Source organism: Bos indicus, chromosome 20 (genome assembly GCF_029378745.1).
Source record: "Bos indicus isolate NIAB-ARS_2022 breed Sahiwal x Tharparkar chromosome 20, NIAB-ARS_B.indTharparkar_mat_pri_1.0, whole genome shotgun sequence".
Classification (NCBI taxonomy): Eukaryota; Metazoa; Chordata; class Mammalia; order Artiodactyla; family Bovidae; genus Bos; species Bos indicus.
Genome location: NC_091779.1, coordinates 37,847,140 through 37,971,061, shown reverse-complemented (window position 1 = coordinate 37,971,061; position 123,922 = coordinate 37,847,140). Strand labels below are relative to the sequence as shown.

At 38.3% G+C, this 123,922-nt stretch overlaps 2 protein-coding genes and 1 long non-coding RNA gene across 9 annotated transcripts; 1 reads left to right on the top strand and 2 right to left on the bottom strand.

Moving 5' to 3' along the window:
- Nucleotides 1–4,642: 4,642 nt before the first annotated feature.
- NADK2 (NAD kinase 2, mitochondrial) lies at nucleotides 4,643–49,935 on the bottom strand. 3 transcript variants are annotated; one of them, XM_019982975.2, is made up of 13 exons: nucleotides 49,471–49,935; nucleotides 36,202–36,290; nucleotides 35,228–35,316; nucleotides 34,234–34,315; nucleotides 29,065–29,148; nucleotides 27,317–27,453; nucleotides 21,823–21,901; nucleotides 18,804–18,869; nucleotides 17,362–17,457; nucleotides 12,038–12,093; nucleotides 11,848–11,901; nucleotides 9,723–9,846; nucleotides 4,643–6,722 (listed from the first exon to the last, which is right to left on the bottom strand). In XM_019982975.2, exons 1-13 carry the CDS (start codon nucleotides 49,768–49,770, stop codon nucleotides 6,584–6,586), a joined length of 1,395 nt encoding a protein of 464 aa, XP_019838534.2. In that variant the 5' UTR covers nucleotides 49,771–49,935; the 3' UTR covers nucleotides 4,643–6,583. The 3 variants fall into 3 exon arrangements, with proteins under 3 accessions (XP_019838534.2, XP_019838535.2, XP_070630862.1); XM_019982976.2 differs by lacking the exon at nucleotides 18,804–18,869 and having other exon boundaries at nucleotides 49,471–49,933; XM_070774761.1 differs by lacking the exons at nucleotides 36,202–36,290; nucleotides 49,471–49,935 and having other exon boundaries at nucleotides 35,211–35,316.
- A 7,074-nt stretch (nucleotides 49,936–57,009) lies between these two features.
- Nucleotides 57,010–111,977, bottom strand: RANBP3L (RAN binding protein 3 like). 5 transcript variants are annotated; one of them, XM_070774755.1, is made up of 15 exons: nucleotides 111,682–111,977; nucleotides 111,399–111,550; nucleotides 84,541–84,599; nucleotides 83,830–83,869; nucleotides 83,252–83,329; nucleotides 77,486–77,557; nucleotides 76,591–76,730; nucleotides 72,219–72,322; nucleotides 71,050–71,134; nucleotides 68,204–68,306; nucleotides 67,719–67,849; nucleotides 65,718–65,838; nucleotides 63,761–63,903; nucleotides 59,822–60,011; nucleotides 57,010–57,777 (listed from the first exon to the last, which is right to left on the bottom strand). In XM_070774755.1, exons 2-15 carry the CDS (start codon nucleotides 111,478–111,480, stop codon nucleotides 57,734–57,736), a joined length of 1,392 nt encoding a protein of 463 aa, XP_070630856.1. In that variant the 5' UTR covers nucleotides 111,481–111,550; nucleotides 111,682–111,977; the 3' UTR covers nucleotides 57,010–57,733. The 5 variants fall into 5 exon arrangements, with proteins under 5 accessions (XP_070630856.1, XP_019838724.2, XP_070630858.1 ...); XM_019983165.2 differs by having other exon boundaries at nucleotides 111,399–111,977; XM_070774756.1 differs by lacking the exon at nucleotides 57,010–57,777 and adding an exon at nucleotides 57,955–58,130 and having other exon boundaries at nucleotides 111,399–111,977.
- Nucleotides 59,943–61,297, top strand: LOC139178016 (uncharacterized). Its single transcript, XR_011562448.1, has 2 exons — nucleotides 59,943–60,020; nucleotides 60,907–61,297. It is a non-coding gene; the product is annotated as an uncharacterized lncRNA (long non-coding RNA).
- Nucleotides 111,978–123,922: the final 11,945 nt, after the last annotated feature.

Below are 123,922 nucleotides of genomic sequence, written 5' to 3'. Positions count from 1 at the left end.
TCTTCTCGACCCCATGGACTGCAGCCTACCAGGCTCCTCTGTCCATGGGATTTTCCAGGCAAGAGTACTGGAGTGGGGTGCCATTGCCTTCTCTGGATCTGCATTGCAGGCAGATTCCTTATCACAGCCACCAGGGAGGCCCCAACCCTCTGAACAAAGCACTTTAAAGCAAGCCATAACATGATCCCTTTTGTCCCATCTACTTCATGTGTTGTCAAAATGTTTATAATTCTTTGACAAGGTACTAAATCAGGCTTGTTACGGTTAAAGTGCTTAAAGTATTAACATATTTTATAAGATGTGAGATTAAGTGATAAGTACTATCAATAAAGTATCAAGTACTATCGATAAAAATCTGCTCATAGCACTTTTTAAATACAGACTTGATCAGCTTGTACTGTGCATTTTATTCTCATTAGCAAACTGTTTGAATAGTTTACCCTATATCCAGAGATCTTCTAGGAATTAACTCCTTTTGAACACATTCAAATAGAATGGTGATGCTTCCTGAATATTACCCAGTTTTTTGCTTCCTTTTTAATATCAATACCATGCTTCCTTTTTTGTTATCAAAAATGTCAAATGCAGAAGGTAAAGATGATGAATTTCATTTTCTGCTTCCAAAGGTCATTAACTCATGACCAATCTCATTTCACCCTTCTCTCCCATCCCATGGACATCACATGCTCACAAGATCATTTTTGAGGCAAAACCGAGACCCATGACTTCATGAATAGTTCAGTATCTACCTCTGAAAGATATTCTTCTGATTTAATTCTAAAACATTAAATATCAAGATGATGTTGAAAGTTCCCTAGCTATGTAAAAACTTTTCTTACATAGATTTGTTTTGCTCAGGCTCCAAACACGGATCATACTTTGCATTTAGTTGACATTGACATTTTCTTAGTCTCTTAATCTTAGTGTTCCTCTTCTTTACTATCCTTACACTTTACATATGGAAGAAACTAGGTTGCTTGTCCAGTGTTGCCCATTCTGGGTTTTACTGTTGTGATCCATCCCTGGAATAGTATTTAACAGGTTCATGTGTCCCCTATTTCCATAAACTGATAGATCTAGCTGCAAAAAGCTAGCCAAGAGTGAGTTTGCCACCCAAGAGACACTGGTAACATGTGAAAACTGCTTTGGTTGTCACAAGTGGAGAGGAGCTATTGGCCTCCAGCAGGTACATACCAAGGATGCTGCTAACCATCCCACAATAGCTAGGACAGCTCCCCACAATAAAGAACCATCTGATCCAAAACCTCAGTGCCAGTGTTGAGAGACCCTGATCTATAGGCTTAGTTTGTCAAGGTTTTTTTGAACATCATAGCAAGGAGACAGGATAGGTGGTATTACTGTCTTCCTTCAAGAGGCACACACCATATGCCTTTCATTCTTTTTGTGAATCAAGATTGCCAGGAGAAATATCTATAACCTCAGATATGCAGATGATATCACTAATGGCAGAAAATGAAGAACTAAAGAACCTCTTGAGTGTGAAAGAGGAGAGTGAAAAGGCTGACTTAAAACTCAACATTCAGAAAACAAGATCATGGCACCTGTTCCATCACTTCATGGCAAATGGAGAAAAAGCAGCAGTGACAGATTTTATTTTCTTGGGCTTCAGAATGACTGCAGATGGTGACTGCAGCCATGAATTAAAAGATGATTGCTCTTTGGAAGGAAAGCTATGACAAAACTAGACAGCATATTCAAAAGAAGACATCACTTTGCTAACAAATGTCTATACAGTCAAAGCTATGGATTTTCCAGGAGTCATTATGGACTTGAGAGTTGGACCATAAAGGCGGCTGAGCGTTGAAGAACTGATGCTTTCAAACTGTGGTGTTGGAGAAGACTCTTGAGAGCCCCTTTGGACAGCAAGGAGATCAAACCAGTCAATCCTAAAAGAAATCAGCCCTGAATATTCATTGGAAGGACTGATGCTAAAGCTCCAGTACTTTGGCCACCTAATGCAAAGAGCTGACTCATTGTAAAAACCCTGATGCTGGGAAAGACTTAAGGCAAAAGAAGAGGGCAGCAGAGGATGAGATGGTTAGATAGCATCACTGACTCAATGGACATGAGCTTGAGCAAACTCCGGGAGACAGTGAAGTCTGGTGTGTTGTAGTCCATGGGGTCACAAGGAGTTGGACATGACCCAAGAGACTGAACAACAACAGTGTTAACAGTCTGCCTGTGGCTCTTGATTCCTCTTCTATACCCTAGTTGCAAGTTCCCAAGATTATTAGGCAAACTCTAGCCAAATGCAAAATATTTATTTCTGGATAAAGTGACTGTGTCCCTTCTATTATGGTGAACTTAACTACAATCCAACATTGACTAATGATCTACAATGTAGAGGACAGGGCAAGGTCTAGAACAGGAGGAAAGACACTAAATGGTCCAGGAAAACTGGAAACACCTTTCCACTGGATAACCTAACCTTGGGACAAACAGAAGGCAACCTTCTCTCTCGTTACCTCTCCTCTCCCCATCCCCACCTGGCCAAAGGTCCCAGAAAGTCAAAAGGCTCTCTCCACCAAGACGCTAACTCCTTATACAGGTTGAAACCCTAAAGCCTAAGCTCATTTTATGGATTTGTTTTGCTCTAGTGTTTGAGTTACTTTTTAGTGAATCTAAATATCAAGATACTGATATTTTGGTATTCCTTAAACCAAATATCAAAATATCTACCTTGTACATTTGAGCAGTAAAATCACTATATTTAAGGTCTTCAGATGGAAGGGGCTGTGACTGATGAGAGACTAGAAGGCAGACTTTTTTCCATAGACACACATTTTAAAATTAACAGGCACACTGGAATTGATCATATCCCAACCATTACCATGATTTCATGTTGTATTTTTTTAAAAACCTGGTCATTTACATTGGCTTTTAAAATGTCTTTTTACTCAAAACTATTAATTTACTACTCAGGATAGTACCTGTAAGCTAACTTACAGTGGTATTGCTGCAAGAACCAGAAAATAGAGGGGTTAAGACTTTCAGTTCAGTTCAGTTCGGTCACTCAGTCGTGTCCGACTCTTTGTGACCCCATGAATCGCAGCACGCCAGGCCTCCCTGTCCATCACCAACTCCCGGAGTTCACTCAAACTCACATCCATCGAGTCGGTGATGCCATCCAGCCATCTCGTCCTCTGTCGTCCCCTTTTCCTCCTGCCCCCAATCCCTCCCAGCATCAGAGTCTTCCAATGAGTCAACTCTTCGCGTGAGGTGGCCAAAGTACTGGAGTTTCAGCTTTAGCATCATTCCTTCCAAAAGACTTTGGTGATATTTTAATCCAAAACTACATGGTAAGTGGATAATCCACAACAACCCATTTTAAAGACTAATGGAAATACTTCAAAGATGAATAGAATGATTTTGTGAAAAATCATTTATCGTGACATGATGCTTTGAAGGAAAGCTCTGAAGCAAGAGGAAATAGCTATGTAAATAGATTTTCTTGTGAAAGTCTCTCAGTCGTATCTGACTGCTTGTGACCCTGTGGACTATACAGTCCATGGAACTCTCCAGGCCAGAATACTGGAGTTCCCTTCTCCAGGGGATCTTCCCAACCCAGGGATGGAACCCAGGTCTCCCACATTGCAGGTGGATTCTTTACCATCTAAGCCACCAGGGAAGCCACTTGTGAAAGCAAAGAACTAATCTAGTATGATGACAACGTAACAAATCATTCAAGCTCTCTTCAATCATTTAAAGAGAGTAGGTGTAGGGAGAAAAAAAAAAGTTGCAGTTGGGGAAAACATTTTAAAAGAATGGTTAAAAAAAAAGAAAGTTCCCCAAATACTGTCCTACTTACTGCAACTATCAATACATCACCCCCCGACCTACAGACTCCCTAGCAGTATTGTTTCAGCATGTAAAACCATCATTTATTATAATAGATTTCTTCTCTAGCTATGCAGGTTTTCAAGTATTCATTGTACAAATCAGAACACACAACCCCTACTCCCAGTGAACTCAGAATCTTCTGGTATAAAAAGGTGTGTATTGTTCAGATAGAGCTCTTCAAAGTCTTCCAGGATCCCAAGTTTTGAATTTTTTTTAACCACTGATGATTATTAAAAATGGGAGAACAAAATTCATTATAATCCATGCCTTTGCTAGCCTATAAAATATTCAAATTAACACTTCAAACATCCTTTTCCATTTTTTCTTTTTAGCTCCTCGTTTAGCCAGTAATTTTCTTAAAAATCTATCATAAAATAAAGCCTGTGACACTTAAAAAATATTTTTTATATGTTTCTTCATGTAGAAAACATATATAAGCCTTCTTATTGATTTACACCCTAATCCTTCATGTTTACTTTAATGTTAAGGAATAAGCTTCATTTAAAACAATTCTTCTTTCCAGTTCAGCAGTTCATGTAATATGATTTTGATTTACTCGATCCATGAATAGAAATACATATGGAATATCAAAAACATTAACTCAAAAATATCTGAAGAATCTACATTTACCAGGAAGCACTGTGTCACATATTAGCAGTGAATGAAGTCAACAGGGAAAAGAGTAATAGTGTGGAAAAAAGACATGAAATATAATATTCTGGGGCAATCTGGTTTTCAAATAATGACCCATAAGAGCTGAAGAAATAAATGAACTAAAAAAGAAAAGATAATGGTTTACTTTTATTCACATGTAGTTGCCATTAAAAGGAACTCATTCATAAAAACATTTTTGCTATTCTAACAACCTTTCCCTCTCGTCACCTCTTACAAGTAAATCCCACAACAGGTCAGAAATGTTAAAGGTTATATCACAAATGGAACACATTAAGTAGTTTTTAAACCTCTAAAATATGGCTTATAAACAATTTTACATAGCAGGTTACCTATTAATATGTTACATATTAAACAGATATATGTACCATTTTGGACAATCAGATTTCTTTGATATTAAAGATGGAGTTGGCATTTTTGTCAAAAAGGTATTTTAAACCTGTTAAGGAGTTTCTATAGTGTGGAATTTCACTTCTTTATAAAGTGGTATCTTAAGTATATCATTATTAAATCAAATCAGAAACTAGATCCATCTCTGGGAAAACACCCAATTTTTATTGTATGCATCATGTAAACTCCTTGCGAGTAGTATCTATGCAGTTACTCTCAACTAAGAAAAACAAATTCTTGTTCTGGATATACATCAAAACCTAAGATTATCTTTGTATAATAATATTTAAAAATCTGACAAGAACATGATAAATGTTACCAACCCAAGAGCCAAACCTCGGTTTGATTACACATCCTAGTTTTCGCAGAATCTACTTCTGAGCTCACCAAATTCAGTTCTATCAGGACAGCAGCTGTTCAGATCACCATGTACATCCAGCGCCTGACACAGTGCATGGCAGAGTCGGTGTTCAGTAAATATTACAGTGACTGAAGACAAATTTTTAACAGCAAGTGGAAAAAAAATACAACTTTGAATAACTGGACTAAGAATACCAATTGTCTCATGATGCAGCAAGAGGAACTTTTTGTGATAATTCTAGGATTATTTATAAGTAAACTGGGAATTAGGTAAAGAAACTGTCATAATGGGAAAAAAAGAAAAGCCACAACATTTTATCCTCCAAACCTAATGTGTAAAATTTGGAATATGAACTAGGTGAAAACTACCATGATAATAAGTAAGGCAATTCCAAAACTAAAATGTTTTGCATATTTATTAAACAATCCATTTTCTTTCTGACAATACTCCTAATACTAGATGAAAATTGTTATAGGTTTTACCAAACTCATAATAGAATGTGCCTAATCAGTTCATCCTTTGTCTTTAAATCCGTTAGAGAGTTTTAAATATGGAAGAACTTTATCAGCCTCAAATTATTAAAAAAAATTACCAAAGACCTAAAATAATTATTGGCTAATTAATACATTTGTAATAGTGCCATGATTTTGTCCTTATATATTTCACCCAGCATTGTCAAAATTAACCTGATAGTCAATGAAATGAAAACATCTATAATTTCAAAAATGATTGAATTTTTAAATCAGTAGTCATAACAATATCATTGTGTTCTGAAATTAGAAAACTCTTGGCAGATATACAAAAACACATTTATCAGGATTTATCAAAATTCTCCATCAAAGTTTTTTAAAAAACCTTAATCTTTAGGTACTATAAAAAAATACTAATCAAATGAGATGTGTTTGGTCTGACCAATTCCACAAAGTGAGGAGGAAAAGGAAGGAAAAAAAAAAAAAAACTTGTACAGTTAAATTTCAAATCCTAAACATGAAATCTTTTATTTGAGCCTACCTCTCTAAATTTATAAAGATACCAGCACTCTTGGAAACCAACTGTAAGCAGTATCAAAATTTCACTGTTATGAATTCTAATCAGTTTAGTCCTCCATTTTCTTACATACTGAACATCTTTTCCATCAGAATCCGTCAGAAAAATAATGCAAATCTCACTTTCTTGGTCACCCTTCAGCCCAAGGCCAATCAGTCTCAACAACCAAAAACTGTAGCTTTATGACTGGTAGGCTGCTTCTGCAGTAAAACTATTTCTCTAGCAATCAAAATTGTCATCTGAGGCAATCCTTCACTGCTCTAGAAGCACAGTTCGAAGCTCGTCTTCTTTCTCGATCAACATTGAAGCAATGGCTCCGTCATTAAACTCAAAGGAAGTTCCTCCATCCACAACCATGCATGCATCCCAACACCGAGAACGCACACACACCCTAGGCAGAGAGAGACGTGTGTTAAATATCAACACTTTGCTTAAACTGCAGTTTCTTTACAACACTGAGTTTTTATCTAAACTGGCAGGTAGATCATCTGGCCTTGATTTTAAAAATCAAGTTGCCCTGCCCTTTGTTATGAGAGAATTAGTGACTATGTCAATATGAGTACATTACCCAAAAAAATCTCAAAATTGAAACATTCAGGATAGCTCCATTCACCCAAACACTTAAAAGTGAACAAGTTCAGACTTGATGGAACTCATAGGAGCTTTTTGAACATTATTACCATTACAAGTATTTTAAGTATTGACCAAGAATGTAACTACTGTCATGTAAAATTTTTACTTATATACAACATACAGAAAAGGCACAAATTATCAGGGTACAGCTCAATGAGCACACTTGTGTAATCATCACCCAAATTAGGAACTGAATGTTACACTCAGTTCCCGGGAAGTTCCCTCATTGCTCTTAACCCATCTCCCAGTCTCTACTCCCCGCGCCTCCTTCCCAAGCATATCCACTATCCTAATTTCAATCACATAGTAATAATAGCTTTGTCTATTCTTGAAATTCTATATAAATGGAAGAATACAATAGATATGCCTCTATTTGGCTTCTTTTGCTCAACAGTATGCTTGTGAAATCATCCACATTATCATACGTAGCAGCACTGGGTTCATTTTCATTGCTGTCTGAAAACACCTGCATTGTACGAAAATACCAAAACTTAAGTATCTCTTCTACTATTCATGGACATTAGGGTTTTTATCTATTGGGAACATTGCTACTATGAATATTCTTGAGTATGTCTTTTCGTACATACATATCTGTCAGTGTATACACTTCTGCTGGATATATATCTTCGAGCAGAATCACTGAGTCACTGCATGTCCTATATTCAGCTTTGGTAGGTAACTGCCAAACAATTTTCCATATTATTCCTAACAGTATAAAAGTTTTATATAAAATTTCTAGTTGCTCCACTTTTATATAAAAGTTTTAGTTGCTCCACCTTATCAACAACTGGGATTTTAGCTAGGCTGGTGTGTGTGTGTGGTATTGTATTTGTTCAGTTGCTCCATCATATCTGACTCTAAGCGACCCCATGAACTGCAGCACGCCAGGTTCCTCTATCCTTCACTATCTCCTGGAGTTTGCTCAAACTCATGCCATTGAGTCGATGATGCCATTCAACCATCTCATTTTCTGTCACCCCCTTTTCCTCCTGCCCTCAATCTTTCCCAACATCAAGGTGTTTTCCAATGAGTCAGCTCTTCACATCAGGTGGCCAAAGTATTGGAGCTTCAGCTTCAGCATCAGTCCCTCCAATGAATATTCAGGATTGATCTCCTTTAGGATTGACTGGTTTGATCTCCTTGCAGTCCAAGGGACTCTCAAGAGTCTTCTCCAGCACCACAATTCAAAAGCATCAATTCTTCGGCACTCAGCCTTTTTTAAGGTCCAATTCTCACATCCTTACATGACTATGGTATTATATGATATAGTTTTAATTTACATTTCTCACATGAATAAGGTCAAGGATGTTTCTCCATACACGTATCAGCCATTTGGATATTCTCTTTTGCGAAATGCCCGTCCAAGACTTTCGGCCATTTTTCTAAGGGGTTGCCTGCCTTCTTTCTTACTGACTGGTAAGAATTTTTATAATATATTCTGGATATGAGTCCATTGCTGAACATAGATACTATCTCACTCTGTGGCTTGCCTCTTTATTTTCTTCATGGTGTCTTGATTAACAAAAGTTAATAACTCTAATTTAGTTCAACCTGTCAATCTGTTGCTAAGAAATATTTTCCAGCCAAAGTCATAAAGCTGTTCTCATACTTACATGAGCAAACATTTAAATGAATCTTTCAGTCTTACCCAATCTGAGTACAGATTTGTTGATTAATCAAAATTAATTCTCAAATGATTAAGTGATTTTTAAATATGATCACTATCCTTTTTAGTGTCTTTCCTGGAAAAAAATCAATTATGCATTTTCAAAAAAGTATATGCACACTGTTAAGAAGCAATTTGTAACTGAACTATTCTTTGCTTGCCATGAAAAGTGAAAGTAGAAGTCGCTTAGTTGTGTCTGACTCTTTGTGACCCCATGGACTGTAGCCTGCCAGGCTCCTTTGTCCATGGAATTATCCAGGCAAGAATGCTGGAGTAGGTAGCCATTCCCTTCTCCAAGGGGATCTTCCCAACCCAGGGACTGAACTCAGGTCTCCCGCATTACAGGTGGATTCCTTTTCATCTGAGCCACCAGGGAAGCCCAAGAATACTGGAGTGGGTAGGCTATCCCTTCTCCAGGGAATCTTCCTGAGCCAAGAATCAAACTGGGGTCTCCTGCATTGCTGAAGGATTCTCTACCAGCTGAAGTATCAGGGAAGCCCTAACTATAGTTAAGTTTTCTTGTTAGTCTGGAAGACTGGGAAACCTTTACAAAAATTATAAACATTTTTGTATATCTTCTTCCCCTCAAAAAAAAAAAAAATCCGTGGCAAATTTAATAGATGTGGGCATGGGTGGGAGATTCACTTGTAGGGAAAAGCTGAAAGAAATGAGTCCTTTATGTTGCTACACAATTTAGGCTTTATATGAATGTATGTCCTGCTTTTATTCCACAGCATATGAAAAAAAAGTTGCTTTCCAGTCAGTTTCTTTTGAAGTGACAATCTGATCTTACTGTGTCTTACTTAATAAAGTAAAAACAAACAAGCACACATTACCCAATTAAATAACCATGTCCTTTCTTTCCACTCAGTTAAATTTTAGTTTCTCTAAAATGAAACAGTAAGTTTCAGAGAAAATATCACGTTAGCCAGGTTATTAGCATGATACCGCTGTAGCGCCACAGCTTCTACTTTTCCTGCATGATTAAGTTTGAAGGAGTGATTTAATGAAACTGAATACTTTCACAGCCAAATGTGCTTTATAATTAATTACAAGGGAGGAAAACAGCTACAAGAGACTGTGGAAGCTTACTTTGAGGTGAAACAACGCTGGCGACTGCTTGAGAAAATTCTGTTTGCTATTGGTTCTCGAATACTGAAAAGTATTTTTGGTTCTTCTGGACTATAGAGCAGTGATTCATTATATTCGTTTGTTACTATAAAGGAAAAAAGCCAAATATTAGCACATTCAATGAAAAACAGTCACTTCTGAGAAGTGCATAATGAGAATGGATGCTATCCCCAATTTAAAGGCAGTTCTATTCCAAAAGTCTGTTTGGCAGCAAGTTTCTTAGAACTCATGACAAACTCCATTAAAAAAAAAATGCTTATAAACAAGGAGTATGTTCCCAAATTAGCCCACAGAAGCCTACATCACCCGCAGGATAGCAGAAATAGGTACCTTTGGTGGGGGAAGGGAGGACTGTAAAGTCAGTAAACAAGGAGAAACTAGTTTGAAGCACTCAAAAATGGAACTTGAGTTGATATAATCCCTTGCTAATAAGTTCCTTTCCAAAACATCATGCCAAAGAGTTCATGAGGTATTTCTACAAGCCTTTGGGATCTACTTTCTCCCTAACCAAGAGGCACACAAAGTTGGCATGCAGAGCACAAACTGGTTAAAGACAACTGTACAAAGAAACTGGGCTTGAAAAAAGCATTTAGTTGAACACCACATTAAAAGACATCACAAAACTATCAGATAATCTACCTTATATACCAAAATTTCATTTGAATTAAATGAAGTGTCTGTAACAGTGACTGCACCATTGGCATTCACTATTGCTTCTGAAGATAAGTCAAATCTTCAAAGGAATAATATTCATTCAGTAAAGCAGTATGTTTATTAAAATAAAAATCACTGTATTTTATATATACCCTTAAATTACTTTACATAACTGATGTAAATTTCAGTTGTTTTATATATACTGTTTTAAGTTAAATTATCTAATGAAGAATCAATTACTACAAATGCCTCACTTTCCTTCCTTTGATACAGATTTAACACTAATTCCAACTCAAAGCTATGATTAAAATAATATTTTAGGTCTCAAAATCAGAGAGGGAGAAAACAATCCATTTTAGAGAACTGAAAGTAACCACAGAGATTTACTCCTGTTTACAAACTATTTTAAAGGCAAACCATTTCAACAAAGAAAGTCTTTCGGGAATCCAAAACACACAAATAAAATGAATTGACTCTGTTAATATACTTTATCATGTATTGCTACATCACTTTAAAGGCAACCAATATGAACATATCTGTTACCATAACTCTCAAATTCAAATGTTTACAGATGACAACTGCAGCATAGGTAAGTAAAGGCAACTATAAACAAGTTTGGATTTGGGGGTTTTTTCTAAAAATAATTTACCTTGAAATCTTAGGATACTCTTCAACTAAACAGAGACAACACTATTTAGCTTTAGTTTGAGGTCCATACTTTCGATGAATAGACTTTAGTGTGTTAAAATTTCATATGTAAATCAAATGAATGTGGTTTTCAGTTTATGAATTTAAATATTTTTTAAAATAATTTTTTTAACAAATTTGAAGACTTCCCCAGCAATCTATGTCCACTCCCTCATTCCACTGTTGAGGAAGCACAGGAGCAAAGAAAACAGTCTTGCCCATTGTTTCAGTGAGTGACTGGCTGGTCTGGGATTGGAACCCAGGTCTTCAAATTCCCTGGTAAGTATCCTTTCTCGACCAGTGCTGGTTTTCTTAAAGGAACACTGAACTGACTGGGCAGGAGTATGTAGGAAAAGGATAAGATAACATTTTAGTTGAATGTGAAGGTAAGCATTCACAGCTCAATGAATTCCTTCCCATTCAGAAGATATTAACGGCACACCAAATTTAGGTGTGCATTTCCTATTTGCCAGACGTGTATGTTTCTACATTTTCCTATTCCCCAGGAAAAGTTTGCAATCACACTGTTTTGACACAGAAGTTAGATTTCCATGGCTGACAAAAATCATAAAATTTCAACTTAAACTTTCTACTGATTCAATATATTTTAAGGGGTATTATATTGTTGGAGTCAAAAAAGTACTATGCTTTGCTTAATTAGACAAGTACATTTCATGATAACATCCTCAAAATATACACAGAACTTAACTGAAAACGTCAGTGATTATGATCATTTGTCACTGACCTTTTTCTACCAATTCTCTGTTCAATGGAAGACTTAAATTTCCTTGTCGGTTTGCTATTGGAAAAAGAAAGGGGGAAAATATCTTGATTAAATAAAATATTTTGTGACATACTATATAGCTAACATACAATAAAATCTACACATTATATAGCATATTATAATTGTAACATAAGAGCTATTTAGTACTCACCAATATTTAGAACATCTTCCACAGCCTGAGGTGCCACTCTGTTAATATTGAATGACCTAGAAATAAATACCACAAACATTTTTTCTTATTTTAGTTCTAAAAACATACTAAAAATGAAAAAAGAATAATCTACTTAATGTACAAAGAACTCTTAGAAATTATCAGGCAAAAACATACCCAAAAAACAATAGCCACCTCATATAGTTTTTAAAAGTAGGCAAAGTACATGGGTTAACGGTCCAGGAGTCATATGAAAATATGTTAAATCTCACTCATACCTGAGGAGATATTAAAACAAGATTCTTCTCAGATTTTAAAGATTAAAAACTGATAATGTATTGACATGGGTATGGGAAGAGAAGTATGCCCATATACTAATGGAATTATAAAAATTACAATTAGACAATTCTGTTAAGATTTAAAATGAACATATTCTTCAACCTAGTAGTTTATCCTAAAATATACTTGCACATATAATACACAAAGACAAGTATAAGGATATTTACAGAAGCATTGTTTACAATAGCAAAACCACAGAAAGCTGGGTAAATATAGCCACTCAGTAGAATACTACATAGATATTAAAAAGACTATACTACAACCATATGTATAATACCAATGTGGAAAGATATCAACACATTAAGTTAAAAAACCAAAAGCATTATACAGTATATGTATGTGTATATGTGTGTTCAGTTGCTCAGTTGTGTTCGACTCTTTGCACCCCCATGGACTGCAGCACACCAAGTCTCTCTGTCCCTCACCATCTCTTGAAGTTTGCCCAATAAAAAGTCCACGTCCATTGCATCGGTGATTCTGTCCAGGCATCTCGTCCTCTGACACCCTTTTCTCCTTCTGCCCTCAATCTTTCCCAGCATCAGGGACTTTTCCAATGAGTCAGCTGTCCTATATATTTATATAGAACTTCCTTGTGTTACTTATATTAAAAAATATATAGAGTGGTTATATCTGGAGATTAGTACTAGAATATAAAATGAAAGAAACCAGCTTTTCGTTGTATCCCCTTTGTATTATTTAACATGTTTTTTTTTTTTTTTTAATTTTTATTTATTTTTTACTTTTTGGCTGCGCTGAGTCTTCATTGTTGCTTGTGGGCTTTTCTCTCTTTATGCCGAGCGGGGGCTACTCTGTTGTGGTGCATGGGCTTCTCGCTGCGGTGACTTTTCTTGCAGGGCACGGGTTTCTACGGCATATAGGCTTCAGCAGTTGCAGCTCCCGGGGCTCTAGAGTACAGGCTCAGTAGCTGTGGCACACAGGCTTAGTTGCTCCACAGCACGTGTAATCTTCTCAGATGAGAGATCAAACCTGTGTCCCCTGAACGGCAGGCGGATTCTTAACCACTGGACCACCAGGGAAGTCCTAACACAGTTTTTAAACATGTATTTCTTTAAATTATAAAATAATTTCTGTAGGTGAGAAACCTTTAGCAAGATGCCATGCGTAACCACTGAAGAACAAACATTACCACAAACAGGAGTAACTTTTAAAAGCAGCAACTTTTAAAAGGTGGTTAGACCCTTAACCACCTAAGGACTAAACAGGTGGTTAAGGAAAGGTGTTTCTTTTAAAAAACACAATTCTTCCAGCTAATTTAGAATTCCCCTCCTGCCTCTACCTCTTTCCAGTAGATGCTCCTTCGAAAAGGAACAGCACTGCATAGTCACACGACTCTAAACCTAATTCAGGGGCTCTTAACATTTTGAGGGAAGAAGAATAAGAGATGCTCCATATACCCGCTCTAATCCTATACTCTCCATATTTTGAGAAATGTGAAAACATTTTGGACATTCTCTTAAGAAAAATGCAGATATACAAATTTTTACATTAAAAAATTGGAGTCATTCACAGACCATATCCTTATGCTAAAAAAAAAAAAAAAATCTAAAATATGGCCCTTGCCTAACCTATTTTTCACCATTACTCACCCTCCAACTTTACATTCCAAACACCCCAAGCTCCATTCTCGCCTCTTGCTCACACTTACTATGTGGTAGAAACCAAAATACTTCAAGTGTTGTGGCTTTCTTCTGGTTTAGTATGAGGTTCACAAAACCTATCTCATTAGCATTACTACTGTCACACACTACAAGCCATAAGGCACTAAAGGCAGTATCTGGCTCTTGGCAAGAACTCAACAAAAATGTCAAGTGCAAGGAAATCTGTATGAGTTACACTCTTAATTCCTCATTACTGCTTTAGAATTCTATTTTAAAGTCACATAAAAATAAGCTGTTAATAGGGTTCCACTGAAATAAAATATGTAAAGGGCAAAAGATAATAGTGACTCATGTATCTTTACTATAGTTAAGACTTAGTTTAAGAGAGCAGAAGTCTTACAAGACATGTTCTAACATTCCTAGAACTATGACTTATTAGGAATACCACAAGTCAATACAAACTAAGTTCTCTGAGTTGCGGTTAAATTAAAACTTATTTCCTGCTGGTGTAATCTAAATCTCAGCCAATTCAATCTACCCTTAGGAGTGGTTTATATTCTACATCAAAGACAAACTATACGACAAAGCAGGTGTGAGCTGGCAAACAACAACTCTTTCCTTAGGTCTACAGCCTTCACCACTGTAAGAGTTCTGATGTGCAATCGGACGTAACTTCTACTAAAGACAACCGAACTGAAAGGCAAAGAGTCTCGTATCTTCATCAGCCAGTAAAACTTTCTCTTTACTTAAGAACACCTCCTCATCGTTAATTAGGTCTGCTGGGACAGAATGTACAAAGGAGGAGGACTGGGAACAGGCTTAAGAACTCATGGAGACAAACGACCCTGCTCTGTGGTACTTCTCTACTGTGTGCGGCAAACACATTCCACCCGGAGAAAGGACTGAGGTGAGTGACACTGAGACGATGCACAGACGCTTGTTATGCAACGTAACCACCACATCCTATGTCTTGTGCAAGAATTTCTGGAAATGCAAAGATGGGACAGCTAATCCCCGAGCTCTTCCCCCCACCCTCCCAGACACATGATTAGGCTGCATTTCCCACCCCTCTAGCCACACAGCATGTAACTATGTTCCAGCTAAAGGAATAAGAGCAACTATCATGGGCAACACTTCCCATAACCTCCCACAGGGGACCCTCCAAGATTTTCCTCCTTCTGGAGCACAGAAGTCTACGGTTTAGAGTTAAGCCCTGAAATTAAATCCTACCTCCTCCATTTATCAGCCACATGGCTTTGGGCAAGTCAGTTAACTTTTGAGACTTTTTATAGTCTATCAGTGAAAATAAAACTAACTAATCTCAGAGTATTCTTGAGAATTTAAGTAAGATAATATACTTACTTGGGACAAAGAAAGTGCTCAAAGATGGTACTGCGGTATGTTGAAATTATTAATGTAATGGATAGAACGTATAAACTTTCCCTCAGTATCTCTGATCCCTAGCCTTCTCTCTTCTCCCCTAATGCTTCTCTTTTCTCCCCTTACTCTCTGAAGAGAAAAAGGATCAAATGATACATGGGAAATCCAATCATAATGAAAGAATTATCAGGGATAACAGGAGAGTAGATCATGTCAGAAGCAAGCAAGCTGCATAAGGCTGAGTAGAAAAGGGACTAAGTAACCAAGGTGGCAGGGACAGGATATGGTTAGAGAGACAGAACTGGCTCTACACTAGAGCACTGAGCACAAAGCAGACGTTAATAAGCAACACAGAAAAGACAGAACTTCTAATCTAAGCCATACTTATTTAAATGCAACATCAACACAGGACTCAACCATACGGTGAGTGGTAGGGGAAATAAAACTTAAGTTTTAAAGAATTCAAACTTAAGTCAGTTTGATAAGTACTGCTTTAGCTGTATTTGTGAGCATGTAGTCATTTATTCAAAAAAGCATTTTAAGTGAATAAGTATGAAGCACTGTGCTAAGCAAAGAAAAAATTAAACAAAAAAAAGTCACTAGTCACCACCCCATGTGCCTCAAGTTGCTCAAACTAACTGGGTATGAACTTACTAGAAACCAATTATGTGCTAAGTGCTATAACAGTGCTATGAGGAAAAAGTGCTGGGTAAGGGCAAAAAAAGGGATTGATTAATTAGGCTTATGAAAAGAACAAGGTCTTAAGCAAAGATTTTGACATTTAAATGACATTTGAAGACTGGAATTTTTAGCCAGTAGATGGAAAGTGGAAAATGTTCAGGCAGTCAATGCAGGAAGAAGGTACATTGAGCAAAAACAAAAAGCCCAGAGAGAACATGGCTTGTGCTAAGAATTGCAAGTAGCCTGCAGAGCCTCCAGTGTAATGGGTTAGGGTCAGGCAGGAGTAGGCTGGCAAGGAACCTTAGCTCACATTTAAAGGGCTTCATATGACAGACTGAGTAATGTGAACACAGTCAGGAGTCAAGAAAGTTTTAAAGCACAGAAGGGAAATGGTGAGATCTATCTACATTATGGAAATATTACTCTGTGGTAGGAGTTACGAATAACAGCCTGAAGAAGCAAGATGAGGCACAAAGAATATTCACTAAAGAGATAGGGGGCGACACCAAGAAACAGCCACAGAAACTGAAAAGCAGGGGCTAGAATTCCTGAAGTACATCTGAGAGGATTCAGAGACTGCTAAGTACAGAGGGAGGACAGGAAGACCCAGAGTTAAGAGCCAGCCTTTAGGGAATAATGTGTCTTCCTGAGACTAGGAAGTCAAGGGTAAGTAACAGTGATACTATTCAGCAAGACAAGAAACACAGGAGAACTAAGGAAGACAAGAAATTCAGTTTTGAATGTGTTGAATCTGAAGTGCTATTAACATCCTTATGTAGTTAGTAGGTAATTTTACAATATGAGCCTGTACTCAAGAGAGATGACGGCTACAGATAAAAGTCAGGGAGGCATAGGCACATGTGTGCTAAGAAGTGCAAGAGACTTCCCAGAGAGGAGTCATAGGGCAGGTAGGTTTCAGGATGTCCCAGGTTATCTCCAATTAGGCCTTGAATGCACAAACTTCTGGCATATTTTTTGGTACTGTACTTTGTTTTCATTTCTTTATAACTTAAAATATTCGTTTTTTAAAATATACACTCCCTAAAAACACTCATCTTCTTTTTTCTCTTTATAAACCTAGTGCAGGAAGATAAAGAATGACCAGATCCAGGCCGAGCTGTAAGTCAAAGCTCGACTCTTGGACCCAGTGGATGAGTGCAACAGAAACTGAGCCAACCAGTAAATCAATGCCAGGCCCCTTCCTGCGTATCAGAGGCCTCAGATACACCAATGTGAGACCACACGCAAATTATATTACTTAAAGCATTTCACAAAATTTGATAAGCAACATTCCAAGTTACTCACCAGGCCTTTGATCCTGTTCCAGTACACAAATTGAGGCCAGAGCTCTTCTGTTTTTCCCATGGACCATCATCAACTGAAATCTCGTAGTAGGAAGCCCTATGAATTGAGAATATAAAACTGGATTTGCAGAACTTATGTCTCATGGTAAATGAGATAAAGTATCTTTTTCAGAGCTGATGAAATCTAAGTAGGTCATCCTGACTTAGACATACCTAACTTAGTAGGGACACATATCATGATGCTAATTCCAATACTGATTTAAGTGAAAAAATTTCAAAAATATCTATATGTCTACATCCTTCTCTGACCTATATGTGCCTCCATCCTTTAAGATTTCAAACAAGAGCTTCTTATAAATTTTTACCTAGCACTGCTATGGAAACATACAGAAGATGATTTCAGAATTCAAAAAGAAAATGCCATTCCTAGGGGAGTTTTCTCAGGAGCTAGTCCTTGACACATCTAAGTCTGCATCTAATCCTTCAAGTTACCAACCGTTTCTACTTAACTCTTGTTTCTCAAGTTATGTACTAATGTGCCTTTTGAATTGATAGTAAGCTAGCAGAAATAATGAGGTTCTAAAGAAAAATCTCAACCAGTCCTGGACCAGTGAACAAAACTAGGGATAAAATAAGAACTGTAATTTTTTTTAAAGATTTATATTTCTAAGATTATTTAATAAACATGGAGTCAACTGGGTTTTCTGACACCAGCCCCCCCCCAAAAAAATGACACCACTTTTTAACTGCATGAATATTTAAGTGATTTGTAACTATTCAAAGAGCTTTTGAAACATACAGAAGCCTATTTTGTAAACTATGTCTTAAAATAATGGTGTCAACAGTCAACAAACACTGAGCTACTTTTATCCAGCAAATAAAAAAGCTAAAATAAACCCTTAACAATATATAGCTTTTCAAAACAATGACAATTATTAGACATCCCTGCAAATATTAACATTCATTGGATAATTTATCTCTTATTCTAACCCTTTCATTTTCTCCTGCCAAGCTCGTGGTTTGTGAATGCTTCATATGATACAACTCCAAGTCGTTTTTTTCTCTGAAGTCAGCATTCTCTTTAAAAATAAAAGACAGCAAGTCTAATATTCACATTTAATCTATTTCATAGCTTTGTTATGTCTTCCTAGAAAATTAAGAATTTTAGGTACATTAGTCTATTATATACAATACAGACAAGTCAGCCAAATCCATTGGAATGGCTGCTATTATGCCAGAATCATGTAGAAACCAGAGATTAGAGGTAAGTGGGGACAGAAAAGCAGCAGAGGTAAAGAGAAAGAAAAGTCAGGAGAGAGACGCTGAGTCCAAAACAAACAGCGAATTTAGTGTCATTCTCACATGCAAGTTTATCAAGATTAGTCAACTCATAGAATTTTGGTTTCAGGGAAATTATTTTTTTAAGGCAGCAATAAAACTCACAGTCCCTTTAGAGTGGGTATACTTCTTCTTAAATTGTCCACTGCTACAGCCCAAGAATAAGACATTCTAGGTTAGAACAAATAGGAGAAAGAAAAAAATTGGGCTTTTAAAATGTTCTTAAGTTTAAGAACATTATAAATGAGGCAGGAATAATATTGCCACACTTCACATTTTCCAAGCAAAGCACTTCAGTTTTCAGGAAAACTACACTTCTATTGCACACACTAAAGAAAAGCACAGACTTAGCCCGGCTCTGTTATTTATTAATTGTGTGACTTGGGGCAATTTACTTCACCTCTCTGAGCCACAGATTGCCCTATAAAATGGAGATAATGACAGCATCAATATTTATTCAATCTATAAATATTTATTAAGTGCCTAATGTTTTAATAAGCACTGTGCGAGGTACTAGGGATTTAATAGACACAATCTTCCAGAAGTTTATATTCTAGTATGCAGGTCAGAAATTTTACAGTAATAATTACCAACTATTTAGAGCGTTTACTGCTTTAAGCAATAAACAAGACACTATATAAGAAATAATACAAGATGGCCTTGAAACAGCACTGCCAGGAGGAAGGCGTGTACAGGCAGAGCAGTTCAAAAAATAAGTAATAAGTTCTCATGACAACTCAATGCTGGATCTGGAATTAGAAACACTGGGTTTACATGATGGTTCTGATGCTAAATTAAACATATGAGCTTGGCCAAGTGATTTGAATTCTCCAAATCTCAGTTTTTTCACTGAGAAATACAACCACTTTTCTCACAGAGTTGCTATGAGCATACCCGTGACAACACACACAGCATGCACAGTGCCTGACACGCAGCAGGCATTCAGTAAGTGTTCACTTCCTTTCTGCCTACGTCTGTGTCATAGACTCTTTCAGAGTAATTTCTAATATTTCCAGTAGTTAAGGCTTTCTCAGTAGCAACAGAAGCCCACCCACTGCTGTCCTTAATCTTAGTAAAGATACCAGGTGAGGCATCAAAGACCACAAGAAGAACCAGCGTCGGCATCAGGGGTAAACCCACCAAAGCACTGCCACCACAGGAAACAGAAGCGTCCGATCGGACACCTCCTAACGGGCCCTCACTGAATTTCCGTAAGTCAGTCATTGATCCCAATTTTCCTCCTTTTGTAAGTTATTTTTAGTAAGTACAAATCATAAAGCAACGCTAGTAGAAGCTCTCAGAAGTTATGACCTTCAAAATATACAAACAGAATAATGTAAGCCCTTAAATGGCTTCCCTTGAATAAGCATAAACTCACAAAACATCTTTACCTTTGTCATCTACTTATTTTAATGGAGACTTTTTCCAATCTCATTTTAAGGTTGTTCTCTTCTGCCTGTCTTTAGCAATAGTGATGAGATTATATCACTGTTATATTCTCTTCCTCTCTCTTGTGACATAAATGTATCCATTACTCATTTCCATATTGCTTCAAACTTGATATGCTATAGTTTTTTCTGTTGCTGCATAAGTCTTACTATATTAAAATAAGTACATCTTTACACTTTACCATATTTTTAAGTTCTTTAAAGTATATATTTTTATTTGATTTCTTGAAGAATACATTTTACTTTTAATAATTTTTAATTATGTATTTTACTAGCTTCCAAAACATTAAGACACAACTACTTTTATCTTATTCGTTTTTATATTCCTAGTTCACATAGCAGGTGTGCAATATATCTTACTGCATAAATTTAAAATTATATTAAAATAATTACAACTCAAAAAGATAATTCAAATCATTCTGTTGAATCAGGTTTTGTTCTCTTCAATACTACCTCCAGTAGTAAGTTAATGGCTAAAATGTGTGTTTTTTTTTTAAGACAAATTATTCTCATCATAATTAAACTTACTATAAAAGAATATGACTTATAATGAAGAGAATTTCAGAAAATTTGAAACTCTCAGGGAATCAATTACATGACCTTCAAAAGGTCACATGGTTCTGGTAGCAGGAGAGTAGAATACAGATTTATCTCTAATCTTCCATCCCTAACTCCCTTACAACAACAAAAATGAGAAAGAAAGTTCTAAATGTACCACCAAGAGTTAAATTAACTTTACATTATGGCAGTCATTTTACAATTAGTAACTAGGGTCACACAAATTTTCTGCAAAAAATTCTGCTGACAATTTAAGCCTAAGTTATATTCAACACTCACAAAATAGATTTTATCAGTAATAAAACATATACTGTGTTTTTATATTCCCACTGAAGAACTTCACTAACCTTAATTTTTGGTAATAATGGTTACAAGTCTTAAGCTGTCAATACTCTTGCCTTATGATGTTGCACTGAAAAGGATCAACATTACTTATGCAGTATTCTTGTCAAAAATGCTTAGTCTGAATTTTATCATGCAAAGTAAAAAAAAATCATACAAATCTAAAATAAGGAATATTCTGCCAATATTCTGCAATTGGCTTAAACCATTTAAAAATGTAAAAATCATAAATGACAAAACAGGGATGGGACTAAAAACTATTCTTAATTCAATCTAAAGGGCTATGATGGCCAAATAAGATTAATTAAAAAAATAAGTAATATTTTTGTGTTCTCCTTAACTGGATCCTGGATCAAAACAAGCAAATAAATAAATCAACTTTATGAAACATTAAGACAATCAGTAGAGAAATTTTAATATGAACAGTGTATAAGATCAAAGTTTTATATCAACTGCAAATATATGCCTATATATCATTCTCTTAAACATTTATAAAGCACCTATATAATGGATGAAAGGCTCAGGGAAATATTGCAGTAAAGAAATCTGAGTAACTTTGTTTAATGTAGGGCTTCACAAACATTTTTGGTAATGAAACTTTCTTTCTTCTTAACATGTATTAATGTGTACAAAGGTGTGGAAATATTTCATTTAATAATTCATTTTTCTTATATAGAATTAATTATTCACAAATCTTAGGTGGTAGAAATTTAATAAAGAGTTTAAAATTACTAAAATATTAAATTTTAAACTCAAGATGACAAGTTTAAAAGTACCTGGATGATAAACTCTCCCCAATGAAGACTTCATTTAGTGCTCTCACTGGCAAGAGCTGGGGTCCAGAAGCCTCAAACCCTGCAGAGAATGCAAGAAAAATCCAAGAGAGTGCCTTAAAACTTCAGAAATATTATCATATAAATTTTATAAAATATTAAAATATTTGTCTTAATAGCGTCTATAGCTTAACATTAACATATGAATTAAATTTTAAAGTATTCATAATATAGAACCATAAAATCATTTAAACATTATAGCTGCAATGAGTAAATAAACCTTAGTTTTTCTTGAAACAATTTTTCAAGAGTGATGAAATATACTGATATTTATTCACAGCATAAGATTCAAGTTGTCACACCGCTAAGTTTTGCTCCAACTACAACCTGCTTCAGAAGTAGAGATGATGGAGTTCTTCCAAGGGAGAGTCATTTCTGGATTCAAGCAGCAAATTACTTGCATGGCTCATGTATGAAGCCAAATCAGTTATGTTAAAAGTCAGATTATTTCTCAAATAGAAAACAGAGAATGTTTTTCAGCAATGGCAGCTCTGGAGAACAGTGCCACATCTCCTTATATGACTCCTAAAAAAATGTCATCTTTATTTTTTTTTTTTTCATCTTTATTTTACTCAAGGTTCTGTGCACACAACTTATGTAACCTTCCTTGATGATTACTTAAACCGCACTTTATCACACAAAATCCTCCAAAGAATCCCACTGCTTTCTGGATCAAAGTGTGATTTTCACCTTCAAATGGTCCCCTTTACTTTTTGTCTTTAACCAGTCCCCAGCCTGAGATGCCAGCCCTTTCTTCCCAGGGTCACCAATAGGTTCGCCGCACCCAGGTGTCTCCTGCTGGGCATGCACTATGGAACAAGATACCTTTTCTGTCTCCTCCACTTTTTTTTCTTAGTCAAAGCTAAACGTTTACTTCAACTGAGGCAGCAGCTAGCCTCTAAGATGGTCCCCCATGATTCCTGCCTCCTGGTATTCACATGCTTATATAACTCTTCCTTTCACATCACACCAGAATTAGTCTATGCAACCAACATAAGGCAGAAATGATGGTATGTCACTTCTGAGATTTGGTTTAAAAAGACAGCCTGGCTTCTCCCTTGGTCACTCCCTCTCCCAGATCACTTGTTCTGGGGGAAGATATTCCATAAGCAGTCCAATGGAGAAGCCAACACAGTGAGGACCTGAAGCCGCCTGCTAACAGCCACGTGACGAGCTGTGGTGCAGATCTTCCAGTCCAGTTATGTGTCCCGGCCAACAGCTTGACTGTCACCTCTTCAGAGACCCTAAACCTGAACTAACAAGCTAAGCCTCTCTTGGATTCTTAACTTTCATAATCTCTGTGAAATCACAAGTATTTTGTATTAAGATGGTAAACTCTGGGATAATTTGCTGTCTTAAGATTTTGTTTTAGGTTAATATGTATAAATAGACATTAGACACTTAATACTCTATAAAACTTTCCACCACTGTCACCAACACAACCACCAATTTAATATTCTCCTCTGACTTGTAGCCTATTTGTTTATATGCTTATTGAATGTTAATTACATGTATAATTTCTTTTGGATTTTAACTGTCTAAAGTGACCCAACTATTCTTTCAATTACCACAAGTTGCTATTACAATACCATGGAATCTTTAAAAATTTATTTGACTAAATTATATAATGGGCTAACATTATCAGCTAGATCTCACAATACAGAAGGAATCTGATACAAAAAGGTATATAAGAATGATGTGTTTGATCAAATTTGATTGTACTTAAGACTGCATAATTAACTTCTGATATTGTCTTAATTTGGTACTAAATATATTCACATTTTTACAACTAACAAGTTTTGCCAACGTAAAAAGTTAAAATTTACAGTTTAAATTATTTCTCTTTACATAGTGTAATCACTAATGGAATGTTTTGTATCTCCTCACAGATTTTCTACAAATGTTCACTAACAGTAAGTACTCACTAAACATTGCTCTGTACTCAGTTGCCAAGTCATGCCTGAGGCAAGAATACTGGAATGGGTTGCCATTTCCTTCTTCAGGGGATCCTCCCAATCCAGGGACGGAACCTCTGTCTCCTGCACTGGGAAGCACGTTCTTCACTGCTAAGCCGCCAAGGAAGCCGTCACTATATATTAGTAACTGATAAATCTTAAGTCTCACCAAACTGTAACCATATGTTTTTCTTTTGTATGGTCTTAACTTTTTATGTGTATTCCTGTTTCTCCTCATCCTAATTTTCCTTTCTGTATATAGCACTTTTACTATATGTGTTTGCTGAATTTCACCTGAAATCTTTTATCAAAGGAGGAAGAGAATATATAAAATTGCTTCAAGTCTCATTAATCATCTTAATTCTGCTTATATTTCTTTCATGCTAATTGACTACCAAACATTATTTAATCATTAAACTGTTCATTTACACCTTGCTTCAACAAAACACGAAAAGATGGACTCAATAGCAATTGACAATTTTCTATTCAAGAGAATCCATTACAAAATTAATCATTAATTTATATTTTTAAGTATAGAATTGTTACGTGACAGAAACCATAATCCTGAGCAATTCTCTCACACTGTCAGACTATGTTTCTGGAGCTACCCACCTTGGGTATACTCATGGAACTAGTAATGGCCAATGGAATATGAGCAAAAGTAGTGAAAAGGCCTGGCTCCTACAACTTCCTTAAGAATCCCCCATGCTCTCACTGTCTTCTCCCCATAGTTACAAAGGACCACACAGAAGATCAAAAGCCTTAGAAGACAGTAGGAGCCACTGTTTGGAGGTTGCCTGAAAACTCCTTGGACATGAGCTGAACTATAAATAAAACTTCAATATGTTAAGCCACTGAGATTCTAGGATTGTTTATCAAATCAATTCACTTATCCAAATTAATACAACTAGGCTTGCAAATAAAAAGTTACAAGTTTATGTGATTAAAAGTTTTCTTTAACAAATAAATAAACTCTACCTTCCCTTGACTTAGCATGCACGCACATCATTATGTCATTCTTGGGCTTTCCTGGTGGCACATACAGTAAAGAATCTGCCTGAAATGTGGGAGACCGGGGTTCAATCCCTAGGTCAGGAAGATCCTCTGGAGGAGGGTATGGCAACCCACTCCAGTATTCTTGCCTAGAGAATTCCATAGACAGAGGAGCCTGTTGGGCTACAGTCCATGGGGTCGCAAACAGTTGGAGACAACTGAAGCAACTTAGCACGCACACACCTTCCCTTGAGGGTATAATGGTAATAAAAATGAACTCCTCTTCATTAATTTGTATACAACCCAGGTGGCTCAGGTGGTAAAGAATATGCCTACAATGCAGGGGAGCCTGGTTCAATCCCTGGATCAGGAAGATGCACTGGAGAAGGAAATGGCAACCCACTCCAGTATTCCTGCCTGGAAAATTCCATGGACAAAGAAGCATGGTAGGCTACAGTCCATGTGGTTGCAGAGTCAGACATGACTGAGCAACTGAGCACACCACATACATAATCTAGTTAAGGACAGATAACACTAAATAGAAAATTTTATTTGATTCAAGTTAAATCATCCTTCTTGCAAAAAAAACAGGATTTTTTTCTCTTTAATCCTGTGTTCCAAATTAAAAAGCTAAACCAGGGATCAAACATGGTGGTATATTTATAATCTCAAACCTACTCCTATATTCAAAAATCCCAAATGGCAGTTTCTTAGGAAGTGTTCCCTGCCAACCTGAAGAGAATTTAAATAGGAAACATGAGATATATCTTGAAATCTTCCTAATTTTTTCTCAGAAAATAAAGCTCTTTATCAAGGAAAAAACCCTCTAACAAAAAAGTTCTCTAAAACAGTGCCAACACTGTAAATGTTATATAATTGCTAATAACAATAATATTAATAATTAATATAAAATTTACAGTGTTGTTATTGAGAAATCTGAAACTACTCTGATTCCAGATTCTTCATGTATAAAATAACCTGCTCCAACCACAATAACCACCACTATCACCACTTCCTTTCTGGAAGCTTGCAAGAGGTTTGCTTTATCCCTAGTATACTAACACGCCTCAGTGTGGGACCTTTTACCATTGATTATATTAAGTATTTTGTGTGTTCCTTCATTCAGAGACTGGTGCCTAAGTTTTGAATAATTTTTTTTTAATTCTTTTTGAGTATTTCTTGTGCTTTTACTAGAACTACCAGTAACCAGATGTAAATATCCTGAATATTACTAAGTTTATATGTAATTTGTTTCTATATATATATATTTTTTTCTATATATATTTAGTTTATAAGCTAAAACCAGTGAATCTGAGCAATGAATCTACATCCTATATACTGTTGGTGAAAACAACCAAATCCTGAACATCTTTCGATGACAGCAATAACTTGTTTTGGTGAAATATAAAGTAAAATTTCTAGTTAAGATTTTAAAATCTTTTAAAAAAATTAAAATCTTAATAGTTACTGCAGTCTTTCAAAAACAATAATAGGAAATCTGCTTATGAATGACTTGCAAGATTTCCAGATTTTTAAAAACTAGTTATTTAAAAATTTTCTAAAATCAAATGACTTTTTTTCAGGGGAAGAAAAACCATCTTTAAAACATGCATTAACTCACAGTTTAGGAACATCTAACCTATAAAGCTATAAATCACCATGAAAAACTGAAAAAAATAAATATAAGTAAACATCAAATACCACAACCAGACAGAAACAAAGCTGGAAAACAGTTATGTAAAGATAGCTTTTCCTGATAAAGTTTAGTCAAGAAATGAAATGCAAGAGGAAATAATATCCTTTTATACAGTCCACAGATATTTAGGATATCTCTTGGGATCTTCTTGCATTACGAAAATCTTACAGTTATGGGACAAAGTGGGAAAATACTGCTAAATATAATCCTCAAATTAGCTCAAATCTGAGAATTCATCTTAACACAACAAAAAAGCTGCATATCATTTTATGCTAATATTCCCTTAGCATCTTACACAAATATTTGAAATACAAATCTTAAGCTGAGATGCAAAAATTTCCTAACAAATAGATTTTTTAATCAATAACTAGACCCATAGTAAATATATGTAAATGCAAATATATAAATGTATAATTATTATGAAGTCTTCCACAGATTAGTTCATTTTCTTTCAACCACTTTCTTTTTCCTTTTTGACATTTCAAAGATTAAGACCAAGACTCTTTCCTTAAATATCAAGTACCCTCTCAGACATTTTATAGTCCTTCCCTTATCAATGAGTTTTCAAACCCACCCTAGAAAAAAAATTGTTATGGAAATATGCTATATTTCTTATTTCAGAATCTAATCATAAAAATTTTTACAACTCAAGTAGTTCATTGTACTTCCTTAAATGTAGTCAGTGGCACTGAAATCCCCAAATAATTATAAATGATTACTTTCAGAAATTAAAGATCAAAGGAACTGTAAAGTACATATTGCCCCAAACACACTTAATTCCCAATCCACCTACTTTCATCATGAACTCTTTCAATGTTGAAGGCTCTACTATGCTGATTCAAACTCAGCTGCTGTTCATGGAGGTCCACAGGAATGGGGTTGATGCCAGTCCCTTCAAGATATAACCTAATTCGCTGCCTCCACAACCACCTTAGGGTGAAGAAAAAGCAAGTTATATTGAAATAGAATAAGCTAAACAAAGGATTAGACATTATAATTTCTCCAAATTAAAAAAATTCATATTAAACAACTAGTTATCCCATGAACTAATTACCCCAGAAATATCTAAAACCCACCACAAATTCCTGCTCAAAAACAGATTTAGATGGCAATATCTACCTTATCTATGCTGCTGCTACTGCTGCTAAGTCGCCTCAGTCATGTCCGACTCTGTGCGACCCCATAGACAGTAGCCCACCAGGCTCCCCCATCCCTGGGATTCTCCAGCCAAGAACACTGGAGTGGGTTGCCATTTCCTTCTCCAGACCCCTCAAAAAACATGAATTAAAGTCAAATTATTTATCAAGTATCCATTAAATCCCATATATGGAGCTAATGTAGTTGTGTTTTACTTATCAAAAAGTATAATATATATAAAAAAAGAAAACATTATGAAATTAAAACATTATGTTAAGGTGGTCAGATTATATAAAAATTCCTTCCCTAAAATTCTGTAATAATGTTTTTCTGTTTTATTATTTTTTTTTTTACATAAGAATTCAATAACAAATACTATAACACTTAAGATTACATCTAAAACTTCAATGACTTTTTAGTGGGGAAAAAAAAAAAGGAATCAAGTTTAATTGATTTTAAAATCAAAAACTGACATATCAAAAAGCCAATGGGACAGATTCTACTAGATAAGTACACAAAAATATACTCCTACTTGGAATATATTAGTCATCTGTAAGGGTGCTAAACTTCTGAGATGAGCAGAAACTGAAAACTCGCTACTAAGAAACTCGCTACTAAAAAAAAGATTTCAGAAGTCAAGAAGATTTAATACAATTTCACAAACACCTAGAGAAAAGGTTTTCTCAAACTATAAAATCTAGGCTAAGTCAGCGAAAAATAGTAGTCCAACTTAGCTCTAATTAATTGGTCTACCTCATCTTAACTCTTCCCTCTACCCTTCTCTCTTCAGGGCAGTCTGACTACTGAACAAATTAAGTGAAAGGAATATTTTTAAAAAAAACATCTCCACTGGTTAGGAAATACTTAACATGTAAGAGAGAGATACCAGGAATACTTAACATGTAAGACAGAGATACCAGGAATCTCTATAGTTAGAATAAATCCAACCCTCAGACACTCTGGATGGGAGAAGATGAGGGTGAAAAATACAAAATCTCAGAGAACTTAAACATTTAATTTTCACCAACAGTCTTAATCATCTTTTTACCAAACTGCTAAAAGCATGTAAGGTTAAAGTAGAGACATGGCCTCTATCTCACTGAAGGAGAAAAACCTCTACTTAACAATTATATTATAGCCCAAGTGGCATTCGGCAAGGTTTCTCCACATAGTTCCAATAGGTTTGGGAGAAGCCAAGTTAGATGTGTTTGTGACTCAGCTAATGTATTATTTTTTATGTATTATATAAATTCCTTTTTATGGCTACAATTATGGACTAATCCAAATATTACCTAATTTGTTCTGTTTAACAGCATTTTTAATGACACACATTAATAAAATAATTATATAAAAATAAGATTATCTTAACAAGATAATTATAGAGCAATAGTAAGAAATTCCTACCTGAACTCACCACGATAGAACTTCTGCAAGGCTTCTGGGAAGGAATGCGTATATCGAACAGGAAGACATAAATGACCCTCAGACCTTTATTTTAAAGGGATTTGGGTGGTATAAAGGGAAGAAGAAATAAAAGTACTCAATTCAAAAGGTATCATTAAACTACAAAAATCAGACATGAATATTTTTGAATTTCTACTCTATAATTCATTTTGCCACATATTTATATTTTCAACAAGAACCAAAAAAAAAAAGAAGACCAAATAGAAATAGTAGTTTACATCCAGGTTTAATGCCATAATACAACTAAGTTTCCACATTACAGTAAAACTAACAGCAAATTTGCCACTGATTGATATCCCTGCAAAATTATCTAATGGTGTAGTGATGTTTGCATCTTAACATCTATATTACTTAACTACTAACTCTGGGCAAGTCACTTTAGCATCAGCTTCTTTATCTCTAAAAGGGTCGTAAAACCACCAATCTCAAAAGGTTATTCTGAGGAATCAAACTGTTTATGTGAAAGTTTTTGAACCATAAACCCCTTATAAATATCTTTTAAGATAATCTCTTACTAAAAGAAAACTCAGCTTAATCTAATCTAACTTCAAGGAGTTAACCAATTCATGAAAGACAGAATTTTTTTTTTAAAAATTGCAAATTACAAACTGTTAACCGCCTATAGGCTGATACAGGAAGATGAGAGGCTATGGCACCTAACATGAGGAAAGGTGTCCAGAAAGTTCAATCATCCTCATTTATGTGATGCTTCAATCTTGAAGGAGAGGTTGACAGTTTGCCTGGCAAACCAAATCAAACCAAACCAAAACAAACCCTTAATAATAATTGTAAATTAACATAAATGTGAAGAGCCACATAAAAGGCTTCTACAAAGCTGTAACTAGTCAATTTATCTGAGATAAATTTATCTAAGAGACTTAGGCAGGGACTAGATTTTTTAAATTTTTATATTTACTGCAATACTCTTATACAGTGCTAAGATTATAAAAGTTGAAAGTGAAAGTTTAAGTCGCTCAGTCCTGTCCGACTCTTTGGGACCCCATGGACTTCTCCAGGCCAGAACACTGGAATGGGTAGCCTTTCCCTTCTCCAGGGGATATTCCCAACCCAGGGATTGAACCCAGGTCTCCTGCATTGCAGGCAGATTCTTTACTAGCTGAGTCACAAGGGAAACCCCTTATATAAAAGTTATCAACAGTCATTTATTTGATAGAATACCTACTGAGGTCACCTGCAGGTCTAAAACACTCAAGAGAGAAAAATCTAGGCCTGGCCTGGAGGATTCAATTTCAGTGTGGCTCACTCACTAGTGCTAACTGCTGGCAAGGTCCTCGAGTCTCTCTCCATGTGAGTCTCCCCACAGGGCGGCCTTGGTATCCTCACATCATGGTGGCTGACTTGCTCAAGAATGAGCAACCCAAGAGACCAACACAGAAGCTACAGTACTATTTATGACCTGGCCTTGGAATGCACACACTGTTCTATCATATTCTGTTGATCCCATGGGCCAGGCCTGCTTACAATGGGAAGGGAACCACATAAAGGTGTAAACAACAAGAGGCTACCTCAAAAGTTGGCTATCACATGCTCTCTACCCCATTTTGATTATTAAGCATTTAAATGTCATAATTATATACAGGGGTTAGCAGAGAGAGTACAGAATACCAAAGAGGAAACTGAAATTATCTATTTAATTTAGTTGAGTCTACCAATGAGCCATCTTAAAGAAGCAGATCCTCCAGCCCAAGTCAAACCTTTGGATGCCTGCAGTTCCAGCTGACATCTGCCTATAACCTCATTAGAGATCCCAAGTTAAAACCATCCAGCCAAACCCTTCCTGGATTCCTGACACACAGAAACCATGGGAGATAATAAATTATTATTACTGTTGTTTTAAGCCTCAAGTTTGCAGATGATTTGTTATGCTGCGTTTGATAACTACTGCAGAGAAGAAGAAACTTAATTGAACATTAACTTCTGGGCTTAAGTATTGTGAGACACCTCACACTTATAAGAAATATAAGTCAGGCAACCTGAATTATGGAACAAGCTAGAGGCCTTATACATTTATGCCTGGGGGTAAAAAGAAAAACCAAAAGACTTCTAGAATATATTATTCCAGGTAGAAATTAGAGAAACAACACCTTCTGCTTCTCAGTTTCAAAATCTTCACAAGCTAATGAATATTAAGCCAGTTTTTAAAGGAGAATACATTTCAACAAACTATATAAAATATGATCACTAAACAATCTCTTACTTTAATGATACAAAAATATATCATTAAAAAGTTTTTCTAAAATGTGTACAATCACTAAAGGCAATTAAAAAATAATTACTGAAGCAATAATCTCAGTTACTTGTGCTCAGGAGATATTTGCTCAGCTAGGTCAGGGTCCTAGCCCTGCTCCCTAAAATCATGTAACTAATCATTCATTTTTCAAGTGTTTATTGCCTACTGACTATGTATAATAATAGTATGCTAGAGAAATTTAGTCCTATACTCAAGGAATTTGTAGTCTGACAGAAGAGACAAACAATCAAGCAGAAAATAATAAGGAGAGATAAGTGCACTCTGTAGAAGGAATCATAGTCAGAGCCCAAGACAGGAAGCAGTCTTGAATTAAAAAGAACTACACAATTGAGTCAGTGGTCTAAGGGCACTCTAGGCGAAAGCACAAATAAAGGCATGAAAAGGACCTCTGGAGAACTCTCTCACTTACTCCTTCCAGCCCTGCTATCTTGCTATCAACAAAGCCCAACACCAGAGCAAAAGCTCCCACAAGTGAGCCTCCAGTCAAGATGTTAGGCTGCTCATCCATTACACTGTGCTTAAGAACAGCTTCAGGTTGGGGCGGCAGGGCGGGGGGCGGGGGAGGAAAACTGAATGAAGGTATAAACTTCCATTTATGAGACAAGAAAGTATTGGAGAAGCAATGTGCCACATGCTGGCTAAAGTTAACAACAGTGTATGGTATATTTGAAAGTTATTAAAGAGAGCAGATCTTAAGAGTTCTCATCATTAGGAAATAAACTTTTCCATCTTTTATTTTTTTTAGCTATATCAGATAATAGATGCTAACAACTTATTGTGGTAATGATTTCACACAACACGTGTTACATTAAGTCATTATGTTGTACATCCTACACTTATACGGTGCTGTATGTCCATTATATCTCAATAAAACTGGGCAAAAATACACTGAAAAAAACCCAAAGAATAGACTTCAGGAAGGACCCTAGAATGTTCCTAGAGAGGCATCAGTCCTTTTTTTAAGCTGAAAAACGTGCCTCTGGGTAAATAAAGATAGATGAAACTAGAAAAGCGGATAAGCAACAGGTGGTGAAACATCATATACATTATGCTAAGGAATTTGCAAGGCATCCTGAAGATCAAAAGGAAACCCTGAAAGACTTTAACTAAGGAGTGGATACAATCAAATTTGCACTTTAGAAAAAATACTAAGGCAAAGTCTGAAGGATGAGTTGGAAAGAGCAAGAATGGAGATTACTGCAGTAATTTAACTCACACACTACAAAGGCCTGAGCTATGATTAGTAACAGTGAGGAGGGCAAGAGATGGACTCAAAGGTAGGATCCCTAAAACTTCACACTAAATACCCGACCAATATGATGAAGGGAGTGAAGGGAGGGGGTGAGGACGAGTCGCCACAGCTTTAGCACCCATTACAATTCCATTCATCAAGTATGGCAGTGGGGAAAGGAGACAAGTCCATTTGTAGATACATTACTTTTAACTGCCACCAGATACATTCAAGTGGAAGCCAGTATGGCTACAACAGCATGAAGAAAGAGAAAATAATAGGACATAAGGATACAGAATAGTCAGAAGCCAGATAATGTAGAGTCTTGAATGTCACAGTGAGGGTGATCAACCATCCCCATTTGTCCGAGACAGACAATTTTCCCAGGACGAAGGACTTTCGGTGCTAAAACTGAGAAAATCCCAAGCAAACCAGGATGAGAAGGAACTGGTCATCCTAGTCATTGTAAAATTAATTTTATCCTGAGTTAGATGTGGAGCCACAGTAAGACTCTGAGCAGAGAAGTCTATCTAATATTACCAAACTTTTATAAAACAGTCACTGTGGCTGCAGTGGACAGAGACTAAAATAAGGTAAGAGTAGAAGCAAGATCACTGTTGGATATAAAGATTCTGGAGTCACCAGAATCTTAGTTAAAACGACAGATGTTAATCAGTTATTCTGGAGATAGTACAGAAAAGGAATAGAAAAGACTTATCTATGACTAAGTAGAAAGATAATGGTAGAAAATATTTTAATTTGTCAGGAAAGTGAAGGAAGAGAGAATTAAGAAAAAAACAGAGGGGATCAACACACTGAAAATCAAAGGGCAGATTTATTAGAATTGAGGAAATAGGTCTGCTATTAAGGAACGAGGCTATGGTCAGAGAGATTTGAGAGATGGGGAAATTCTAGATGACTGCAAATTCCAGATATGATCATGGTTGTGAGTGGCTGGAACAGAATAAGGTTATATGTCAGAGAAGCTGAAGAAAGGGGGAAAAAGTGCTAACAGGGTTTGATTTATTTATTAAGTCAATGAAGTCACCCAGGAAGTCAGTGGAGGCATACTTAGGAATGTAGATAAGAGCCTAAGTAAGGGTAGAAGATGCAACATCATTAACTCATCCATCACCAGCAACACCAAAGGTCACCAGTACTCACCTCAATCAAGGGTTCAGGTATTTTCAGCTACAGACACTACTCCCAAACTACCTGGGAAATCAGATGTGAGGGCCTGTCCATCCCGAATCATAATTTTCTACCACCAGTGCCAGGGCAATGCATATGTATTTCTCCTGCCTAAGCTAACAAAAGAGAGCTAATACCTTGAGAATAACTACAAAGAAGAGAAATCTTCTAAAGGTAGAGATCAATTCTACATGCCTAGATTTCATCACCAAAATGGTTCTGGTACATAGTTCTAACATTCATGATAGCCAGGAAGGGTGATGTTTCCACTCACACAGCAAGCACCATGGCAGACACCCTGTAGCAAGAGGATAAAGAGCTTCCAAACTTTAAGATTCATCATAAATACATACTATGCAAAGCAAAGAATAAATGTTTGTATGTATAACAGGTAAAAAAAATTCTTTTTCCCTACCGTTCTGGGTCGGTGTTTACGCCAATAACTGGTTTAAGTCTGTCCAAGACTTTACTTGCCGCCAAGAGCATCGTGCCATCCCCTGAAGGACACAAAGCATTAAACACTAGTTTTGTAACAAGTCTGATTAACAACACTGTGAACATTAGTTCTTTTAGCAATCACACCCCACCCCATCCTGTTGGCTGCCACAGCCCCTCCACTTCCCTTCTACCCACTCTTCTTTGTATTCTCTCTCCAACGCTAATCCAGAGTTTCTAAGAGTGGCAAGAGTGACACTTTAGGCCAGGTAATTGTTCTGTTTTGGGGGTTGTCCTGAGCCTGTAGGGTGAGGGGCAGTATCCCTGGCCTCTACCCATTAGATGCCAATAGTGGCCCCCAGGTGGGAGCCACTATTCTAACCCTATCACTTCTTTTAACCATTCCTCTTTCCCTCTCTCATACCATCAGTCCAAATTCACAAATTATTTTAATGAGAATACATCCAAAGTGTCCAACTTTGCATTTTTCTCCCCACCAAAAAAAAAAAACCCATAAAGGTTTATAAAGAATGGTCACTAATGTAATAATACAGCTCAGAAAAAAAACAAGCATAAGAATACTGGGACCAAAAAAAAAAAGAATACTGGGACCAAAGAGTGATGGAATTTATCTAATCTCATTAAACTCTTAAACTCAACTATTTTTTAAAGACTGGCATAACTAAACCAAAATACAATTATAAACAATCCTTGTATCATATTTAAAGTTAAAGGCACACCTTAAATATACATACAGAAATACACATGCACAGAACCTCACAGTAACATCATCCACTAAAAAATTAAAATGTTGTATAAAGCACATCTTTTAAAATCTGATTCTAAAAATCTAAAAATTTGTCTTACGGTAGGAATCTGAAAGCTTCATTACAGCTAGCTCACAGGATATTTGGAAATATGACTATTAAAGAGATTTCCATATTCCAACACCTTTACCTCTGCAAAACTATTACCTCCTGCAGCTATGACAGCATCTGCCCATCGAACAGTTTCCTCATCATATTCTCTCCTCTTTACGAGACGAACCTCAATTCCCTCATTCCTAAGATAAAAAAAGTAAAGGGTATATAAAATTTCCACTAACATAAAGCAGTATGTTTTTTGAGAGGCAGATTATTACAATAGAGATGTAAAATAAATTTATTTTACAAACAAATTTATGTTAACTTTGGAAGGTCAGCTTTATATTCATTTAACCACAACAATCAATCAACTATTAACTATAGGAAGCGTATGAATAAACTATCTCAAGTCTCCAATGTGCTTTAAAAACATTTTTTAAAGCCCTTGATCAATAGCAATATTAATTAGAATTTCCTTTTATTTTCTCTACTCTTCCTGACACTAAAATTCATTAATACAAAATGGTCCAAAAGACTAACACTTTGAGAGACAATTTTTTAAAATAAGAGCAAATAGCTATTATTTTAAATTCAACAAATATTGACTGCCTGATAAAAACAGTGACTAAAACACTTCCTAATTTGCATGTCCTCACATTGATTCTCTTGCATACACACACTTATTCACTGACTCATTTGGCCTTTAATTAATGGAAGTTTCTATAATCATAATTTTTAGACATTCAAAAACTATTATAATGAACACCTATATAATCTACTATTCTGTTTAAGAAATAAAACATTATCCTGCAGTTGAAGCCTGCTGTGTACAAAATTAACTGTGTAGAAAAGGCACTTCTTGGGCAGACCAAATAATAACTGACAATCTGAAATTTTCAGAGTACAATAAAAACTTCCTTAAAAATACTCTAATACCAGATCCATTAGCCACAATATAATTTTCTTAAAATGATTCTATAATGGCTATCTCTCCTAAAAATCTAAGTATTAGCTGCTAGTAAAAATTAAAAAATTGAAAGTCCTCAATACAGAAGCCCACTTAACACCTGATCCCACAGACTTACCGTAAACTATCAAGAATGTGCTCTACATTTTTGGTGTGAATATGATGTCGCTCAAGCAGTCCACTGTAGCTAGAGCCTTTCAGTGCGAGCTATATCAAAATAAAACAAATTTTGCCTTATTACATAATATGCTTTACATATTGTATTTCTTTAAAAAGCCCTATATAAGACAGACTGGGTTGTTTTGGGGTTTTTTCGAACATACATTTTAATGGCCATCTGTGAAACCCACAAGTATAAACTTAATTAGAAAGTCTGGTTCCAGAAAATCATAATGTGGTTTTAATACTAAATACAGCATTAAGTTTCCTGAATCAGTATATCCTGAATCCTGAATGTAGTCAACAGGATTTCAAAAGTCCATGTTTTACAGCCTGAGTGTCTTTTTTTTTTTCCTAAATGGATTTTTTAACATGCTGAATTTGGCTACTGAAGACCAAAGATGAACTATTATTTTAGAAAGCAGTCATCTAAAGGTCATCTAATGACCTCTGTTCTACTTGGACTTGCAGCTCTCTTGTATTCCAATTTCTGAACTCTGTCTGAAATTTACACAATCCAAAGGGCTTGCTGGCTGCTTGAGAGTGGATAACTTCTAGATGTAAGGACATATAGTCTTCAATAATTGTTTTTGCTAGATGTTTAGAATATTTTATAATGTCACTATCTTATCATTAATATTCTTTTAAACTATGTGTCTTCTAAAATCATCCACAAAGTAAAATGTTGAGAGGGAAGTTTAGAAACATTCATTTAATCATCAAGTAGGAAACATGCTCACTAGAGTGAACGCTAGAATCAAAAAGCACGTAATCTGGGGGGAACAACAAAAGTAAAACTACTTATAGAAAAACTATCAAAGAAAAAGAAACAAAACAGAAGACCAGCAGAAAAGATCTTCTACAACTAAAGATACACGGGAACCACAGCAAGACAGTAAGAGGTATGAGATGCAGCGCAGTCAAGGCCCACACCCCTGGGTGGACAACCCCCAAATGGGGAGAAGGAATAATTTACAACTGCAGAGCTGCTTCCCAAGGAGCAAGGGGCCAGAGCCCCACACTGACTCCCCAGCCCAGAGGCCCTGCACTGGGAAGACGAGTCCCCAGACATCTGGCTGTGAAGGCCAGTGGGACTTACTTTTAGGAGAACCAGGGCTGTGGGAAATAAAGAGCACACACAAAACTCCACACACTCCAGGACCCAGCACAGAAGCAGCCATTTGAAAAAATCCTGGGTCAGACCCATCTGCTGATCTTGGAGAGGTTCCTGAGGAGGCAGGAGGCAACTAGAGCTCACCCTGACGACGTGGGCCACTGGTGATGGCCACTGTGGGACGCTCGTTCCACCATGAGGGCACTGGCGCTGGCCAACGCCATTGTGGAACTCCCTCTCTAGCTTATTACTGCCACTGCCTGTGGGATGCAAACCCACAGGCCTGCCACCTAAAGACCCCGTGAGCCCATAGGTAACCCCAGACCTAGCCCTGTCCACCTGAGAACCCGAGACCCAGCCCACACACCAGCACGCTCATAGCAGGCCTGGGATCCCCAGGACCCGGCTCCACCTATCAGTGGACCTGTAACAGCCTGGGGGCCGGCTTCACTCACTGGGGAGTGGGGCAGCACAGTTCAAGGCTCCCTGGGCCCTGGCCACCAGTGGGTTGACCCCAACTCCAGGACCTCCAGGGCCCTGCAACCAGAGACTCCAGGACTGCCTCCACCCACCAGTGGGATGGTGCCAACCCCAGGACCCGGTTCTCCCACCAGAGGGCAGGTACCAGCCTGGGGATCCCGTTGACACCAGCCCTACCCACCACTGGGGCAACAGCAGCTCTGGGGCAGCTTGTGCTCTCAACCAGCTGCCAGGATCTGACCCCACCCACCATTAGGCTGACGCCAGCTTTGCGACATCCCCGACCCCACAGCCAGTCATGTCAAGAGCCAGCCCTGCCCATCAGCAGGCCAATACCAGATGTGGAACCCCTACGTGCAACCACCTAGTCCAGAACTCAACTCCACCCACAAGTGGGCCAGCACCAGGTCAAGGGACCCCAGAGCCACACAGCCAGCAGCCTCATGACCCAACCCCACCCCACAGCAGCCAGCACACCAGGCAGGGCCTGACAACCAACCAACACCCCACAGTAGTCAGCTGGCACAGGAGGGCCCATGCAGCCCACACAGGAGGCATCCCTAGAGTATGTAGGTCTGGTGACCAGAAAAAAGTGTGTTGCTGACATGCAAAGGACATCTAAAAAAGGCTGCTTCTCCAAAGCTGGAAAACATAACCAGCCTACCAAATATACAGAAACAAAAACAGCAAATCAGGAATAATGCAGCAGGGAGGAATACGTTCCAAATAAGTGAACAAGATAAAATCGCAGAATTAAATGGAGACAGGAAATCTAAGCCTGATAGAGTTCAAGGTAATGATCAAAGAACTCTGGAGAAGATTAAATTAGACGAGTGACAAGTTAAAAGGTTTTTTAAAAAAAGAGTTAGAAAATATAAGGGGCTTCCCTGGTGGCTCAGACACTAAAAAATTTGCCTGCAATGCAGGAGACCCAGGTTCAATCCTTGGGTCTGGAAGATCCCCTGGAGAACAGAAAGGCTACTCACTCCAGTATTCTTGCCTGGAGAAATCCATGGACAGAGAAGCTTGACGGTCACGAGGTCTTAGAGAGTTGGACATGACTGAGCGACTAAAACTTTCACTTCAAAAATATAAAGATGACGAAACAGAGATGAAGAACAATAACTGAAATGAAAAATACACTAGAAGGACTCAACATTATATTAGATGATATAAAGGGATGGATCAGTGAGATGAAAGATATAGTAGTGGAAATCACTGAAGATGAACAGAAAAACAATAAAAAGAAATAAGGACAGTTTAAGAGACCTCTGGGACAACAGTTGCAAAATAAATGAGTCACAGTATGAAATGAGTATGTGGTGATCATTCTGAAATGTTAGAAACATCAATCACGATGCTCTATAACAAGAACATAGTGCTGTAGGTCAATTATACTTCAAAACCAAACTCATTCAGAAAAAGAGAGAAGATCTGTGGTTACTAGAAGGAACAGAGAGTTGGAGGAAAGTAGTCAAAAGGTACAAACTCCCAGTTTTAAGATAAATATTAGAGATGTACAACATGATAATTTTAATTAACACTGCAGTATGTTATATATAAAAGCTGTTCAGAGTAAATCCTTAGAGGTCTCATCACAAGAAAAAAAAATTTCTATTTCTTTAATTTTATATCTATATGAGATGACAGATGCTTACTAAACTTACTGTGATAATCATTTCATGACGTATAAATGTCAAATCATTATGCTGTACACCTTAAACTTACATGGTGCTGTGTAAAAATTACATCTCAAGAGTAGAATTTCTTCTTGTGAATTACTGTAATTCTTTAATAACTCATGCTTAATACATTTACTTAGGGAATACAAGTTCTTTCATTAATTATTTTCATAAACAATGTAGCTGGTTGGCCTACTAAGTTGTATTAACATAGACTAGCTAACTAGGCTGGAGAAGGCAATGGCACCCCACTCCAGTACTCTTGCCTGGAAAATCCCATGGACGGAGGAGCCTGGTGGGCTGCAGTCCATGGGGTCGCTAAGAGTCGGACACGACTGAGCAGCTTCACTTTCACTTTTCACTTTCCTGCATTGGAGAAGGAAATGACAACCCACTCCAGTGTTCTTGCCTGGAGAATCCCAGGGACGGGGGAGCCTGGTGGGCTGCCGTCTATGGGGTCGCACAGAGTCGGACACGACTGAAGCGACTTAGCAGCAGCAGCAGCAGCAGCAGCAGCTAACTAGGCAACTAAGAGATAAGACATTTTAAAAAATCACTAATAAAAGGCATCAATTAGAAAGTCTTATATCACTATTTAACTTGCTCTTATATTAAAAAACAATTTTATTTAATACTCAAAGGATAGTAAGAATTTCTAGCTACCAGCTTAGAAAATAACAACACTTCAAAGATTTAAAAACATACCTCAATTAGACAAAAACAGGAACTCAGGAATTCTCTGTAAAACATCTTAAAATTAAGAAACTAAAGAAATTACTGAAATTTAGAATACATTCTCAACTCTGCAATGCTACATTTAAGGTATCAGTGACAAAGTTCTTAATATTTTTTTTTTCCTCCAAAAGCTTGTTAATTCTCATCAGCATTAACAAAAAGTTTTTTTTTAAAGATTATCCACTAAAATGGAAAAACCGGTGTGAACCTAAAAGTTCTACAGCAGACACACTTAACGTAACAGAACTGCCCCTATAAAATCTGCCAAAGACAACAACGCTTCTCCCCACATGCTTCGAGGTTAAGACAAAACACAGCACAACATGAAAGGGGGCAGGGGGAGGATTCTGAAAGGACAGAATTTAACCACGCCCCAAGGCCAGATGCGATAGTCGTGCTGTTTTCTAAATGGCCCAAACACTTCTATTCAAGTATCACAGACATCTTTACTTGACCAAAACCGAATTAAAATTTTAACTTGTTTTACTAGTCAGATGAGTGTTTACTATTTTGTACTCCAGTAAGGGAAGGAAATATATCTTTTCAAATTTAACATGTAAGAAATGCACAAACTTGTAAGACAATGACAGCTGGTATGTAAACTCACTAGGCATAATTTAAGCACTCTTAGAGGAATACACAACTAAATGGTACACCAAGCACCACTCAAAACTGCCTTAAAAGGATTAGTGGCACCTAACTAACAGCTAGAGAAAGTAAACTATTTATCCGAGCCAGATCAAGCCAGCCACAGGAAACTCTAACCATTTCTTCAGCTGTATTTAGTATTTATCTTCACTTATTTCTATTCCATTTACTCTTTATCTCAGGCCCTCACCTTTACTGTCCTCATTGTTCTATCCCTGCTTCTGCATTCTCCTTAATTCTGTTACCTACTCCCTTATACAATGGGATGGCACCAGCTTCCATCTCTGGCATGCTTATCTGTTTCCGTTTCACTTTCATTATCTCCCCACTCCAGGGACTTGATCTACCCAGTATACACCAGCACCTAAGAAGTTAACTGCTAGCTCAAGCCTGTTTCTTGACTTACAGGCTCCAATTTTTAAACGTCTACCTTTATATCCACCCAGTAGGTCAAGTACTTCTCCCCAAAACCATCTAAATCTGATTATATATTCCTCCTAATTTGCTTTTCTGAAGCCCATATAGTAGTTAATAATACTTCCATTTACCTAGTCAACAGAGTAAATCCCAGGTGTCAGCTTTAATTCTCCCTCCACAATGAATCTCCACAGCCAGTCAGTGGTAAAGCCCAGTAATTATACCTGTGAACTATTTCTCCTATCTGTCCTTTATTTTCATGTTGCCACTGCTTGAGTTCTGGACAACATCAACTCTTATCTGGTCTCTTGTAATAGCTTGCCTCTTGAGTTTCTAAAGCAGTTTCTTCCTTAAAAATACTTCCCATTCCCCTCATCATCTAACCACTCCCACCAGAAGGCTGCTTTCACACTAGTCCCAGAATAGTGACATCTCAGAAAAACTGAGCTATCCCTCCACTCCTGCGGGGAAGAGAGCAAGGCTGAGCAAGGGTTGTGTTCTGCTGTTACGAGTTAAAACCACTACGAGCTAAAACCATGGCATCTAACAACTTTATAAGGCCCTCTTGGGCTTTCTCTGTGGCTCAACTGGTGAACAATCCGCCTGCAATGTGGGAGACCTGGGTTCCATCCCTGGGTTGGGAAGATCCCCTGGAGAAGGGAACAGCTACCCACTCCAGTATTCTGGCCTGGAGAATTCCATGGATATGTCACAAAGAGTCAGACACAGACTGAGCGACTTTCACTTTCACTTAAAGTGTTTCGCTTCAGTAATACTCCCTCTTGAGCAATGATTTTCAAATTGCCCTCAGAATGGCTGCCACATTAATCTGGTGGTCACAATCAGAATTAATAGTCAAGAAAAAATAAACTATACTGCATGTAACAAGAGTAAACTGCTTCATGTTATCTTCTGTACCAAATATGAGTTCATCATGATACGAGATTTTTCTGATTGTGAATTAGTCACCAAGTTTCAGGTTTTATTACCGGCAAAAAGATGACCTTTCCTGCGGCCTTGCTAGTACTGTTCCCTTCCCTTCACATATAAACTCTTCCTTATTCTTTAATACTTAAGTAGCTTAAAATTAAAAGATACAATTTTCACCCTCATCACACTGGCAAAAATGTTAAAGTCTACCAAGTGCTGATGAGAACACTGGAATCAGCGAGTCATTCAATGCTTATGGAAAAATTACTTGTATTTTTATTTGAAGCATTTTTTTAAATAGTGGAAAAACTGAAAATAACCTAATTATTCAAATAATGGAATACTATATAGTAGTTAAAATGAATTAACATATATCAACATAGAATTTATAACCAATAGTGAATAAGAAAAGCAAATTTCTAAAAAAAGACACATTCTAAAGAATATATTACTGATGTAAATTTTTAAAGACAAAAAAGGCTAAAACACAGTCAACTTATACTTTATTAGTTAAGAAGTTATTAATGTGCATCAATAAATACCTTTCTATATTCAAAGTTTACATCATATAAATAAAAATATAGAAAAAGTGATCATAGTAAAAAAAAAAATTAAAATTATTTACAATTTCATGACTGGCCACAGGCTTCTCCAAGTAAGCCTAATATATAGGGCTGGTTGAAAACCAGGGCTCTAAAGCATATTGATCAATAATTCTGTTAATGGAATCTTAGCTACTGTGATATTCAATCCTTTTACACCTTTACGAGTCTCTTATTTAACTGTAAATACTTGTATATTTATATATCGTACGTCTGTATTTCCCAAGCTGTGTTCCACAGAAATAAAAACATTTTCTGCCTCCATCCAAAATTTCATGGTCAAATAGAAGCATCGTCTGTTTAGGCTCACGGTTCTCAAACATATTTAACCATGGAGCCTCTTTCAGGGAACTCACATCAGTAATCTCTGCCTTAGTGAAGTGAAATCGCTCAGTCGTGTCCGACTCTTTGCGACCCCATAGACTGCAGCCTGCTAGGCTCCTCTTGTCCATGGGATGTTCCAGGCAACAGTACTGGAGTGGATTGCCATTTCCTTCTCCAGGGGATCTTCCCAACCCAGGGCTCGAACCCGGGTCTCCCGCGTTGTAGACAGACACTTTACCGTCTGAGCCACCAGGGAAATCCAATCTCTACCTTTGGTTTTCAGCAACTAACATCTTTCCTAAGCGTGACACTGGAAATAAGACTCTGGACTGGCAGCCTCAGGGTAAAAAGAACTAAAAAAGAAAAAAAAAATTTTTAATTCAGAAACATTTCCCTACCTTTATTTAGTGGAGATGGAAAGGCAGAGAGGATGAGGAGTAAACTACAGCTCTGACCTCAACTCCAGAGGAAAAAATAACCACAGATCATGTGCTAAAGTGGAAAACTCACAAAGATACGTATTATGAAAACACAGTGAAGAATACCTAACACAACCTTGATGGCTAGAGATGGGCCCAGCAAGGTTATCAAGGATGGCTTCCTGTGAGAGGAATGTGTAAGCTTCACCCTTTGGCAAGAACGGGAACTAGCTAAAGCAGTGGTCCCCCCAACCTTTTTGGCATCAGGGATATTTCACGGAAGATAATTTTTCCACAGATGAGGGCAGGGCGTGATGGTTTCAGAATGATTCAAGCACATTACATTTATTGAGTTACATTTACTGAGTAATGAGAGCGATAGGGAGGGCTGTAAATAACAGATTAAGCTTCTCTCCCTCGCCTGCTGCTCACCTCTCACTGTGGGGCCGGGTTCCTAACAGACCACAAGCCAGCAGAGATCCGTGGCCTGGGAGCTGGGTGGGGTGGTGGGGTTAGGGACCCCTGGGCTAAAGGATGAAGGAGGATTCGAAGCAAAAGGGGCTACAAAGGTAAAGACACTGGTGGACGCAAATCAAACGACCCTGAAATACCATTTTCCACCTACAGGTTAACAAAGACCCCAACATGTGCTAAGCTGTTTATGAAAAAATAAGTACCTTCGTATATTGCTGGTGAAGGTACACACTGGTACAGCCTCTAAGGGAAGCAATTTGGCAATACTTATTAAAATTTCAAATTTTTCTCACTTAGCAATTTCACTTTTAAGTATTTAGAGTTTGATTCATTAATACAAATTATTATTTGTGTTATCCATAACACAAATTATTACTATTCATTACATAGTATATTTTTAAAAACTAAGGCATTTGCACACAAAATACTATATACATACTAAAAGGAATAAGGGGCAGAATAACTTAAATAATATGTTAGCATTGAGTAAAAGGGGATGGGATAAAAAAAAAAAGAACATTTCACTCTGTGGGTTTGTATGTATAGATTATTTCTGGAAGGAAACACAAGAAATTAACATTGGTTACTTTCAGGGACAAAAACTGAGTGTCCATTGACAAGAATAAGAGTTTTCACTGCATACTCTTCCGTATCTTTTACATTTTGAACCCTTTTAATGTGCTACTGATATATAAAGAAATTAATTAGATAAGCACATCTAATGGAAATTAAAGCAGCTTGAAAGCAATGGAAAATGAAGTTCTAGACAAGAACTGATTAGAAATAAAGCTTAAGAGGTGGACCCGAGTCAGTTCCTAAAAGACCTTGTTTTTAGCACACAAAGGATAATAAAGGTTCACCTCAAAGTGTGATCTGGGGACCAACTGCAAACCTGGAGAGTTTGTTAAAAATGTGAATCCCTTAAGCATCAGCAGTCTTAAGGGTATGGTTCAGAGCCCAGAGTCTGGGAGTTCTCCACAAACTGAATCTTTACATCTGAGGGGAAGAAAGATAAGGTTCAGGTACCTGCATTCTAACAAATTCCCTGGGTGACTCTATAGGTTACAGGGAGCTTCTGAGGCGTTCTAAGCAGAGGAGTAAAGTGGCCAGATGTTCACTTTGGATAGACTACTCAGGTTCCTGTGTCTAGAAGATGTGAAAGGAGTGAGGTTCCGTTGGAAGACTCTGGCAGGACTCCAGATCATGTTCGTTCACTTGATAAACACTCACGGTGCATACACTACACTCACTGCACATGTGGCAGAAATGTTATCTGCCCAAGAACTACAAGTTACACCACTGTTTTCAGAGTAAGGAGAACAAAATCCAAGGTGCTGCATCTCCCAAATCTGCTAAGAAGGCAGTAACTAGGAAGAACTTAAGCCAGTGACAGAGGGACTACTAAATGAAATAATGCTATCCCACTAGGACACTAATTTTAAAAGAAATTAAAAATGGAAACCATAGAGTTGCTTCTGGGGTTGTATGACTTGGAGTGGAGCCAGATACGGGTGGTAACGGTTCATTTGTTATTTGGCATATATTAAAATATTCTGAAATAAAACATTCTCTTTGGCCGATAGGTGTGTTTATGATGGCAAAATCCTTTCCAATCAGTTTTGATTCATCCAAAGGTTTAGTTTGTGAGTGGCATCAACCCTGATGATATAAGCTCCACACCCACTGACAGCTGCATCACTTGTGAGGCAAGCGTAATAAAATAGTTTAGTCCTTGCAAAGTTTTGAGCCAGGAAAGGTAAACTCGCTGACTAAAAATTTATTCACAAGAAAAGTCACTGATCAGCTAGGGGGAAAGGAAATGCAAGAACTGAAAATAAACCAAAGTAAAACCAATATGAATGAGCAATTAAAAGTCAAACTTTGACCCAGTCTGTTTATGCTTTATCAACTAAGAAATATTTCCTTTAATTGTTTATGTTTCTACAAGGTTACAGAACCATGAAGCTTCAGAGTATGAAATTATTCTTGCACTCTATCCCTCGCCTTCCATTTTCATTTTAACAAGTACCCTAATAGAGATCTATTTTGCCACAGAACAATCACCACCACCCCCACAAAAGAGAACCATCTGCCCTAAAACTTCAGGTTCCCAAGACACCATAGACACAGCCAGCCACGGTGCCAGAACACTCAAGGAAGCGAACACTTGGCGACTGTCTTTTATACCCAATTCACATGATTCCTATCCCTCAGTATCTTTTACCCCAACAAAATAGCAAACAATATTAACCATATCATTCCTATCACAGAATCCCATTTTAGAACAATTTCACACAGTCCAGTATTGTTTGGCCTGTCCCTGAACTCTGGTACGGGCTCCACCTAATACTATTCCATTCCAAATTTGTTGTCGTTTAGTCGCTAAGTCCTGTCCCAATTCTTTGTGACCCCAGGGACTGTAGCCTGCCAGGCTCCTCTGTCCATGAGATTTCCCAGGCAAGGATACTTGAGTGGGTTGCCATTTCCTTCTCCAGGGCATCTTTTCAACCCAGGGTTCAAATCCATGTCTCTTGCTTGGCAGGAGGATTCTTTATCACTCAGTCACCTGGGAAGCCCTTCATTCTGAATACTGGCCTTAATATAAATACCTCAAATCAGTTACAGACAAATCCAATAACACTTAGTTGAAATGATAGCAACAGCAGCTATTTCAAAACTCTGTTCCACAGTCCCGAAGTGTTACTTCAAAAGTTTTCTTAATCCAAACAGCATACTCAAGCAATAGGCAAATATTTACCCATTACAGATTTCTCTTCAGATACTCAAGAGTGGGTATACCAGGTAGTTCAATTTTTGAAAGACTTGATTTATCTTACATTTAAAAAGTTTTGATAAGTGGTAATCTAGTTCAGATATTCAAGAATTAATCTAATTCAGATGCCACTCATATCGTGAGGCCTTATACAAGTTATTCAGAGTTCTGAAGTATCAGAAAGGGCCTTGGAGGCTCTCTAGTCCAATCCTAGTACTTCACAGAGTGAACTAGGTGGATGCACCCTGAAAACTGGCAGCACCACACCAAAAGTACCACTGTCACCAAGGAGCCCCAGAGAAGTTAAAAAGCAGCAGAGGAATTTGACCACACAGGACTTGGGCCTGGCTGCAAGCTCCTGATCCCCAATCCCACACTCTGATCATGCCAACCAAGTATATTGTTTTTAACTGTTGTGGGAGGCTTCCATAAAATTGTTATGAAGAACATATTTATGCGTATACAGCACTTGACAGCTTCTAAAAAGTATAACAGATGTGCAGAATTAGAAGCAGGACCCAAAGGACACCACCTCTTTCCCAAATCAGAAACAATTGCTTCTCACCTTTTTATTTCCTGCCTCACTCTCAGCTTCACTCCTTTAACACAAACTCAACTACTCCAACCTCCTGCTCAAACTGTTTGATTTACTCTTTTTTTTAAATTTTATTTTATTTTTAAACTTTACAAATTGTATTAGTTTTGCCAAATATCAAACTGAATCCGCCACAGGTATACATGTGTTCCCCATCCTGAACCCTCCTCCCTCCTCCCTCCCCATACCATCCCTCTGGGTCGTCCCAGTACACTAGCCCCAAGCATCCAGCATCATGCATCGAACCTGGACTGGCAACTCGTTTCATACATGATATTATACATGTTTCAATGCCATTCTCCCAAATCTTCCCACCCTCTTCCTCTGCAACAGAGTCCAATCAAACTGTTTGATTTACTCTTTAAATGATGCAAATGTTTTCCATAAACTGCTACCTTCAAACACTTGAGGAAAAGGAAAGAAATGAGCACCTAGCATTGCCATCAGATGAATACAGAGGCCCTCCTCAATTAACTCATTAAACAATGAAGCTAAATGTTGAAAATAGTACTTATGGCTGGGGCTACAGTCCATGGGGTGGCAAGGTACCTGAGCAAATAACACTTTCACTTTCTGGAGTGGGTTGCCATTTCCTTCTCCAGGGAATCTTCTCCACCCAGGGAATGAACTTGGGTCTCTGGCGTTGCAGGAGGATTCTATACCAGCTGAGCCACCAGGGAAGCCCTTCATTTTGATAAGCCCTTCAATATTTGATAAAATATTACCAAAAAATTGCTGATGATTGCCAACTACAAGTTCAGGACCAGAGTGTCTATTCTGGTACAGAATGCTACAGGACTATGGTTATAGGAAATTAATTCCAAAGTCTTTTGGGGTGGTCTCAACAATTAAGAGATTTCCAATGGAGATTTTTCCAGATATACGGTTCATCGTAGAAACATCATTCTCCTTTTCCTAAAGTGGGTGTGGGCGTGGGATTAGATGCTTCAAAAATAAGAGTGAAAGTAGGTAATATTCACCACCTTAGTTAAGTCGCTCAGTCGTGTCCGACTCTTTGCGATCCCAAGAGCCTGGTGTAGCCCACCAGGCTCCTCCGTCCATGGGATTATCCAGGCAAGAATATTGGAGTGGGTTGCCATTTCCTTCTCCAAGGGATCTTTCCGACCCAGGGATCGAACCCAGGTGTCCCGCATTGCAGGCAGACGCTTTAACCTCTGAGTCACCAGGGAAGCCATAATTAGGTGTATTTATATACTTTTCAAAGATATTAATAAACATCCATACCAAACATAGTCTATTATGGAGGCATTACTACACTATAGACATAGGCGCTGTATTTACCTGCCTTCGTTTGGACCTTTCTATTTAATAACATACATTCAAAGTCAAATTTCTCCCTTGCTCTTCCTAGCACCGGAGACACGTGAGCTTTTAAAGCAAACTCCTAGAACCTTGTCTGAGGACCACGTTCCAGCACGGAAAAGGCTCAAGCCGACTGGCTCTCCCGAGTGCCCCAGGCCTGGCAGTCGTGCCCAGTAAAAGGGGGTGTGTCCACGGTACCAGAGCCCTCTTTTCCGCTGCCCGCAGCGGTACCCAGGGGCCCCCTTTCCCCCCGGGGCGGCCTGGGGAGAGATTCCCAGAGCATCCAAGCTTCAGACCTACCTCGCTCCGGGTTGTTTAAAGGGGGTGTGGGTGGTGAGGGCGCAAATGAATGCCCAAACCTCTCCCACAGTGAGAGTCCTTCTCCCACCCAAGGTTCCTCCAGACGCCCCGGCTTGGGGGCGGGGGTCTTCGCACTAACAGTGAACCTGCCCCTCCCTCTCTCTCTCTAAACACACACACACACACACACACACACACACACACACACGCTCGCGCGCACACGCAGGAGAGGGGAGCCTACAAGCGAAGCCGGAGGGAGTGGAGGGTAGCGTGCAGGGCAGGCCTGGCATCTAGGACGCCCCGGGAAGAAGGGTTGTCCCGAGAGGTCTCGCCCGAGGGGGCGCGGCCGGCCCCCCAAAGTCGCGGGCCTGGGCCCGGCCGAGACACAAGAGCGGGGGCCGCCGGGACCCACCAGCTGCTTCAGGTCCTCCTCCGACAGCTCCGCGTAACGGTATCGCTGCTGCTCGAACTCGTACCGGGTGGTTTTGGCCACCACCACCACCCGGGACGGGCGGAAGCCGCCGTCGGGGCGGCTACCACAGCCCGCCAGCTCGCGCGGCTGCCCCTGCCCCAGGTGCCGCCGGCTGCCACCTTCACCGCCGAGCCACGGCCGCGCGGTGGGGCCTCCCGCGCCCGGCCCCCTGAGCACCGCTGCCCGGCCCCCAGCCACGCGACGACAGCTGCCCAGCAAGAAGCCTCGGTAACAAGTCATCGTCGGCCCTGCAGCGGCTGCAGGCCTCGGCTCCCCGCCGGCAACACTGCGGGCCGTCCGCGCCGCCCCTGCCTCCGGGTTCCCGCCAGACTCGCAGAGGTTAAGTGCACAGTAGTGCGTGGCCCGCGCCGCGAGGGGGGACGTGCCCAGACGTTGACGGGGGCGGGTAAAGCCCGGCGATTGGGAGTCCGGAGAGCCCAAGAAAAAGGTAGGCGGGGAAAAGTGGGAGGCCTCCCAGTGGTGAGGCTGTGTTTGTTTGGGTAGCCTTTTCCATCCACGCCTGCGCAGTGGCCACTTCCCCGCCCGGGGACCGACCTCCAGCTCCACCCCTTTCCCCCGCGTCTGCACCCTCCCCCCCAGGCCAACTCTGTGAGCCAATCAGAACCCGCAGCGGTTTTGGAGGCCGAGGAGCTTCGGGGATTGGCTGCGGCCGGGGGAAGGGCTGGAATTCTATTTGGTGTAGGAGCTGCACCCAGGTGGAACTGGTCTGAGGTGGCGCTGGGCCTGCGAGTACGGTTTTAAGCGCCCGGCCGGAAAGCACGTGCGGCCGCAACTCCTTGCTCTGGATTCTGTTTCGTTATTGCAGATAGACCCTTTGTTCCATCCTGCAGTATCGCGTGGCTAATGTGTCCGGCTCCGGGCTAGGGTCTGAGAAGACCGACTCAGGAATCGCTCCCCTATTTGCGGGGCCTACTGCAGAATGAAAACGCAGAGTCCCTTGTTGAGAAATTGTTAACAATTGCAAGGGAGAAAGAGAGCAGTAAGCCGAGTACCAGGCTCGGCTAAGCATGGGCTGCGCAGGTGGCAGCTACTGCTAACCTACAAAAAAAAAAAAACAAAAACTATAACCTCTTCCTACCCTCCCCCTGCCACCCTGCGGGCGAGGGCGGGGTTAGCCTTTGAGACAGAGGTTGATTGATAGACGAGTCTGGCCAAATGGAACATTTCTAGATGGGGAGATACGGTTGTAAAAGTAGATAGGAAAAGAGTGAAGGGTTAAGAATGTTAATAATTTGGATCTTACTCTGTAGGCAGTGAAAGGAAAGTCGCTCAGTCATGTCCGACTCTTTGAGACCCCATGGAATAGTCTATGGAATTCGCCAGCTCGGAATACTGGAGTGGGTAGTTCCCTTCTCCAGGTGATCTTCCCAACCCAGAGATGGAACCCAGGTTTCCCGCATTGCGGCGGATTCTTTACCAGGAGAGGCACCAGGAAAGCCTAGTAGGCAGTAGTTGACCTTTTGGAGGCTTTTAACTGAAAAGAAGTGAGTCCTGAGAGCAATGTTTGATGATTACTCATCTGGCTTTGGAATGTGGAACAAACTAGTAGGCAAGAGAAGGAAGGGCGACTTGGGCACTTTTGGCATAGTTACACTTAGATCCGAGCTATAGAGTAAAAGTAATGAAAATGGAAGAAAATGCCCCTATTACAATAGGGGAATCAAGTGGCAGTGCAGACCCTAGTTTTCGTCCCTCCTGCTCTTTAGATCTATTTGTTTTGGCACCCTCTTTGCTTCTTTGTAGTCCTAGCACTATCGGTAACTAGCTCCTGGACTTTGAGCAGGTTGCTTCATCTTTCTGGGCCTCAGATTCCTCATCTTAAAATGAGGGAGTTGAGCTAGAGTGATTCCAAGGTTCTGCCAAGCACAAATTGATTCCAAATCTGTGACTTTTAGTTTTCAGCTAACCACTACCGCCAGCATTCATTCATGGGTTCACCGAATACTCACTGAGTCCCTACTATGTGCCATGTAGTATATTAGACTGAGAAATACACAATGGAGTCTGATAGATGTTTGCTTTCAGTAGGTCACTTACCCCTTCTGACCAGAAGCTTTGCCTCACAGCAGCTGCTAATAGTGATTTGCAGGGCACACTTAAGCATATGTCTTAACTTCTGTAGGATGTTACTCATTTGTAACTGAACATTCTCAAGGTCCTTTCTAGTCGTACTGTTTCAATACTTTATAATTACTTAGCCATCAGGAAGAAAGAAAAGGGAGAGGTCATAGATGACACTGCAGTTTGAAGCTTGGGTGACTAGCAGAATGTCAGTCGATCCATTTGATAGAAAAAAATGAATCTAGAAAACCTCTTTTGGATCAAAATCTATGAGTTTTGTTATGCATATGCAAAATTTCAGACCCCGTCTCTTCCGATTTCACCATTAAGTACTCAAATTTTTACATCTCCCCCATTTCCAGCTACAAACTTGTCTACACTGACATCTTCTCATTTGATAGATCTGCCTCTTTGTCCATTGTTATTTTTGGATCCCATCTTCTTCCACCTGCTCAAAAATAATACTCCATCAAGTTATCACCTTTATTATACCTTTATCTTTCTCTATTGGACTTTCCTCTTCACTATTTAAACATACTCATGTCTCAGACATCTTTAAATTAAAAAAACAAACAGCCATCTAAGCCCTAGCTCTTTATATATTGCTGGTGGCTCAGGTGGTAAAAAAATTTGTCTGTAGTGTGGGAAACCTGGGTTCAATCCCCAGGTTGGGAACATCCCCTGGAGAAGGGAATGGCAACCCACTCCAGTATTCTTGCCTGGACAATCCCCATGGACAGAGGATCATGGTGTGCTACAGTCCATGGAGTCACAAAGAGTCAAACACGATTGAGTGACTTTCACACACGTGTCTTCTCTTTATAGCTAAGATTCTTGAACGAGTCATTGGTTCATTATTGGTCGGCATTCCTGCCTCCTACTCATCCATCATTCTGTTGTAATCTGGTTTCTCCCAACCACTTTACTAATTACTGCTATTTCCAAGGTGACCAAATATCTGTTTGTAAACTTGTAAGACATTTATCAGCCTTTAAATGACTTGGTCCTTCTCCATTTGAAATGGTTATCATTTTCTTTAGAAATTTTTACTCTGGTTCACAATGCACCAATCCCTAATGGTGTTCTGCCCATCCCTCTGTCCTCTTTCTGAGTTCTTCCCGAGCTCATCTTTAGGATCTATCCATCCCTTTCCTTTCCTTCCATTTTGTCTCTGTCTATCTCCTTCTCCACTCTTCTGCATGAGCTTCTTTACTCTTGTGTAATGAAAAGAGCCTGGGTTTGGGATTTTAAAAGACCTTGGTTCAAATCACAGCTTTACTATTTATTACTTTTGTCAACCTTGAACTATTCCCTTAACCTTTGTGAGCCTACTTCTTCATTTACAAAATATAACAGCTTCCTTGTAAAGTTATAAATAATATGTACAAATGCCTAGCCACATGCCCCTTATGAGGTATACACTTGATAAATATTAGCTCTCTTCACCTTCCATGACTTCAGCTACTACCAGTATCTTTAGACCAGCCTCTGTCCAGAGCTTTAGATCCTTGTTTCTAGCTTCCTGTTAGATAACACTTCTTGAGTCTTATATATACAACATGTGTTAATAGAGATCAAATTATATTTGATTACCTGCTATAGGTGAGGCACCCTGCTAAGTGCTAATGATAAATAAAAGATAGTCTCTCCCCTTGAAGAACATACAGTCTGTGCAATGGTAAAATTATACACAGGGTGTTATAGAAATTTGAAGGAACACGTCTTAGCTTAGCCTAAGAGGAGTTAGGGAAAACTTTCTGGGAATGTCTCAAGCTAAGTCGTGAAGAATAAGCTAGGTATTAGGCAGAATCAGCAAGAGTAAGAAAGGAATTCCACAGAGTAAACAGTGTGTGCAAAGGTATGAAGTAATAAAATAACAATTCTGAAAACCTAGAACATTTAGAGGGAGGCAGGCAATGGTGGGAGGTGAGGCTAGAGATTTAAGACAGAGGAAAGACATTAAATGTTATATCCATGCTTAGGAACTTGACATTTATCTTCTGTATGCTAGGAAGCCATTGCAAAGATTAGGAATAAATTTATTAGAAGAAATACAAGCAGTGAGTACATATCTAAAGGATCCTCAGCCTTATTAGAAATCAGAAAAATGCAAATTAAGGTAATAGTGAAATCGTCTTTTATGTCCATCAGATTGGCAGATAGCAAGAAATTTTGGTGATCCACTGTTTGAAATTATTATATTATCAAGTGTTTATTAGGCTAAACATTTGCCAGTTATTTCAGTAACTCCTCCAAGGCTGTAGTTTCCAAATATCATCTTAGAAATTTCAACTACATTCAAGTATTCACATCTCTGAATTCCACATATGATGTCAAAAATTACCATTGTGAATTCCACGTATGATGTCAAAAATTACCAGTACTGTGGGTATAATCGGCCATGCAAAACAAACTAAAGTGTTGGCATTTGTGGATTTAATATCAGTTTCAGCTACCCTCAAACAACTAAAATAATCTGTTTGAGTTTCGTACTCAGACCCCATCTATGACAAGGCTGGTGTTCTTTTCTAGTGAATAAATTTACCCAGTTAGCCACATCTCAAGCAAGCTGTATTGTTCTCAACGTTTTATGGGGGAGAAATTATCATTGTGATGTTCACAACTTGAAGGTTTATAAAACTTAAGATTTATGCTTCCCAATCATTACAACTCCTCCAGCTCACTTCATGTACATTCTAATTCTGAAAGATATATACCACCACCCTCTGGCTTTTTGAAACATGACATCCACATACTCTAATATAAGGTATTAGTCCCTGATAACTAAGGGTTCCTGGTTTTGGCAGTAATGGATGTAACATATTTGAGAATATTTTGCTGGTTTATAATTAAGCTGAATAACTTGGTATAAAATTACTCTTGATGGGCTTCCCTGGTGGCTCAGTGGTAAAGAGTTCACCTGCCAATGCAGGAGACATGAGTTCTAGCTCTAGTTCAGAAAGATCCCACACACCATAGCCCATAAGCCTGTCCTCCAGAGCCCGGTAGCCACAACTGCTGAGCCACACACCTAGAGCCCATGCTCCCCAACAAGAGAAGCCACTGCAGTGAGAAGCCCATGCACCTCAGCTAGAGAGTAGCCCCTGCTCCCCTCAACTAGAGAGAACCCAGGTAGCAATGAAGACCCAGCACAGCCAAAATTTTAAATAATTAAACAGTACTATTGATGGATAAGAATGTTTTCTATCAGAATGTTTAGATTAAAAGAAAAGAATTTGTATTTAGAAATCTAAATTTAGAAAATTTAGAAAAGAATGTTTAGATTAAATGTATGATTGGATATCATATTAAATATATCTAGAATATATTTAGAATAATTAATATTCTAAAATATATTTATCTAAGTAATTTTTAATAAAAGCTGGTTCTATGAGAGAAGATGTGTGCTTTGGAGTCACCTACCTAATAACTTGTGAAAATAACTATCATTATATGATTGATCTCTTCACATTAAAGAGAAGGATGACAAAGGATACAGAAAAGTCAAAAAGAAGTAGGCTAGATGAAGATATCAGGGAGATCCCCCAGAGAAGGGAATGGCAACCCCCTCCAGTATTCTTGCCTGAAGAATTCCATGGACAGAGGAGCCTGGTGGGCTATGGTCCATAGGGTTGCAAAGAGTCAGACAGGACTGAGTGACTGACACTTTCACAGAGCAGAGATGAAGGTATAGGACAAGGAGAAACTATAAGATGTCCCTATTTCTATTATCACTCCAAAATATTACTAAATATATGCATAGAGAGTATCAGGAGGAATAGCAGAGTGGAAATGGGTTGAAAATCATAAGGTAAATATGTTTCTACTTTTAATAGCCATGCCATAATCCTCAGATAAAACATTTGAAGCATTGAGAAAGTTCCTCTTTACACTAAACACGGGGCAAGGAAGAACATGTCAGGAAGGTAAAGAAAATCTGTTTCTCTGCTTTACTTCAACAATTTAGTATAATCCTAGTGTTCCCATACCAGCTAAGGTCTTAGAACCAATTCTTTAATATCTTCTCAGATGTCTCCCAATTTATGTTATGCTTCTAAAGAAAAATTTCCTCTGAATTTGTTCTGCATCAGAGTCACTCTTTTAGAATTAAAAAAAAAACAAACTTAAAATTCCTGATTTTCCATTCTTTTGACTTTTCCTTCATGTTAGAGCTCTTCTTTATTGTTTTTTTCCTTCTCTAGACATTTTCTCTCTTCCTCTCTCTCATTAACTTCTCTTCAGTTCCTGAGTCATTGCTTAATTTAGAAGTAAAGGATTTTATTTACTGTATTTCTTCTATAGTCACTGGAAGAATAAATGAAAGTTAGATACTCTTAGTAGTTACAGAGTTACAGGGAAAAAGTAAAACTTGCAACAGTTGTAACATACTACCTAAATTATAGTCTAAAAGAGTAATTCAACTTTCATATGCTAAGCTTTCGAGCCTGAGTTCAGATTTGACAATAAATGCACATATATAATTGCTTTTACTATTATATATGGTACTATAATAAAATAATGTCGCTTTTTTTTAAAGTATATTCAAATGTACATTTCCAAATGAATATTATTCTCCAACAAAGAAATGAAACTGTAATGTTATGCCAAATATGTTTGTTTAGAACTTTTTAAGAAATAATTTTGTAAGTGTGAGTTATTCCTTATTATGGACTAAATGTTTGTGTTCTTTCAAAATTCATCTGTTGAAGGCTACTTACAATGTGGTGATATTTGGAGATGGGGCTTTAGGAGGTAATTAGGGTTAGAAGAGATTATGAGGCCCTGGTCTAATGTGATCACTGTTCTTGTAAAAAAAAGACACCAAATAACTTGCTCTCTTTTTCTCCCCACTCACTCCCTGTGCTCCCACAACAAAGAGGTCATGTCAGGTGGTAGACCCTACAAGCCAAGAGAAGAGGTCTCAGGATGAAACCAACCTGTCAGCATCTTGATTTTAGACTTCCCAGCCTCTAAAACAGTGAAAAATAAATTTCTGTTGTCTAAGTCACCCAATTTGGTATTTTGTTATGGCAGCCTGAGTAGATTAAGATGCCTTTAAAGGAATATTGTTTAAGGGAGATAATCAGAAGTCATTTTGATGCCATGGGGTGATCATACTGGATTGAAAAGTAACATGTGGCCATAAGTAGTGATACTGATTTTCCTGTGTGACTCCTGAAGTATCTCTGAAGCACATCTCAAAGGAGAAGCATCAAAATTCTGTTGTGTGCAATTATTGAAATTACTGTGGCTTACCTTAATAATGGCATTTAAGAAAAAAATTAATTTGGCTACATATGATATATTTGTTTTTTAAAAGGTCTTTGTACAGCCACACCTACTAGAATATTAATGGAAATTTAATTATATAAGTAAAGCAAAGAACACATTAACATATTTCACTTTTTGTATACTTACTATTTTAATATATAGGTAATGTATTTTGTTCATTCCTTCAACAAAAATTGGATACTGACCTTGAACCAAGCATATATCAAAGTGCAATAGATGTAAATGCAATAATAGATATTCTCTTTAAAAGAATTTACACCGTGAATAAATAATCTTTTAGAATTAGGGAATCCAAAGGTTAAACAAAAACATACATTTCCCAGAAGAAAAAACATGATAGAACATGTTATCATGCAGTTATAATGTTTTTCAAAGAAATGACTCTGGAACTTTTGTAAAATATGTTTTATGGCCAGACAAAATATGACTGAAAAATAAATACCTTAGTGAGATATTTATCAAATCACAATTTACTGTATTAACTATTGTATCCATCAATGTGATGAACAGCCCAAATTAGTAATCAAATCTTATTCTAAATTAGCTTCTTTTAAAATAATAAATTTTGAACTTTCATAGGCCATGTGTTTCTTAAAGTCTGTCATTTTCTTCACAATAATCAAAATACAAAACCTCAGAATTATTATACTACATCAGAGAAACATTTTAATTGCAACAAATTATATTTCTTAGATTTTTCTGTTAAATTGTTCAAGGAATGAATAGGATCTTCTCATTTAGTGATTAGGATGGTCTAGTTTTTTTCAGTAAAGTGATTTTTTTCAATGAGGTGTTTTCTTTGTAGATGTTGTCATGTTCATAGCAGTATTCATGAACAGGCAACAGACTGTCTGTGGGTCCACCTATAAGAATCTGTGATATAAATGTAAAATTGAATACAATTGAACATGAATATTCATGAATATGCATGCTATCAAGGAAATGAAACATATAGAATCTATATTTTTAAGTAATATTTGGAAATGTTCCTAATTATAAACATAATATTTTCATATAATTAAACCTTCCCTTAATTCACAGGCAACAAAGTTTAAAAAGTCAGACATTTTATTGCTTCCATTACATTTAGCATTTATGTGCAACACTCCTGGAGAAAGTGCTAGAAAAGTTAGCAAGAAAAGATGGGTTCATATGATTGACATTTACTTTCCCTTATTCCCACTGTTTCTCATTTTGTTTGAAGATAGTCACATATCACCCCTTTCCTGAAATGAAATATGGTAGAATACAGGATCTATTCATAAACATGACATTTGTTGATGAAATAATTTTGCAACTTAATCTTAATTACAAGTTAACATTTTTAATGGATCAGTTCAATCGTTCAGCCATGTCCAACTCTTTGCAACCCAATGGACTACAACATGCCGGGCTCTGTCCATCACCAGCTCCCAAATCGTGCTCAAACTCATGTCCATCGAGTTAATGATGCCATCCAACCATCTCACCCTCTATCATCCCCTTCTCCTGCCTTCAGTCTTTCCTACCATCAGGGTCTTTTCCAATGTGTCAGTTCTTTGCATCAGGTGGCCAAAGTTTTGGAGTTTAGCTTCAGCATCAGTCCTTCCAATGAATATTTAGGACTGATTTCCTTTAGGATGGGCTTCCCTGGTAGCTCACCTGGTAAAGAATCTGCCTGCAATGCAGGAGACCCCAGTTCAGTTCCTGGGTCGGGAAGATCCCCTGGAGAAATGAATAGCTACCCACTCCAGTATTCTTGCCTGGAGAATTCCATGGACAGAGGAGCATGGCAGGTTACAATCCATGGGATCACAATTGGATATGACTGAGTGATTTTCACTTTCACTTTTAATGGATACCAGCTCATTTTCTAAAAGACCTCATTCTATTGTTGACAATACAAATGTTATAATGATTTTAATTTATAAATTTCATACAGTTAAAAAATAATTAAACCTTTTATTTGATAGTAACAAGAAAAGTCATATTTGCTTAGGTCTCTGGCTCACTGAGTCTAGCAGTTTATGATCCTGCTCTGCATGTTTCGTGTACTCTTCCTTTTGATTACATTTTTAGTACTAGGCCAAGGAAGCTATTTCATCAAGTTTTGCACATGTTCTTTGATAGATTCTTAAATTATGTATGATTAAAATAGCTTTAAGATTTAAATGATCAAAAATTGGGGAAATACCTGCTAATACACTATTTTTGTAAGTCCTTTGTCAGTCCTCCTTAAAGCAAAATTCAGGGCTAAATGAAACTATTACTGAAAATACTCGGATGACTTTATAGGAATAGCTATATCTGTATAATAAAGCTGGGCTTATTGTTTCCTTGACAAGGTTTTTCTCCAAATATAATGATGGATTTTAGTTTTAAATTCACTCATCAGGACAAGCACTAAAACCTAAAAATCCATTAATCAGTGGTTCCACTGCTTGTTCAATTTACCAATCCTGATGTAATAAAAGAAACAGCACTTTTTGCCCTAAGTAAAGAAGGTCTTTGAAAGAGAATAAACAGGGTTTATCAGTCTTTCAAACCAGATTTGCCTGTTGGCTCCATTACTAGTATTTATAATTTCTCTTATAATGGCCAATAACAAGAGAATGAGAACAAGTGAAGAGAAATATGAATATATGATTAGTTTCAGTGTAGCAATGAATACTTTACATTGTAAATATGGTTTTTTATGAGATGTATATGCAGATGATATGCAGGTATTGCAATAAGCCTGATTTTTGGTGAAATCCCAAAACAGGCCTCTGTAGAAGTCTGATTTTCAGACCTGCTTCTCAGATCCAAACATCTAGGGCTCTAACCCCCACCCGCTTTGAGCAGACAAGTTCCACTTTCTAAAAATCTGTTTCCTATAAAGGGTTGTGAATAAGATCTCCTTCTTAAACCTCAAACCAACAGAAGAAAAGTCCTTTACCTGATCTAGCTTTAGTAGCTTGGATGAGATCCTCTTCATCCTCATCACAGCTATCATAGTTACACTGTTGGAGGACTGTCTCTGACTGGCTTTCAGTTTGATTTGCATCTGTCCGCTTGTCGAAGCTTCGAAGCGCAACAAGACGGTGATGGATGGCTGCATGCATACGTCCTGTGTCTTTGGCACTGGCCTACAAGAGGTAAATTAAATTTGTTAAGAATATAAGTAACTCAGTGATAGCCACACTTTACAAATTTGTAATCTTTCACTTTTAATAAGGAAAGAATTATATGACACAAATCTAGAATGTAAATAAGCCTAGAAACAAAAGGGTAAAGAGCCAATTCATCTTGTACCAAATTGAATCCTAACATAGATAATTTGATAAGAGGTCCCAATCTGTGCCTTTTAAACTGAGAAAATGAAATTTTGTGATTTGAAGTTTATATTTGAGTTTGTTTATTAAGACCATTCTTCCTCCAAACTATGTTACGGTGTATAAAGTTAGAGAGTTAGCTGGGGAAAAAAAGACTTTCATTTCCTTTACATCACTTGCTTAGACAGCCCTGAAAGCTGCATTTGGTGGTTTAGTCACTAAGTCGCCCACCAGGCTCTTCTGTCCATGGGGTTTTCCAGTCAAGAATACTGGAGTGGGTTGTCATTTTCTTCTCCGGGGTATACAGGGGATCTTCCTGACCCAGGGTTGGGACCAGAGTCTCCTGCATTGCAGGCAGATTCTTTACTGACTGAGCCCCCAGGGAAGCAAGCTGCATAGCTCTGCAGAAAGGTCATTCAAATGGTCTATGATGTTGTACCATAAATACATCAGAGGTCGTTGCTTTCTATACTTTTCTATTTTTCCTTTTCAATACTTTTTCTATTTTTACTTTTGCTATTAATATAAAAAATAACAGTGAGAATAACATTGGTATAACATTCGCTGTTGTTATATTTTTATTTTTTTCAATCCTTATAATAAAACTGTAGGTTAATTATTTAACAATAATTTATTCGCTAATTTTTATATTAATGAAAGCATATAGTACAGATATTAAATAAATACTTGTTTTGCTTTCCCTTTACAGATAAGAAAATTATGGCTCAGAAATGCACAGCTTGTCTGAGTCTACACAGCTAGTTGACGGATTGGCTGGGACTTGGTTTTCGTCATCAAAGTCAGCACTCCTTAAGTTAACATGTCAGTGGCTTACATTTTTGGATCTTTTCACAGTTTCAAAGAAAATCTGGGGAAAGTTTTCTCTTTGCTAATCTTTCGAAGAGCTACCAAATATTTCAAAGTCAAGAACTGAGGAGTGAACCAACTACATGCCAACTTTTTGGGAGAAGAGTCTTAAATATAGTTTTTTGTTAGTATGTTGCTAAGCTGCCTTAATTATTTTTAGGGAAAAAGTACAAATGAAATAAAATACTTTTGTGTCTCATATTGTATTAGATATATAGCAGGTGTTGAGTAAATATTTGTTGACTTTTCACTAATTTAATTTTTTATATTATGTGAAGTGAAAGTTGCTCAGTCGTGTCTGACTCTTTGCAACCCCATGGACTATACAGTTCATGGAATTCTCTAGGCCAGAATACTGGAGTGGGTAGTCTTTCCCTTCCCCAGGGGATCTTCCCAACACAGGGATCGAACCCAGGTCTCCCTCACTGCAGGTGGCTTCTTTACCAGCTGAGCCACAAGGGAAGCCAAAGGTATAATTTTTCTTCAGTAAATTAATTAACAAAAAATATTGACAGAGTATTTGTAATTGAAACATAAATACTGTCCTGCTGCCTTGATTTTTTTTTACATTAAAATTTAAATATGTCTTTCACTGGTGTAGAGTGTATATATACATATATATGCATATTGCCAAATTTATTCATGTATTTTCATTCAAGAAATTCAAAACAAGAAGTAAAAGCACAATGATATATATTTTTTGAACAAATCTCCAAAGCTTAAAAAATTTTTCCAGGAAGTACCATAAGAAAATGCTAGTGAGAATGAAAATTGGTTCAGTCTTTATAGAGATAAATTTGTTAAGACAGTCAAAACCTTTTCCCAAGAAAAATAACATGTATGTACATAGAGGATTCTTTGCAGAATTTATAATAATGAACACATTGAATTACCTAAGTATTTAACAAAGTGGAATTAGTGGAAAAAATTATGGCATATAATAGAACAAATTATTTTCACCTATAAAAGAATTCTTGAATGGACTACAATTTAATAACAGAAAACACTCATTTTCATTGATAAGTGAAAAGGTTACATATGTGTATTTCACAATCAAATGTTAACTATTTAATCTTCTCCATCAGTTTATCAAGTACATTGTCTTCCATTGGCAGATGAGTAAAATCAGGTTGAGGAAGGTTAAATTACTTGTCTGAAAGTCATACAGTATGTACAATATGGTAAGCGTGTCTATAAACGTACCGACACATATATATATTATAACATAAATATATATTATAAAACTAAAATATAAGACCAAAATGTTAATAGTGACCATCTCTAGGAGTGGAATTTGGGGTGATTTTTATTGCATTTTGTTTGCTAATATCTAAAAATTACCCTACAGTTTAAAAAGTCAGAATGAGCCAGATATTGAGCAGCAGAATCTAGTCATAGTTTAATCTAATCTAATCATAGTATCAGACTTGGTCTCAGGCAGGGTGCTTTAACCACTCAAAGCCAGGGGCATCTGGTCTAGCAGAGTATCCAATATTATCTGCCTAAATGGTAAACAGGATTTAGGCATTTTACTCTAAGATTTTAATACTCAACATCACTTATGCCTAACAGTGCACTAAAATCGTTAGTTTTTCACCAGTGGCCTCTTGCCAACTTTTTTTACCATTATTATGTGGAAGCCAGTTTACTTGTATTATCATCTTCTACCTGAGTCACTTGGATACTCAGGCTTCTCACATCTTCTGATTCTCAGCATGCGGGGGATATCCAGGCCTTTTTTCTCACCTGACTCATGTCAGCTTTGTCTCTTTTGCCTGGATCTTATATTTGAGGTCAAGCATTCCTGCTGCCAGGATAGCTAAAGCTGTTGTGAACCTGTTACCTTGGAGATTGACTCAAGTCCAGAATTGGAAATTGCTATTGGACTGGTTCTTTTAACTTGCTAGCCCTGTGTTTTTCCACTTCTCACTGGTTCCTTTCCAGTGATCTCAAAGCCTCAATTTCAGCACACAGTGTAAGCACTGGGGTGTGGATTGTGCTGGCCTCCTAGGAGCCAATCCTGACAGTAGTATCTCTGGTAATCTAGTAAGATTCCTGACATAATTTTAACAGTAAAGAAAAATGGAGACATTTGAAAGCATATACCAATACAGCTGTCTTAAGACTAGTACCAATTGACTACTGTAAATTGGTGTTAATCTCTAAACTTCATATCAAATTTAGGTCTGGTATAGACTGGCATGCTGCAGTCCATGGGGTCACAAAGAGTCGGACACGACTGAGCAACTGAACTGAACTGAATTGAACTGATTAGACTATGCTATGCTATGCTAAGTCACTTCAGTCGTGTCCGACTCTGTGCGACCCCATAGACGGCAGCCCACCAGGCTCCCCTGTCCCTGGGATTCTCCAGGCAAGAACACTGGAGTGGGCTGCCATTTCCTTCTCCAATGCACGAAAGTGAAAAGTGAAAGTGAAGTCACTCAGTCGTGTGCGACTCTTAGCGACCCCATGGACTGCAGCCTAACAGGCTCCTCCTTCCATGGGATTTTCCAAGCAAGAGTACTGGAGTGGGGTGCCATTGCCTTCTCCGAATTAGACTATAAACAACCATAATAAATGGCTGATTTTTTGCCAGTGGTACAGGTTAGTACAATAAAATGGAAAAAAAATTAGTGACTGCAGAAATCTATAAATAGTAGGATAATCCTCTATCACTGAAATTTGTCACTTACCTGAATTAAAAACACTTTGACGTTACAGTCTTCTAAATCAGTAGCTGTTATTTGTAAATTTTTGTGATTTGCTCTTTGAATCTCCATCTGAGCCCAGAGTTTGCTGTTGAGAATCAGCCTCAGGCTGCCTTGATTGCGCATAACTACAATAGAAAGGTGAATTTATCAGGCTTTAGAACAGTTGATTCCTTAGCCTTTCAGAGGCATTTGCCATTATGAAAGCAAATAAATCTGGTAGTTGTTTTTCAGACTCTGTTTTCACTACTAAATTGAAATTTAATTGACTAGATTATAATTTGGTTTCCAAACTGAGCTTTTATTTTGTTGGAAGACTCTTTAGCTTAAGTGCCAAAAATGCAATATTCTTTCACTGTAAGTTTTAGAATTCCATTGAGGACCTAATGGTGAGAAGAATATTTACCCAAGAATTGCTCACAATGGACAAAACTGAAACAAAAGCTTGAAGCATTCAAAAAATGAAATTACTTAAATGATGGTACAGCTATTGAAGATATTATGACCTCATTAAGAATACTGAAAAAAGGTAATTATTAATGTGGAAAGATGACCATGGTATACTATATAAAAGAAAAAAATCAGATTAGAGAGGAATATAAACACCATGTATCACAAATTTTTCAATGTTTATACATTAGTAGTAGTGTTAGTCACTCAGTTGTGTCCAACTCTTTGTGACTCCATGGACTGTAGCCTGCCAGGCTCCTCTCTCCCTGGAATTCTCCAGGCAGAATACTGGAGTGGATTGTCACGCCCTTCTCCAGGGGATCTTCCCAACCCAGGGATCGAACCCAGGTCCCCTGCATTGCAGGCAGATTTTTTACCATTTGAGCTACCCAGGGAGCCCCACATTCATTGTATACAAAGTCCTTAAGAATATATTTTGTTAGCAAAGGCTAGCTGCTACAGGAAGACAGGCCTATGAGTAATTTAATTTTTTTTTCCTTTTTGTCAGTCTATATTTTCTGTCTTCTGTAATGGACATGTATTACCTGTATAGTTTTTTTTTTAAGTTGTTTTGTCCATTTTTTGGCAGGTAGTGGAAAGACAGAAATTAAACCAGAGTAGAAAACAACTAATACCTGCCTTGGGAATTATACTTAGGTCATTTAGAAACCTGTTTCCCCATGATCCTACTCTCTTAGTCTGAATTCTATTCCTTACTCCCTTCTTGAGCTTGATATCTGAAACTCAACAAATATCCATTTACCAGCTTCTGCTTGTAGTCTCCCCCACAAGCTTTGACTGTTTAATGTTGACCAGTAAGCCCATCCCTGCCCAGATCTCTGCCTGTGCTCACTTTCAGTCTGGACCTCTGAACAATGCCCAGTGTGTCTCTTGGATGCCAGAAACCTCCTCAACCTGGCAGTTTGGCTGACCAGATTCTGACCAACACTCTGCCTACAGGATTCGATAACCACACACCTTTATTTACTTGGAAATTGACCTTTCATCCCAACCCACATTCTGCACTTAGAATGCCAAGAATGAATTACAGGACAAATACTCTCTTTAGAAAAACTATTCCACTTCAAAACTAAATCCATCATATTCCTTTAAATAATAATGGGATCACTATTTAGGTGTGTGCTGGGCTGGTCAAAGGTGCTTTATATGCATTTTCTCACTGAATTCTCACACTCACTCACTAATTCATGGACTTGCTGTTATCTGCATTTTTAACTGATGCAACTAGAGTAGAAGGAGATTAAGTAATTTATCCAAGGTCACTAGTTAGTAATGGAGCCAGACCTGGAAACTGTGTGGTCTGACGTCAGAGCCTCCTTTAAACAGGAAGCTCCTATAGTACCTTAAAAATAATATTGTGTTCAGCAGTCTAATCTATTGACACATAACACACCTCTAGAAAATGATGTGTATCTATATTGGGAAATCTTCCCTGAAAATTAGTGACTTGCTTTACAAAATGATTCCTTACTTAATCTTGACTGGAATGTTCCGCAATCACTGCGTGCTGTGTCATTCAGTCTCAAAGCTCCTCTGCCCCTTTCAGTCCAGGACTGTGTTGTTTTGTTGAATCTAAAAAGCTTGCAGTTGATCTAAAGGAAATTTTTTTTTAATGTCAAAATATGAAACATTTTTCAAAGTGATTTCTTTCCTTTGCTATAACACTTTTGTCTGATATCTTATCAGGATAGCCTTTGTTAATGATTTCTAAACCAGCTTGAAAATTTTATTTAGTTTCTAAAACAATACAATTTTTGAATAGTTCAAACATTAAAAAGCAAAAAGATGTACAAAGTGAAAAGTAGCTCCACCAATAGTAGTTCCCATCTACCAATTTTCACACCCTACAACAGTTGATCACTGTTGCTAAATATTTTGTTTATCTAATATCTAGATATTAGATATTATATTAGATAAATTAGAAAAATTAGATAAATATTATCTAAATATTTCTAGAGATATTTGTATGTATATACATGTCAATATATATATATTTTCCTTTTTTTTTTCTATAAATGGTAGAATACATATGTCTGCATGTTGCTTTTTCACTTAACGATTTATCTATGTATACCAACTTTTAAAATAAACAGTGTTATTTGAATCAGGTAATTTATCTGAAAATTAAGAAATCATGGAACTATTTGTGTGCTTTAAAAATTTTAATAAATATAGCATCAGAACTAGAATGTGATACCACAGAGTACCATACTATAATTTAATGCTTACCAGTGGCTCTCAAATACTACTGCGTACAAGAATCCCCTAGATGACTTGTTAAAAATATAACATGTCAGGGCCTCACCCCTAGTGACTACTTCAGTGAATCTGGGATTAATCTGATCTGAGAGTTATGCTGTGAGACACATTTGTACAGTAAATGTATCAGTAGATCAAGGGGGAAGAAAACAGGAATGAAGAGAGTTTGGGGTAAAGCAGATGGAGAAAGCCTAAGGGAAATCTGTGCTTTGTTGAACATGATTGAGGTGTAGTAATTACATTTCATATGCGGAGACTGATAGCTACGCCACTCATTGTTCAAATCCTATGCTGCTGCTACTAAGTTGCTTCAGTCGTGTCCAACTCTGTGCAACCCCATAGACGGCTCCAGGCTCCCGAGTCCCTGGGGTTCTCCAGGCAAGAACACTGGAGTGGGTTGCCATTTCCTTCTCCAATGCATGAAAGTGAAAAGTGAAAGTGAAGTCACTCAGTCATGTCCGACTCTTAGCGACCCCATGGACTGCAGCCTACCAGGCTCCTCCATCCATGGGGTTTTCCAGGTAAGAGTACCGGAGTGGATTGCCATTGCCATATTCTATGTGTGATACTATATACCACATCTTTGAAATTCTTGATTCATGTGCAATTCAAAACTTACTTAAAAGAACTTTTAGGATAAACAAGGTCCTACTATATAGCACAGAAAGAACTATAGTAAATATCCTGAGATAAACTATAATAGAAAATAATATAAAAAAGAAAGTATATATATGTATGTCACTTTTCTATACAGCAGAAATTACCTCAACATCGTAAATCAACTTTACTTCAATTTAAAAAAAGAGCTTTTAAAGGAAAAAGAAAATTTTTATTATCTTGAACTGAAATCAGTTTATCTCTCTGCATTTTTAATGTTCAGTGTAAATAGAATTTTAAGCCATTTGATAATAACTGATAATAAAGCTGACATGAAAAGTATAAAACATAGGTCTGGAGTTACTTTAAGACTGAGTCCTTGGCTGTCTTCTTTCTAAGGGACTAATATGAATGTGAAGCCTGTAATCCATTTTCCTGCAAATTACACACACAAATGTAAGAATACAACAAAATGTTGGTTTAATATTTGAAAGCCTCAAACATTTTAATTTTAACAGCCAGGTCTTTATGAAAACTATACTTCTGCCTTTATCTTTAAAGTTGTCTCTGTTGAGCGTAACTTTATTCCAGAAAGAGCAATACACAATATACAGACCTCTAACACATTGTGTTCTGCCTCCTCCCCTGTTATAATATCAATTTTCTCCAGCAAACATTTTGGTGATGGTTTAAAAGAGAAAGCAGCAGCTGATTCAATTAGGGATATATTTTCAATAGTGTCTGTTCCTAAGAGAAAATAGGGGGAAAGAACATGTAAAATGCCCCATTTTATCCACTGTGAAAGTTCTTTTTTGCCCCTGTTAACATGCACGTCTCCTTAGCTTTTTATAACAATGACTGTTTCAAAAAATCAAACTGCTCGTGTTTAGGCATATCTCTTCAATGATCCCCCATATCATGAAGTCCAAAAATTATGCAGGCTTTTATATCATGTAACCAAATTTATATGCTTTAATCTTCACTAAAGATTTTAAACAATGGATTTTGGCTTTTGTATTTTACAGATATTAAACAAATGACATGGAAAAACAGGAAATATACTAGTTGAATCAGATGTTTTACAAATGAAATAATTCTTACTTGAGTTTGGAGAGTTGACAGGAATTTTTAGAGTGAATTTGAATGGTTTTTCCTTGATGTATAAATCACTTTCGAGTTGAGGCTGAGTGAGTTTTTGAGTACCCTAGGTGGAAGAAAAAGATGTCTTGCTTAATTTTATCTCCATATATTTGCAGTAACCCAAGAGATACTTTTGTTCTTCTGTCTCAATGTGGCAAACAAACCCAACAGCTCTGTTTTTGTTTTGGGATCCTCTTGTGCTGAATGGGAACTCCTCCCCATTGTTAGAAAACCTTGGTTCTGATCTAAGGAAACAATCTAGTCACCACCAGCCTACTTCAGGTGGCATCTAGTTCCAGGGACAATGGGAAACCTTTCAGAGACCCACAGGGAGGTAGCAGCTGTTCCAAGCTACCACTACAACAACCTAATGCCTTGAAGGAAGTGCAACTGATGTCACTTTTTCAAATTATTTCAGTATTCCCAATAGTCCATTCTTTCTATCCTTTTAATGTAAAAAATTAAAAAGTTGTCCAAAGAACCCACTAGCTATCTCATCAGATCATTATTACAGAATGAATCCTAACTTTTCCTCTGACACAGCAATGGCTTTTAAGGCTGCACACCTGGGGCTTTTGCACATGTGCTGTAATCGACACCTGTATGAAAAAAAAGACCAAGTAATTGCCAGGATATTTACAACCTCCCACACAGTGCTTGTATAGCTCCCTGCAGAACAGGGAGAATTGAAGGATACTTCAGAGCTTAGTTTTATATCTTTTCCCTTATGAATCAAGATTCTTTCATTTTATTTAACTGGGCCTCAGGATAATCTGTTAAAATTGGTAGAGATGGGTATAATTATTTCCATTTTAAGAAAACAGAAACTAAAGCACATAAAGTCTAATGACTCACTCTAAAAGCACATAACCAGCAAACAAATCAGGAGGCATCATGGCCTTCAAATCATAGGGCCACAGGATTACAGGATTAACTAAAGGACAAACACAGGTGATCTCTTATAGCTCCTGCCATCCTAGAATGTTATCCACTTAAGAAGACAGGAAGCTCAGGTTCCTTTGTAAGCCAGCCTTGAAGTGCTCATAGGAAATGCACACAGGTACCTACCTCCTCACGCCAAATCTATAATCCCCATCGTCGTTCATTTGTACTGGTATCTCTCTCTCTCCGTTCTAGACTGTAGACAACTCTAGAGGACAAGGTCTTCTTTAGCTTTGTGTAACCGGATGGTTTTCAATCCTGTCTGTACGTTCAAATCACTTGACATCTGACCTCACCCACAGAGATCCTGATCTAATCGGTTTGGGGAGATGACCAGGCATAAAAAGTCCTCTGAAGGCTCACCAGATGATTGTAATATGCCACCAAACTTGAGACCAGTGCCAATGCTTTATGTACCATAAAAACACAGATGGTGTGTTAACCATGTGTTAAGTGAGTCAAATGTTAAAGTTGATCCCATGAGGTTTGAAGAGTATTGTATTTGTGACTGTGACATCTTACAGAAGCTATGACTAATCTAGAATAAATGTGCTTAAACATACTGCCTGCAACTTCACTTTGGAAGTTGGTCCATTCTGGTTCAAATCCAAAGATGTGGGTCAACAGCTCTAGGATTGCTGGAGCCGACCTTCATCTTGGGAGTGACAGAAAGGCACTGCTAAGCTGAAGAACTGTGATGCTTCTCTTGGAATTGGCGTTGAGCCTGAGGCAGGTGTAGAATAAGCGAGATCTTAAAAGTGACTGGTTTGATTAAAATCTTGGAATAAACAGACCTCAGGAGTTGGTCCTTTTGTTATTCTGAGTCATAGCACAGGTTTTAAAATCTGTGCATCTTCCATGGGATTCTTCATGTAGCTAAAGCCCTAAGACAAGATAGCATCCTTGTCTTATCTCAGCTAAGATTCTGGTCTGGATGAAAGTGCAAAGAGTATTAAGATGTGTTGAGCCAAATAAAACCGTGGGCATACTTGCTCCACAGCTTCCATTTGACTATATAATTCTCCACTCTACATCTTGCTCTGTTTTAGAAACACACCCTGCGGAGGACAAAGCAGCAACTGCCTCACACAGAAGGATTGTTGTTTAGTCGCTCAGTCGTGTCTGACTCTGCTGTCAGACTCTGCTGACCCCATGTACTGGAGCCTGCCAGGCTCCTCTATCCTTGGAAATTTCCAGGCAAGAATACTGGAGTAGGTTGCCATTTCCTCCTCCAGGGGATCTTCCTGTCCCAGGGATCAAACTCATGTCTCCTGCATTGGTAGGTGGATTCTTTACCACATGGGATGCCCCATGTAGGAGGATGCTTAAGGAAGATGGTAATAATAGTCAGGTTCCACTTGGCAAGTATATTCCCATAAGCAAGTAAAATACTATGATTCCCTCCTATAGCTAGCAAGAAAAAAATCTGTCAGTGTAAAAACTTGACAGGGGAAGTTTGTGATTAATGAGAAAAAATGCAAATCATTTTAAATCCATCTTGTTATGAAAATGCTATTGAAAAACTATATTAAAATATCATGACCAATTGAGCTTACTTAACCATTGCATATAATTCTAGGATTTCCTTGGTTTCCTTTGATTTAATGCAAATCAAAGAAGTATTTAATATTTCTCATCAGTAATAATGTTATAATTAGACAATTCCCTTCCTCTGTGGGCTCTTGTCTATTATTCTAACAACTAGAACTTGCTTCCCAGGAGAATCTCTCCAGTTAAAGATAGGAAAATGTGCCTTTGAACTCAGTAGTTAAAAAGTATGCTCCAGTTTAACATTGTTTTAATTAATTTGCCTTTAGAAGTGACAGCTCTTTATATAGTAATAGAAACATTTGCCAAAATCTTACCAAAACTCTTTCTACCATGTTTTCTCCAAAAACGAAATCAGAACTGCAGCTTTTCATAGAATATTTATCTTCACTTGGTTGACATCTATGGAAAAGAAATAAGCATTTGCTATTTTAAATGTAGTAGCAATGGATATAGCCATATTAAACCTTAGTGAAATGATCAGATGATTTAATAGATTTATGTAAAGCATAAAAACATCTGCTAACTTTTGTTTATCTGAAGTTAATGAGAAATGAAGAAAAAGATGAAATAGGTACTTCTGATGATGAAAGTCAAAATATCTGACAGCTGTTACAACACTGGCCAAGACCAATGCAGAGAGGCTGTGTGATCAGCCGGGGAGCTGCCCAGTCATTATCTTTGTGCTTTTTCAGCGCTGACTCTCTGGTCTCCAGTCTCCACTCTCCTTTTCCCCAACTGGCCAGTGCTTTTAGCCATGCAAGGTCTAAGGGCAACAGCAAAGCCAATCTCTTTTCTCGTTACACTTGAGTGTGCAGTGGTTTAGTTTAATTTTTACCTTCCAGAAACTTGAATGTTTAAAGTGTTTTGCATAGCGACAAACTCAAAGACATGCAGCCCTCTGTTGGCAGACATGCTTCAGGATCCCTACTGCACCCACAGCATGCACAGTAGGTAAGTGCTGAGGTACCTGTATGGGCTCCGGTCATGAGACCAGTATGTCCACAGCTAGTTGCATTCCTCTCTCAGATCAAACATGCCCCCATCACTGGCAATGCTAATAAATATTCACTTTCACTTTGCATATTTCTACTGCTTTCTTTGTTGTCTGTCCGATTTATGTTAATACATTATAATGCCAGAAATAATTTAAAAGAGGGAAAGAGAGAATACCAGGGAAGAGGAGGAAAGGCTAATTGAGTAGCCAGATATTTAATGCCTAATTAAATAAAAAGTTTAGCTCTACCTAATTTAAACATTCTTACCCAAGTCAATGAAACAGTAGGGACAATCCAATACCAGGATGATAATATACAAATATTAGAGACATTTTTAAAAGCATTTTAAACTTGTATTTTATAAAATCTCCTCTCAAGCAGAAATCTTAGCAATTTGTCTGTACAATGTCAGAAAATTATTTTCCGTAAATAATTTTATTGACGAAAGAAAATGAAAGAACATTTCCGTTTTCTCGTCGTTAACGTACCGTAGTGATGTAGTACCTAAAGCATTCTGATTAGTAGACAGCTGGATTGAAATTCTGGCATTTGGTAAGTTTTCACTTAGCAAATAGGAGTTCCCCTCATAAATCTGAAAGAAAAAAAGTCCATCAAAAAGTTCATTTAAACTGCCTTACTATATATAAGAGCATTAGACAAGGAAACACTAGCTATAGTTAAATTCTGTAGGCAAGAATCCTGGAGTGGGTTGCCATTTTCTTCTCCAGGGGATCTTCCCATCCCAGGGATTGAACCCAGCTCTCCTGCACTGCAGGCAGATGCTTTAACCTCTGAGCCACCAGGAAAGCCTTAGCTATAGTTAAATGAATAGAAACCTTACTATGTTCAAGTACAGTCCTAAACATATTCTATACACTATCTCATATACTCCTCAAAACAACTCTCTACACTTTGTACTTCTATTATCCACACTTCAGGTGAGCAGACTGACCTAATAAGCTTAAATAATGGTCAGAACTGGGCAATCAGAAGAGGGCTGACATTCAAACATCGGTCTGCCTAAAACCAAGGATTGTGCACTAGCATTCAGAAATCCCACCTTCTTTTGTTACTTTTACCTTTTTAGGCAGCGGACTTAAATCTCATTTCTAGACTAGTAAATATGTGTTTCAGGACTATTTAGCCCATGGAAACCCCTAAGAGCTTCACCATTATTGCCACCCAATGTGAGGGGAAATTCCTTCTCTTCCTCTAGAAACTTTTGTGATCTAATCAGTCATTCCATCTGCTGTGTATATACATATGCACCTTATCTGCATTAATGTGTAAATGAAGGAGTGTGCAGTTTTAGAAGTGGAAGGAACCCAGTTATCTGATGTGGTGTCCTCAATGATTGTGGACATATCCCTTCCTCCACCAGGAATTTTCAAAGATGTTGCAAGGACGCCTAGTCTTTAAATAGGGTTGTTTCCACTTTAATTTTATATCAATCAAAAATAATTTTGAGTAGTTTTCCATATATAACAGAATTTGAGAGCTGAGAAATGTGTGTCAAGAGAGTATGTGTCATCGGTTAGCAACGAGCAAAGTACATGCTTATGACTCAGTCACTCAGATGATTTATCTGTCAACCAAAATGGTAGTTTTAAACTCTTTAGGTTGCTTGGAATAGTTTATTAGGAATTTGTTATCTACAACAAGTAACCACTGATTAATGACAGAATGAAAGAAAATTGCTCTAATTTTGATGTACAAATTTAAAAGGAACATAAAAATAAGGATTCTATAAACTTTACCTGAAGATCATTTTCACTGTATCTATACATTATATTATTGTGTCAGAATTCTGACATAGTGTCTTATACATAGCTTACCTTTAGATCTTCAAAAATCATTATTAAACAGAGAAAATTCAATGATGGGCATATCCAATTAGACTTTTCACCAATTAGGAATAAATTCTATTCATGCCCTAAATAAGTTATTTGAAAATAAATTTTTGCAAATGATAGTCTAGTAATTTCTCTTATGTTTTATTATTGAGGAAGAAAATACAAGAAATATATTAATAAATTTTATTTTAAAACCATGGAATGCAAGATCTTAAAAAATCATGCCAAGGAATAAATATTAATCAGCTTTTGATATAATGTGTAAGTAAAAATTTTCATCTGTAATTTATAGAACATGCTATTCCAAAATCAAATTCAATATAACATTTCAGAAATTAGTCAACACATCATAGTTTTTCTTATACACTTTAAAACAAATTAAACAACATGCATCACTTTTAAAATAGGTAAATAATTTATATAATATGGTGATTATTATACTTAAATGAAAATATTTAATAATATACTGATTTGACATTTTTAAATATTTTAATTTAAAATCACATATATAACATAAATGATTAAATGATTTTTTATTTTTTATTAATTTATTTATTTTAATTGGAGGCTAAATACTTTATAATATTGTAGTGGTTTTTGCCGTACATTGACGTGAGTCAGCCATGGGTTTACATGTGTTCCCATCCTGAACCCCCCTCCCACCTTCCTCCCCATCCCATCCCTCTGGGTCATCCCTGTGCACCAGCCCTGAGCACCCTGTTTCATGCATCAAACCTGGACTGGCGATCTGTTTCACATATGATATTATACATGTTTCAATGCCATTCTCCCAAACCATCCCACCCTCTCCCTCTCCCACAGGGTCCAAAAGACTGTTCTATATATCTCTGTCTCTTTTGCTGTCTCGCATACAGGGTTATTGTTATCATCTTTCTAAATTCCATATATATGCATTAGTATACTGTATTGGTGTTTTTCTTTCTGGCTTACTTCACTCTGTATAATAGGCTCCAGTTTCATCTACCTCATTAGAACTGATTCAAATGTATTCTTTTTAATGGCTGAGTAATACTCCATTGTGTATATGTACCACAGCTTTCTTATCCATTCGTCTGCTGATGAACATCTAGGTTGCTTCCATGTCCTGGCTATTATAAACAGTGCTGCGATGAACATTGGGGTACACGCGTCTCTTTCAATTCTGGTTTCCTTGGTGCATATGCCTAGCAGTGGGATTGCTGGGTCATATGGCAGTTCTATTTCCAGTTTTTTAAGGAATCTCCACACTGTTCTCCATGGTGGCTGTACTAGTGTGCATTCCCACCAACATTGTAAGAGGGTTCCCTTTTCTCCACACCCTCTCCAGCTTTTATTGCTTGTAGACTTTTGGATAGCAGCCATTCTGACTGGCGTGAAATGGTACCTCATTATGGTTTTGATTTGCATTTCTCTGATAATGAGTGATGTTGAGCATCTTTTCATGTGTTTGTTAGCCATCTGTATGTCTTCTTTGAAGAACTGTCTGTTTAGTTCTTTGGCCCATTTTTTGATTGGGTCATTTATTTTTCTGGAATTGAGCTGCAGGAGTTACTTGTATATTTTTGAGATTAATTCTTTGTCAGTTGCTTCATTTGCTATTATTTCCCCCCATCCTGAAGGCTGTCTTTTCACTTTGCTTATAGTTTCCTTCCTTGTGCAAAAGGTTTTAAGTTTAATTAGGTCCCATTTGTTTATTTTTGCTTTTATTTCCATTACTCTGGGAAGTGGGTCATAGAGGATCCTGCTGTGATTTATGTTGGAGAGTGTTTTGCCTATGTTTTCCGCTAGGAGTTTTATAGTTTCTGGCCTTACGTTTAGATCTTTAATCCATTTTGAGTTTATTTTTGTGTATGATGTTAGAAAGTGTTCTAGTTTCATTCTTTTACAAGTGGTTGACCAGTTTTCCCAGCACCACTTGTTAAAGAGATTATCTTTTCTCCATTATATATTCTTGCCTCCTTTGTCAAGGATTTTATATATGTGATTTTAAATTAAAATATTTTAAAATGTCAAATCAGTATATTATTAAATATTTTCATTTAAGTATAATAATCACCTTAAGATAAGGTGTCCATAGGTGAAATGATTTTTAAAATTCACAATGAGTCTCATGAAATCATAGCTTACAAATAAAAAGAACTGGAAATATAAAAATGTTGGCAAATGCTGACCAGATTCAACTCCCTCACTTCACAGATGAAAAACAGAAGGTTGGGAGCTTTGTCTAAGAATGTAAACACAGTAGATAGTGGTAGAGGTAGAATTAGTACTGATCTGATTTTTTTCAATGACTTGACTAAATGATTGGTATTTTAACACTTCAGCTTAAAATGAGAACACTGTTCTCATGTTCAGTCCAGGAAAACAAAACCAAACTTGATCAGCCCTCAATAGTTTAGCTGGAAACAACTGACTGGTGGAATAATTCAAATTCCAACCTATCTATCTGGCATCCCCTTCCTCTCAAGTATCTACTTCTGGAAGACACAGAACTATAGCAACAGAATATCCCCATACCCTTATCTGTATGGTGTTAGTAAAATGAGTGTCTCCTTGGAAAGGCCCACGAGGAGTGATTCAGATGGAAGAGAAATTGGTTTCTGTCTCAGGAGCTTCCCAATCCCTCTCGGTTACACTGTGGAGAAAGTTCCTTGCTTTTGATATCCATGAAGATGGGCTGGAGTGGATCCATGCTGTGATCTAAACTGGCAAGGCCACACCAGCATGTCTACCAGTTGAGGATACAAAAAAAAAAAATTCTTTTCCTTTTTCTGATTTCTGACTTCTGGCCCTGCCACCTCAGAGACCACAAGACTTGCTCCTGGGAACAGCCCTCCAATTTAGTACAGTCACTGAGGGCTCTTGGCTATCTTGTCTAGCTTTTTTCTCAGCCTGTTAGCTGCTTCAGCATCAGGTAGCCCCAAATTCTGGATGTGGGGACCCACAACAATTTATCAAAAGAAGGATGGGAAATTGAGATCAGTCCTACCATAGGAGGTTTTCTTACCTTACTTTTGTTTTTTTCTTTAACCTTACAGGATTCCAACACATGGTGTCCAAATGATTTTCTCACTTTTATATACCCTTGAGCTTGAGGTGGCTGCAAAATAGCAGGTCTTAGAACAAGCTCAGAATGTTTCACAGGACCTTAAAAGAACAGAATTAAAGGGTCAATATATCTTTAGTAAAATAATTTTCCTCTCAATTTCTTACTAATTTAATGCTTACTTTCTAAAGTCATAATTAAATGAAGGGTTAATGTCAACTGCCGCTGTTGCTGCTAAGTCGCTTCAGTCATGTCCGACTCTTGCAACCCCATACACGGCAGACCATCAGGCTCCTCTGTCCCTGGGATTCTCCAGGCAAGAATACTGGAGTGGGTTGCCATTTCCTTCTCCAATGCACGCATGCATGCTAAGTCGCTTGAGTTGTGTCTGACTCTGTGTGACCCTATGGACAGCAGACCACCAGGCTCTTCTGTCCATGGGATTCTCTAGGCAAGAATACTGTAGTGGGTTGCCATTTCCTTCTCCATAATGTCAACTAATCAAAGTCAAAATAGCCAGTGAGTTGCCTACTACTGTCTTGCTGCCTAGCTTTTACCCAATAGACCTGGTTCAATCCCTGGGTTGGGAAGATCCCCTGGAGAAGGGAAAGGCTACCCACTCCAGTATTCTGGCCTGGAACATTCCATGGGCCACAGTCCATAGGGTTGCAGAGTCAGACACGACAGAGCAACTTGTACGTTCACTTTCAATTTGATCATGGGACTTTGCTTACTAAATACATTCCTTCATGTTTTGTCACTCAACCCTACCACCATGCACGCACATACACAGTAAGACATGGATGGTAAAACATAAAATTTCTTCAAGTTTCACGTAATAAAGGAAGCTACATACATTGTTCTGCACTGTTCAGATCGGCATTCCTTTGCACAGAGTTTGATGTCATAAAAACATTGTTTTTCTTCACTGTAAAAAATATTTAGAAAATTTTAAACATGTCAGTTTCTACTGTTTTCACAGTATTGTACTGAACTCACCAGTAGATGTCGCTGTTGGCACTAATCATGCAAGCGCTGATTCTACTAAAAAGTGTAAAAGCAAAATGAGTTTTGCTACGGTTTTTTTACTCTCAGAAAATAAGTGAAAATTAGATCACTAATGAAATAGTTTTCTTCAGAATCATGAAATCGAGTATTGAGAGAAATTCTACAGATAATAAAATCTAAATTGATAGTGAACCATCTATGTGCATTAATATATATTTCTTATAGAATGTTACAAAACTGTTAATAAATTCTGTCCCTTCCCCACTCTTTAATGATACCTGAAGAGAAAAGTAAAGATGACCATTGTGCTAGGTTATCAACGTGAACTGATGGGTTAAGACTGTGGTCTTGGCTGCAAGAATAGAATTATAGGCATACCAAAGAGATGTTGCTAATTGCGTTCCAGACCACTGTGATAAAGTGACTGTCAGTAAATTGAGTCAGACACTCACTTCATTGGTTTCCCAGCACATATAAAAGTTACATTTACACTATACCATAGTCTATTAAGTGTGCAATAGCGATATATGTAATTTAATTTAAAATACTTTATTGCTATGAAAAACAATATACCTACATTTAAAAATGCCTTATCACTGAAAATGCTAAACGTCATCTGAGCCTTCAGCAAGTCATAATGTTTCTGCTGGTGGAGAGTCTTGCTTTGATGTCAATGGCTGCTGATTGATCTAGGTGGTGATTGCTGAAGGCTGGGGTGGCTGTGGCAGCTTCTTAAAATAACAATAAAGTTTTCATCATCAATTGACTTTTCCTTTCATGAATGATTTCACTGTAGCATGCAGTGCTGGTTGATAACATTTTACTCACAGAACTTCTTTCAAAATTAGAGTCAATCCTCTCAAGCCCTCCTGCCTTATGAATATTACGTTTATGTAACATTCTAAAGCCCTTGTGTCATTTCAACAGTCTTTACATCACCTTCACCAGTAGATTCTGTCTCAGGTAACAACTTTCTTTACTCGTCCATAAGAAGCAACTCCTCATCTGTCAGGTTTCATCCTGAGATAGCAGCAATTCAGTCACATATTCAGGCTCCGCTTCTAATTCTAGTCCTCTTTCTATTTCCACCACATCTGCAGTTACTTCCTTCGCTAAAGTCCTGAACACCTCAAACTCATCTGTAAGGACTGTAATCAACTTCTTTTAAATTCCTGTTAATGTTGATATTTTGACCTCTTTCCATGAATCGTAAATGTTCTTAGTGGTGTCGAGAATGGTGAATCCTTTCCAGGTTTTCAAGTGCCTTTGTCCAGGTCCATCAGAGGAATCACTCTCTATGGCAGCTAAAAGCTTACAAAATGTACTCATTAAATAATTAGACTTGAAAGTCAAAATGAATCCTTGATCCAAGGGCTGCAGAATAAATGTTGTGTTCTGTCTCTGTCTATGCTCAGTTGGTCAGACATATCCACTCTTAGGGACCCCATGGACTGTAGCTTGCCAGGTTTCTCTGTCCGTGGGATTTCCCAGGCAAGAATACTGGGGTGGGTTGCCATTTCCTCCTCCAGGAGATCTTCCCAATCCAGGGACTGAACCTGTATCTCCTATGTCTCCTGTATTGGCAGGCAGATTCTTTACTGACCACTGAGCTACCTGGGAAGGTCAAATGTTGTGTTAGCCGGCATGAAAACAGCATTAATCTCACTGTACATCTCCATCAGAACTCTTGGGTGACCAGATACATTGTCAATGAACAGTAATATTTTGAAAGAAATCTTTTTCTGAGCAGTGGCTTGCAACGGTGGGGTTAAAGTACTCATCAAATCATGTTGTAAACAGATGTGCTAACATCCAGGCTTCGTAGTTCCCTTTATAGAGCACACAGAGTAGATTTATCATAATTCTTAGTGGCCCTAAATTTTCAGAATGGTAAATAAGCACTGGCTTCTATTCAACGTCTCCAGCTGCATTAGTCCCTAACAAGAGAGTGAGCGTATCCTTTGAAACTTTGAAGTCAAGCATTGACTTCTCCTTTCTAGTTATGAAAGTGCTAGATGGCATCTTCTTTCAGTATAAGGTTGTTCCATCTACGTTGAAAATCTGTGGTTTAGCTTAGCCACCTTCTTTAGTGATCTTAGCTAGATCATCTGGATAACTTGCCACAGCGTCTACTTGCTGCTTCTCCTTGTACTATGATGTCATAGAGACAGCTTCTTTCTTTAAACCGCATGAACCAGCCTCTGCTAGCTTCAGACTTTTCTTCTGCAGCTTCCTCACGTCTCTCAGCCTTGAAAAGAGTCAAGGCCTTGCTCTGGATTAGGCTTTGGCTTGAGGAAATATTGTGCCTGGTTTGATCTTCTATCCAGACCACTAGATCTTCCTTCATATCAGCAATAAGTCTGTTTCACCTTCTTATCATTCATGTGTTCAGTGGAGTAGCATTTTCAATGTCCTTTGGGGAGTTTTCCTTGGCATTTACATGTTTGCTAACCATTTGGTGCAGGAGCCCTAGCTTTTGACCTATCTTGGCTTTAGACATTCTTTCTTCACTAAACTTAATCATTTCTAAGTTTTGATTTAAAGTGAGAGACATGCAACTCTTTCTTTCACTTGAATACTTAGAGGCCACTGTAAGGCTATTGATTAGCCTAATTTCAGTATTGTTTTATCTCATAGAATAGGGAGTCCTGAAGACAGTGAGAGAGATGGGGGAAGGGACTAGCTGGTAGAGCAGTCAGAACACACACATTTATTAAATTTGCCATCCTACATGAGAGTAGTTTAAAGTGCCCCCCCAAATTACTATTATAATAGTAACATCTAAGATCACTGATCACAGATCACCATAAAAAGTATAATAATACTGAAAATTTTGAAATATTGCAAGAATTACCAAAATGTGACACAGAGACACAAAGTTAGCAAATGCTTTTAGAAAATGAAGCCCATAGACTTGCTTGAGGTGTGGTTGCCACAAACTTTCAATTTGTAAAAAATGTAATATCTGTGAAGCTCAATAAAACAAGCTATGCCTGTACTACAAATCTCAAAGAGATCACCTCTTGGTGGCAAATTGCAAAGATAGCAGCCTTTGAGAACTGGATTAATGGAGATGAAAAAAGAATAAGAATTGCTTTTGTGAAGTGTTATAACATTATATATGTTGGGGTACAATTGCTTCTCTAATTCAAAGTTCTGTTACATGGTTTTTATGATCTTTATTGCTTCCCAGGTGGCTCACTAGTAAAGAATCCACCTATCAGTGCAGGAGACTCAGGAGACACAAATTTAATCCTTGGGTCAGAAAGATCCCCTGGAGAAGGAAATGGCAACCCACTCCAGCATTCTTCCCTGAAAAATCCCAATGAAGGCCTCCCTGGGAGGCTACAGTCCATGGGGTCACAAAGAATCGGATGTAACTGAGCGACTGAGCACACACACACACACATGCATGATCTTTATAAGTGGAAAATAACACTGAATGAACCATCTAATTATACCATTTGTCTCCTTCCAACACCACCAACATTCTGCACAACATATAATGTGACGGTGCTTGGTAATATTTTATTCATCCTTTTCATATGTGTGTCTGATTTTTGGAAAATGAATTGAAGCGATTATCCAGATAATTTAAAGTCATCTCTTTGCTTTATGCACAAATAACACCAAAACAAATCCTCTGGTATTAGAACCCCTATTCCTCTTAATGTCTGTAAATTGTCAGGCAGGTACAGATGGGGCTTATTGAACTAGGACCTATATCTTCTGTATCTGAAGGGTGTCTGACATATTGATTCCCAGTCACACTTGGCATTGTTAATAAGAATATAAATTCATTAGTTTCACATGATTCCTGGGTAGAATCCATTAAAAGAAAGTGAATAGTTCACATTTTCTATTTCTTGTGGGTAAGCTTAACTTGGAAAAAGCAGTTTGTTGTTCAGTAAAAACAAAAATATGCAAGACTACAAATCATATTTCTTTTGGAACTAATGACAAAGAGACTTTAATTTTTCATTTTATACCTTCAGGTGCTATTTGAATTTGTTACTAAGGGTGGTTTTTTTTTAAATGTAAAGATTAAATAGGTTGTAGAAAAATGTGAATATACTTAATGCTTCTGAACTGCATACTTTCAAAAAAAGACACACAAAAAAATCATAATCTTGACATAGAGCATGTTTCAATCATTTCAAATATTTTATTATGATAAAATAGTTTTACTTAGCAAAGCATTAAAATTTAAATAAAAAGAAGTAATATTTTAATTAGTGAAAAATTCAAAAGGAATGATATCCTAAACTTTAGAATATAAATTTAAAGCATAAAATTTAGAATGAGAATCTAAGCATCATTATATATTTGAGTACTACAAATATTATAAACCATATAGATGGACAATAATAAGAAAAATAAAGCAAGTTATTTTATAGGGCTGTATTATATAAAAGAATGCTATCATAGACATGAAATCCTAAAGAACATTATAAAGTTTAAATTTTCTACCAAAATAAACAGATCTACTGTGTGGATTTGTGGGGCTAGAATTCAGATGTCTTTGACAAGTGGCTTTGAAAAAAAATTATATACAAATTCTGAAATTGTACAGAGAATGTTTTTGGACGCATCCATGCATACTTTGCTAAGACCCCTATTTTATTTGCCACTAAAATGTCAATGTTTTACAGTAGCTGAAAAAGAAAGCCTATCATGAATGAGAATGGATCTTGAAAAGTCAGAGTGTCAGACTTGAGGTTCTAAGAAGTTCTTTATTATCTGGCCCAGAAGGAGGGAAGGCTGGGAGGTCCGTGAAGGATGACAATGTTAGTCACTTCTGGGACAAGGATGATGCTAAAAACAGATTGCAAACTGAAGTCAATAGGGTTTTGTTTATCTTTTCATTTGGATTTTTGCTGTTTTGGAAAATTTTCTTTGTCATCAGTTTAGAAAAATCTTTGCATCTTTATTGATTAAAAATAGTGTGCCTCTGGTGAGGATGATATCAGTTTAGTAAATATTTGCATGCTCATCATGTATGAGACCCTCTGTCAGGCATGAAGATGACCTCAAGGAGCTCTCAGTGGAGGAGACAGACATGCGTATAAACAGCTGCATGGCAAGAAGAGGGCCTGTGATCCATCATAAAAGGAGTCACCAGAATGCTTGGAGTGTAGAGAGGCAAATTGAGTTACTGATTTATTCAAAACACAGCATATGATAAAGCTCTTAGAAAAAGTGTCTTTTTAAAAGGCAGACATATGTTTAAGGAGAGGCTTACTTAGAAGGAAATAGCAGATTGCCCTAATTGTAAAGCTAATTCTGTAGCTAGTTTCTGTAATGCAGAAACTTTGGGAACACAGCAAAATACAAAGGGAGGGGGTGTTCAAATAACTTGTAATCCCATTTTATCTACGATAACCATTGTTAACACTGTGGCTTATGTCCTTTTGGTTTTTTTTCCAATGTTGATAAGTTAAATTTTAAATCATAACTCACTGTATTCTATAGACTGCTGTTTTCACATAACAATATATTAGAAACACCATCCAATGGATATATTTTTAAACATTACCTGTCTGAAAATTTCCTAGTAGTATCACACTCAGAGTACACATAGCAGTGAACACTCAACAGCCCAGACTATACCTACCTCCTTGGTTCTGAGAATCTGTAGTATGCCAAGTAAAAGATGAAGCCCGGACACGCTTTCTTGAAAACTCATTGCATTCTGTAAGAAATTCAATGTGAAGGGTAAAATTGATTGCAATAACAAATTAGTTTCAATCCATGATATGAGAGGAGAAATATAATTTCCTTTTCTCTAGATATATCATTGTTTGACAATATGTTAATGCCTGAAACTCAGTTTTAAATATTGGGGTTAATAGCTTGGTCATTATAAACTGACAGGCATATCATCCTGCTGTGAAACAGTTAGAAACAAGTTGCTTTGACAAAAAATTACATATAAATTCTGAAATTGTATAGAGAATGTTTTTGGAAGGTTGGAGGACAAGCAGTGGAGAGTCATAGGCTTTTAGTATTGCTAACATAATATTCTCAGGGACCTATATGTCATCTTTCAAAACAAAAGCCAGTCTATCTGTGTGCTTAAAAACAAGAAAAATGATTAGATTTGATATAGTCTGTGCCACATGCCAAAATGTTTTTGCCTACTTGTTTCTTGATAAAAAGATTGCTTTTGAAATATAGGATACAAGTCATTACCACGTTCTGCTGCTTCATATAGGATGTCATCTGCAGGTCTCTGGAAGGAAACAAAGCTGCCAATGAGAGCTGAGTGTTTGCTATTTTCAAATCACATTTCCACCCTGTCACTTCATAAGAGAGTTCTCAAAAGCAAGGTCTTTTCAGCTAGGCTAGGAAAAGCGGCTCACTAAGGGTTGGGTTTTTCTTTAGTTTTGGGGGTTAGCAGGATAAGTTGTCTCCATAAGCAATAATGAGTAACAAGAAAATACTAGTTAAGCTACTAATACTATCATGTCTTTCAAAGCAAGTGCTTTTAGTATGAGGCTGAAAAAAGCAAATGGAGTCCTTAAGATTTCTTTTGAATCATTATTGCAGTTTTGAACTTATTTTATATCCATTTTAAGCTAGGTCAATGGTCAGGACCCATCATGAGCCCTAACTCTTCTAATCTCTTTCAGTCCCTCCCCCTTCCCAGTCACTCCAAAAAAACAGATAATTTTGGTAAATATTATGTTATCCATAGTTTCAGGATAAGGTCTCTGGCTTCCCATTTCAGCCAAATTGCTACTAGTAAATCCCTACTATGTAAATATTCTCAGTTACAACTCTTGCTATGTGAAAAAGAATAAATTTATGCAGCATTGATATAATTTAGTACAGCTAGCTTCTCAAAATACAGTCTTCTTTGTCAAAGTAAAAATCAAACAAAGAAAAGTAACTTGACCTTACCTTAAAAGTTTGTTCTCTCTTTTCAAAAACAAATATTGGTTGAGCAATGACAGATTTTTCTGTAAAAGAAAAAGAACATGCAAGAAATCAAACAACACACCGACATTTCTAACACCAACTAAAAATACTTGAAGATATTTTGGTTTTGTATTTTTCCCTGCCTTTGGGTAAACTCCAAACTGTTTTATATGAATGGTTTAATTGGCATATTTACAAATGATTTTAACAGTTAATTACAGAAGGAAATACTTGGGGAAAGTAATATGTTTCCATAAATAGATTACTCCATTAAAAGAACATCCTTTTAAGTGTTTAAGGAAAACAAAATATAATTACCTGCATTTAGAAACTCATCATGACACAGTGACTAACACTTTTTCAAAATAAACAATGAAATAAAAAAAATTTTTAACCTTTTAAATAAAAAATTTCAAAGGATGAAAAATCACATGTGAAAATAGTGCTTCTACTTGGGTTGGATCTCAAATATAAATGGTATCAGAGATCAGATCAGATCAGTCTCTCAGTCGTGTCCAAATCTTTGCGACCCCATGAATCGCAGCACGCCAGGCCTCCCTGTCCATCACCAACTCCCAGAGTTCACTCAGACTCACGTCCATCGAGTCAGCGATGCCATCCAGCCATCTCATCCTCTGTCGTCCCCTTCTCCTCCTGCCCCCAATCCCTCCCAGCATCACAGTCTTTTCCAATGAGTCAACTCTTCGCATGAGGTGGCCAAAGTACTGGAGTTTCAGCTTTAGCATCATTCCTTCCAAAGAAATCCCAGGGCTGTTCTTCTTCAGAATGGACTGGTTGGATCTCCCTGCAGTCCAAGGGACTCTCAAGAGTCTTCTCCAACACCACAGTTCAAATTCATAAATGGTATAGATATACTTAAATGATCCAGAATTAACTCATCTTTCCTTGACTAGAGTAGATATATACTGTCATGTTTTCAATATTTAGACTAAGAATCAGTTTTAAACAGTGTTGTAAAGTAAGTATTTTGTCTTCAGCCCTTCCAACCTCATTAATCTTTCGTATTTTCCTATCTTAGGTAATGCTAGAAAGGAACTCATTCACTCTAGGGCATAAGTGAGTGATGACTGCATTAAATATCAGCACTCTAAAATTCATAGGGAAGATTATATAGTTGTAAAAAGCTTGGGCTCTGGAGTTAGGGAAGAATGTGTTCAAATATAATTTCCACATGTAATTGACAATATACTTTTGGAAAAAATATGCCTGTACCTTTAGTTTTTCCCTCCCCTCATCCCCCCAAAAAAAGATTATAACAGTACTTATGTGAAAATTAAATGGATTTTTAGATATAATTACTTAGATTTTGACAAGACCCAAAAAAAACCTGAAAAAAAGGATATTCAATACGTGGCGTGACACCAATCCTGATTCCAAAACTCACAGCTGACAGGCTAACTTATGACTGCACTTTCTGGATAAGCCTAAATATGATCTCAGAAGTTTTCTCATTTTAGACTTCCCGCAGCCATTACTGATGTGTTGTCCCGGTATAGAAGCTGAGGTAATTTTCCATCACTGGCTGAATAAATAGAAGTCTAGCTGAAGAACTTCGAGGAACTACCAGATAATTATATCTTTTATACGCCAGAAAGGGACTCTCCAGTTACCCACAATCTTATCCCATAATAGTGTGTCAAAACTCTGCCAGACCACCCACTGCCAGCTCCTGGGCCCCTGTGAACTTGGGCACCTTCTTTCAGTCCAGCGAGATAAGCTTCACCTTCTTTATACACGTGCTTCTGTGCTGTCTGCCCTTGCAGCCAAGTGAACCGCAGCAGAAAATGCTCACAACACACTGGCATTGCCATCTAGATTAAACTGTAGCTCAAGTCTTCCTTCTTTCTTAGAACAGGGTCCTTTTTCAGCCATTACATTGGATTGAAGAAGTGAGATCTCTAATGACTTTGAAAGAAAATAGTTTTTGTGAATGTGTAGTGGAATACTTATAAACTGGAATACTAAGTGGGCCTCTTCTAAATTGGACTTAGGATAGTCATCCTTAAAGTAGTATGACTTGACCTAACTCTAAACAAATACTAAGTTGACTTTTCCTCTACCCAAAAGAAAAAAAAAACTAAAAACAGGCAGAAGTGATCTACAGTGGCAGCATTAAGTAGGAAATTATACTGGGTTACTTGTAGTTTGGAGGGCATATGGTAAAGTAGGAAGGCAATTTTTATTCATCAGATCAACAAATATTTATTGATTATATATATATATATATTTCTTTTTTTTTACTAGATACACATTGTCTATCTGAAAGGTTATTAGCCTTACTGTAGCCATCTTCTCTCCCTAACACTGTCCAGCTCATTAGTTAGAAAGCAGGTTAGTTACCTGTTAGAAAGTTACCTGTTAGTTAGTTATCTATTAGTTAGAAAGGAGGTTAATTATCTCCTCTCCCATCTAGATTCTCTTCCCCTCTCCCAAGGCAGTCCTTTGACTCCAAAGACAAAGTTAAAAGTAAACACTTATCAAGCTGTTAGATTCACAGCAATTTTCTAAACTGACCCAATAGGAAAACTTGAAAATAAGATCACGGTCCTTAAAGTGGTATATTTTAAATTGTATCCTTTTTTATTTCTAATGTGTTCATTGATCACTTGTTCATTAATCCACTTATTCAAGACACTTTGCAAGGCAAGAGAGAGAGGACACTGGTATAAGATGAGTCTGAAGATGAAAATGGAATTTTGAAAAGCCTTGCAGTTTGTGCCAAGGAGTTTTGTTTTTATTCCAAGAAAGACAGAAAGCCAATAAGAGATTTTAAGTGGGGGAGTGATTCACTCTGATATATATTTTGTTTTTGAAGATCACTCTGCCTGCTGTGTAGAAAATGGCTCAGAGGGGGAAGGGAGTGAGGGAGAGGAATAAGGAATCTAGGAGCTAGTCCAAATTCTAGAGGAGAACTGACAAGATTGCTCTTTATCTCTTTCTTAATCTCACATCCATGATTTTTTCAGGAAAATAGAATAAAAGTTTAAAATACAGTCTTCTGTTAAAGAGAATGAAAATAAGGAGATGGGGAAGAAAAATTTTAAAGATTTAACAAAATTTTGTTTTGCCTGTTTTAAGGTTCATGTAGCATTTAAAGAATGCCTATATTCGTTGTTGTTTTCTAAAATGCTTCATTAAGAGAAGACATTCATTCATCCCACAAATGTTGTACTAAGTACTGGTAATGCAGAAGTGTGATGGTTTAGTCCCAAAGTTGTCTCCAACCCCTTGCGATCCCATGAGCTGTGTAGTCTGCCAGGCTCCTCTGTCCATGAAATTCTCCAGGCAAGAATACTGGAGTGGGTTGCCACTTCCTGCTCCAAGGGATCTTCCTGACTCAGGGATCGAACCTACATCTCCTGCTTGGCAGGCAGATTCTTTATCACTGAGCCCTCTGGGAAGCCTGTTACATTCAGGAGGAGCACAGAAAGTACCATCTATGTAACTTAGTCAATCTCAGTTCACTTGTATTTCTGCTCCACAATGGAGGAATACTGTGGCCTAGCACGTTTATCTGTCACCTTGTCTAAATTAATTCTTTAAATTTATTTATGGATTAAATGTGATTTCTACCATGTTTCCAGATACTTTCAGATGAAGAAACTGAGGTTCCGTTAAGCCACTTGCTCAAAGTCACACTAGTAGTAAGTGAGAAAAGGCTTTAAACCCAGAGCGCCCTCCCATAAATCCATTTTCTTAGCTCTCACAGGTCATACTAACATACCTACAACTCTACCAACACAATGTTATGTTCTCAGTGTATAATACATACCATCCAGTACCACACCAGGGAAAAATCAGCATAAAATCATAGCACTTACATTTTTTTAACCTTGTCAATGTTGACTGATCATGCATATGTATCTCTACCATGTCAGAAATCACAATGAAACAATAATAAAGGCTTGGGTAATTTTTTTTGGTTGGGGAACCAGAGAGCAGGGAGGAGAGGTACCACAAAGACAAGGAAAACTGAAGGCAAATAATAGTGACAGAATTTTGGAAGCTATAAAGTAGAAGAATAAGTGATACCCTTAAGCCAGCTGTGGGACTACTAAAGAAGCAAGCTGGCTGAGTCCCCACAGAGCCACCAAAAGTCCAAGGATGGGTATCATTGAATATTTCTGGAAGCAGAAGTGAAAATTGGCTGAAAATAGGAAGTAGTTTTGTCTATTTGAGAACCAAGCAACTGTCTCCCTCTCACTCAAGCAGAAGACTCAGGGGTTCCTCCCTAGAAAAGATGAAACAGCAGACAAAGCTTAAAGTGGAGGTTCTATAATGAAAAGATGGGCATTAGGTGAAAGTTTACATACTCTGTTAGTTTCCTGCTGTTGCTATAGCAAATTAGGACACTCCTAGTTCTTGAAAACAATACAAATTTATAATCTTAAAGTTCTGGAGGCCAGAAGTCTACACTGGGCCAGCAGGTTTGTGTTCCTTCTGTTCGGGAAAGTTCGGGAAAGACTCCATGTCCTTTCCTTTTCTAGCTTCTAGAGGCCGCCTCATATCTTGACCTGTGGCCCTGCATCACTCCAACGTCTGCTTCTACTGTCGTATCTCCTTCTGTGACTCTGACAGTCACCTCCTTCTTTGTCCTATGATGACCTTTGTGATGGCAGTGTGCCTATGCAAATCATCTAAGATAATCCCCCCATCTCAGATCCTTAACATCCACTGGGTTTCTTTTGCCATATAAGGTACACATTTATAGGTTCTGGGCATTAGGATATTGACATCTTTAGGGGGTTGTTATTCTGCCTATCATGCATACAAAATATTAAAGTTCTGAGTACTCTCTACTTATCTCACAGAACGGTAGCAGCCAGGTTTACTTCCTTTAGTCAGGAAATTATAAGATTCTTCTCTGGAGGGTCTGACTAACCCCAAAGAAGAGGAACAAAAGATACTGACAAGGGGGTTTATTGGTGAAAGATCAAACCAGATGATGAGTCCCCAATTCAAGTGCACATAGCCACCAATGAGCTTTTTAGTGAGCGCCCCTTTCTTAAATACAAGCAGGTAATCAAGCATCACCAGACACAAAAATTCAGTGATTGAGTGAACAGGAGGAAAGGAAATTGGAGGGAAAAGACTAGACAGAGAGCTTAAGGTATATTTTATAAAATTATATGTATATAATTTATTTTCATACATAATATATATTTTAAAATTATAGGTGTAATATGCATATAATTAATATTTTCACAAATATGAAACATCCATGAAGCAAAATCAGAATACTATTTTTTTAGAAAAAGCAACACAGAGCAAGAATAAGCTTTTAGAAATTTAGACTTTAAAATATGTATCAAAAGAATCAATACCGACTTAAAAAATCAATAGATTTGGAGAATATAATTGTGTAAATACCCCAGATCGCAGAGCACAAGAACAGAAATGAAAAATATGAGAATATATAAGAAAACTCAGATGATCAATCCAAGAACCACTTCAATACCTAATAGAAGCTCTAGAGAAAGAGAATAGAGGAAAAAGATGGGATGAAATCATCAACAAATAAATCATTAAAATTCCCCCAAATCAAAAGACCTAGGTTTCCAGTTTGAAAGAGCCAATAAATACTTAGAACAATACATGAAGACAGAACAATACCTATGAAATCTTAGAACACTACAAAGAGAAGGTCTCATTGGCACGGAGAAGGGAGTAAAGTCACATACAAAGAGTCAGGTGCCAGAATGACTTTCGGAGTCACAACAACAATCCTGTAAAAAATTGGTATCGGTGATTTTATTTACAAAGCAGAAATAGAGACACAGATGTAGGAATATGTATGAATACCAAAGGGAAAAGGCAGGAGGATGGGAGGAACTGGTCGACTGGGATTGACATATAAACGCTTGGCAGTAGCGGTGTTAGTCGCTAGTCATGTCCGACTCTTTGTGACCCCATGGACTGTAGCCCCCAGGCCCCTCTGTCCAGGGGATTCTCCAGGCAAGAATACTGGAGTGGGTTGCCATTCTCTTCTCCAGAGAAACACTTGATACTATGTATAAAATAGGTAACTAGTGAGAACCTACTATGCGGCACAGGGAACTCTACTCAATGCTCTGTGGTGACCTAAATGGGAAGGAAATTTTAAAAGCAGGGGATATATGTAGATGCACAGCTGATTCACTTTGCTGTACAGCAGAAACTAACACAACATTGTAAAGCAACTATATTCCAATAAAAAATTTTAAAATAAGAAACCAAAGGAGCAATGCTTTTAACACTCTGAAAAGATTTCCAATCTAAAACTATGTGCTAATACAAAGTATTGATTAAGTGTAATGACATGATAAAAACATTTCCAACTGTAAGCTCTCAAATATACATATGTATTCCATATACACCTGGTCTCCAAAGGAGATGCCTCCAAAGGAGGTGCTTTACCAAAAAGAGCTGGTAAACTAAGGAACCAAGAAACAGGGGCACCAACTCAAAAAGAGATGAAGGCAACCGCTAGGAAAATGGCGAGAGGATAGCCCAGAACGACCACAGTACACCAATGGCAGAGAAAAATCAGTCCACAGTGGGGGAGGTCCCTGAAGCAATGCTAGAAAAGAAGTCTCCAAAAAGATGGAGCTAAAAGCAATTGAATATCTCAAGTAACTGAATATTTTGAAATGATATTTATATCATTTGAAGAAAGTTTGGGGATTGACTGGCAACTAGTATGTGGAGAACTAAGAAAACAAAAGAAAATGATGACACAATTATTAAATCTAGAGAAAACAAAAAGTTGAGCAGTAAAAGAAAAGTAATCAAAATATATTACACGGTTACAGTGATGTGAATACTGAATATTGATGTAATCAAACTTCTAATATAATGATTTTGGGAAGATGGGGGAATGAAAAGTGTACATGTGTTGGTGGTAGTAGTTGAAGGGGTCAGAGAAATCTATGAAAGGAACCTAAATGCTTCCATAGTTTCAAACCACTAGCACTTAAACATAAATATAAAGAGGTATTAAAATTTTAAAAAGAGGTATTAAAAATAGATGTATAAATATAAAGAGGTAGAACTAAATGCCTGGTACTTGGTTATAGGCCAGAATACTGGAGTGGGTAGCCTTTCCCTTCTCCAGGGGATCTTCCCAACCCAGGGATCAAACCCATGTCTCCCACCTTGCGGGCAGATTCTTTACCAGTTGAGCCACAAGGGAAGCCCAAGAATACTAGAATGGGTAGCCTATGCCTTCTCCAGGGTATCTTCCCAACCCAGGAATTGAACTGGGGTCTCCTGCATTGCAGGCAGATTCTCTACCAACGGAGTTATCAGAAAAGCCCTGGTTATATGGAGGTTAATACAAAAGATGGCTGTGAGTTGGATGCTGTTACTTCGGGGACCCAGAAAAAAGGTAGAGAAAGGAGCAAGGGAGATTGCAATTTTTTTTTCTAGAAAAGTCTTGTAGGACTATTTGGTTCCTTAAACCACATGAATATATATATATATATATATATATATATATATATATATATATAACTTTGGAAAAAGAAAAACTAAATTTAAAAATAATTTTTTTCTACCATAGTGTCAAACACCCATGATTGAAGGACAATTCTCAAGCTCCTGACCAATGATAGAATTCTTATTGAGTTATATTGCTTAACAAGCATCCAGTATCTTATTTCTTGGATCTAACTGTTCTTTGCATAGAAATATATGGAAATAAAGGTGTGAGCAAGACGGATTCACTGGGTTCAGAGTGCAATAAAAACCTCTGAATGACTAAAGATCTGCTCTTCATAAAGCTGTCTAATCTATTGAAAGGTATTTTATGTATTTGTCCTTCACCTCCGTTCAAAACACTCCTTCACATCTCCAAACAAGAATGCAATCTTGTGCATGATGCCTAATGAGGGAACTTTGTTCTTCAGGATTCTAAGGTAATATATGGTGAGTGTTAACAGTAAATATACATTCCTTTTCTCCCCATTCTAATGTGTACCATCATTTTCCCCAAAGTTTTGGGTGAGTTGTAAGGTCTTCTTTCTACATTTTTCCCCCCAATATATTTAATTAGCACTCAGTCTCTGACATGGAGAAGGAAATAGCAACCTACTCCAGTGTTCTTGCCTGGAGAATCACAGGGATGGTGGAGCCTGGTGGGCTGCCATCTACAGGGTCGCACAGAATTGGACACGACTGAAGCGACTTAGCAGCAGCAGCAGTCTCTGACAAAAGGGCTTCTCTGGTGGCTCAGAGGTTAAAGCGTCTGCCTCCAATGCGGGAGACCTGGCTTTGATCCCTGGGTTGGGAAGATCCCCTGGAGAAGGAAATGGCAATCCACTCCAGTGGGTTCTGGAGAATCCCATGGACAGAGGAGCCTGGTAGGCTACAGTCCATGGGGTCGCAAAGAGTCGGGCACGACTGAGCGACTCTGACAAAGCTATTTCATGTAGAAAAGTAAGTGGAGGATTTTCAGTCATCTCGAAGAAGGAGGTTTGAAAGTATCCACTGAGCCAAAAGCAGATCTGAAAGAGAAGGAAGAGGCAGAACAGAGTGCCTTTGGCTGAGAATCCCAGTGGGCACGGGGGCAGGCAGCTCCAGGGGCCCCAGGTTTCTGCTATATAGCTTCGCTCACCTAGAATCTGGCAGACTGCTTCATCTTGCTTGGTAGTTTAGAATAGTTAAGGTGAAAATTCAGTTTTCCAGATTGGATGCTGCTGCTGCTAAGTCGCTTCAGTCGTGCCCAACTCTGTGCGACCCCATAGACGGCAGCCCACCAGGCTCCCCCATCCCTGGGATTCTCTAGGCAAGAACACTGGAGTGGGTTGCCATTTCCTCCTCCAATGCATGGAAGTGAAAAGAGAGAGTGAAGTCGCTCAGTTCGTGTCCGACTCATAGTTCGTGTCTGACTCGTAGCTATCCCATCTACTGCAGCCTGCCAGGCTCCTCCGTCCATGGGATTTTCCAGGCAAGAGTACTGGAGTGGGGTGCCAATAGAACCAGGCTAATGCAACTAGGGCCGAAAAGGTTGTGGAAACAATCTTGGCAGGAAAGACAGTGGCAACAATACCCCTGGGAGGACTGGGCATTGCCAAATAGGTCACCACTAATTGCTACTAGGGGAATTATCCACTTGGACTGGGGCCCTGCATTTTCCTCTCCTTTTCTTCCTGGATCTTCCCATGTGTCTCTGCCACATCCTCTTTTCTCATTTCTTCTCCTGTGCACAGTCTCACCCCAAGCTCCAGTACTATCTTTTATGTCACTGTCTTCTTCTCTTTTACTCATGTCTGGCTCTCTCAACTGCTCAAAGCATGGATTTTGGAGTTATGAAGTCAGATAATCCTAGAGATGTGCTTTAAAAAAAAGGACTTCCCTGGTGGCTCAGATGGTAAAAGCGTCTGCCTACAATGCAGAAGACCAGGGTTCGATCCCTGGGTCGGGAAGGTCCCCTGGAGAAGAAAATGGCAACCCACTCCAGTGCTCTTGCCTTGAAAATCCTATGGGTGGAGGAGCCTGGTAGGCTACAGTCCATGGGGTCGCAAAGAGTTGGACATGACTGAACGACTTCACTTTCACACGGCTTAGCTCTCTCATCTCTCTTGGTATATATTTTCAAAGGGTTCTTATGAATGAAGAGTGAAGCAATGTGTGCCTGTGTGACTACCTGGAACAGCTTCTTCAAACCTTTTTGGAGCAAGGCAGAATTTCTGTCCATCCATCTGCCATATACACACACATCTCTACACATATCTGCTTCCCTGGTGGCTCAGTCAGTAAAGAATCCGCCTGCAAAGCAGGAGATTCGGATTAGATCCCTAAGTTGGGAGGATCCCTGGGAGAAGGAAATGGCAACCCACTCCAGTATTTTTGCCTGGGAAATCCCATGAACAGAGGAGCCTGGCAGACTACAGTCTGTGAAGTCGCAAGAGTCGGACATGACTGAGCGACTAAACCACCTACACATACCCAAGTGTATACATCCATATGTATACAGGCATGCCTAAACATATGGTAATATGTCAGAGCACAGATTGCACAGAAGACACTCAAGGTTAGCTTCCCTGCCCTCCTCCCCTCCAGTCCTATGACACTGCCGTCACCTAGCTACCCTGTTAGCTCTGGGGAAATTTTCTCATTGTTCCTCAAAGTTCTTTCCTTTTCCTTTCTCTTATCACCTTATTCTTATCCCTGGTTTTCTTCTCACTTCTTCTTGTTGCACTCCAATTGTTTTTTTTAATATCAGGAAGTTTCAGAATTTAGGCCATGGTCGTGGTCCATTGATAGTTTTAGAGGTCCTTGCTCGTCACAGTGTGGGCCATACAGACAGCAACATTGGCTGGGGACTTGTTAGAAATGCGGGCTCTTGGGCCCCATTCCAGACCTCCTGCCTCAGAATCTGCATTTTTACAAAATCCACAGCTGGTTTGTGCTCATGTTTGAAGAAAAGTCCTCTTGAGCACCTCTAGGTGTCTGCCCACTGAGACCAAATCTAGGAAGATGGAAGTGGAGACTCTTGGGAGTCTACAAGTCCTACAAGAGGTTTAGTGACTAAAGCTCCAGACATTTTGAATAACCTGACAATGAATGAGAAAATAATTACTACTCAAACCACATACTATGATTATTTTGATTCAGTGTAAGATGAAGTCAAGGGCTACTGAAGACCTAAAAAGAAATGTCTGTAGTTAGGATATTGAAATCAGTCATTCAGATATTCTGCTTGAAACAATGAATGATTTCCTCTCTGATGCATTTTCTCTCTTCTGTTTTAATAATATGTCTGAAATCTGAGTAAAGGAAATTTTTGTTTAGAAAATATTTTGGCTTGGGTTTATTAAATGTCCCAAATGTTAAAATGCTTATTTCTGCAAAGAAAAAATTTAGCCTGAAAGCATCAGATCAGATCAGTCACTCAGTCATGTCCGACTCTTCGCGACCCCATGAATCGCAGCACGCCAGGCCTCCCTGTCCATCACCAACTCCCAGAGTTCACCCAGACTCATGTCCATCGAGTCAGTGATGCCATCCAGCCATCTCATCCTGTCATCCCCTTCTTCTCTCGCCCCCAGTCCCTCCCAGCATCAGAGTCTTTTCCAATGAGTCAACTCTTTGCATGAGGTGGCCAAAGTACTGGAGTTTCAGCTTTAGCATCATTCCCTCCAAAGAAATCCCAGGGCTGATCTCCTTTAGAATGGACTGGTTAGATCTCCTTGCAGTCCAAGGGACTCTCAAGAGTCTTCTCCAACACCACACTTCAAAAGCATCAATTCTTTGGCGTTCAGCCTTCTTCACAGTCCAACTCTCACATCCATACATGACCACAGGAAAAACCATAGCCTTGACTAGATGAACCTTTGTTGGCAAAGTAATGTCTCTGCTTTTGAATATGCTATCTAGGTTGGTCATAACTTTCCTTCCAAGGAGTAAGCGTCTTTTAATTTCATGGCTGCAGTCACTATCTGCAGTGATTTTGGAGCCCCCAAAAATAAAGTCTGACACTGTTTCCACTGTTTCCCCATCTATTTCCCATGAAGTGATGGGACCGGATGCCATGATCTTCGTTTTCTGAATGTTGAGCTTTAAGCCAACTTTTTCACTCTCCACTTTCACCTTCATCAAGAGGCTTTTGAGTTCCTCTTCACTTTCTGCCATAAGGGTAAACTACATTAAAATCATTTTGTCAAAGATTTTTCAACAGGAATTTAAAACATCTAAAGTCTCAACTATAAAAATATCTTGTAGAATAAAGATAAATTATGGCAGGTGATCTTAATCTCTGTATGGAACCTCAGGAAGAAGAGGTGTAGAAAGTCTGAATCACAATCTTGATTTTAAAAAAGCTTCAAATCTATAAATATTAAATAAATTATTATAAGATAGTTTGAACAAATGACAACTTACAGCCCCAAAAGAAAAAGGAATCTGTGCCAATTCACAATGAAACTTTGTCATGAGACATTCTGTACTTACCTCTAGCTATCTACGGAGGAACTCTGTAAAAATGCAAAAGCCATGAACTGAATAACAAATTACCTAGCAAAATATTTTTTAAAATATGTCTTTACAAAAGGGGATGGTAAAGCCACAGTCATTGTTAACTATGATAGGACACTCTTGATTCTTCTTTATCAGATGCTTTGTACTGACTGACTTGAAGGTAAAATAATCAGGACCCCAGAGGGAAACAGGCGGTTCATACCCGAAATTGCCAAGCCAAACCTCACAAAGCACCAGCTCAACTTGAGATGCAAGAGAAATGGATGCTATTGAAACAATTCCAGCCTGGTCGTCCCTGCTAAAGTTATAATCAATTGTGTACTATGAATGCAAGCATGTTGTAATAAATACAGTATGTGAAGTAAAAGGGAGCTTCCCTGGTGGCTCAGTTGGTAAAGAATCCACCTGCAATGCAGGAAACCCAGGTTTGATCCCTGGGTACGGAAGATCCTCTTTAGAAGGAAATGGCTACCTACTCCAATATTCTTGCCTGGAGAATCCATCAACAGAGGAGCCTGGCAGGCTACAGTCTATGGGGTCACAAAGAGTCAGACATGACTAAACATCTGAGTATATTATTATATCAAGTAAAAGGAGACAATACTGGCTCTTTTCAACCCAGTTGTGAATTTTTTGAACTATTCTAGATTTTTGTTGGAAATGGAGTTATAAACTGCCTGCTCTAAGAAATCTAACACTTTTTGATTCATTGTGAGCACACACTTGAGAAAAAGGAATAAAACAAAGGAAGCTATTCTTTTTCTCATCAATACCACGCTGATGAATGACTCATTTTCAGAATGGGGCATTCTAAAAAGGACATTGGAGAAGAAGATGAGAAAACTCTCTCTCAACCCACTGAAAACAACCATTACCACCAAGAACTTTGTCAAATCCATCACACTTTCTGAATTCATCTGCTTTTATGCTGCTAATCTTCAAGAGATTCATTCATTGTAAATTCCAAAGACTTTAGACTCTTTTCTCCACTGGTTTGTGTTGTTGCCATTGTTCAGTCACTAAGTCATGTTTGACTTTTTGCGACCCCATGGACTGCAGCACGCTAGGCTTTCCTGTCCTTCACTATCTCCCGGAGTTTGTTCAAACTCATGTCCACTGTGTTGGTGGTGCTATCTAACCATCTCATCCTCTGCTGCCCCATTCTCCTGTTGCCTGGTTTGTATGTTGGTCTAAATATAGACACAGATTGGTTTTGAAAAACCAAGACATAAAAATAAAGTATCTGATATGAGCCAGAACCAAAAAGAACCAGAGATTGTATCACACAGAGACCTTACTACCCTTCTGGAGGTAGGCCCAAGGCCCTGAAACACCTCACCCCAACCTCAACACCAAATCATTCTGCTTAGTTTATAATCCAGTTATATGTGACAGTGGGCTATGGCCAGCAACTTGGTTTCATTTGCATTTTAGAATATGGAGATTTGCAGCAGAAACAATTCAGTTGAAGGCAAATTCTCATTTCTTAAAATCATTTACTTCACTATTGTCATTATAAGGCTTCCCTGGTAAAGGATCCATCTGCAGTGCAGAAGATGTGGGAGACACAAGACCCATTCCTGGGTCGGGAAGATCCCCTGGAGAAGGAAATGGCAAACCACTCCAGAATTCTTGCCTGGACAGAGGATCCTGGCAGGTTATAGTCCATTGGGTCACAAAGACTTGGACACAACTGAGCATGCATGCATAATGTCATTATAAATATGGAAGTTCACAGATTTTACGAAACAGAGAACATTCATTAGGTCATTTGATACAGAGCATCTGGCAATATCACTGTTGATCAAAATACAGTGATGACGGAGGAAACTGGCTTTACATTTTTGAGGGTTCTGTAATGGATCCCAAAAGACATGGTCGTCATGTGCAGTGTGCTTTATACTGGGGAGTGATCAGTGAGTTGAATGGTTGCACGAAGACCTTCTTGTTTTCCAACAGATGTTTTCAACAGCCTACACAGCATACTCCATTAAATTTTACTATTGTTTCACTGTCAAAATATGACTCTTTGAATTATTTCTTTTTCTTTCTTCTTAAAACAGTACCATATGGCATGCTTTTGCATATCATGACTATTTTTTAACCTTTTGCCTTTTGAAATATTTAGCTTTACATGACCTAAAAGTTAGACCTTGCTGATCTCCCATGGTGCTTCTTTTATGCATATGTGTAATGTGAAAATGTATGTTTGCATCACACTTCACCTGTTAAAAAACATTTTTAAGTATATTAATCTTTGGTGACTAAGTAAATGACTTCTGGTGGCAGGAAGTGTATTTTAAAAACCTAAACTTTGCCAAAAACCAGACTGAATTAAATTTCCATCTCCTCAACTAACTGTGTGAGCTAAGGCAGGTCATTTGACCCTCTGAGCCCAAATTTACTCATCTGTAATTAAATAGGGATAGTAAGACTTGACAAAGTTGTAAGGATTAAATGAGGTAATGTAGGTAAAATGCTAAGCCCAGTACCTGGCATGTGAGAAATGCTCAGTAAACTGCAGCTCTTTCATGATACAACCCTCAAGAGGTAAGTTATTAGACCCTTGGATCATGAGAGAACTAAGGTTTCAGAATTACAAAATGTACACAAGGTCACACAGCTAGTACTCAGAAATCTTAGACTAAAACACATGAGTGTGTGTGCGTGCTAAGCCACTTCAGTCGTGTCCGACTCTTTGCAACCCTATGGACTGTAGCCCACAGGGTCCTCTGTCCATGGACTTCTCCAGGCAAGAATACTGGAGTGGGTTGCCATGCCCTCTTCCAGGGAATCTTTCTGACCCAGGGATTGAACTTGGGTCTCTTATGTCTCCTGCATTGGCAGGCAAGTTCTTTACTACTAGCATCACCCAGGAAGCCCCAAAATACATGAGAGCCGACTCCAAACCTCACAGTTTTTCCTCTAAGGAAGGCTCCCTCTTGGCTTAGTTAAATGTCTGCTTCACAGTTTTCCTTCTGATGCTGTGATGTACCTGGGCTGCAGTAGCCCTCCTGCTTCTGTAGTCTTTATGCGACAGGTCGATCTATCATCCCAGACTATGTGTATCTTCCTGCACTTCTGTTTTGCCATCTGTAAACATGCAAGATGCTTCACTTACTCTTACCATTTTCTGTTTGTATTCTGACTTTTAAAAGGTTTGTTCGAGAATATGGGCAGGCAAATGGCATGGTAAGCCTAGCAATTTAAAACCTCCATGTCAATACTTTATTTTCAGCCACTGGCAAAAATGACTCAGAAGAATACATTACTTTTGGCAAAACATACCCAATTTCTCCATAATTTGAAGGTGTTATTTTATCTATAAATATTACATAGAGAATATAGACTAAGTAAGCTTTTGTGATCAGGTTACCTGTCATCTTCAATGACGTGAATATGTTTGTCAGCAGCAAATGTGCGCCCTCTGGATTGACAAGGCCGGAAAGGGCTGCTGGCTCTTCCTCTCCACCCTTCCTTCCTTTTTGCCCTTGGGGTAATAAAGATGCAGAATGTGTCCTGCAATGTTCCTAGTCCACTCAGTGCCATTTGGAAATACGTATTGCATTTGACAGCATTTATAAATCACATATTTTCCCCTCAGAATAACTTGCAGTGTGAAAATGCTTCCATATGTTAGAAGTGGGTCTCTCCATTTTACTGAGGAAGGAGGGAATGGAAATATAATCTGGGTTTCATGCCACATTGAAGATAAATACTATACAGGTTTAAAATGGTGTCTGTTAATTTTAAGTAATTCTCTAGTGTTCTCTGCACTGCTAAAATTGAATAGGTGATTTTGACACAAAATATCATATTAGTAGTAATTAAATCACTCTTTACAAAGACTACTAATAGTCAACATGGCTGAAATGCCACTGCATAGATTGAATCTAGATAAACTGAAGCTGTTCCTTTTCAGTACAGAAGCACCCTATTTTTAAATTCCCCCATGGACTCTAAGACTGGATAGAGAGGCTTGACTGCTACTTCTTACAATTCCCAAAGTTTTTTCCTTAAACGTACGTCTCTTTGCCCTGAGCCTTTGAGCTAGCAGGAGAAAAGGCTTGTTGTTTCCCGTTTCACAGGAATAAATGGATCTTATTCCACTGAGAACAAGACCTCGGAGGCCTAACAAGAAGAAAGGAGCAGAGCTGCCAGCCTGCTCACAAACCTGGAAGTCCCTGACCCCATTCTCCTCCTGGGAACTGGCAGAAGCATCCCCCGAGGTCAGCATTCACCTTCACCTTCCGCTGGTGAGAACTGAAGTGCCCTGTGACCCCTCGGGCACAGAAATGGAGCAGGGATACTGGGCTGCCTGTGGGTGGTTCAGCACTCAAGGTCTCACTGTACTGTATCAGAACAAGTTTGAGAGAAGTCAAGGCCAGGTAGCAATTTGTAAACCTTCCCAGAAACATTTGATCCTCGTGCTAAAGAAGATCACAGGAGAAAAACCTCCCACTTTTCAAATGAATATGATTTGCAAAAGTCTTAAAAAAAAAAAAACAAAACTGAGAACAATCCTTTACATGTATTCATTTTCTTTCCTTCAAGCTTTTATGATCATTGAGCTATTATGACAAGTCAAGACAAAAGGATCAGACGAAATATTATAATTATGTGACATCTTTTTTTAAAGCATTTTTATGGTGGGAAAATATACATAGCATAAATTTTACCATCTTAGTCATTTTAAATACAGTTCAGTGGCATTAGGTATTTTCAAAATATATTATTATCACCACCATACATCTCAAGAAATTTTTCAGCACCCCAAATTGAGATTCCATATCTGTTAAACGCAAAGTCCCCATTCCAGTGCCCCCACCAGCCTTTGGTAACCACTGTTCTACTTTCTGATTCTGTGGATCTGACTACACTAGGTACCTCATATAAGTGGAGTCATGCAAGCAAGGTAACGAACTACATCTTGAGCTTCAGCCTTAAAACGTGAGAAATGTTCACAATTATAGAAAGAAGTTTGCTGCATCTATTATGGTCTTTTTTGGGTAAAATTTGTTTTCTCTTTTTCTTTCCTGATCTTTAAGTTTGTTTTCCACAAATCCCTCTAAACCCATTTTGTTTCACCACAGTATCAAAACAATCACTTCTACTAATTAATTTTAGCTTACTCAATTTTCAAAAAGAAAAATGGCACATAATGCCAAAGATTGAGAATGAAGGTCCCTATAACAAAGTTGGTCTTGTGGTCTTATAGTCTGTGGCACTGGCATATGTCTCATCCATTCTCGGCTTATAAAAACACACATGCACAAATCTTTATCTGCAATTTCATCTCTTTGCAACTAAGGTTTAGCCAATTATTCCTTTTTTAGCCAATTATTCTTGGCTAATATATAGAAATACTGACTTTTATCCCGTTATCCTGTGACCTCGTGAAGTCATTTATTCTAGTATTTTGGGGGGTAGAGGTAGATTCCCAAGGATTTTTCTACATGGACTATCACTTGTCTGTGAATAAAAAATGTTTTATCTCTTTCTTTCCAATATGTAAGCCTTTGTTTTCTTTTTAGCTTAGTACACTCTCTAGGACCTTCAGTATGATGCTGAGTAGTAGGGATTACAATGGGTATCTTTGTTTTCTTCTGGTCTTAGCAGGAAGGTGTTCAGCCTTTCTCTTAAAAGTATGATGTTAGCTGTTGGTTTTTGTAAAGTTCTTTATTTGGTTGAAAAAGTTCCTTTCCATTCCAAATCCTTTTAAAATTTTTACATGATGTTGAATTTTGATTATGTTTTTTCTGCATCTTTTTGGCACGGTGTTGTTTATAATATTCCCTTATTATCCTTCTAATATTTGAAGGACCTATAAGGACACTCCATATCATTCCCGATATGTTTTTGTCTCTTTTTTATTGGTAAATCTAGTTAGGATTTTATTAGCTGTATTAATATTTTCAAAGAAATAACTTTTGGGAAGTGGAATATTTCCCCCGAACTTTGGTTTTAGAAGTAGAAAAATGAGTTGGTTTTTTTCGTTTATTTTTACTTGCTTTTTTTTTTTAAGTCTAACTTCAGAAATGTAATTAGGGATGGCTTTGAAAAGTCATAGTTTTTTTAAAAAATTTTGGTAAAATACACATACCATAAAATGTACCATCTTAACTGGTTTTAAGTATACAGTGCAGTAGTTTTAACTTTTTTCACATTGTTGTATAAACGATCTCCAGAATTCTTTCACCTTGCAAAGCTGAGACTGTCCTTAATGATGATCAGTTCAGTTCAGTGACTTCCCACTAACCCGTCCTCCTGCCACTGCCTAAGCCTCTGGCAATTCCTATTCTACTTTATGTCTTTATGAATTTAAACAACTCTACAAATCTCATATTAGTGGAATCATACAGTATTTGTCTTTTTGTGACTGGCTTATTTCACTTAGCATAATATCCTCAAGAATAATCTATGTTGTAGCAAGTATCAGAATTTGCTTCCTTTTTCAGTCTGAATAATAGTCCACAACATTATATAATAATCCACAATAACAATAATAATCCACAATAATCCAACAACACAAGAGAAGACTCTACACATGGACATCACCAGATGGTCAACACCAAAATCGGATTGATTATATTATTTGCAGCCAAAGACTGTATAGAGCTTCTATACAGTCAGCAAAAACAAGACCGGGAGCTGACTGTGGCTCAGATCATGAACTCCTTATTGCCAAATTCAGACTTAAATTGAAGAAAGTAGGGAAAACCACTAGACCACTCAGGTATGACCTAAATCAAATCCCTTATGATTATACAGTGGAAGTGACAAACAGATTCAAGGGATTAGATCTGATGGAATGCCTGAAGAACTATGAACAGAGGTTCATGACATTGTACAGGAGGCAGTGATGAAGACCATCCCCCCAAAAAAAGAAATGTAAAAAGGCAAAGTAGTTTTCTGAGGAGGCCTTACAAATAGCTGAGAAAAGAAGAGAAGCGAAGGCAAGGGAGAAAAGGAAAGATATGCCCATTTGAATGCAGAGTTCCAAAGAATAGCAAGGACAGATAAGAAAGCCTTTTTCAGTGATCACTGCAAAGAAATAGAGGAAAACAACAGAATGGGAAAGACTAGAGATCTCTTCAAGAAAATTAGAGATAACAAGGGAACATTTCATGCAAAAATGGACACAATAAAGGACAGAAACTGTATGGACCTAACAGAAGCAGAAGATATTAGGAAAAGGTGGCAACAATACACAGAAGAATGATACAAAAAAGATCTTCATGACCCAGATAATCATGACGTTGTGATCACTGGACTAGAGCCAGACATCCTGGAATGTGAAGTCAAATGGGCCTTAGGAAGCCTCACAATGAACAAAGCTAGGGGAGGTGATGGAATTCAAGTTGAGCTATTTCAAATCCTAAAAGATAATGCTGTGAAAGTGCTGCACTCAATATGCCAGCAAATTTGGAAAACTCAGCAGTGGCCATAGGACTGGAAAAGAAATGACATATATACCCATTTTCATTCCAATCCCAAAGAAAGGCAATGCCAAAGAATACTCAAACTACCACACAGTTGCACTCATCTCACATGCTAGCAAAGTAATGCTCAAAATTCTCCAAGCCAGGCTTCTACAGTATGTGAACCATGAACTTCCAGATGTTCAAGCTGGATTTAGAAAAGGCAGAAGAACCAGAGATCAAATTGCCAACATCAGTTGGATCATTGAAAAAGCAAGAGAGTTCCAGAAAAACATCCACTTCTGCTTTATTGACTATGCCAAAGCCTTTGACTGTGTGGATCACAAGCAGTGGAAAATTCTTCAAGAGATGGGAATACTAGACCACCTTATGTGCCTCCTGAGAAATCTGTATGCAGGTCAACAAGCAACAGTTAGAACTGGACGTGGAACAACAGACTGGTTCCAAATAGGAAAAGGAATACGTCAAGCCTATATATTGTGATCCTGCTCACTTAACTTATATACAGAGTACATCATGCGAAATGCTGGACTGAAGAAGCACAAGCTGGAATCAAGATTACCAGGAGAAATATCAATAACATCAGATACACAGATGATACCATCCTTATGCAGAAAGCGAAGAAGAACTAAAGAACCTCTTGATGAAAGTGAAAGAGGAGAGTGAAAAAGTTGGCTTAAAGCTCAACATTCAGAAAACTAAGATCATGGCAACCAGTCCCATGACTTCATGGCAAATAGATAGGGAAACAGTGGAAACAGTGGCTGACTATTTTTGGGGGCTCCAAAATCACTGCAGATGGTGACTGCAGCCATGAAATTGAAAGATGCTTCCTCCTTGGAAGAAAAGCTATGGCCAACCTGGACAGCATATTAAAAAACAGAGATATTACTTTGCCAACAAAGGGCTGTCTAGTCAAAGCAATGGTTTTTCCAGTAGTCACGTATGGATGTGAGAGTTGGACCATAAAGAAAGCTGAACACCAAAGCTTTGATGCTTTTGAACTGTGATGTTGGAGGAGACTCTTGAGAGTCCCTTGGACTGCAAGGAGATCCAACCAATCCATCCTAAAGGAAATCAGTTGTGAATATTCTTTGGAAGGACTGATGCTGAAGCTGAAACGCCAATACTTTGGCCACCTGATGTGAAGAACTGACTCATTGGGAAAGACCCTGATGCTGGGAAAGATTGACGGTGGGAGGAGAAGGGGATGACAGAGGATGAGATGGTTGGATGGTATCACTGTCTGGATGGACATGAAATTGAGTAAGGTCCAGGAGTTGGTGATGGACAGGAAGGCCTGGCATGCTACAGTCCATGGGGTTGCAAAGAGTTGGATATGACTGAGGAACTGAACTGAATAATGCACTGTATGTATTTTGTTTATCCATTCATGTGTTGATGAACACATGGGCTGCCTATACCTTTTGGCTATTGTGTGAGCAAGTATCTGTTTGAGTCCCTGCTTTCCCATCTTTGACGTATATACCCAGAAGTATAATTTCTGACTCATAGGATAATTCTATTTTAAAATTTCAAGGAACTACCATACTATTGTCCACAGCAGATGCATGATTTTACTTTCCCACCAACAGAGCATAAAGGTTCTAATTTCTCCACTCTTAACCACACTATTGTTTTCTGTTTTTTCTTTTTTTTTTAATAATAGCCATCCTAATGTGTATTGGTGGGAAAAATGAAGTTTAAGTGACTACATTTATTTTCCAAATCCTCACATATGTGCCATCTATTAGGAAGGCTTATTATGGAAAAGATTTCTGTCCTGGGTGTGAGTTTGAACATGATAAACAAATAGAATATGAGTTTTCCCCTTTCTGATAATTTTTAAATGGTCTATATTTGTTTCTATTAATACCAGTCTGTGACTTTAAAGGCTTTGCAGATAGAACAAAATTGTCTATTTGAAGTTCCTTTTTGGTGAAAGAAAAACAGAAATGTATGGAGGTCTTCTGGAGACTGAGTTTAATAATGATCAATAATGTAATCAACCATGCCCACATTATGAAATCCTATATAAAAATTCCAGACACCAAGCTCAGTGGAGCTTCCTGGTCGTTGAACTTACTGATGTCCTGGGAGAGTGGTGCACCCATTCCTGTGCTCTGTATTTTGAACTGTGATATTGGAGAAGACTCTTGAGAGTCCAGATTCCTGTGCTCTGGACTTTCCTAACCTTGCCCTAGGTATCTCTTCATTTGGCCATTCATTTGTTGTTGTTGTTGTTTTGTTTTTTTTTTTTTGGCCGTTCATTTGTGTCCTTTATAATAACATGGCAATCATGAGTATAGAGCTCTCCTGAGTTCTGTGCATTGTTCTGCTGCTGCTGCTAAGTCGCTTCAGTCGTGTCCGACTCTGTGTGACCCCATAGACAGCAGCTCATCAGGCTCCACCGTCCCTGGGATTCTCCAGGCAAGAACACTGGAGTGGGTTGCCATTTCCTTCTCCAATGCATGAAAGTGAAAATTGAAAGTGAAGTTGCTCAGTCGTGTCCGACTCTTAGCGACCCCATGGACTGCAGCCCACCAGGCTCCTTTGTCCGTGGGATTTTCCAGGCAAGAGTACTGGAGTGGGGTGCCAGAATTGTTCTAGCAAACTTTAAAACCTGAGAGGTTGTGAGAGACCTTGAATGTGTAGTGGGCCAGGCAGAAATGTAAGTATCTTGGAGACACCTGAAAGTTGTAACCAGTATTTGAAGGGGAACAGTCTTGTGAGACTGAGCCCCTAACTCTTGATGTTTTTGCTAACTCTGAGTCATGTTAGAATTGAACTAAATTGTAGGACACCCTGCTGGTGTCAAAAAATTGGTATCAGAACATACAAAGAAAATCAGGAGGTATTCCAATGCCTCTTGGATCTGCAGAGGTTTTCTAATATGGACCAATGAAAAAACTTAATATTGTAATACTAGGAATTGTGGATTTTATAAGACAGTGACATAGAGCAAACAGTACATTGAACATAGCTTTTAATAACCAGGTGACCTTGGAGAAATCACTTGACTTTGAAGATTCTCAGTTTCCACATCTTTAAAAATGAGGATAATGATGCTTTCCTGTAGTAGTTAATTTTGGGTCTACTTGGCTGCACCACAATGCCAGATAGTTGGTCAGACGTTATTCCCGATGTTTCTGTGAGAGTGTTTTGAACAAGACTTACTTTTAAACTGGTGAACTTTGAGTAAAGTAGATTGCCCTCCATAATTTTGGTGGGCCTCATCCAATCAGCTGAAAGCCTGACTAAAACAAAAGATTGACCTCTCCTGGGAAAGAGGGGATTCTGCCAGCAGACAACCTTTGGACTTCAACTGAAACATTGGTTAGATCCTCACATTGGTCTCCAACCTGCTGACCCACACAACAGACTTTTGACTTGCCAGCCTCCATAATCGTGTGAGTCAGTCCCTTAAAAATAACCTCTCTCCCTCTCTCTATATCTGTGTCTTTCTGTATCTACATCTACAAAAGTACAAAGTGGAAGTTGCTCAGTCATGTCCAGCTCTTTGCGACCCCATGGACTATACAGTCCATAGAATTCTCCAGGCCAAAATACTGGAGTGGGTAGCTTTTCCCTTCTCCAGGGTATCTTCCCAACCCAGGGATCAAACCCAGGTCTTTCGCATTGCAGGAGGATTCTTTACCAGCTGAGTCACCAAGGAAGCCCATCTATATCTATATCTATATCTATATCTATATCTATATCTATATACAAATTTATTGATGGGGCTTCCCTGATGGCTCAGTAAAGAACCTGCCTGCCATGCAGGAGACCCTGCAATGCAGGAATCCTTGGGTCAGGAAGATCCCCTGGAGAAGGGAAAGGCTACCCACCCCAGTATTCTGGTCTGGAGGATTCCATTGACAGATGAGCACTGTGGGCTACAGTTTATGATGTCTCAGAGTTGGACACAACTGAGCAACCAACACACACATACATATACAAATATACACACACATATATACACATAGGGGCTTCCCCAGTGGCTGAGACAGTAAAGAATCTGCCTGCAATGTGGGAGACCTGGGTTCGATCCCTGGGTTGGGAAGATCCTCTGGAAGAGGGCAGCAACCCAGTCCAGTGTTCTTGCCTGGAGAACCCCCATGGACAGAGGAGCTTAGCGGGCTATAGTCCATGGAGTCGCAAAGAGTCGAACATGACTGAGCGACTAAGCACAGCACAGCATGTACACATAGAGTATGTATATATGTACATGCTTTGAGGTTAACAAAGTGTCTTTCACAGACATTATCTCATTTAATTCTCATAATAATCAGGTGAAGTAGTATATTGGTCAAGGTTCTTCAGAGAAACAGTACAATAAGATGTATACGTACATGTGTACACACACAAGTCATACATGCCTGCATGTATACAGACACATTACATACATGTATATGCATGTTTATATATATACACGTGTGTATAATTAAATAATGTCTGTGATGCTACTCTGTGAACTTCAAAGCATTGTAAAACTTATTCCGTCTAGGACAGGTAATGTGTACTGAACGTTGTGTTGAGTCTTTATAGACATATAAATTAATGTCTACAAATGTGATCTCAGATGGATGTTACAGACAGATGGATCTGAACTATCTCAGAAGAAGTGACAGCAGAAAGAGTAGTTTTCTGGGCTTCCATTCTGGACTAGTATAGCACCTGTTTCCATGCAGTGGAAATAAAGTCTATGTGGACAGGAAAGTACGTGGCTTAGTTAGCTTATTTCAGCATACTTCCCCAGCATCTGGCACAGCGTTCTGCATAGTCATTGTCCAGATAACTGCTGAAGAATAGGTGACTTTATTTATGTGATCACTGAAAAAAGCATGTTTTGTGAGTGACTAGGTAGAAAGCATTAAATACCTCAGACTTAACATAAAGAACTTTAGCCTCTAGCATGGAGGATTGGAAAGTGCATATGTGTTGAATCTGTTCATGCTGCAGAAGAGTTGAAGGTCCATTAATCCTAATCTGTATGCTGGAATCTTAGTCTGGCTGGGATAGGCCAAAGCCACTCACTCAGAATACCTCAGTGAATAAATCCACAGCCAGCCCTCACTCTGAAACAAATGGCTTTGCTTACTTGGGCCTTTGCTGAACTTTGCTTAAGAACAAGGTACAAATAGAGCTTGATGGCAAAGTCAGAACCATTACACTGAATAAATGCTTATAAACTCCAGAACTATAACTGGAAGGCAAACTCTGCCCAGTGTCTGCCCAAGTGTCAACTCAGATCTCTAGAGGACATTTCTTGTAGCAGTCAATGGCCAGTCTGAATTGAACTAGCATGCTTCACAACTTTATGGATTGTGGTTTATGTGGGCAGATATTTTGAGACCCAGTTGTGGAAGAATATAGTTGCTTTCAAAATATTCTAGGCAAAACCTTTGGTTTGAGAAATAGACCAGACTTCTAATCTTGTTGATATTTTGGGAAGTATGTCATCACAGTGATATTTTCAGGCTGCTCTGGATATGGCCAGTAAGGGAGAGACCATCAAGACAAACTGCCTTAAATTAAGACAACAGTGGGATCCTATTTTCCACTTACAAAATTGGAAAAAACAACTTGAAATTAATACCCGGTATTACTGAGACTATATCTCTACACTGCTGAATAGAAGGCCATTTATCCCCTTCCAAAAAAAAATCTTTAAAAATATGCACATCATTTGACTTCAAAATTCCACTTCTGAGATGTTTTCCGAAAGAATAATTTCATCTCAGCAACAATTTATCCATTAGTGTATGTTAAACAAGTGTTTCTTGTAATAGTGAAAAATTAGAAATCACTGAGCTATCCAGCAGTAGTGAATTACCTGAAAGAATTTACCTGTATTCATGTGAAGGAATAGTATGCAACTATTAAAAATAAGGTTGTAAAAGAATATATGATGACATGGGAATTTGTTCATACTCAATTGTTGAGTTAAAAAATAGTTTGCAAACTTTAGGTACAAAATAAGTCTATATTGCTTTTAAAAATTAAGTAAAAGAATAATCTATACATGTGCAAAGAAGAGAGGCTAGAAGACATACATTAAAATGTTAATAGCATCTGTTTAGGTGGTAATTTTTGTAGGTGATTTTTACCGTCTCCTTTATGCTCCCCCTAGCAAGATTTCTGTAGTAAATATTACATCAACAATTGTGAGAGGTGGAAGGTAGCTTTCAACATTTCAAACAAAATGAATAGCAAACAAAAAAACCTAAAATGAATTAGAATTGTCCATTAATAGAGGAGCAAGTCCATTTTACAGTGCTGTGATTAAACCCTGGCACATCCTAGGACTTTACATTCTAAGGCAGTTAGTTCAAAATGATTTATGGAAGTCATGATGGTTCATAAGGGTCTTAAAATTTTTTGCTATTTTCACTTAATATGAAGTATTTTCTACCCACCCTGTGCTAAGCCTTGGACAGCATGAAGTCCAGAGACTGAAGCAGGGAGGTAGCTTGACACATTCACATGAATGCTAGGACACAGATGCCACCTTACAAATGGGAAGTTTCAGCCCTTCAGACAACACACTCCATGCTACTGAAATCTAAAACTGTGTCTGTAGAAAAAGAAAGAGCTTGTAGCCAGATCCGTTTGCCTGTGAGGGTATTGAGAAGTTAGAAATGTCTGGGGTAAATCCTTAACATCTGGAGGGTGATGTCATCCATGACATCCAGCCTTTTCTACAACTGTCCCTGGTGTCCCTGACGGAATGGACTGAGGGATCATCCTGTCTATTCATATCAACCATCTGCTGCTAATTGATGCAGCTGGCTGAGCAGTGGATCTGAAGTTTTAAGACTGATGGTGAAAATGGCTGCAAGGTAGACAGTTCAGTCTGAATGAGTGCCCATCTTGTGAAATGTGACACTTTCCCCTGTCTGTCTCCATTTGTTCCAGAGCCATAAGAGGGAAAGACCCAAGAATGTATTTTTTTCGCCCATAAATGAATGAGCCAGAGATTTAGACAAGATTGGGCTCTAAATCCAAAAGGGTACCAGTAGTGGTCGGACAAGGGAAAATGTCCAGACTAACTTAAAGCCATTCTTAGCAAATTCCCCCTGTAGATGATTCAGCCTTGCCTAGATAGGTGTTTTGAATTACACAAAATCCAGAATACTCTAGAAAAATGACAGTGGCTAGAAATGTAACCACATAAGTTTCAGAATGACAGCTCCAAGGACTAGGCATTTTCTATGGTCTTCTGTAGCCCTTTAAAAACCAACAGTGAATGCAAGTAAACTCACCCTTAGGCGTCACTGTTATGTCTATTCTCAAAATTTAAAAATGAAAGATTGCAAAGCATTTCACAACAGGTACTTCCCCAGCCCACCATCCTTCCAAGAATCCAAATGGACAGGAGGTCACAAAACACACCACCCATTAGCTTGACTGACTCACCTTGATGTTGCTGCTCCTGAGGAAGCTTCAGTCTACAGGTGTGCACACTGTTGAACAGGTGGCTACTGCCTTTTCTTTGCATGGTAGACAGGGTACTGGCAGTATGGCTGTGGATCCAGGATAGTAGGGTATCCCTTCTCTTGGCCTGTCACCTAGAACGGTGTCACACGTTACCCAGAACTACAGAGGTACAAGCAGATCCTGTCCTTGCCTGGAAAAACATTTACTTCTCTAATACATTTCCAAGTGCTTCCTAGTCATGATTCTTGAAATAAATATTTACCAACTTGTAGCTTCTCCTACACATGAAGATTAAAAGTACAACTAATTCTTCTTTTATTTCAAAGCACATTGAAACTTCCCCTCTTACAGTGTAAAATCCTGTGAAGTAACCCTTTTTCTAACAGATTATAGTTTTGCAATTATTGACTCCTTCTGTGGATGTGAATCTAATGTCCTGAGTATTTAGAGATGACTGCAGATTAACCCATACACAAAGGAAAGAAAAAGTGCTACTGAGTTAAATCAAGAGATTTCTAAGCCTGGTCTGAGTTTCCCTCCGTGACCGCTGAAAGTGAACAGTTCTTAAGGGAGGCTGGAAGAAGGAGGAGCCGAGTGGGCTAGGCTGATTAGCATAAAGAGGCAGGCGAAAATGGCATTTAGAGTTGCTTTGAATGATAGTGACCAAAGCAGGATTCTGAAAAGATGCCCTGATGTTGCAGTAATCACATATCTGACTTCTGCTGTTTTGTTTGTAATTAAAAGGAAACCTTAAAGCAGGAGTTTTTACAGCATGGCTATTCACTTGTGTACGTGAAATCTAAGAGAACTGCTAATGAGCTCATGGAAATGTACTGCTAGAACTTTTAACTTCTGTAAACACCTCTGAGTCTTCAGAAAGGGGCAGCTTTAGAGCCACCTGCCAAAGCAATTATTTGGAATTCGGGAAGAAAAATAAACACAGAAAACATTATCTTTCCACGGATCTGTTTCCCCTTAGATACTATTTTCAGATCATAAGACAAAGCTATTTCCAGTGTTTTCTTGTGCTGAAATAGCACACTTTACTGAAATGTTGAAAATCGTTTATATTATAGCATATAATAGCATATTTCATTACAGCTTGAAAACAAATCCTGAACACCCTTCATGGAACTTGGGAACTGCTACCCCTGAAATTTTAATGAATGCTGGTAGATCCTGCCCTTCAAGACTCACAGGTCTTACATATTCAGAAATGAGGTTGTGGGCCAGGACAAAGGGAAAGGCAGAGCTGTTTAGCCACAGAGTCTGGAACCTGCATCTTCCAGGGCACATTTGGAAACTGGTGCTAACAGCTAGGGTATCTAGTTGACACCCTAACTAGAAGTTTACCTCGTAGTCAGATCTTGGTGGGAATCCTCATTTTACTTTGAGGTACCTAAGAGCTTCCCAAGAGTACTCTGAGCTATGAAAGCTCTTACAGAATGCGTGATTGCTCTTTCATAATTCTTACTATTTTTATCAAGCTGCTTTTACTATGTATATATATAATTTCAATATATAATTCATCTATTGCAGTTTTTTAAGTAACTCAGAGTGTAACAGCTTATAGAAGTGCTTAGCTACACTGAAATAAAAGGATTCCACTGAAATAAAAGAATTCTTTTATTTACTAGAGAACCATAGTTTCTGCTTTAAATGGCTGGTATTTATTTCCTGCTTCACAATGATCATGGTAGGGGACTGAGGTATTGTTTTGCTGAGTTACATAAAGCTATTGATATTCTATCAGATTATGGGTCTCACTAAACCTATTATTATATAAGTAAATCAAATTCCCCACAAAACTACAAGCAAGCCCTTGGGAAAAATTGATATTTTTAAAAGTGTTTTATAACGAGAAATATTTTACCTACCTATCTATCTGAATAAGAAAAAAGAATATAGCATAATAAGTCCTGTGCACTCATTGGTTAGAGTTAGTCATTAGTAGCTTATGCATAATCTTGTTGCAAATCTGTGTTTCATCACAACCCCTTTCCGCCTCACTCCACCACTTGAAGCATCCCAGACATCATTGCATTCATACATATTTCAACATGTCTTCCTAAAATGCTAGGACTTTGAAAAATGGAACCATAATAAAAGTGTCACCCCTTTAATAATTAAGCATGATTCCTTAGTGTAATTAAATATCCAGGTATTATTTTGTTCAAATTGGGACCCAGAAGTCCACACATTGTATTTGGTCGCTATGTCTCTTAAATGTTTTTCTTTCTGTAGGTTTCTCACTGAGAAATGTTGCTTGGAGACTAGCATCTACATTTATCCTAATGTAAGGTCTAGTGTTTCAACGAAGCCCGCTTGATGCCTCCATCATTCTTACTCATGAATGGATGTGAAGCTGGAAAAAAGACAAGAAAAGGAATGCTCAGCTGACCATAGAGGCTATCAGCCAGCTTTCTGGCCCTAGAGCTTGTATTGTGTAACCTTGAACCTGGTTTCTCTGTGTCCAACTGTCGTGCATCATTGAGTGAGTCCTGGGCAGTGGCCCTGCAACTGAGTCAAGAGCATGCTCTTACACTGCCTGTTTAGTTACACTTCTGCTCTCAGAGGACTGTGTTTTGACTCTCCAATTTCCATTGGAAATAAGCGAGTGTAGCTGAAAGGAGCATGTCATAGGAGTACATGAAATAACGTCAGCTGTATCAGCCATATGCCAGACACACCACCAGGTTAGTAATTCATAATGGGCATGTTGTACTTTGCTTTTTGCTTATAAGAAAAAGCAAGAAGTCAGAATGCAAAAGGTGAAATCTGGTTGGGTCAAGAAACAGGTGAATAATATTTGGCATTTTTGCTTGCAGATTGTTTAAAAATGAATTAGAATCCTCTGAAAGCCAAGCTTCTTCATTTATCAGCTCTCTCTGATGCCACAATGGTGCTACCAGTTTCCTTGATTTAAGTTCTTCTCTCCCATATCCTTTCTGCCTATCCTGTGGCTTTGTACTCCCAGAAGAATAGAGTAGAATGGCATGTCACACTTAGACAGTTGATCTTGTCAGTCTTATCAGACAGTTGATCTTATTGCTTTGGGGTGATACTGGAAAAATTGATATTTTATGATTAGAATTCTCAGAAAGCTATGAATTCTAATAATAAAATATCAGTTTTATAATCTAAGTGGTTCTCAGTTTACAGGAGAAATTTCCTTATTCTTCTTTCAATTGAACCATGTTTAAAAAGCATCATACATTATACATTAGCTCACAAGTGAGTTACTTGTTTAATAATAATCTGCCTTGTTTCAAAAGTATGTATGATATCTAGTTAACAGGTTTACCTACTCTTTGAGGGTCTTTAGACTGTTCTGACAGAGAAGGCACTGGTGACCCACTCCAGTACTCTTGCCTGGAAAATCCCATGGACGGAGGAGCCTGGTAGGCTGCAGTCCATGGGGTAGCTAAGAGTCGGACACAACTGAGCAGCTTCACTTTCACTTTTCACTTTCATGCATTGGAGAAGGAAATGGCAACCCACTCCAGTGTTCTTGCCTGGAGAATCCCAGGGACAGGGGAGCCTGGTGGGCTGTTGTCTACAGGGTCGCGCAGAGTCGGACACAACTGACACGACTTAGCAGCAGCAGCAGACTGTTCTGAAGCACAAGTATTATATAAATACAAAGCCATAGTATTCATCACTCTCATTGCCAGAGCATAAGACTCAAGGCCCTTGATATGATAGAATGCAGACACAGAAAACTATGAGACACAGAAACCTTAATGCAATTCAATCTGAACTAGTGTTAAGACTTTAGATTTTCTACGCTTTTAAATAACAGATCCTTGCTCCTTTATATCAGCCAGTGGTAGTTTTTTTTTTTTTTTTTTCCCCCAAATAACTCTTCCTTCCACCAAAGATACTGTGTGGATGAGAATGTTGAGTTTCAGAATCTCACAATGGCTTATTTAACATGTATATCCAAGAATCTGCCTGCAATGCAGGAGACCAGGGTTTGGTCCCTGGGTCGGGAAGATCCTCTGGAGAAAGGAATGGCAATCCACTCCAGTACTCTTGCCTAGAGAATCCATGGACATAGACGCCTGGTGGGCTACAGTCTGTGGGGTTGCAAAGAGTCAGACATGACTGAGCGACTAACACACACATCCTAATGTACCATCAAGGCAGTATTTTTAAGCAGTTCAGAGTCATGTTACTCTAACTTACTGCATGTCTTCAGCGCAAAGAATTTCCCAAGTAATACAGTTGGCTGGACCCTGTGATTGCTATTTGGAAAAACAAAAGAGAGGCAAATGGTTGTATTAGAGAGTGTTATGCTTGAATACTTGCTCCTGTCAATAGGTTCATGAGGCTACACTGGCATGGCACCAGATTGCTTACTTAAGTTGCTTGCTATTCTAAAATTGCTACTATTGAATGCCAACATGTGAGTTAGGTTATCAGAAATGTTGCCACACTCCATAAATATTGCCTTGGTAATTCAAACTAATTTTGACCTTTCATGGGTGAGTCTCAGATTTGACTGCCATAGGGCTCCCTCTGGAGGTCAGCAGAGTCCAAGGTCAATTAGTAAAACTCGCTTCAGGATAAGGTTTATCCTTTGCCTCAGGATAAACCCATGTGTTTTTACCCAGTGACCACAAGAATGGGGTCCTTTATTTGTGAGCTGAGGGAATAATTACCTGTATCTGAGACTATAGGAAGGCTACCTGATTATGGATGTGATTTTAGCCAAAATGAAAACACAACAAAATAAAGCCATAGGTAGAGAAATACTGAGTTTTATTTTGTTTGTTTATTAAGTGGCAAGGAAACTCAGAGTGCAATGGTTCTGGTTCCATGTTGTCCACCATTCTAGGTAACAGCACATACTCCTACAGAGTCTGAATTCCATCTGAATTCCATCTAAACACAGGCATCAGGGTCAGTGGATTCTCAGCAGAACTGAACTCTTTGAAGGTAAATACTCATTAATTGGGATCATTTCCAAATTAAAGCAAACTAACTTGCACCAGATCAAACTCTTGTTATTCGTTTGAATTTACATTTGCAAGAATAAAATAATAAACAAACTATGCTTTCATCCTCTCCCTTCCTCCTTTCTTTCTTCATTCATTTTCTCTTTTTCTTTCTCAATTTCCCTTTCACTCATTTTTTTTATGTTATGTGGAGTATAATATAATTTAATTAAAAATTTTTATATGTGGGATTTGTCTCAAAATAATTTAGACAAGAGATATGGGGGTAGAGATGAAATAAAATTGATCATAAATTGATAATCATTAAAACTCAATGATGGGTACATGGGATTTATTGCACTTTCATGCCTATTATTTTTTTTTTTACATTTCCACTATAAAAAGTTTTAAAGTATAATTACTGAATGAATCTAATTGAAAAGGTACAATAAATAGGCAATGTGCTAAATTTATCAGGATGTAGAAAGAAATTCTTCAAATTTCCCATTCAATCTTTTACTCCACATTTTATAAAACATACACAAATATAGGAAATGTTAATATTCATAATGTATTTATATGGCAGTAATGAATACAATTTATAAACAATGGTAACAATACTGGGGTCCAGTCTCAAGTATCTGGGCCATGATCATCAAGAGACCTTTATGGCAGAGAAAGAAGGCAGCTGCTGCTGCTGCTAAGTCACATCAGTCGTGTCCGACTCTGTGGGACCCCATAGATGGCAGCCCACCAGGCTCCCATCCCTGGGATTCTCCAGGGAAGAACACTGGAGTGGGTTGCCATTTCCTTCTCCAATGCATGAAAGTGAAAAGTGAAAGTGAAGTCGTTCAGTCGTGTCAGACTCTTAGCGACCCCATGGACTGCAGCCCACCAGGCTCCTCCATCCATGGGATTTTCCAGGCAAGACTATTGGAGCGGGTTGCCATTGCCTTCTCCTGAAAGAAGGCTAGATTTATGTAAAAATGACACTCTCATTTAAAGAGAACCAAAGAGTCATTTTACTCATGACTTCTCAACTGTATACTTCCCTTCTATACCAGTTTTTTATTTCTATTTCTAAAAATTCAGGTAGGTTGTGTCTTAGCTTTGGCTGCTAAAATAAAGCATCATAGACCAGTGGCTTAAACACAACAGAAATCTCTTGTCACAATTCTGGGAGCTAGACTTCCAAGATCATGGTGCTAGGATGTTTAGGGTCCAGTGAGCGTCCTCTTCCAGGTTGCAGACAACTGACTTCCCACTGTGTCCTCACGTGGTGGGAAGAGGGGAAGAGGGCCCTCAGGGGTCTCGTTTATGAGGTCACTAGTCCCATTCATCCTGGAGGAGGCAGCCCACTCCAGAATTCTTGCCTGGAAAATCTCATAGATAGAGGATCCTCTTGGGCTACAGTCCATGGGAGCCACATGGACTCCCAAAAGAGTCCAAAAGAGTTGGACACAACTTAGCGACTGAGCACACACAAAATCCCATTTATAAGGGCTCCTTTCTCATGACCTAATTGCTCCCCACTGGTCCTACTTCTATCACCGTCATACTGAGGGGATTACAGCATATGAACTTGGGAAAAGACAAATATTCCCTCCATCACAGCTTGTATTTGCAACAATGGGAGGGAGTTTTCATCCAAATTCAGCTCCTCAGTGAGGCACTGAGGAAAAATGTCTATGAACTCTTTGTATTCCTACATGCATGACTTCAGAGGCCTGGCCACAGTATTCAGTGGATATCAACTAACTTCTTACTGTAGAACCCCAACCACTTCTTGCCTCCCACCAGAGAGAACCATGAGTGTGGAGCACAGAGACTGACACGCCAGAGACGGCCGTGAATTTCATCGGAAGGATAATGAATTCATGAAATCACACTAGGGTCCCATCTGAGCCTAACTGCTGAGACTGACATCAACAGCAGAACCCAGAAGTCCTTGCCAAGTTTTTCTCTGATGACATATTTTTAAAACCTGCATAATATCACTTTGGAAAGAAGTAGGGCTTCGTTCTTCTTGACTTTCCTTCATGCAAGGAAATCTTTGTCAGCTCGGTGGCTGAGACAGCCAGCTTTGCAGCTGCGGGAATTTTCCAATTGCATGAGAGAGCTTCATTAGAAATCATCTCCACTCTCACCCTCCAGAGGAAAATAAAAAGAAATGATGACTCCAAACAACAGACATTTTTTTCTTTTTATTTTCCTGACTCTATTTTCATGGGTTATTAAATTGTATGTTTAAAATTATGTCACTTTTTATGATTTATTAAAAATACTGTTTACAGTTACACAAAGCACAAAAGATGCTAACTAAATATGATGGAAAGATGGAGATAGCTGGCCAGTCTGAATGCAAGAGGAGAAACCCTGCTGGGAGCTGACTAATGATTTTAGTCAGCATTTGGCAGCCCAGTGAAGGACAAACATAGCAGATACCAAGAGGAAATATCTGTACTACATGTCAGAGAGTCAGCCAGGCTGCCTATGACAGACAACTTTATTTGAGGGAATTATCAATAGAATTATGAAATAAAGTGAAGTATGTATATGTAAGAACTGTCTAAAAGCAATTAAGTAAATATATATGGCTTCCCCTTCTAAGGGGAATTTATAACTTCTAAGGGGGAAGTTATTTCCCCAATAACTCAGTGGTAAAGAATCTGCCTGCAGTGCAGGAGATGCAGGAGACATGGGTTTGATCTCCCTGTCAGGAAGATCCCCTGGAGAAGGGCATGGCAACCCACTCCAGTATTCTTGCCTGAAAAATTCCATGGACAGAGGAACCTGGTGGGCTACAGTCCATGGAGATGCAAAGAGGCAGACAGGACTGAGAACAAGCACACCCTTTCTAAAATTCCTTTGAAACAAACTATAAACCTTTGAGTTTCTAAGTAGGCAAGCATTTAGTAGTTTAAAAAGGCCTGAGTAGGCCTTAAATTCCAAAAAGCTGACAGATAATTAAAATATATGAATTGTCTAGCAGAACATGGCAGAGATTTGGTTTCATAATTGATTCAAATGAAATATTACATTTTGGAAAAGTTTGTGTGTGGTTTGAGAAGCTGCTTTATAGGCTTTGGAGTCCACCTGGTGTTATATTCTAGGCCAACACAAAGCATGGAAGCCATGAAAGAAGTGATCTTCCCCACCACCCAATGTGATACAAAGCCTGGTCCACCACAGTCAGCTGGTGAACAAGCCTTGGGTGGATTCATGATAGCATAGGAGGGCCCTCACAGACCTCCAGTGGCTGAAAGAACTCACCAAGCAAACAGCCCTGTAACAGAGCCTGTCCACATTTTTAAAGGAATTCAGTCTGCTGGGCTAGAGCACAGGCCATGGAGAACAGTAGCAGGAGATATGCATTCATTCAGAATCATTTTTTATCTCCTATGTCCAGTTCAGTTCAGTTCAGTTGCTCAGTCGTGTCTGACTCTTTGCGACACCATGAACTGCAGCACGCCAGGCCTCCCTGTCCATCACCAACCTCCTATGTCAGTAGTTCTCAATTCTGACTGCACCTTAGAATCCCCTGGGGAATTATAAAGCATTCTGGTGCTTGGGCCCTGCCCCCTGAATATGTGAATAGATTGGTTTGGGGTGGAACTTGGGAGCAAATATTTTTCAAGAGCTCTCCAAAATAATTCTAATTAATAGCTAGGATTTTAAAACATGGTGCCAGATGGTAAACTTCTTGAGGGCATGTTTACTACCAACACTCATCATCTACAGTAATGCCTGGTCCACAGCACATGATAAATATTGTTGGGAAAAGTGAAACAGAATAAAAACAAAGGACTCCCTTCTAACCCAAGATCAGTAGTGTTGCTGCCAGCTCTCCTTTATGTTTATGTCTACACCTGATGCAAACCTGTGGATCCCATAGCAGTCATTAGTACAGTACCTTACCTAGATCTGGCAATGTGGGGCCCATACTTTGGAGGGACTTCCTCAAAATTTCTAAGTCTCTTCCAGTGCCTGTTATCAACCAGGAATGGCAGTGCCCTCTTGGCATGGTGCCCTGTGCCCAGAGCCAAACCTTGGTTTCTGCACTCTCTATTTTGCCTGTGTGCTCAACCAGATACCTCCAGGAGCTTCTAATCAGGAGAGAGGGGTTTGACAGGCAGAAATTTCTACAATCCTGGTGTCCCCACAGATATTGAAGCAGATGAAAAGTATAATTTCTCAACCTTGTGTTTCAAAAGTGAGCATTAACATAATGCCACAGGGATAAAAAATTATATTCAGCTATTTTTGTCTTCAATCCTACCGAATAGATGCTTGGGAAAAGCAAAGATTCTCAACTCTGATTTTTCAGAACAGAATTTGTATTTAAATGATACATGCTTTGTTATTAGGGTTTCTCTTCCAGTCCTTTTGGTTTCTGAATGTCTTCATTTGTGGTAAATACAGGGAAGATTCCTGCTAGCAGCAAGATTGCAACGTAGAGAACAGATTTTCCTAGGGAGTGTTAAGGGATCCTTTCACTTAAACAAATAGAAATAAAGTATCATGTTTAAAAGTATCCTTCCAGGAATTTTATGGAAGGGTGGGTTTTATAACATCAGAGGCCATGATTGACTCAGAGCAGTCAACCAGTTGGATTGACTTTTCAAAGTTATTTTGGGGAGCTAAAACTATCCATTTTTACCTCCCCTCTTATTACCACCAAAGAGAGGTAGTGGAGAAGTTGATAATCTGTTAATTGTGATGATAGGTTGAGAGGTCAATTCACAAAAGTAAGACATCAGTCTTACTTTTTTCCCTTTGCTACAACAAAACTCTCCCTGGGTCAGAGAACAGACATAAATACAGATGTATAGATAGACTGAATAAGGACCAATCACGGATGAGACAAAAACATTGGCTGGGGGCAGGGAGTATCAGAGAAGGCAATGGCACCCCACTTCAGTACTCTTGCCTGGAAAACCCCATGGACGGAGGAGCCTGGTGGGCTACAGTCCATGGAGTCGCTAGGAGTTAGACACAACTGAGCAACTTTCACTTTTCACTTTCATGCACTGGAGACGGAAATGGCAACTCACCCCAGTGTTCTTGCCTGGAGAATCCCAGGGATGGGGGAGCCTGGTGGGCTGCCGTCTCTGGGATCGCACAGAGTCGGACACGTCTGAACCGACTTAGCAGCAGCAGTAGCAGGAGGGAGTATCAGAAGTCAATTAGATATCCTACTCCACCTAGAACAGTGGTCCCCACCCCTTTTGGCACCAGTTTTGTAGAAGACAATTTTTCCGTGGATGGGGATGGGGGGGAGGTGGGAGTGGGTGGAGGGTATCGTTCAGGCAGTAATGCGATCGATGGGGAGTGGTAGATGAAGCTACATTCTCCCAACTCTCCCAGCACTCACCTCTTCCTCCTGTGCCGCCGGGTTCCTAACAGGCTGCAGACTAATCCACAGCCCAGGGATTGGGAACCCTGACCTAGAGGATGATCTGTGGAGCCACTGGAGGGAAAGGCCGGGGTGACTTCTTGAAGAAACCTTGGAGTCTTAGAGTTGGAACACTTATTCTTTTCATACTTTCTCTTCAGAAAGGAGATCACTTGCCATGATTTCTGATAAAGAGGATCTGCAAAGAAGATCCTGTGAAATTCAGCGGGACACCTGAATGTAGGGACTGGGTGAATGGCAGAACCCGCTGGCATGTCTAGGGCTGCCAAGGCACAGGCAGAAGACATCAGATGGACAGAGGGCGAGGGCATCAGCAAGGGGCGGAACAAGTCAGGAGAGGCTATAAATCACCTCCCAGTTTTCCCACAGAACCAAGGTGGTTGTAACGGTAAGTGTAAGCTTCCCAGGGCCCCAGCAATCACATAAGATGATTAGAAGCATACGTCAGCTTGCTAAGCTATACCCCATTCCCAGATACACATGCAGCCAAGGGCCTCCCCAGGGGCTCAGACAGTAAAGAATCCGCCTACAATGCAGGAGACCCAGGTTCTATCCCTGGATGGGGAAGATCCCCTGGAGAAGGGAATGGTAATCCACTCCAGTATTTTTGCCTGGAGAATTCCATGGACAGAGGAGCCTGGCAGAATACAGTCCATGGAGTCACCAGGAGTTGAACACGACTGAGTGACTAACATTTTCTACTTTCAAGTAGAAAGCCTTACTTTGTCTCTGACAAGAGAGGTCCGTGTCCTGGACCCCATGCCTGAGGGGGCTCTGCATATCGCCAACAAATACATTTGCCAAGAAACACATGGTGATGCTGCCACCAGGGATCTGAGATCAGAGCTGGCACAGACCAACCTACAACCCTAAACACTTTTGCTCTGACTGACACTGTTTAGGCTGCAAGGAAAGCTTCTCCACTGGTTTAGATTCTGAACAAAAGGCAGTTGTGTCCAAAGCCCTGAAGGTTTGTGGGCTGTAATTTTGCAGTGTCTGCCTGGGAGTGTGAGGAGGGTTTTAGCAGTGGATTCGGTGAAAATGCTTCAGGGAGAAAAAAGACAAATTAATTATATTATAAACCCTTTCTCTCAAATAGTGTGAATGCAGAAGATTCCTTTATGATGAGATATTCGTTCCCTCACAGGGCTGACTGTACATTTTCCTCTTCCTCTTTCTGTTTCAGTTTGTACTTCCAGAGGTGCTGGTGAATTTGCCCCCTATTGTCGATGATTAATCTGATAAGTGAAAAACAATTAGGGCTTTCCAAATGGTGCTAGCGGTGAAGAACCCACCTGTCAATACAGGAGACATAAGAGACCTGAGTTCTATCCCTGGGTTGGGAAGATTCCCCTGGAGGAGGGTAACTCGCTCCAGTATTGTTGCCTGGAGAATCCCATGGACAGAGGAATGTGGTGGGCTACAGGACACAGGATCGCAAAGAGTCGGACACAACTGAAGCAACTTATCGCACACAAGAAACAATTGCCTTATTGTTCATGTAATCGTTAAACGTGTACAAATGCAGGCCTAGTTGTAATGTGCATGAAACATGATTCCTTCCCTTTATACTGGCAATTTCATGGGCATTAAATTCCAGAATTACAAATAGTTTGGCTTTTTAAAAGTATTTCATAAGATTTAATTTAAATGTTTAAAAATTTTTAATTTTCATCTTTAGTGAAATAATTTTGACTTAAAATTGGGTGAAAAATTGAATTGATACATTATACTTTGTAGTTTGCCTTTTAATAAATTATTTTAAAATTTAAAAAGAAATCTTGCTTATTTTAAAATTAGCAAAAAATACGGATTTCTCTAGTGGTCCAGTGGTTAAGACTGCACGCTTCCACTGCGGGAAGCACAGGTTTGATCCTGGTCAAGGAACCCACACACTGTGCTGTGCTGCCAATTTTTTTTTAAATAGATAAAATTGGAAAAAAAATAGTTTTATTTGCTAACATCTACTTGAAATTTTCTTAAAATTAATCCAAATTTTATGTTTAAATATAATTATACTTTCAATTGATTTGATCATTACAGACATAAGAATACAAGTTATGTGTGAAAATTTTGATTGTATCAACATAATTAGTGATTTTACTTGAAATCAGGGCCAAAAATTTAGATTCTAGGGAACAAACATG

Coding starts and splice junctions, on each gene's coding strand:
- NADK2 (XM_019982975.2), bottom strand. CDS start 49,770: ATGACTTGTTACCGAGGCTTCTTGCTGGGCAGCTGTCGTCGCGTGGCT. Junction 36,291..49,470: donor AGGAGGACCTGAAGCAGCTG/GTGGGTCCCGGC, acceptor ATTTTGATATAG/CTCGCACTGAAAGGCTCTAG. Junction 11,902..12,037: donor GGAAGATGTTCTAAATATTG/GTGAGTACTAAA, acceptor TTTTTCCAATAG/CAAACCGACAAGGAAATTTA.
- RANBP3L (XM_019983165.2), bottom strand. CDS start 111,480: ATGCAAAGAAAAGGCAGTAGCCACCTGTTCAACAGTGTGCACACCTGT. Junction 83,330..83,829: donor ATATGAAGCAGCAGAACGTG/GTAATGACTTGT, acceptor AATTTCTTACAG/AATGCAATGAGTTTTCAAGA. Junction 77,558..83,251: donor AGATTCTCAGAACCAAGGAG/GTAGGTATAGTC, acceptor TATTTTTTACAG/TGAAGAAAAACAATGTTTTT.